At 49.3% G+C, this 139,393-nt stretch overlaps 4 protein-coding genes across 12 annotated transcripts in view; 3 read left to right on the plus strand and 1 right to left on the minus strand.

Moving 5' to 3' along the window:
- Positions 1-1,622: 1,622 nt before the first annotated feature.
- Positions 1,623-54,638, plus strand: Tbc1d22b (TBC1 domain family member 22B). 2 transcript variants are annotated; one of them, XM_021633461.2, is made up of 14 exons: positions 1,623-1,835; positions 16,925-16,981; positions 17,404-17,427; positions 20,743-21,050; positions 23,041-23,220; positions 24,022-24,092; positions 25,206-25,334; positions 27,218-27,283; positions 30,343-30,457; positions 43,339-43,445; positions 43,990-44,065; positions 46,403-46,530; positions 46,685-46,780; positions 52,633-54,638. In XM_021633461.2, exons 1-14 carry the CDS (start codon positions 1,780-1,782, stop codon positions 52,759-52,761), a joined length of 1,542 nt encoding a protein of 513 aa, XP_021489136.1. In that variant the 5' UTR covers positions 1,623-1,779; the 3' UTR covers positions 52,762-54,638. The 2 variants fall into 2 exon arrangements, with proteins under 2 accessions (XP_021489136.1, XP_021489138.1); XM_021633463.2 differs by lacking the exon at positions 17,404-17,427.
- Positions 54,639-63,338: 8,700 nt separating this feature from the next.
- On the plus strand, positions 63,339-95,826 carry Rnf8 (ring finger protein 8). 4 transcript variants are annotated; one of them, XM_021633445.2, is made up of 9 exons: positions 63,339-63,608; positions 69,682-69,810; positions 75,289-76,023; positions 77,976-78,038; positions 79,668-79,757; positions 82,237-82,344; positions 83,315-83,519; positions 84,665-84,859; positions 88,100-95,826. In XM_021633445.2, coding segments are annotated over exons 1-9 (1,638 nt in total). In that variant the 5' UTR covers positions 63,339-63,497; the 3' UTR covers positions 88,102-95,826. The 4 variants fall into 4 exon arrangements, with proteins under 4 accessions (XP_021489120.1, XP_021489121.1, XP_021489122.1 ...); XM_060369194.1 differs by lacking the exon at positions 63,339-63,608 and adding an exon at positions 63,706-67,409; XM_021633446.2 differs by lacking the exon at positions 84,665-84,859 and having other exon boundaries at positions 63,366-63,608; positions 88,097-95,826.
- A 4,971-nt stretch (positions 95,827-100,797) lies between these two features.
- Cmtr1 (cap methyltransferase 1) overlaps positions 100,798-139,393 on the plus strand; it is a 39,441-nt gene continuing 845 nt past the window's right edge. The window contains exons 1-24 of one of the 2 annotated variants that reach the window (XM_021633444.2): positions 100,798-100,963; positions 103,121-103,255; positions 112,111-112,262; positions 113,932-114,090; positions 117,159-117,251; positions 118,877-118,948; positions 120,190-120,284; positions 120,395-120,467; positions 122,980-123,178; positions 124,120-124,238; positions 126,499-126,595; positions 126,911-127,043; positions 127,855-128,034; positions 130,815-130,871; positions 131,411-131,468; positions 132,025-132,093; positions 133,913-134,044; positions 134,795-134,917; positions 135,481-135,572; positions 136,071-136,139; positions 137,184-137,231; positions 137,900-138,012; positions 138,430-138,538; positions 139,057-139,393. The exon at positions 139,057-139,393 is cut by the window's right edge and continues 845 nt beyond it. In XM_021633444.2, coding sequence (XP_021489119.1) covers positions 103,126-103,255; positions 112,111-112,262; positions 113,932-114,090; positions 117,159-117,251; positions 118,877-118,948; positions 120,190-120,284; positions 120,395-120,467; positions 122,980-123,178; positions 124,120-124,238; positions 126,499-126,595; positions 126,911-127,043; positions 127,855-128,034; positions 130,815-130,871; positions 131,411-131,468; positions 132,025-132,093; positions 133,913-134,044; positions 134,795-134,917; positions 135,481-135,572; positions 136,071-136,139; positions 137,184-137,231; positions 137,900-138,012; positions 138,430-138,538; positions 139,057-139,198 — 2,514 coding nt within the window. In that variant the 5' untranslated portion in view covers positions 100,798-100,963; positions 103,121-103,125 and the 3' untranslated portion in view covers positions 139,199-139,393. Of the gene's footprint in view, positions 100,964-101,011; positions 101,213-103,120; positions 103,256-112,110; positions 112,263-113,931; positions 114,091-117,158; positions 117,252-118,876; positions 118,949-120,189; positions 120,285-120,394; positions 120,468-122,979; positions 123,179-124,119; positions 124,239-126,498; positions 126,596-126,910; positions 127,044-127,854; positions 128,035-130,814; positions 130,872-131,410; positions 131,469-132,024; positions 132,094-133,912; positions 134,045-134,794; positions 134,918-135,480; positions 135,573-136,070; positions 136,140-137,183; positions 137,232-137,899; positions 138,013-138,429; positions 138,539-139,056 lie in introns of those variants that run through there. The other variant, XM_060369192.1, reaches the window with a different exon arrangement.
- The window catches only part of Ccdc167 (coiled-coil domain containing 167), a 48,879-nt gene continuing 15,595 nt past the window's right edge, over positions 106,110-139,393 (minus strand). Inside the window, exons 5-6 of one of the 4 annotated variants that reach the window (XM_060369196.1) lie at positions 111,899-111,958; positions 106,110-106,233 (exon numbers count right to left, since the gene is read on the minus strand). In XM_060369196.1, the coding sequence (XP_060225179.1) occupies positions 106,185-106,233; positions 111,899-111,958 (109 nt within the window). In that variant the 3' untranslated portion in view covers positions 106,110-106,184. Of the gene's footprint in view, positions 106,234-111,898; positions 111,959-125,395; positions 129,688-131,461; positions 131,926-132,460; positions 134,716-139,393 lie in introns of those variants that run through there. The other 3 variants (XM_060369195.1, XM_060369197.1, XM_060369198.1) reach the window with 3 other exon arrangements.

Here is a 139,393-nt window from a genome sequence, read left to right on the forward strand (position 1 = left end):
CAGAGAAAGGCAGGTAAGATGACTGAAAGGGTAGAGAGACTTTGGTTTGACTGGTTAAAATGCCCATCAAAAAGATAAGATACCAGTTTAGAAAAGAAGATGGTTCAGTAGATATGGTTCTTTTCATATAACCCTAAATCATTCTCTGTGTGTGTGTGTGCATGAGTGCATGTGTGTTTACCACATGCATGTTATGTCCACGGAAGCCAAAAGCGGGTATCTTAAGATCCCTCGGGCCTGGAACTCCAGGCCATTGTGGGTCACCTGTTGTGGGTCCTTGGGAGCTGAACTCAGGTCCTCTGCAAGAGCAGTACACGCTTTTAGCCCCTGGGCCATCTTTTGAGGCCCACAGTCCTCTTATTTTAAAATCAGCAAGCAAAAGAAGCTTGAAAACCAGGAGTAATGTCTATGTGGGAAGCCATCACCGGAGGATACATAAAAGGTCTTTCTCTAGGTGGGGAAAGGAGGCTTAGGATGTCTCCAATATGTTAGGCCAGCAAGATGGCTCAGTGGGTAAAGGTGCTTGCTGCCAAGCCTGAGGCCTTGAGTTTGATCGTCTGGACTGAATTCTGCAAGGTGCCCTCTGACTTCAATGCGTCTCACACACAGACACACACACACACACGTAGAAGGATGGATTGGGGGAACTATCTGCACACATCCACAGTCTCTTGTCTAAACGAAAACTTCTTTGGGAGTAGGAAGTACCCTCCATCTTTCTTCCCCCAAGTCGTCCTAGGACACAAACACTCAAAAACAGAAGTCACTAACATGACCCCCAAAGGAGACAACATGCTAAAACTGGACCTCATTTTGAGTCAAAATTAGATCGAAAAATGAATCCAACGGTGGAAGATTTATGATCGGTTAATAAGGGAGTTAAGGCAAAGGGGGTACACCCTTCATCTTCCTGTTGTTGCCATGGAGATGTCCCCGTCGTCCTCAGAGGAGATGGTACTTGCAAGTCTGAACTGGGAGGATAAAATAGTATTTCCTAAGCACGATTTCTCAGTATCTGGATCCTCATGAACAGAAAGGATAAGACCCGAAGGAGGGATTCCATCACGGAGGGGTTGCCAGAAGAAACGGGGGTTCTGATAAACCAACTACTACTCGGACAACAGTTACCCACACTCTGGGGCTGCGGCCGGACCTGTCTTCTAAGAAACTGGGATCATAGGAAGCGAGGCAGGGGTAAAACCCTGGGTACCAAGGAGGTGGGAGTCAAAAATGGTCTGCAGTTAACACAGGGAGCCTTACTTGCAGGTTAAATATTTCTGTATGTTAATGTTATGGTTTCTCTTTATCCCTCCTTCGCCCTGCAAGTGAGACCCAGAACCTCAGCCCATCAAAGGCATGGTCTCATCTCCTTCTTCCCAGGAGCTCTCTTTCTTTTCTTTTCTTTCTTTCTTTTTTTAACCTGGTTCTCTGCCTCCACTGAGTAGGAACTTTCAGCCCCGCCTTCCTGCCCATCTAAGCTCCGCCTCCCCGGCCCACCTGTGTGCCCAGCCCCTGACGTTGCCCCGGGGCTTCAGCGGCCCCCAGGATCCCGGGTCCTCATTGGTCCGTCCGTCCACCGGCTTGCGCAGCCCACCAATGGCAACGGCGCTGGGCGGCGGGGGGGAGTGCCCACATCCAAGATGGCGCCCCCAGGAGCTGGGAGCGGGTGACCGGCGGCGGGGAAGCGGCCTGGGCTGGCCCTCAGATTGCGGGGTCCCGGGGGCCTGTCGCGGGGCGCCCCCGTGACCCACCGACCAGGCCTTCCCCCGGGCCGGAGCGATGGCCGCCGAGAACAGCAAACAGTTCTGGAAGAGGAGCGCCAAGCTGCCGGGGAGGTGAGCCCAGGACGCTGAGGGGAGTGGGGGATTGGACCCGAAGCCTTCCAGATCCTCATCCCGGAATCCGGCGGGCCTGGAGCGGGCCGGGGGCGCCCCGGAGGCCGGGGGGGCCGGTGTCGGGGTGGCCCAGCCTGGGGCAGCTGTCAATCAGAGGAGCCTGGCCAGCTTGGGTGTGGGGTGCAGCTTGGGTCTGGGGGCGGGGAGCCTCAGCCGGGAGGTGTCCGGGGACCCGGTGTGAGGGGCAGTGGAGTTGGGCGACTTGCCGCTGCCAGCCTGGCCTTGGAGGACCACCTGCAGACCGCTTTCCACTTTCTGCGGAACTCCTTAGGGGTCCCTAACAACACGGGCATCTGATTGCACGAGGGTGGCTCTTGGCCTTGGGCTCCAGCCCGGCAGGTTGCCGGTTTCCTTTTGGACTCCCCGGGGGTTCTGGTGGGAGAGCCTGGGGCAGGGCTGTGAGCAGGGAAAGTGAGGGGAATTCTCAAGCCTGACCCTTACTTTGTCTTGAGTTGGCCCTTTCTCGTTAGAAATTATTACAGGCTGACCACAGCATTTGCTAATTGTGCAAGCCAATGTAACCTCTTCTCCCCGAGAAGTAATGTTCTTTTTGTGTAGATGCATTAAATTCGTTTATTCCTCGGTTTTGTTGGCGAGCAGGCCTCCCAGGCAACTTATTCTCTTAGTTTTTCTTTCTCCTGTGTTGACACACTGAACAATTGTCTGTCAGTTTGCGTTTGGTTTACTGGTTCAGTTTGTTTTGAGGCGTCCTGAAGAGTGAAAGGAGTATGTGTTCATTACTGAATTTAAGATTTCTGCCAGCCACAGGCTGCTTTGTGTTAGAAGTTGTGTCTCTCCTTATTGATTTGCTTGTAAATTTTTTTGTCCATATATAATCCTTTGACCCATGACCTCTCTCTCTTAGTGGCCTTCTTCTTTCCCTTCCTGCCTTCCTTCCTCCCTCTTTCCCTCTCTCTCCCTCTCTTCTTCTCAAGGCAAATACTCTACCACTAAGCTACAGCCCCCACCCCACCCTTTCTTCAAGCAAAGAGAAATGAGAGGCAGTATTGGCTGTGTACCTTACCTAAGATGCTTTTAGACACGTGGGGAGAATTTAGGAACCAGATTTTAGCGATGCATATTAATGCACTACCAGGGGAGGCGAAGGTAGCTCTGGACTAAACTGCTGTGGGGTTATGGTGCTCACACATCGTACAGCTCTGTGGTTTTAGATAAGCTTCATTTCCTGCCACGGATTTCTTTTCCTTCCTGCTTGAGTGAGCTCTCCAGCTGTGTCAACTGCTCCTCTCTGGGAGTTCGCTATGGAGCGATCATTACATTTTGATATCCTGAGATAATAATCAGTGGGAGAATGTTCCCATCAGGAAGCAGTGATGAGGACAGTGGGAGACAGATGCTCTTTGTGCCTCTGGTCTGCCAGAGGTGGCGCGTTAATGCTCTTTTGTCTTTGTTATTTCTTCTACTGGACTATAGGAAGTCAACTTTTTAAAAATGCTACTTCAGATAATTATATGTGTCTGTCATTTATCGTGTGTTTATATGTACGCATGTGTGCATGCCACAGTGCTCATGTGGAGGTCAGAGGGCAGTTTGTGGAAGCCGGTTCTCTGCTTCCACCCTGTGGGTCTCAGTGATCGAGCTCAGGTCCTCTGGCTTGGCAATAAGCTCCTTCACCTGCTGAACCATCTTGATGGCCCAAAAGCATTACTTTTGCTAGGTAGGGAGAATCTTTTGTTTCTTCAAATCCCTGGCTTTCTTTTTCATATTGAAACAGAGCAGTAGAGGCAAGAATTTTGGAGTCCAAACGATGATGATGATTGTTATTTAGATTCTCTTGTGTGATTGACTGTCTAAGCTTCGGTTTACTAATCTATGAAATGAAGAATAAAAAACCCGAATCCCTCAAGGTTACTGTGAAGGCTAAATGAAATACCCTATCTGCTATTTATTTATTTTGAGACAGGGTTTCTCTGTGTAGCCTTGGCTGTCCTGGACTCACTTTTTAGACCAGGCTGGCCTCGAACTCACAGAGATCTGCGTGCCTCTGCCTCCCAAGTGCTGGTATTACAGCCGTGCGCCACGTGCCTGGTAGAAATGCCCTGTTTGTAAAGAACCTAGGACAGTGTTTATTTAGTACACTGTACTTGCTCCATAAATAGTCACTATTAATTGTATGTTGTTATCATTCTAGCAGGCAGGCGTTTAAAAGGCTGTTTCTCAGTTCCCCAGTACTAGTTGTTTGTCTTGTTTATTATCGAGGCATAAAAATGTTGCCATGATCCATAAACCAGGAGCCATACCTTGCCTGGTGAGGGAAGTGTGGTCCCCATGCATGCTTGGCAGAGAGCCCCAGAGCTTGGGGCTGTGGGGAAGGTTGGTGGCCGTTTCCATAGAAGGTGCTTTGGTTCCAGAACAGAGCTTTTCCATCTGAACTCTTTTGTGTCTGGAGAAGAGAGACTTTCTCCTGGGCAGGCAGAAGAGTGAGCATGTTTTTTGGGGGTGGGCAGATCCTCAGCAGGGTAGAAGGAAAGCTACTTTGCTCTTCTTTGTGGTTTGAAAGGTGAGAAAACCCAAGCAGTGGAGGGTTTCTTTGATCCTGCTGGAGTGACTTTAGTGATAAGCAGGAATTTTGTTAGAACAGCCCAAGCTAAGAAACAAACAGACAAACAAACAAAAGAACCAAAGGGGGCTGGAGAGGTGGCTCGAGAGGTGGCTCAGCCAGTTAAGAGCACTGACTGCTCTTCCGGAGGTCCTGGAATAAATTCCCAGCAATCACATGGTAGCTCACAACCATTATAATGAGATCTGGTGCCCTCTTCTGGCATGCAGGTGTACATGCGGGTAGAGTTTTCATATATAAATAAACAAACAAACAAATAAATAAATAAATAAGAAAAAGAAATAAAAACCAAGGCACTCCTTAAATTTTGTGTGTTTGTTTGTCTCACTGAGTAGTCCTGGCTGTCCAGGAACTTACTATGTAGACCAGGGCTGACCATGACCTCACAGAGATCTGCCCGCACCTGCTTCCCCAGGCCCCTCACTATGCCTGCCTCTTTAAATATTTTTAAAAATAATTTTGCTGCATGTAAGTGTTTGCTCTGCATGGAAGTCTATGCATCACTTGTGTCCCTGGTGTCCACTGAAGCCAGAAGAGGTCATCAGATCCTCCGGGACTGGAGTTAGATACCTTGTGGCCATGTGGCCGGGAGCAGATCCCCGGTCAAATAAGAGTGCTCTCAATCGCTGAGCCTTTCTCTAACCCAGAGCGTTCTTCTTCTTTCTTTAAAAGAAAGTTATTGAGATATAAAATATAAAATTCATTCTTTAATTTTTCTAGATTTAATTAATTTGTTTTTTAAAAAATATTTGTTTATTTGTTTTGAGACAGGGTTTCTGTGTGTAGCCCTGGCTGTCCTAGAGCTAGCTCTGTAGACCAGGCTGGCCTCGAACTCACAGAGACCTGCCTGCTTCTGCCTCCTGAGCGCTGGGATCACCGGCGTGCACCACCACTGCCCTGCAGTTTGTTTCTTGAGGTGGGGTCTCACTCAGTACCCTTCGTTGGTCTGGACCTCACTAGGTAGACCAGGCTGGTCTCAAACTCCTAGAGATCCATCTGCTTCTGCTCCCTAAGGGCTGGGTTGAAGGTGTGCGCCACCAGGCCTGGCTTCTTTTTAAGTGTTCGAGCGTTTTGCCTGCGTGTATTCCTGCACACCGCATGCACACCTGGTGCTGGAGGCACAAGTCATAAGAGCGGTGTGGATGCCCCGGAACTGGATTCTGAAAGGCTGTGAGCTGTCACGTGGGTGCTGGGACCCAAACTCGGGGTTCTGCAAGAAGTATGCTCTTAACTGGGGAGCCACCATTCCAGCCCCAAAGTCACCCTCAAACACAAGGCTCCGCAGTGTGTAGTGGATCCGCCCGAAGGTAGATGTTTCTGTTTCTCCAGCAGCACTAATTTCAGAACACTTTAAAAAAGAGTTCTTTGTTTTTATTTTATATTTGTGAGTGTTTTGTATGCATGAATGTTAGTGAACCCTGTGTTTGTAGAAGTCAGAAGAGGGCAGCTGACCCCTTAGATAACCTGAAGCTGCAGATGATTGGGAGCTACCATGTGGCTGCTGAGAGCTGAACCCAGGTCCTCTGCAGGAAGAGCCAGTGCTCTCAACCACTGAGCCTCCTCTCCAGTCCCCGATTCAAGACATTTATTTAATTTTAGACAGTGCCTTATTATATAGCTGTGTTTGGCCTGGAATTCCCTGTGTAGACCAGGGTGGCCTTAATTCACTGAGATCCAAAAAGGTGGCACACAACTTTAATCCTGGTACTCGGGAGGCAGAGGTAGGCAGATCTCTGTGAGTTCGAGGCCAGCCTGGTCTACGGAGCTAGCTCCAAGACAGCCAAGGCTACACAGAGAAACCCTGTCTTGAAAAACAAAATAAAACAGAACAAAAAAAAAAATCACAGAAGTCCTTTGCCCCCGAGTGCTGGGATTAGGGCCTGTGCCATCATGCCCAGTTTAGGTCACTGTGTTGATGTGCAGGTAGATAAGCCGCCTGCACCATCATTCCAGAAGAGACCCGTGTTACAGAAAGCAGGCTCCGTGACCTGATTGCCTGGGCTAAAACCCCAGTTCTGGCACTTTGCAGCTAGGTGACCTGTCTCAGAGAACAAAACAAAAACCTAGAAAGAGGGCTGGGTATGTGGCTCAGTGGTAGAACGCTTGTCTGAGACCTTGAGGTCAAGGGTCAGTCCCGGCACCAGGGAAACCCACTGTAGCCAACCCAAGAAAGTGGGTGACTTGGTCCTGAGTCTTCAGTGGCTGTAGGCATTCCCCCACCCCCACCCCCAACACCACCACTTTTATCCGGGAAGGTGACCAGATACAGGGACAAACACTTTTCTCACATGTACCATATACTGCCAAGCCTCGCAGCGCCGCCCCAAACCCTGTGAGGACAGGTGTGCAAGGCAGGTTAGGCGGCCACCGTGTTCACAGTGAGCAAGGTGGCGAGGTCTGAGCCAGGGAGAGAGTGGGAAAGGACAGCTGAGCGGAGATGCTCCAGACGCTGCAGATCATTGAGCGTGAGGAGGAGGGGGGAGGCTCACCCCCAAGCGCTGAGCTTCAGAGAAGCCAGGGAGCAGGCTCGGGGGTAAAGGTGCCTACCACCACGCCTGAGGGCCTGAGCTCAGTCCCCAGGACCTACATGGTAGAAGGAGAAAACTGACTCCCCAAGTTGTCCTCGGCCTACACACGAACACGAACACGCACATGCACACACATGTGCACACACAGTAATAAAAAAACGTGCCATGTTATACGACAAAATACTGAGCTCCGCCACTCTTGATTTCCTTATCTCTGGACTGCTTGGCTTGAGTGAGCCTTGAGGTTTGGACCGATGCTGAAGCCGAGCGTTGCATTCACACTTAGCTCCGGCTCACCAGGCAGGACGGTCCTCGGAGCAGATGTGAGGGCTGGTGCGGAACGTGGGCTCTTCTGCGTTGTCTTTTGAAAGTAGTGAATCGCTGACCAGGTGAGCAGTGGAGAGTGGCAAACTTGCTGAAGGCCAGAACTCCAGGCTAAGACCCCCTTGGATAGGAAAAGTGAGGCCAGCCGGGGCGGCGACTTTCCCTAGGCCACAGGGCAGACTCCTTGCTCCAGTGCTCTTCCTGTCCGTGCTCCCTGTTCCCCCAGCCCTGGCTGTTGCCGGAGCAGCTCTGCAGTCCAGGGAGTGTGGACACTTGTCCGGGAAGATCTCGGAGGGACAAGTGCGAGCCCTTCACTCCCCGCTCGTCTTTCCAGGCCTGCTGCAAGGGCTTCTTCTTCTAAGCGAAAGCTTGTTAGTAATTTCTTTGAGATCGTACTAGTTCTTTTCTTCTCTGTGTGGGTGTTTCTCCTGCACACTTGTCTGTGTGCCACGTGCATGCAGTGCCTTGGAGGCCAGAGGAGGGCACTGGATCCTCCGGAACTGGAGCTACAGACAGCTGTGAGCTGCGGTGGGGGTGCCGGGAGTTGAACCAGGTCCTCTGGAAGAGCAGCCAGCGCTCTTATGAACTGCACCGTCCCTCCAGCCCCCAGTGCTTGCTATTTAAGGCAAGGAGGGCCAGGGAGAGGGCTCAGTTGGGGAGTTCTTGGGGCATATCCGTGAAGAAGCCCTCGGTTCGGTTCCCAGCACCATATAAAACCATGTGGGGTCATGGTGGTGCACGCTTGTAATCACAGCCTGGGGGAGGTGAGGTCGGGTGGTCAGAAGTTCAAGACTATCCTTCACTCCATGTGGAATGGGAGATAACTCTGTGCCAGTGTGTCTCAAAAAAAAGTCACGGGAGGCATTATTCATGCTGAAGGTGAGGTACTAATATTAAAAGATGCTTCGGTGCTGGCCCCCGCTGTCCGGAATCTTAGAGTCTGTGCAGGAGGATCAGGAGTTCAAGGACAGTGTACTGTGTGAGATAAGGGGGGAAAGTTGTTATTGAGAAGCTTGGGATGGAGTAGTCTGGCCAGCACTGGGCTCTGTCGCCTACACTGAAAAAAAAAGTTGAGAAAAATGGCCAGTCTTGAAGTACATGGTCACCGCGTATTTTAACTAAAATCTCTCCCTGTCATGTGGTCACTCTCCATTGGTCTTAGGAATCTGAGAGTAGACCAGCATGGTGGCTGCAGTTTTGCCTGGCCAGGTCTATCATATCCCATTTTTGGCTTGGAAATGCTTTTGCTGATAAATTAAGTGACTCGGAGGTACTGAATTATTGCTGAAGCATCGAGCCTCGGGGTCTGGAAGACTTCCACAGAGCACCCATGTGAACAGAGTCCCATTGCCAGAGTTCTTGGCGTTTAAAGCGGGACACTCCTGTTCCGGTGCTTGCTCCGTGTTTGCTCGGCTTCACATCAGCACCAGCCCCCTGCTGGCTTTTCCCATCAAGGCTTTCCCGCTGTTGTTAGCAACGCTTTTCTGTGCGTTTGCCTTCTCTGGCATGGCAGAGGCTAGACCCTTGGTCGCCTGCTCTCTGCTCAGCGCATGCCTGGTGCTGTCTGGGCCGCAACTTAGTCGGTGGCTTTCAGGTGTACCAGCGCAGAGCCAGCGGAGGCAGAGCCCAGGCCTCTGGAGTTCTGACCACCCCACGGGGTGGGACGCACCTGCTGGTGGTGTGCCGTGAGGGAGCCCAGACAGCGAGCTCAGCTCTCCAGGAGCCGGGACTCTGCTCAGCACTGCTGCTTCCTCTGCTGAAGACAACAGCTGCCCGGCGTTCCGGTTTTTCCACCAAGCATATGTCACGTTTGGAATCAGATGAAGTGGGCGTGGGGCTGGGTGGGAACAGCCAGGTGTGGAGGGATCCACTGGGTTGGGCCTGGAGCTCAGTGTCAGGGTGCTTGCCTCTGGGGGCTGAAGCGCCTGATCTCCCCAGCATCGCAAGGAAAAAGAGGAGGAGGAGGAGGAAGGACAGATAGACATTAACTAGGGCGAGTGAGCACGCTCCCACAGACCTGACAGCCCAGGTGTGTTTGGACCCTAGAACCTCAGCGGAAGATGTGCCTCCCAAAAGCTGTCCCTGACCTCCACCCTGGGCCCCGGCACCTGCGCTTACAGGCGCACACTGTCCACCAGTGCACAAAAGTAACCAAGGAAGGAAGAGTGGACGTGGCCCGAAGGGTGCCCCAGGCGTGGCTGGCGGAGGGAGGGAGTGGCAGGGAAGAACTGTGACAAATCCGTGGTCTCCCTAAGGGTCTGTGTTCTGGGGGCCGGAAATGTGCTCCTGTGAGACCACACCTGTTGCTTCATGGAGGTTTGTTACTTTGTCCTTGCACTTTCCCTGTTGTCCGAAAATGGTGACGAGATGCTTTTATTTATTTATTTTTTTGTAGAATCTCATACTGTAGTCTAGGCTGGTCTGGTATACTCCATATTGCCAGGGCTAGCCTCAGCCTCCCAAGTTCCAGAATTACAGATGTGGGTGTGCGGTCCTCTTCCCCCCACCCCCCGCCCGCCCGCCCACACGGCAAATGCCTGTTTAAGGGCTGAACGAACCAGCTTTTTTTTTAGCACTGAGTGTGGGGTTCTCCAGGGGCCTGGTTGGCACAGGCTTGTAAGTGAAGTATTCTAAAAAGTATTGAGTTATTTTGTATGTATGTCTGGGACAGAAAAGGGTATCACGTCTTCTGGAAATGGAGTTTTGAGCCATGGTGTTGGTGCTGGGAACTGAACCCATGCCCTCTGGAAGAGCAGCCAGCACTCTTAAGCACTGAGCCGTAGCTCTGGCTTCTCATAGGTGAATTATAAAGTCAGTAAATGGGCACCTTTGCCCTCCTGCTTTTGTAGTCTCTCGTCATCCAGCCCCTGTGATAATCTTGGTTTCTTCTCCTTTTATAACTCCCCACCTGTCTTTATCGAGGTTCAGCAAACTGATTTATTATACAAAGTGTCCCTGGTTCAAATACATCATGGTCTAGTTCAAGAACATGCTAATAAATTCAGCTTGGGCTCCGATGCCTCTGCTGCCCAGGTCCATCATTTATCTCAGCCTTTCTGGCTGCGCCAGCACATCGGCCAACATGAAAAACAGTCTCCTGCGAGCGGGAGAGCCTCTTCCTCAGTAGTCAATGGCCTCTGGCCTGCAGGTCCATATGATCTGGCCTGCCTTTCCTCAGAGAGGATTTGGGGGTCTTACTTTTTTATCCAGTCAACTAACCTGACTGGCTTGGTAGGATCCTCCTGCCTGGTAGCGTTTAATCGTTGGCTACAGAGGGCTTTGGACTTGAGACCTCAAACCCCGGAATGAGTGGACCTGAAAATGCTAAATGCAAACCTGTGGCCCCATGGCTGCTTTAATTTTTGTTTTCGTGCACGCCTCCTCTCTCTCTGTGAGCCAGATTCTCCCTGTTCTCTCCGGTACCTCTTGGCTTTTCCCTGTCCTTTTCCTGCCTAGGAAAAGCTGGGAGCGCAGAAGCGTGGCGTGTCAGGGGTAGTGCGTCTGTGTGTGGAATGAATCAGTCAGTAATCTTCCGGAAATCTTTAGGGAGTTGGCATCCTTACAGCTGAAAAGCCCAAAATGTCCAGAACTCAGGCTGGCAGGGGAGAAGATTCCCTCTGCACTCCAGGAAGGAACAAGTGTGGACACTTTGTTTGAAAATGTCATAACGATATCCAACATCTGATACGCGACTGTAAAAAGAGTGATAGCATGTGAAAGTGATTGACTGGCCTACATTCTTATTTGAAAGTATCTTACAGATTTCCTGTCATAAGAAACAAAATGCTGGGTGAACTTGGGGACTGGAAAGGTGGCTGGAAAGATGGATCAGTGCTCTTAAGCAGCACCTGGGCTCAGTCCCCAGCACCCGCACTAACTCCAGGCCCAGAGGAGGACACTGCGTGTGGGTGGCGCATGTGTGCTCACACAGGCACACATGCAGACACATGAATAAAAACTCTGAAAAGAAAACTTGGTAAACTCATTCTGATTTTTTGTTTGTTCGCTTGTTTTGTTGTTGTTTCGAGACAGGGTTTTTCTGTGTAGGTCTGGCTGTCCTGGACTCACTTTGTATACCAGGCTCACCTCCAACTCACAGCAATCCACCTGCCTCTGCCTCCCTGAGTACTGGGATCACAGGTCTGCGCCACCGCGCCCAGCTTCCCCGTTCTGTTTTCTAAACATTGGGTGAAGGTTAAACTATAAACATGGGAGGGAGGAAGCCAGCCAGCCAGGGTCACTTGGCAGTGTGTGCTGGGCTGAGTTCTTGTGTGAGCAGCCCTGCCCCCAGCCTGCTCCTGCCCACCAGGAGCTGTGTAGACCCTCCCGGCCCTCTCAGGATTGTGTAGTTTGTATTGTTTAGAGGTCTAGATACCGCTAAGTCAAAAAGGCACGCCATTTGAAGGGAGAGCAGGCGTGCTCCCTGAGGCCTGTCCCACTCTGCAGCCTCTCTACCAAAGCTCTGCCCCTGGTGCACCCCAATCATAGGATACAACGAACACATTTCAGTTCTAATACTTTTTTTTTTTTTTTTTTTTTTTGCAAAATATGTGGAGTCATTATGCTTACCGGGCTGCATCTGTGATGCTGTTCTTCTGGTACACCTGCGAGGGATGCCCTTCCTTCTCTCTCTCTCTTTCTCTCTTTTGTTCATTCGCTCGCTCTTTCTTCTCTGTCTCTGTCTCTCTCTGTCTCTCTCTTCCTTTTAAGAAAAAAGTTTCTCTGTGTAGTCCTGGCCATCCTGGAGCTCACTCTGTAGAGACCAGGCTGCCCTCAAACTCAGAGATCCCCCTCTGCCTCCTGAGTGCCAGGATTAAATGTGTGTGCCAGCACCACTGCCTGGCTGATTTTTTTTTTTTTTTAGTTGACTCATTTGAAGTGGGAAGACCCTCCTTCTCCTCTTTTAAACTCCTTCTCTCATACAGTGCGGCCCCTGTGTAGCCTCCCCTCTCCCACTCTTCCCCGCCTCCCATCCATTGCTTCTCCACTTCCTTTTAGAAATAAGCAGGCCTCCCAGTGATATCAGCTGAGCACAGCATAACAAGGTGCAATAAGGTCAGTCACAAGCCGCCATATCAAGGCTGGATGAGGCAACCCACTAGGAGAAAGAGGGTCCCAAGAGCAAGCAAAAGAGTCAGAGATACCCCCCCCCACGAACACTGTTAGGAGCCCCACAAACAACCACAGCATACATGCAGTGGACCTAATGAGGACCCGTGATTGCCACTTCAGTCTCTGTGAGCCCTGCTCATTTGATTCTGTGGTCAGTCATGTTTGGTTCCACCTCGGTCTCTGGGCTGTCCAGCTTCTCAGTCCTGGCCATCCAGGCAGTGTCAGGCATGCGCTCTGTCTCCTGGCTTGGGCCTCATGTTAGACCAGTCATTGGTTGGTCACTCTCCCAAGCTCTGAGCCACCATTGCCCCAGCACATCTTTCAGGCAGGACAGGTGAGGGGCTGGGGTGTCCCCGCCCACCACTGGGAGCACTGCCCAGGAACTGAAGACGGCGTGGTCAGGCTCTGTACCCTCCATTACTAGGAGTCTCCCTGCAGTTACTGTCAGAGGCTCCAGGAAGTTTCCACTGTCCTAGATTTCCACATCATCCCGAGATGCCCGTCTGTCCCCGTGCTCTCACCCTCCATCTCTTCCTTCTCCACCTGATCCATCTTTTCTCATCCCCACCCAACCCCAGAGTGTTTCCCTTGAAGCCCCTCTTGCTCATCTTCCCTGGTCTGTGGAGTGGTCTTTAACAGCCAACATCCACTCAGAAGTGCGCACGTACCGCGTTTGTCTTTCTGGGTCTGGGTTGCCTTGCTCAGGATGGATTTTTCTAGTTTCATCCATTTACCTGTGGATCACATGATGTCATTTTTCCAACAGCTGCATAATATTCCATCGTGTAAATAGACCGTGTTTCTTTACCCATTATCGGTTGAGGGACATCTGGTTTGTTTTTAGTTTCTGACTGTTATGAATAAAGCAGCTACGAACTCAGTCGAACAAGTGTCCCTGTGGTAGAGTGGAGTGCCCTTTGGGTATATGCCCAAGAGTGGTATAGCTGGGTCTTGAGGTAGATCTAGTCCCAATTTTCTGAGGAACCTCCATATTGATTTCCATAGTGACCACACACGTTTGCACTCCCACCAGCAATGGAGGAGCGTGCCTCTTGCTCCGCATCCTCACCAGCATGGGCTGTCACTTGTGTTATTCATCTTAACCATTCTGACAGGTGTAATGTGGAATCTCAGAGTTGTTTGATTTGCATTTCCCTGGTGGCTAAGGATGCTGAACATTGCTCTGAGTGTTTCTCAGCCTTTTGAGGTTTCTCTGTGGAGAATTAGGGAAGACCCACTTCTAATCTGGGAATTCCCCCCTCTGCTCTGGGTCACACCTTCTGGAAGCCTAAATAAAGGACAGGGGAGCTTGTTGCCTTTGCCTGCTTGCTTTTGCGGTCTCTGGTGAGTCCATCCCTTCACTGGCCTTAGGGACTCCTTCTTTGTGATTCTGAGGCATTCTTCGGACCACAGAGACATCCAGACTCATGGACTGAATACCTGCTGGGTTCTTGGACTTCTTTTGGTAGACCGCCGTTGTTGGGTTATGGACCACAGCCTGTGTGCCATTCTAATAAACCCTCTTTCTTTATATGTAGATTCGTTCTCCAAGTTTTGTTCCTCTAGAGAACACCGAATAATCTAGCCTCGTGTGCAGCTAAATTGGCATTTATTTCATGTCAGTGGGGACAGAACACTCTTTCCTTTAAGATACATGTAATTTATTGAACTAGCTCCCGCTGATAGAGAATTTTCTTTTTTGAGACATGGTTTCTCTGTGTAGCCTTGGCTGCCCTCAACTCTTTGGAGACCAGGCTGGCTTCAAACTCACAGCAATCCGCCTGCCTCTGCCTCCCAGAGTTCTGGGATTACAGGTGTGCACCACTACACCTGGCATTTGTTTTTGGCTTTTTTTTGTTTTGTTTTTTTAAAAGTCAGTTCAGGTCATTTATATTTATTGGAATAATTACCATTTGGCCTTTGTTTGCTTTTCAATTTTATGAAATAATTTTTCCCCTGGACTGTGGTGGCACCTACACTTAGCACTTGGGAGGCAGAGGCAGGTGGATCGCTGTGAGTTTGAGACCAGTGTGGTCTACAGAGTGAGTTCCAGGACAGCCAAGGCTACACAGAGACACCCTGTCTCAAAAAACAAAAATAAATAAAATAAAAATTCACACTATGTATACTGTGCCTACATTTATGTAATCTGATAATTAGGAAAAATTTAAAGATTTATTTATTATGTATACTGTCTGCCTGTGTGCCTGCATGCCAGAAGAGGGCAGCAGATCTCATTATAGATTGGTGAGCTGCTATGTGGTTACTGGGAATTGAACTCAGGACCTAGAAGAGCAGACAGTGCTCTTAACCTTTGAGCCATCTCTCCAGCCCTAGTTTGAAAATTGTATGTATTCTAGTGATTGTATTTATAACTCTTTTCTTAATTAGGATTATTTATTTGTTGTATATATGTATATGTGTGAGTGTGTGCATATCATGATAAACGTGTAGAGGTCAGAGGACAGCTTACAGGGCTTGGCTAGCCTTTCATCCTGTGGGTCCTGGGATTGAACTCAGATCTTCAGGCTTGACAGCAAGTGCCTTTCCCCTCTGAGCCATCCTGACAACCTCAGATCATCTTTATTGTTACATATTACCCCACAGAAAAACACAGGAGCCACAAATGTGTGGCGTGATGGCTTGATGGATAATCATTCCCCAGATGCCCCGCCCCCATGTTCCTTGTTTGTTCGCTGCCCCTTCCCCTCCACAGAGAGCCACACCCTTTTCTGCTAACCATTCCTCTTCTGTTCTAGACGGGGTCTCACTGTGTGTCCCCGACTAGCCTGGAACTCACTGTGTAGACTGGCTGGGCTCAGATTCGCAGAGATCCCCCTGCCTCTGCCTCCACCTCCCAAGTGCTGGGATTAAAGCTGTGGGTGACATGCAAACGGAAAGATGGAGTGTCCACTCTGCTCACTTGGCTTTTGCTCAGATGCTTAGAGATGGACTCACATGGCTGCCCACAGGCTCGTTTCCCAGTGCCACCGGTGTGTCATGCTCTGTGAGCATGTTACTGTTTATCTCGAGGAGTTTCTCCCGGGATTCAGAGGAACCGTGGTGATAGTTTTAGGTGTACCTCCTGCTCCACATGCCTCTGTACTTTCGTTAAGGCAGGTATTTGCGGGGGAGAGGGCTACAGAGATGGCTCAGCAGTTCCCAGCACCTCCGTGGCAGTCACAGCTGTCTGTAAGTGCAGTTTCAGAGGATCATCTCTGTTTCAGATGCTCATCTCTGGCTGCCTCGGGCACCGGGCACACAAGTGGTACAGACATAGATGCAGGCCAAACGCCCGTGCACATAAAAAGAAACAGGGTCTCTATATGTCTCTATGTAGCTCTGGCTGGCCTGTATGTAAATCAGGCTGACTTTGAACTCACAGAGATCCACCTGCCTCTGCCTCCTGAGTACTGGAATTAAAGGTGTGCGCCACCACACCTGGTCAACAGCTTTATTTTCAAAGATAGGTATTTTGTAGTGAATATACTGGGTCTTAGGTTATACATAGCTCATTCTTCCTGGAGGCCATATTGGTTGGTCGGTTTGTTTGTTTTTGAGACAGGGTTTCTCTGAGTAGCCCTTGGCTGTCTGGACTCGATTTGTAGACCAGGCTGGCCTCGAACTCACAGCAATATGCCTGCCTCTGCCTTCCTCAGTACTGGGATTACAGGCATGCACCACTGCACCTGGCTTGGTTTATTTTTTTAATTTTTAAAGATAATTTTTAGTGAAACTGGAGTTCATGAAAAGGAGGTTTTTAACAGATTTAAGCAGATTTTTATAGAACCTGCTGTATGGGCTTCCTGCAGATGTAAATGCCGGAGGTACCCAACTTACAAACTCTCCAAAGGTAAGAAAGTTGCAGGAGTCTCTAGTCCCTCCCACTCTTATAAAAACAGTAAGCCGTCCCCAGGAAAGGGAGCTGTCTCCAGTGGAGCTGCCTGCCAGCTGTGCAGAGCGCTCTAGGAGCGCAGCTTTCAGGGGTGGTTCTTGTCGGCATGGCTTTCAGGGAAGCAGTGGTCTCTGAGTGGCTGTGCTTCTGGGAGTAATGCCATCCAACTCACTGGGTCTCCAAGCTGGACTTGGGAGGGATGGTTTCCCTGGTTCATTGGTGGTGTCCCTTCTGAGGAGAAGAGATGTTCGTTCACATCTTTCCAGGAAGTCATCCAACAGAAGTGCTCAGGGAAGTCATCCGTGCTTTGCTGTCTTCAGTACCCTCATTTTACAGTGAAAAGGCAGCCTCAGAGGAATCCACTAACTGTTGCATATTCACCTTGGTATCTGGCGATGACACTAGGACTCTGCCCTCACAGGCTCTGAAGCCTGTGGTCTCGCACGCTGCCTTGGTTGTTTGACTTGGTAGGCCACTGTCTCCTGGACTGGTCAGGTGTCACTCCTGGAGCAGGCTTCTTCCCCCAGTCACACCATGCTCTCGGGGCACGCTTAGCTTCCTCACTAACCCTGTGTCTCCCTGCTTCCAGCATTCAGCCTGTGTACGGAGCTCAGCATCCTCCTCTGGATCCTCGGCTCACCAAAAAGTAAGTCAAGACCTTGTCCCTTTACACAGCTTTGTCTCCTCTGCTTTGCTGAGTGACTGGCCTTCTCAGCTGCTTTTCTGTCCTGGGTGGACCAGGAACAATCTTCTCACTATGAAGATTCTCACTGTATAGACCAGGCTGGCTTTGAACTCACAGAGCTCTACCTCCCTCTGCCTCCTGAGTGCTGGAATTTTCAAGGCATGCAACACATTTTTTTTTTTTAAACTTTGTGTGAATGTGTGTTTGCCTGAATGTATGTGTATGCCCTGTGTGGGTTCATCACAGAGCCTTGGGTGTCCTGGAACTGGGGTTGCGGGCAATTGTGAGCCACCATGTGGGTGCTGGGAGCTAAAGTCAGGTCTGTAGCCATAATTTTTGGTACTTTATTTGGTTCCTATATTTACTACTCTTCTCTTCCCCAGTTCCTTCCAACTTCCCAACACTAGGTAAGTGAAAATGAAGGTTGGAGGGGACAGGGATAGAGGCTTCCTTAGACTGCTTCCTGCTGATTAGAGGCATCGGGTTCCTAGGGGCAAGTCCAGTCCTCATCAGAGTATCCAGCAGTCCAGCCATAGCAGCTGTGACACCAGGGTCCAGACGCAGCAGGAGGAGCAGAAGCCGCTACAGGCCCTCTCAGGGCTTCCCCAACTGCTTTTTTTTTTTTTTTTAGACAGGGTTTCTCTGTGTAGCCTTGGCTGGACTTGCTTTGTAGACCAGGCCTCAAACTCACAGTGATCCAGCTACCTCTGCCTCCTGAGTTCTAGGATTACAGGTGCTGTGCCTGGCACTTTTTTTTTTAAATCTTATTTTTAATTGTGTGTGTGTCCACTTAGGCCAGAAGAGGGTGTTGGGTCCCCAGGACCTATGAAGTTGCAGGCAGTGCTAAGCTACCCGACATGGGTAAACTCAGGTCATCTGCAAGAGCAGTGATCGCTCTCAGCCGAGCCATCTCTGCAGCCCCGTGGGAGCTCTTTTTTAATGAGACAGACAGACAGACAGACAGACAGACAGTGTGACTGAAGTGAGTGAATCCTATAAAGGAGGCCCTTTTAGCAGCCCTTCACCTGCCCCCTGCTTCCTTTTGAACTTGGTAGTGAGGTGAAATGCCCTGGACTGTGGCCAATGGCTGTAGCCCCCAGGGACAGGCTGGAGACTAGAGGTGTCCGCCCGATGGGCTGACAGCATCGCAACTGAGTGTTGCTGTAGAAAAGCATCCAGTCTCCCAGGGCAGGTTGATAATTGCCTGAGAGCCATGTAGCTAACACGCAGATTCCCCGTGCACACATTCTGTAGGCGGGGCTCACATGCCCGTGTTCCTCATATCCTGCCCATTCTCCTTACTCTGCCCGTCATCGTCTCCTTGTTCTATCTTGAGGGCAGAGCTTCGGGAATATGGCCGTGTCCCAGACTGCGGAGCGAACGTTAATAGTTTTGTTCTCTCTCTTCCTGGCCACGCCACAGAGTCACGCTGTTAGCCGGCCCCACAAATCAGAATGATTGGGCTCTGATTGATGGCTTTTCTTGCTCACGCCTGTGCTGGCTCGGCGTTAACGGTCTTGAACATGGGGCACCATGAGGGCAGCACCAGACAGTTTTATAGCCCCACATTGTTGCCGTAAAATATTTATCGCCCTTGTCTTAGTACCTTTGTTTGGATGTTTTCTCTGCTCAGCTCTAGACCATCATTATTTACCACGTGGTTAATCTCCATCATAACAGAAGCTTCTCCATCCGGTCTCTAACTATCTGAACTTCGTGAGCACACTAAGTCACCTCCTGTCCATGGATAGTGACTCCAATTTGCTACGTTATTACAATTAGTGGCAATATCACCTGCAATAATTTTTATAGCTCAAATAAAACCAGTGTCGTTGCTGAGCAGCCACCTCAGCCAGCACCGGCGTGACGGCCTTCTAGGTGGCCTGTGTCCTAACTGACACCGTGCGGCAGGCCCCACCCCAGGTGGCAGCCGCAGGCTCGGGGGCCTGCGTTTGTGTGGATGTCCCTGCGTTTCCTGCTGGCTTTACACCAGCCACTACCAGACAGTTCCCTCATATAATTCTGTGTATGGGCCTTATGTCAGCAGCTCCGCGCAGAGCACCTGTTGCGTGATGCAGGGCAGTGTTGTCAGACTGTAAGATGAGGGTTCTTTTGTGTTCCGAACAGTATAGCCCATGGCCGCTCCTTTTCAAAACGTCCTTTGCCAAGTTTCACTCAAATGTATCATTTGTTTTGTTTTTGAGAATTTTTAGGGCCATCTGGACTGACTGACTTTCTTTTTTTAATTTATTCATTTTTCTAAATATTTATTTTCTTGTGTGTCTTAAGTGTTTGCCTCCACTTATATGTATATGTGCACTGAATTTTTTGGTGCCTGGTGGCTGAGGAGGCCAGAAGAGGGCAACAGAGTCCCTGGAACTGGAGTCACAGATGGTCGTAAGCCACCATGTGGATGCTAGGGACTGCGGGAGCACTGAGTGCTCTTAAGCAGTGAGCCATCCATCCAGCCCCAACGGTTTATTACTTATTTCTGAAATTGTGTGTCTGTCTGTCTGTATGTATGTATGCATGTATGTGGTGGTGTGTGCTCATGAGTACAGGTGCCCGAGGAAGTCAGAGGTATTGGATACCCTGGGAAGAATACCTCAGAAATGAGGGTTCTAAGCTGGGCTTAGTAGCACACGCCTTTAATTCTAGCGTTCAGGAAGGCAGAGGCAGGTAGATCACTGTGAGTTCAAGGCCAGCCTGGTCTACAGAGCTAGCTTTAGGACAGTCAAGCCTACACAGAGAAACCCTGTGTCAAAAAAACAAAAACAAAGAAAAAAAAGAAAGAAAGAAAAAGAAATGGGGTCTCTAATCGGGTAGTGGTGCTCTCAGGAGGCAGAGGCAGGTGGATTTCTGAATTTAAGGCCAGCCTGGTCTTCAGAGTGAGTTCTAGGACAGCCAAGACTACACAGAGAAAAATCTGTCTTGAGAGAGAGAGAGAAATGGGGGCTCCAGCTCCTCTGGCCCAGCTGTCCCTGCTGTGTAGAGGGGCCTTGCTGCTCAGTGGCCGAGTGGAGGGCTTTAGTGAGGTTTTTACCCCACCATGGTCCAGTTTCCATGGGCTGTGGACGTTCACACGGCTGCTTTCCCCTTTGAAGCCCGAGGTTGACTGTGTTTTAAAAGGGGAGGGGGAGGCCCAGAGTAGCCCCACGCTCGGGCACCTTTCTCCAGGTGGCAGGGTGAGAAGAGAAGCCTTTTGGCTTCGAGACTCACTGCCACATGTGTGGACAGTGAACGCGGCCCCGCCCGCAGCTTGCACTCTGCTCTTTCGTTGGCCCGAGGACTCGACCTCGACACCCCAGGGGATCCCACAGCTCCTGTGTGTCCCAAGCGGGGTGGGCAGTGGCGGGGGACAGTCATCCACCACGTTACTCAGTGACTGGAGCAGAGGGAGGCCCTACCGCCTGGAACCTGGCAGCTCACAGTGACCAGGCGGGGCCGCGGGGCAGCGCCCAGCTTGGCACGGCTGCCTCACTTCTCTTAGCTCAGACAAGTCAGGTGGTTTCGTGAGTGTGACCGCGCTGGGAAATAAAGGGCATTTGGAGCGCTGCTGACCTGCTCACCCGGTATGCCAGGTGAGGGAGCAGGGGCTCTGGCTGGTTTTCTCTGAAACGTCCTAGCGTGTGGGGGAGTTAGTTAAGTTATCGTATGACAGTTGCTAACGAAGGTGATCAGGTGTGTCACTCTGCTTGGTAAAGCTGTCTCCTTTCTTGAAGCTTCATCAAAGAACGGTCAAAAGTCAACTCAGTTCCTCTGAAGAACAAGAAGGCCTCTAGTTTCCATGAGTTTGCCCGGAATACCAGTGACGCTTGGGACATTGGCGACGATGAGGAGGAGGACTTTTCCTCCCCTCCTTTCCAAACTCTGAATTCCAAAGTGGCTCTGGCAACCGCAGCCCAGGTCCTGGAAAACCACAGCAAGCTGAGGGTAAAACCAGAACGGTCCCAGTCCACAACTTCGGATGTCCCTGCCAGCTACAAGGTCATAAAGTCCAGCAGCGATGCTCAGCTGTCCCGAAACTCCAGTGAGTCCATCCCGCCCCCCGTTTCCCCAGCCTCTCAGTGGAGAGCAGCTAGAGAAGAGTTCCCTTAAGTTCCTGCTCACATCTTCCATGGCTCAATTAAAAAAAAAAAAAAATCTAAAAAGCTCAAGCTAGAGGTCTGCCAGCAGCAAGAAGGCTTCCGGCTGGGTCTTCGCTTCCTGGCACACAAACCTTCCCTGCCCTCCTCCCCGCCTCTTCCTGCCCCGAAGTGCCATCCACAGCTTTCGTGCTTTGTTTTTTCACATTGCTCTAGGCCCAGGCAGGTTTACAGATACTGACTAAATGTTTCGCAAGGTGTCAATGAATGAATTCACAAATGTTTCACCTGGCTGGCCACCTGAGGAGGCCTTTTTCCTGTTTCTGTGATGCAAACAGTGTGTGCCAAAGGGCCAGGTCATAGTCCCCTGAGCTCAGCCTGCCCATCAGGTCGAGTGGGCTGTGAGGAGTGACCTGTTTGGTTTGGGAATCGGCCTCAGTTGCTGTTGGCGATGGTGGTGGCTTTAGATGTCTGGGGACTTTGTGCGTATGTTTCTAAGGCCCCACTGCTGTGCTTTGTTGCTCCACAGGGCTTTATGGAAATTAGCCGGCTCCTGAGCTGAGCAGGGAAGGGCCCTCATCCTGTTACAGTTAAAAAGGCATCATGGGACAGAGGATGTTAGAGCCCCAGAGCGTGTCCTACCTCAGGCTCTGAGAGTTCCTTTCATAGCCTCAGACCTCAGTTTGGCTTTAGGGTCTTCATGGAAATTCTGTCATTTGCCTTTGCTGAGACAGGGCCCAGCTTGAACCCACAGTGCCAGTCTGAGACAGGCATTCAGCATTGATTGGCCAGGTGGCTATGGCTGAGGTTCCTAGTGACAGGAAGGCCCCAGCCGTGATCCCTGCAGGCTGCCCCGTGTAGCCCCCCCTCCCCCGCATGTTCTCCTCTGGAGGGTCCCTCTGTGTACCTCTGCCTGTGAACAGTTGATCCTGTCTGAGCGTTGCGCGTTAGGCCCCAGTGTCACCGTGGGCATGGCAGCCAGGTGCCTGTGGCAGCTGTCTCAAGCTTCTGCAGTGCTGGCTCATCCCTGTTCAGTGTTGAATATTTTCATTGTAGGACCCAGGTTTGAAGAATGTGACCTGGCCCTAAGAGGGCAGTTTCTGAAACAGTTTTCTTTGTGGCAGTTAATTACCAAGGGTGTAGGAGTCAGACAGCCCCTAGACATCCCCTCTGCTTCCTCAGGCTGTTTGTCCTTCTGCAAAGTAGTCCTACATTCTTAGCAGGGGTCATAAGGGTCATAAGGGGTCATCCCAAGAGAGATGCTGCTGAAATGGCCGCTCTATGTAGCAAGTACTTGTCCTGTGTTGGGACCTCCCCCCCCCAGCTGATTTAGACTGTCCATAGCAGAATGCAGAGCTCAGCTCCTGTTGCTTCCGTGGTGGCCTAGCAGAATTCAAAGCCGCTCATTTGAGTGGGGAATGTGGATGTGGGGCCCAGAGGAACCAGCTGTTCATCACTGGGTTGCCTGAAGCCAGAGCTTCCTGCCCGCCTCAAAGGGCTCCCAGTGGGCCAAGTACAGGCCACAGTTGCCTGGGCGTGAGAGCAGCTGTGGCCTCTGCAGGGTCAGCACTTTAGCCTTTCACATTTTCTGCGTTAGGCCGTATGGCCACCACACTCAGCAAGAGGCGCTGAGGAGATGCCGGTTAAGTCAGGAAGTTTCCTCTTCCCTGGCGTCACACACACGTTCTTAGACGTCATGGCAGCATCTGGACAGTCAGTTGGCCACAGTTGTCCTCTGTGGTCCATGTGCAGTCCCTCCTCTGCCTGGGAACAGAGCCCTCCTGGGCTGCCTCCTCTCACTCCCCTCAGCTGGAGCTTTGGGGAGCCACAGGCCCAGCTGTGGAGAAGGCACCATGCCACCCAGCCTGAGCAGACCCTGAATGTCAGGTCCATGCTCTTCCCATGCAGTTCTCCCTCCCTTTCACATCCCTTCAGGTGACACGTGCCTGAGGAACCCCCTCCACAAACAGCAGTCTCTCCCTCTCCGGCCCATCATCCCCCTTGTCGCCCGCATCTCAGACCAGAATGCTTCTGGGGCCCCTCCAATGACAGTCCGGGAGAAAACCCGCCTGGAAAAGTTCCGCCAGCTGCTCTCCAGCCACAACACCGACTTAGGTGAGTCCCTCAGAGCCCCGGGCAGGGTAGGCGCTGTGGTGGCTGGAAGCGTCTGCACTTCCTCCTTTTACTCCAGCAGCTTCTGGGCCGGGCTGGCATTGGGGGCCTGCTGACCATGGGGCACCTATTCCAGCACTGTCTCTGCCTCTTCCAGGGGTTCTCACAGAAGTGCACACCTGCACGCGCCAGCGCTTACTTACCAGGCCAAGGTGACCTGAAGTGGCCCGTGAGAAATGAATCTTGGCCAGTTCAGGTTGGAGGGAGCACAGCAAGACCAATGCTGTGGCAAGTTTATTGCAGGCAGTCACACTTTTTATGCGCTTAGCAGAAACAGAGCACAATCATGGCTGACAGGAAGAATACAGTGGTAGTTGCCAGGATACAGTGACATTTGCAAGCTGTACAAGGTATGCAAGATTAATGTCTAAGACCAATTGTCCTGTCAGGTTTTAGAAGGCAGAGAAACACAGGCAGTCTGATGGCTTTACTGCCTGAGGGAGTGTCCTGGTCTCTCAGGAGCTGGAAGGCACACAATGATGGACTCTAGCCTAACAAACTATGGCGTATGCCTCTCAAGACAGCTAGACCATGATTACACACACACACGCACGCCTTCTCTGAACAGATGGCTGCTGAGGTGCCATTGGCACCCTGTTGATCAGGACTGTGGTGAGGAGCCTCTCCCAGCTTGGCTCAGCAAGTGATGGCGCTGTGATCTTATTTGGTGGCAGGAGGCACCCGGCCAAGGTTGGCTTGGGACGTTTGTGGGACTGATTCAGTGAGTCTGTTTCCTGTGTGTAGATGAGCTGAGGAAGTGGAGCTGGCCAGGCGTGCCCCGGGAAGTCCGACCAGTGACCTGGAGACTCCTGTCGGTGAGTCATCTCCCCCCCGCCCCCCTGTGCAGAGAGGCGTGGACCTCACACAGCCCTCTGCCTGCCAACGTTGGTGTGGGCTTGTTGGTCTTGTGCCATAGACTTCTCTAGTCCTGTGGCCTGGCCCAGCTGTGGGGATGTGTGCAGAGACACATCCTTGAGAGTGTATTCCCACGCCTTCAGGTGAGTGTATTTCCACAGCCCTATGTGGCGAATCACTGGAGCTGGCCCCTGTGGTCCCAGTGTCGCTTTGGTAACTATGACGAGGGATCTAGCAGGACAGGAGGGTCCCAGCACTGGCTTTGAGCAAGCACCAGACTCCTCCCCAGCTGTGAAGAGTCAGTCCCAGGGCCTCCCGGAAGCCAGGCTGGCCTCCCTGCCCCACAGCAGGTGCCACCAGCCCCTGCTTTGGAATGGTTGGTTTCGAAGTCTGAAGTCCGTTCACTCGCTTAGTCAGGCCTCTCAAAGGCCTGTTTGCCCGAATGGGGCCAGGTGTTCTGTGCACACCCCACGAGCCTGTCCTCAGGCACCCACCGTGGAGGGCCTCCATAAACGCCTTGGAGAGGAAGGGAGAGGAAGGCCTCTTGTCAATGGCCCCGCCCCTGTCCTTACAGCGGTGCTCTCAGTGCCGCTGCCACTCCCGGCAAGGTCAGAGGTGGCTCAGAATGAGTTTGGCAAGTGGAAAGGGAACAGGAGACTTAGGAACAAGAGTGGCGTCCAGGCCGCCAGCCTGGTTACAGGCTGCTAAATCACAGACCCCGTTCAGCCCGGGAGCTGAGGCTCCCATGCCACACTGGAGAAGAGTGTGTAATTCTGTGTCACGGAAGCTGCCGGGTCCTTGTCCTTCCCTTGGAGGCTGTGGCTGGGGTCCCTCCTGCTGACCTCCACTCACTGCTTGCTGGTGCCAGCTCTGAGAGCCCCACAGCAGGCTGTGAAGGGTGTGGGACAAACCAGAGGCAAGCAGGGAAGGCCGCCCCGCGACTTCTGCCTGTCCGCAGTCCACCGTCCTGAAGAGGGCAAGCGTCGGGTGGCCCGAACCGGAAGGGCCCTGTCCTCGGCATGCTCTTCAGTTCCTGGCACCCTGCACCCTCTGACGGCCACTGTCACCCTTAGGGCTACCTCCCGGCAAACACCGAGCGGCGGAAGCTGACGCTGCAGCGGAAGCGGGAGGAGTACTTCGGCTTCATCCAGCAGTACTACGACTCTCGCAATGAGGAGCACCACCAGGACACCTACCGACAGGTGTGTGCCCATGCCCCGCCTGTGCGCTCTGAGCATCCGCAGGGCTCCCGGGGCCCCGGGCACAGTCGGGGATCCTGTTGAGACCCGCCTTCTCACTCAGCAGCTGTGACTTAGCATTTAAATAAATAGTAGTCACCATAGGGGTGTGCGTGTGCGCGTGCACAGGTGTGTGCATGTGAGTTCAGGTACCTGTGGGAGCCAGAAGAGGGTGTCGGCTCCTTGGAGCTGGAGGGAGAGGCGGTTCTGAGCTATGTGATGTGACTCTGAAAACCAAACTCAGGTCTTCAGGAAGAGCAGCTGCACTCTTAGCTGCTGAGCCGGCCCCTGAATTTCTTTGTTTCTTTGTTTGTTTGCTTCTGAGACAGTCTTACTCTGTAACTCAGGCTGACTGAACTTGCCTCAGTTTCCTGACTGCTGGGGTTATAGGTGTGTGCTACCCATGACCTCGTGTAGGTATGGCTTTTAGCACTGGTCAGTGGTGCTGCTTCTCACCTTTCGTGTGTGTACAAATCACCACACACATACACAAGTGTACACACACGTATACACGTATCCATGCATACACACACTCAGCACATACATGTGTACACACTACACACATGTACACACTGCACACGCTGTACATACATGTACCCACACACATGTACTGGAGTACACGCGTGCACACATGCACGCACAACACACACACACACACCTTGGATTACCAGTAGGTGCAGGAGGAGGTGAGGCCTATTCTTCTAGCACGCTCCCTGTTAAGAGAAGTGCTGTTGGCCACAGGCCATCCTGTGAGGATTAAGGGCAGTGGGACCCACAGCAAAGGCAGAAAGCTAGGAAGTGGTCGGTCCCCTGTGACATCAGCGTGTGCCTGAGAGTGCCGTGTGCCCATTCGGCGCCCATTGCCTGCAGAGAGCCTCAGGCCTGCAGGCCTGCCTGCAGGGAGCATCACGGGGAGGTGGGGCTGCCCAGGTGGGCAGTGGACGGCTGCTGTGACTGCCCCAGAATGCAGAGGCCTCTCCTGGTGGGGACGCTGGCTTTAGGAAGTTAGCCTGGGCATTGGAGAGGCCTCAGAGCCAGTGCTAACTACAGTGGCCTCTTGTAGCAGAAGTGAGAGCCGCAGCTCTGGTTACTGCAGGCCACGCTGGCCCTTCCGCTCCCTGACGTCGCGAGCACTTCCTGTCCTGGTGCTCTGCGCTAGCACATTTCTAACAGCAGCCTTTGAATTTAGCAATATTTGTGGGGTTCGTTTGCTGTATAGACATTGTCTCACTGTGTGTCACTGCCTGGCCTTTAGCTCAGGCCGCAGACCAGGCTAGCCTGCCTCTGTCTCCCCAGTACTGGGGTTACAGGAATGCTGTAATTACTATTAACCACCCCTAGCTGGCTTCTTTCTTTTTTCTTTCTCTCTTTCTCTCTCTCTCTCTCTCTCTCTCTCTCTCTCTCTCTCTCTCTCTCTCTTTAAAGAGAATTTCATTGTGTTGCCTAGGCTGGCCTTGAACTTGGAGTGTAGCCCAGCCTGGCCTTAGCCTCTTGGGTCCTGGGAACACAAGCCTGCACCACCACAGCAGACTCTTAGGAACTGTGACTGAGTGAGATCCTGAGAGAGGGGAGCACACTGACCGTATCTGGTGAACAGTGCCTTCCCGGGGGAATCCAGCTTGAGAGCCAGAGGAGCCCTGGGAGGCCCCAGGGGCGATGCCTGTGCTGGCTGAGTGGCGTATGTGGGGTGCTTCCTCTCTGAGCTGCGGCCAACATGGGAGCACAGTCCTCCTAGGCGGCTGTGGCTGGGCTCTCTGTCCTCTTAAAGCTGAGCGCTGAGTGCTCCTGGGACTCCCGACACCTTACCCACTGGTGTTCATGTGTGGACTGTGGCTTCTGTTTTTCAGATTCACATTGACATTCCAAGGACGAACCCTCTCATTCCGTTGTTCCAGCAGCCGCTCGTCCAGGAGGTGAGCGGATCCCTTACTGTCTGGTCCTTCTGCGGGGGTGCCCCATGTCCACGGGTGGCACTTTGGGACCAGAGTACTTCTTCCACCCTCATCCTTTGTAGCAGGCCTGGGGACCAAGTCGTGCTCTGCCCCAAGGCCTGAGGCAGGAAGAATCTTATAAAGTTCCTGTTGCTGGGTTTGTTCTTTTTAAGGTGGAATGGTGACTCTTTTTCTAATTGTGATAAAATATACATAGCATGAATTTGCCATGTTGTTCCCCTTTTCAGTGAGCACTGGATAATGAACAGTTTCTAGCTCAGGGGCGTTGCATGCGTTTGAGTTCCCTGGTCACCCCTTCATCTGTCTCCAGACAGTCTCCCTTTTCCCCCACTTAATCCAGTATGCATTAAATAGTAACCCCTTCCCTGCCGCCACCGTTCTACCTTTCGTCTATGGCTGTGGCCACTCCAAATACATCAGATAAATAGAATTACACGGGTTTTGTCATTTTGTGTCTGGTTTAATTCAGTGTCAGGAATCCTTTCATTGAAATGTTTTTATTACATTATGTATGTACGAATGTTGTGGAGGGCGCAGCATGTGTGTGTGTGTGTGTGTGTGTGTGTGTGTGTGTGTGTGTGTAGGTGGGAGGAACACTGATGGGTTGGTTTTCTCTTTCACTGTGCTGGTCCTGGTCTTCAGTCTTGTCAGCAGGTTCCTTCACCCACTGAGCCCTCCTGCCTGTCCCCTTTGGCTTGACTCAAGTGGGGACAGTCGCTCGTGACACCAGCAGCTTCCTTTGCTGCTGCAGTCAGGACGTGGAGCGTCAGCGCTTTTGAAACAGGCTTTCCGTTCTTCCTGCAGTAGAGAGGGATGGTTGGAAGGATAACTTCTGTGGCTGTGGATAATATTCATAATTCCATTTGCACATAAATCCATTTGCACATGGATTGTAACTTTCAACATCATAGGGTTGAAACACTATAAGGTGCAGCACAAAGGAAGTTGAAAACGCATTGCCTTGTTCCCCCATCCGGTCTCTGAAGGCTAGCCCTGCTTCCTCCTCCTTCCACCCTGCCGTGCTCATGTCTGTGCCTTTGGCTCCCGTGTGCCAGCTCTCATCCTAGGGTTGTGACCAACAGCTTAACGGGTGTCTCCGACTAGTGGAGCAACGTGCAGAAATGGAAGTGTACTCTTTACTCTCTGCCCTTTTGCTGGCATCACCCCTTTGCCCTGGGTGTTGTTATTTTTAGCAAATGGAGGCGCAGAGGACTAGTCCACCACCATGCCGACATTGTTTCAGACCCGACAAAGACTCTGGAGTAGCAGGCTCTGTGAGGCCTTCCAGAAGACCAACCTGGAGACAATTGTTTGGTTTTTGTGACACTGGGGATCAAATTCAGGGCCCATACAAGCTGGGCAAGTGTTCTGCACGAGATAGAGACAGATCACAGAGATGCAGGGAAACAGTAGGGCCGGGAAAGCTTGTGATTTTTTTTTTTTCCAGGACACAGTGGGATAGCCTGGGGCTACATTTCTGAGGTAGAAAGGGTCGTTTAGACTGAGTGCAGGAGGACTCCCTTCGGAGAGTATCATAAAACAAGGACATCACACCTCCTCCAACCATAGGGGACACAGGATAACTGGTGGAAGCAGCAAGGCCAGCTCATTGTGGGGGTGCTTCCCAGCTCTCCGCACCAGATCTCCAAGAGGGGCTGACAGCTTTCAGTATGTCTCTAGGGTCCTTACATCATCCCTGCCCTAGCTGACCACCTCCAAAAGCTGTCTAACACTCCCCTCTTCACACTCTCTTTGGAAGTCCTTGTCTTGAGGGCTGGCTGGGATGTGGTGTGCTATGGAGGCCGTCTGATCCCTTGGCCCATCAGCCTGTCTTCATCATCGCCTCTGCTGTCCCTCCTGTGTGTGTCATAAAGATCCAGGCTAGCACAAAGCCGTTCTCCAGAAGTGCCAGGCCTGGAGGTCATGGCCGGCAGGACAGAGCCAGTGAACACGTGTTACTGCACTGAGAGAAGATGAAGGGAGAGCTCAGAAAGCCCAGTGACAGCAGAGCAGGCAACTACGAATGGGATGGGGCGGGACTCTGTTAAGGGACCATGAAGATCTCTTTCTGTCCCCCACAAGGCCTCTGACTTATTTTAATTGAGATGTGTAACCCCCAATCTACCATGGGCTCCCTCTGTCCCAACCCCTGACGGCAGAAGCCTGCAGGACCTGTACGTTTTTACTTTTGTATTGTTGCGTTTGTTTATTTGGGAGGGGGGGCCGTGTGCATGCCACGGCATGTATGTAGAAATCCAAGGACAGGGTGTCAGGACTTTCCTTCTGTCACCATGCGGGTCTTGGGGATCAAGCTCAGGTTCTCAGGCCTAGTGGTGAATGCCGTTGGCTGCTGATCTGTCTCACCAGCCCCTCCCCAGCAGATACGTGGTTGCATCTTGGTGCATAAAGGGACTTAATACAAGAAGAGATTGTCACCAACCCTAATCAGGCTGAACCAGAAAACATTATTATTATTATTATTATTTTAGATCTTATTTTATGTGTCTGAGTGCCTGCACGTATTTATGGGCATCATTGCCTGCAGTGCCTGTGGAGGCCAGCAGAGGGCGATGGATCCCCTGGAGTTACTGGTAGTTGTGGGCCGTTGCGTGGGTGCCAGGGTCTTAGCCACAGAGCCATCTCTCCAGGGCCCAGAATGGAATCTGCAGCTCTTTCCTTCTCCGAGGGAGTGTGGTGCTTCCTCTCTCAGTCCTGTGGTGACCAAGGAGGGCATAGAAAAGCACACCAGAGCTGTGCAATCCCTGACCCAGAGAAGGGGCGGAGTTCAGGCTCCCGTCACCCATCTGTGCCCTGTCATGGTCTTCAGATACTGACAAGAGAGAGGACAAGAAGCGCTGGGCAGAGAAGCTCACGTGTTCCGAGCTCTCTGATTCTCTTCCTTCGCCCCATAGCATTTTGAAAATTTCTCAAAACTTTTCACTAATCCAAGGTAAATGGTAAAGCGGGTGAGAGGAGGAAGAAGTTAACACTCACGTCCCCTTTCCTTCTCCTCTTCCTAGATCTTTGAAAGGATTCTCTTTATCTGGGCCATCCGGCACCCCGCCAGTGGGTATGTCCAGGGAATTAATGACCTGGTCACTCCGTTCTTTGTCGTCTTCCTCTCGGAATATGTGGGTAAGAATCCGAGCGTGCTGTTGCTTGCTGTCTGTGTGCGTGTGTCCGCAGGTGTGCCGCTGCTGGCCGGGGCTCGCCCACAGGGAGACAGGTAGCCCCGCTGCTCCACGCACAGCAGTCTGGGCACCCGAGGCAGCTTGAAGGCTATCTCTTGAGATGATCGTACATGTCACCTACAAGACCTGCTCCCTCACAAGAACGGCCTCACGGCGCACTTCCGTTCTGCCAGGAGCAGATAGCGTGCTGGCTTAACTGGATTATCTTAAGATTCTCCAAACGTGTCTCAGATCCCATGGATGGGCACCGGTGACGCTGGCATTGGTGGTTGAGTACCCCACCCATGCTGGACCTCAGGAGTGGTGTGAGCATGCATAGGGTGGCGTGGGCCCGGCCTCTCCCCACTCCTCTGTCCCGACCCTGTGGGCTCTTGTCATTGCGGAGAGTTAATTTTGAGAGCTCGCTATGACTATCCCACAGTCCAGCCTCTTCCCGGTCAGTCAGAATCTTAAAGGAGCCGAGGACTGTTTTTCCTCCTGGGTTTCCTCTGTTGCTGTGCTTAGAGATTCACCCCCACCCTGTGGCAGTGCAGTTCCCTTGTCAACTACTCAGGGGCATGTGTAGGAATCCAAATATGTGAAGGAACCAGCAGTCAGGTGGCACACGCTTATAATCCCAGCATGAGACCGGAGGATTTCGAGTTCTAGCCTGGACTGCACAATGAAACCCTGTCTCAGAAGATCAAACAAACAGCAAGCAAGCACAAAGCCCAAACCAGCCAGAAAAGAACATCGGAAGGAGCCCCAGAAACCCACCCGAGTCAAGCTCTTTACCAGGTGCTATGGCATGCTGATCTCGGGGCCCCAGCAGCTCTGTGAAGTAGAGGTCCCAACCCGCTCTCCAGGCTGACAGCACTGAGGGGGAGTGGCCTAGTGAGTCTTCCAGACTCAGGCAGAACCTCTGACCTCAGTGCCTTTGCTCGTTCTGTGGCTTGACCATGGCTGAGCCTCGGGCCCTGTCCTTGGCTGTCTCATGCCTGAGAGTCGTCTGCATCAAAGCAGGCAGCACAGTCTGTGGCCCTTGATTATCCTTCCTTAAACATTTTAAAATTGGCTCTGCATGTGCATGTGGATACAGGTGCCCTCAAGGCCCAAAAGAGGGCAGCAGACCCCTTGGCACCGGAGTTACGGTGCTGCCCAGTGTGCCCTGGCCTTCCCTAAGAGCAGCCATGGAGCCATCTCTCCACACAGTTGCTTATAGAAGTCTTTGCCTTGCCTGCATGTATAGCAGTATGTGTGCGAACCTGGTGCCCGTGGAGCCCAGAAGAGAGTGTTGGATCTCATGGAACTGCAGGTAGAGACGGTTGTGAGCCAGGAACCTGGTCCCCTGGAAGAACACATTCACACTCACACACAAACAGAAATTCATTCATAATTCATTTTCCTGTATGTCAGGAATTGAGATTTAAAATTATTATTCCAGTGAAATGGCAAATTGTTTCAACACCATATAAACTGCATGCTTTTGTTACTTTATTTCTCTCTCTACTATGTTTTAAAAACGTGTGTGTGTGTGTGTGTGTGTGTGCGCACGCATACGCGCGCATGTGGAGATCACAGGACACTAGTGGGACTTGGTTTTCACCTGTACTGTGTGTGTGTCTCGGGGCTTGAACTCAGGTCCTCCGGCTTGGTGGCAGCCACTTTCACCTACAGGCCATCTTGCTGGCCCTCTCCAGCTTTTATAATTAGCCACTTAGCTCCTGCGTTTGCTTTGTGCCCTGTCACATTTGTTACAAAAGAGTCAAAACCAGCAAACTCAGTGCTGGGTCTGCTTGGAGTTGGCAGAGAAATTGTCCACAGCTAGCTTGGCCCCAAGCGCGTCTCTACAAATAGTGTCTGTCACTGAACTCAGAACTCACTTTGTCACTTTCCCGTGTCCAGGCAATTATAAGGCTCTGGTGAATCCAGGGCTGTGCATGCTGAGCAGACCTCTGTCCCCGAGCCCCATCTGCAGCCCCATAGCTGTTTCCTGAACCTCATTCTTCCCTGCCATTTCCCCCAACTGACGTAGGTAAGCCTGGACTGCTGAGCTGGCAGGTCCGGCCTCTCCATCTCACTTCATCTGCTTCACCTCGTCTTCCATTCCCACCATTGACACGAAGTCTTGGGCGTGCAGCTCCTGTCCTGAGACCCTTTCCGTGGCATCTGTCACGAGCCACTAACAGGCCCAGGTTCTGCAGCTCGATGGGCAAGGCTCTGGGAGTCCTGCTCCTTGCCTCACTGCTCAGCTCAGCAGTTTTAATTTTTGAGTGTGCGGGAGGAGGGGGGTGGGGTGGGGTGGGGCCGAGGACAAGTTGCAGGAGTCAGTTTCCTCTTTGTACCATGTGGGTTCCCAGAATCAAATTCAGGTCTTCAGGCTTGATGGCAGGAACCCTTCCTGCTGAGCCATCTCATAGGCTCCTAGAACGACATTTTAAACCTGAAGCCTTATTTTGCTCTGTCTCCTTGACCCCTGAGTGACTCCCTCCTGAGAAGCCTTGCGCCCGGAAGCCCTCCCCAAGACCGCAGGCATACTGTCCCATCACGCCCTCCTGGAACTTAGTAGTGTCCTGGAGCCCAGTCACCTTCCCCAGCTGCACATCCCATGCCGTCCATCACCGGATCTCATGTTTGGAGACCAGAGACCATCTGAAGATCCTTCCCTCCTCCCATGCCTTCACTGTGGCGAGCACACATACATAGAAGGAGACGCCCATAGCCATGGTTTGGGCACAGGGTGCTGGGAAGCTAGCGGAGCTGCGCCAGGCATGGCCACTAGGGGGCAGTGCATCACACTTCTGATACTGCACAAGTGTCAGGTGGGCCTCTGAAGTCTGGAGGGGAGGGGACCATGAGCAAAGCAGGCAAAACACCCTGCCTTCCGCTCCTAGATACTTGTTCAAGGACAGCAAAAGCGTTCAACTCTAAGGAGACGGCAAGAATATTCACAGCAACTTATTCATAGGCAAAAGCTGTAAATATGTGCACTGGCCATTTCTAGCCATTCAGACTGTGGAGCAGTACTCGGCCGTCAAAGGGACATGCTGCTGGCGTGCGCAGCCCTGTGCCAGCTACTGGGAGAAGCACATACTGTATGATTGCATTCATGCAGGGCCCAAAGTGCGCAAAGGCATCTGCGGCACGCAGGGTGCCTCCACCTGGGCGTGGACGGGAAGGGAACTCTCCTGCCGCATGAAAACTACACCACCGCCCCCCCACGCCACAGTTTTACTGTCCGTACCTACAGATGTGGGGACGGGTCAGGACTGCTGTCCGCTCAGCTTGCTGTGTAGACATTATACCTTCAGAAAAGCCTCCTCACCGCACCTGAGAGCCTGTGGGTGGGCTGGCGCAGCCCTCCTCCGAAGCCCCCTCTCCCTTTGCCATGTGGCTGCTTGTCAGAGTCCACTGCAAACAGAATGGCTCTCCTCCTCCTCCTCTCATCCCTTTCTCCTGGAAGCCACCAGGACTTGCAGTTTGCCTCTCTTGTTTTTCATGCTAATAAAACTGTCCTAGAGTGAAAAAAACATGTGTTTATGTATACATGGTTGGGAGAAACAGATGCTAAACTTAAAAAGGTGGAAAGCACCTGTTAGATTTTGTGAAGTGTTGTCTTAGCCGGTTTTGCGCTATGATGACAAAATGCCCACGCTGGGTACACTTAGAGGCCGATGGCTGCGTACCTTGTAAGTGACGCTGTCTTGTTCCTGGTGGCTCCTGAGCTCAGACAGCATGACACCGTTGTCTCAGCGAAGGCCTGGCTTTGCCACAGCACTTTGTGGTGCCAAGGCAAAAAGGGGTGTGGTCTGCAGGAGAGGCCAAGCCTGGGCGGCCTTATTTGATAGCGGCATGCCCTTCCTGCGTCCTGCGCAGAGCATGCACTCCCTTGAGAAAAGGCATTGCCACTGTGAGCTGCCGACCCGGGCTCCAGCCCGTGAGCTCTGCCTTCCACAGCACAGCAAGTGCTGAAGACAAATCGCAAAGGCACGGCAGTGGCCCGGGCTGCGCTGGCTGGGCTGGAAACAGGAAGCAGCGTGCTTTGTTTCCTGACACAATTTTATTTCGGTATTGGGGGGCGGGGCTTGTGCGTATGTGGAAGGCAGAGCACAGCTTCTCAGAGTTAGTTGCATCCTTCCGCATTCCAGGGGCCGGACTCAGGCCGTCAGGCTCAGCATCACACGCCTTACCGGCAGAGGCGTCTCACTGGTCCAGGGAGCAGGGCTTTTTGTTGTTTGTTTGTTTGTTTCAAGACAGACTTTCTCTGTGTAGCCCTGACTGTCCTGGACTCACTTTGTAGACTAGGCTGGCCTCGACCTCACAGAGATCCTTCTGCCTCTGCCGGCCAAGTGCCGGGGCTAAGGCATGCCCCGCCATGCCCGGCAAGAAGCAAGTTTTCAGTAGAGCAGTGAGGAGATACTGAGCAGAGTCCTGAGGAAGAGGAGTTGCTGAGCATCCTCGGGTGCCATGGGTGCTGCTCTCTTCACCCCCCCCACCCCGCCCTGCCAGTGTGGGAGGTGCTCCCTCTCCTGTGACAGCTTCTGAGGGATCATCACCTCCATTTCTCTCTGACTCCGCCTGTACATCCTGCCATACCCTGGCTGGCTGGTGTCGAGACCAAAGATGAAACTGGAAGAGTATCCCCAGCAACGACAGGGTCATTATTGCCTCAAGAGGTCATTTTTTTGGTTGACATTTTAAAAATAATCTTTTATTTCATTTGTTATAGTGTGCATGAGAGAGAGAGAGAGAGAGAGAGATCAAGCTCAGCTCCCCAGACTTACCCACACAGCAAGTGTCTTTACAGGCTGAGCCATGTCTCTGGTCCTTTTGTTTGCTTCTCTAAATGTGAACTTTATGTAGACACATGTGTCACAGACACATAAACACCCACAGAGGACTCAGAGCATCTCTAGCCTCTAGAAGCCCCCACTCTATTCCCTCTTCTCCTACTCCCCTCCTTCCTGCTCCCCTCCTTCCTGCTCCTCTCTTTCTCCATCTATACTGACTTCTTTGTTTGGTTGGCTTTTGCTATTTTTAAAAGCTTAATTTTTACTTGGTCCACGACTTGGAAGGGGCTCCAGGGTGGTTACAAGGCTACCTGGTGGCTTGAGCGGTTCAGGTTGGGGTCCTGACAACGGCCGGTGCAGAGCAGAGGAGGCCAGGAGACCTCCCAGTCAAGCTTGGGCATGAGTCCCTAGAAGAGATGCTCCTCCAGACACGGCTGGGCGCCAGTCTGCATTTGCTGGCTGTGGCCTGGGCAGGCTGTGACGCTTGGTCATGTGGTTGCCCATCTTGACTAGCTTCATCTCATCCAGGAAGTGGTTTTCTAAGAAGAGGTGAGGGTTTGTTTGGGCAGAGCCCAGCGAATGAAGATCTGAGAGGGCCTGTTTCAGGTTCTTCTCCAGTGTCAAGACAGCATCCATGGTCTCCTGGATTTTACCCTAGTCACGTTGAGATGGTTCTGTGTGTCCTGGAAGAATGCTCAGCCCCTGCGATTGCAGCTCGAGATGCTTGGCACCCTCAGGCTGCCCCTCAGCCAACATTCCGAAGAAGCGTGGCCCACATCCCCTGAGATATGTCTACTGGGTCAGATAGCCCAGAGAGAGGTGTGCATGTGTCCAGGCAGCTCACTGCACTTTGGCGCTTCCTCCTTAGTGCAATAATTCTGGAGAATCTGGGAGTTCATGGCCAACCGGTAATGCAGAGCTAACCACAAAGAGACCAAAGAGACAGTGCTGGCTGCTGCTAGGAGCAGATGGTCCCGGAGGCTGTGGCTGGAGAGACCAGAAGGCAGCTGGAAGCCAACAAAGGAATCCCCAGGTCTATTCCATCTAAACACGGTAGAAGCAAGACACAGTTCCCGGGACCTCCAGGCTGACCTCTAACACCCGATCCATCTGCCCACTGCTAAGCTCCATCTTAGTTGAATCACACGGTCAAGAGCTGTAATTCCCTGTCGTCAGTGAAAGGACTGCTGAGTGGGAGTGACACCAAATCTTCTGACGAGTGCCCCTCCTAGGACCCAAGCCTGGAAGAAGCAGCCTCAGGTGACAGGCAGGCAGGGAGCGTGAGGTCACCCGCTGTGTAATGACAGCTAGGGTGCTGAGCTGAGTGCTATCATGTACTCGAGTGCTCCTTGGAGAGGCCTCTGCTGGGTTTCCTGTCACTAAGGGGTGAGCGCTCCAGTGGCAGGGTGGCTTGTCAGGTCAGTGTGCATCAGCCTAGCCTTCTCTCCAGTAGGATGTCCCACCCATCTCCGTGGTGGTCTTTAGAAAGCCAGATAGAGATGGTGCATGCCTTTCACTCAGGAGGCAGAGGCAGGCGGAGACCAAGGCCTGCCTGGTCTACAAAGCAAGTTCCAGCACAGCTAGGGCTACACAGAGAAACCTTCAAAAACCAAACACCCCCCCCCAAAAAAAAAAAAGAAGAAAAGAAAGCCTGAGAAGGTTATATGTGTGTGCCAGCTCTTTCTCTGCCTACTTACCCTGACTCCCTTGTCCAAGGGTCCTCCATCCAGTGCCCAAGGCTGACGTAATACCAGCTACTGATCTAGAACCTCAGAACAGTGGAGAAAGCCTGAAGGAGTATTGGCAATGTCTTTTACATTTATTTCTACTTGTAACGGTGTGTGCGGTGTTTGTATGTGCACATGACAAGTACCTGTGGGTCCTAGAGGGGTCGCTGCCCTAGAGCCGGAGTTACGGCCAGTCGGGAGCCGCCTGCTGTGGATACTGGGAACCAAGCCCTGCAAAAACAGCATGCACCCTTAGCCATGAGTCAGTGCTCCAGTATTGGTTGGTGTGTGTGTGCCATGTGCATGTAGGTACCCGTGGAAGCAAGGAAATGGCATTTGATCTCCTGGAGCTGGGGTTGCAGGCAGTTGTAAGCCATTCCATGTAGGCGCTGGGAACCAAACCCAGGTTCTCGGTGAGAGCAGCAAGTGCTCTCAGCTGCTGAGCTGTCTTTCTAACCCAAGTATTGGTTTTTAAAATTACCTGTGATCAGGGTATTGTTACACGCATCTGCCTAAGCTGTCCCACACCGTGGAGACAGACCCTGTGTCTGTCATTCTGAGCTAAGAGTCAGCACCCCATTGATAGACCCAGCGTGACGGGGCCTCTGTGGCCAGCAGCTCCTCTGCACACCCAAAGTGGCGCTTCTGCGACAAGCAGAACCTCGTGGAACAGAGCCACCTCCCTGCAGCTCTCTTCTCCAGGACAGCCTGAGACTGGCTTCCCTCTCCTGCCTTTCGGAGAGCCGTCTCCCCGTCGGGCTCTGGCTCCCTGGCTTTAGCCATGTGGTCCCTGCACCGTTTCTGTGTGCAGCAAAGGTCTGTGTTCTCAGGGCCTCGTCTGCTCACTGTTGAGGGTGTGGCTTTCAGATGGCTGCTGGAGCTAACTCGAGCCCTCATGCGTGCAGGCAGCTGCTTTACCCTCTGCGCCGTCTCCCGGCCCGTGTGCTTCTCTGATCAGAACGTGCCGTGCAAGAGATTCTTTAGTTTTCAAGACAGCATGTCACGATGGAGCCCTGGCTGTTCTGGAACTCGAAGTGTAGACCAGGCTGGCCTCAAACTCACAGAGATGCACCTTCCTCTGCCTCCTAAGTGCTGGGATTAAAGGCGTGAGCTACCACACTCAGTTTATGCAAGGGACTCTAGTCTTAGGGGTGGGGAGAATAACCATGCGCCACAGCCTTCTGCCTGATAGCTTGCATGCCCGGCAGGATCACAGAAGCTGGGACCCGGGGTCCCCACTGGGCTCCTGGGAAGTGCCTGGGACAGTGAGCAGAGCCAGCCCTCCTCTCCTCTCCTCTCCTCTCCCTCTCCTCTCCCTCTCCTCTCCCTCTCCTCTCCCTCTCCTCTCCCTCTCCTCTCCCTCTCCTCTCCCTCCCCTCTCCCTCTCCTCTCCCTCTCCTCTCCCTCTCCTCTCCCTCTCCTCTCCCTCTCCTCTCCGCCTCCACTGGTTGCCCTGGGGCTAGGACTCCAAGAGTTCTGAGCAAAGCCAGCTGTTGACTGGAGCCAGGGCCCCAGTGCATCTTATCAGCTAATCAGTGGCCATGTTCTGACCAAGCCCACAGTGGGCAATGTTGTTGTCATGAAGAGCATTTCAGTTTCCCCCTTTTGGATGCGTTGCCTCTTAAAATAGCCATAAACTCCTTAAGCTTGTTCCCTGCGGCCAGTCCCGGGCTGCCACACACTCAGGACAACCGAAGGCGAAGGCGAGAGGCCCTCGTGTGTGGCTGAGAGGCTGGCTCGCTTTCCTGCTGCGCTTCAGTTCTGTGTGGAGTTCCCTCAAGTGGACGGTTGATGATCCTCCTGAGCAGATTGTTTATGCCGAGTGAAGCCCTTCAGAGCGCGCTCCTCCCTCCCTGCTGTTTTTATGCTGCTGTGCTCAGCTCAGTTGTTGAGTGTGTTTCCCAGCAGGCAGAGAAAGCTCTGCACACCCCACCCCTTTCCATCCCCAGGAAGTGCCCTGAGCTACCCCATTCTTCACCCCCAGGAAGTGCCCTGAGCTACCCCATTCTTCAGCCCTGAGAAGTTCCCTGAACCATCCCACTTTCCATCCCCAGGAAGTGCCCTGAGCCATCCCACTTTCCATCCCCAGGAAGTGCCCTGAGCTACCCCATTCTTCAGCCCGGGGAAGTGCCCTGAGCTACCCCATTCTTCAGCCCTGGGAAGTGCCCTGAGCCATCCCACTGTCAGTGAATGCCAAGGGCACATGACTGGCCATAGCCCAGCAACTGGAGGCCCCTGAGCAGGGTTCACTTTATCTGTAGTCCCTTTGCTCTTGGCATAGCTGAAGGTTTGGAGATGGCACGGTTACCAAGTATAGCACCTTGCCAGCTCGTGACTCCTCATAGCTGAGTGTAATTTTTCCTACTTATAACCAAAAGGTAGGGGCAGAAAACTGGAAATTAGGGCTGGTAAGGTAGCTCCTCAGGTGAAGGAGCTTGCCACCAAGCCTTATGACCTGAGTTCAATCCCCGAGACCTACATGGTGGCAGGAGAGAACCGATTCCCATAAGTGTTCTCTGACCTCCATGTGAGAAACAGAGCGAGGACTGGGCTCTGCCGAGTGAGACAGAGCCAACTGTGTGCTGTGTAGCCCTGGTAAAAGGTGGTGAATAATCCCAGCAGGCCTGCTGGGAGGGCAAGGCAGACAGCAGAGGAAGCTTGCTAGCCTGGAAGGAGACCCCACCTCTCATTCAGCAGGGGGGAGGGGGAGGACCAACTCCTGAAGGTTGTTCTCTGCCTGCCCCCCCCACGTCCTGTCCCCCACCCCCCACCACACACACACACACACACACACACACGCACGCACGCACGCACACACACACACACACACACACACACGCATACACACCTGCCTGAAGGTGAAAACAGGGCTGCGGAGTCTGCTCCCAGGGATTCCGTGAGGTGCCGAGATACACCCAAAGGCAAAGTGCCCATCAAATAAAGGTCAGTTAGGGCTGAGAGATGGCTCAGCCCTTTGGAGCATTTTTGCTTGGCTTGTTGCTCTTGCAGAGGCCCCAGGTTCGGTTCCCAACCCCGGTGACTCAGAAGTCCTCCATAATTCAAGTTCTAGAGGATTCTGTGCCCCTTTTTGGCCACAGCGGGCCCCAGGCATGGCACATGGTTCACATTTATGCATGCAGGTGAGACAGATACAAAATAAAATCTAAAAAAAATAAAAAGTAAAAGTTAGAAAATCAGAAGTAAATATGGAGCTCAGCACGTTCCTTTGGGAAGGTGTGAGGAGGTGGGGTGGTCTTGTGGGAGCACCCTGTCTCAGTTGTGGGGGCTGTTGCCCAGGGCCGGTGAGTAGAACCGAGTGCCCCCTGCTGAGGAAGGTGCTCTCCAAGAGCCCTGAGCCCCTCCGCAGGCCGTGTCTGGCCTTGTGAGCTTTGAAGGCAAGCCGGGCCCACACCCCTGAGGAGTCAGGAGTAGTGGGAGTCTGTGGAGCAGCCTGGGACCGCCGCAGCCACCCCCAAACCACTGCATAATGATTCTCAAGTCAGAGATATGCTATTTCTTGGAAGTTGTTCTATTTGCTTGTTTGTTTGGTTTTGCTTTTTCAAGACAGGGTTTCTCTGTGTAGCCGTGGCTGTCCTGGACTCACTTTGTAGACTAGGCTGGGCTTGAACTCGCAGAGATCTGCCTGCTTCTGACTCCCTGAGTACCTGGCTGGAAGTCTTTTGTTGTTGTTTTAATGTGATCTCCCAATTAGATCATTATGTGTTATCTGAATTCTTCATTTCTACAAGGTTGGTACTGTTTTACACAATCTTTATTCATTTTTGGCGATAAAAGGCAACCGTGGTCAATGTGGCCCCCCTTCAAAAACAGTTTTGGACAGCTATAAAAATTATGTGTATTGTGGCCATTTTTAAAAGTCCAACAAAACTTAAAGAGAATCAAATCCTTCTCCCTCTACTAAAGGCACGGTGAGCCGAGATGTCCCGTCCCGCCCCTGCTGTCTGAGCCCACACTACATGGGCAGCATTGACAGTCTGCCCTGAGAAACCCTACTCCTTCCTCGCTCTTCTTCATTACTGAACGTGCCTTCCGCATCATTATAAATTCCTGAGAAACATCATCCTTCCTCGCTCTTCTCCGCTACTGAATGTGCCTTCTGCATCATTATAAATTCCTGAGAAACAGGATTTCCCTGGGATTTTCCTGCAAGGCTTCAGGGGAGGAAGATGAACTCAGTCCTCATGTAAATAGATGAGCTGGGGTGTCTGGGTAGGGTGGCTCCCCTATTCTGAAGATTAGGGGAGAGGGGATGCAGGAGGGAGGGTGGGACTGGGAGGAGAGAAGGGATGGGCCTCTGGCCAAGATGAAAACTGAATTAATTAAAAAAAAAACAAAAAAAAAAAAACTACACACACTTCCCAGGCTCAGGGCCAGAGAGCTACTTTGTTGAGACTGCGTTGTCTCCAGACAGACAGTCCCATGTGAGACTTGACAGAGAGGTAGGAACAATCTGTGCACCTACTATGTGTGAGGCGTGGCGGTTATTACTTCACGCGTGTTAGCTCTGGCTGTCCTGGCTTTTCTGAAAAAGTACTTCATTGTCTCCAACAGCTTCTGTCCCCACCCCCATGTCTCTGCCTCTGATATTCATAAAAGCTACAACAAGAAAACAGTGCTTGGGCAGGGGAAATGGCGCAGTGGGGAAAGGCTCCCGCTGCCAAGCGTGAGGGTCTGAGTTCAGTACCCTGGATCTACACATTAGGAGAGAGCAGGCTTCCACAAGTTGTCCTTTGACCTCCACACACGTGCTGTGGCATCTCACGCGCGTGTGCACACACACACACACACACACACAATATATATATAATTTTAACTTTTCCATTCTTCAAGCAGAATGGGGACCCAGGAACCGTTAAACGGTGTGAAGCCGTGTGAGCAAAGGGCTCTGTAGTCGTTCCCATGACTGCAAGGATGAGATTCTGAGTGGATTTTGTCAGCTGACTGTGTCCCTGGCACAAGGGCTGCGTGCAGTGAACGCTTTTGTTTGTAAACAGCGCTGATGGGTCTGTAAACAGAGCTGAAGGGCCGTGGCGCTGCCACATGGCCTCTGACAGGCATGCAGATGCCCAGCTAGCGGGCAGGAGAGCCCATCTTACTGCGGCCACCCTGTGGCAGGCCTTCTCCGAAAGACAAGGAGGCTTTCTTGTCTCCTCTGCTTGGTCCTCAGACCAGTCAGGCTCTCATCCCAGCTATAACCCGGAATTTCCATGAGGAGTTAGTAAACAGTTGGGCTGGCGGGATGGCTCAGTGGTTAAGACATCTTCCTGCTCTTCTGGAGGTCCCGAGTTCAGTTCCCAGTACCCACAACCGCCGGTAACTCCACCAGGGGATCTGTCACCCTCTTCTGGACTCTGCAGGCCTCCCCGCACACACATGGCATACAAACACGCACATGCGCACACTTAAGTTAGCGTTCCTCTCTGAAAGAGGCCCTGTCCTCCAGCTTAGTGGACACTTGTATCCTGGTATCCTCTTGTGTGCTGTGGGTATATTTATGGTCTTGCTGAGTGAGTCCCCAAGATGCTGATATAAAAATGCAGTGTTTCACAGGGGCATTTGTCTACAGAGCGTGTGTGTGTGTGTGTGCGTGTGTGTGTGTGTGTGTGTGTGTGTGAGTGTGTGAATAGCCTATAGCAGTGGCTATACCAGCACAACAGAATTAAGTCCCAGAGGCACCCACAGGCTCGGGCTTTTCTTCCCTCGGTCGCTTTCAGGGAGTCCTTCACTGCAGGGCGCTAACCCCAGTGTCCTGGGAGTGTGGGAGACAGCGCACTGAGTGTCTGTCATCAAAGGGCTCTTCTGGGTTGTTCCTGGAGTTGAGCTGGGCAGAAGTCCTGAGTGGTCATTAAAAAAAAACCCGAAAACCAAAAAATAAAGAGGAATGAGGGAGGGGCCTACAGCTGGGATACAAAGTGAATAAACTGTAATTAATATAAATTTTTTTAAATTAAAAAAAAAATGAGAATCAATCCTGCCACCCTTCTACCCTTCTTATGCTTTTTTGTGACTTTATTTTTGTATGTGACTTTTCAATAGAGAAAATTAAAGAAATTTATTTTTCTTTAAAAAAAAAAACAAAAAACTTAAGTGATAAATGCCAAGGGAGATCAAGGTACGCCGGGCTGGAGTGAGAAGTGGTGCGGTCAGCATTAGAGCGAGATCCCTGGGGACTCCAGAAGGGCAGGTCGTCCCCCCGACGGCAGGTCGCCTGCTTCTCCCTGGCCTGAAGAGCCCCATGGAAGTCTGGAGACTGTCTCTCTCCGTTTTCAGATCAGGCCTCTGGATTGTCTTCACCTTTTGTCTTACAGAGGAGGATGTGGAGAACTTTGACGTGACCAACTTGTCTCAGGACATGCTGCGAAGCATTGAAGCCGACAGCTTCTGGTGCATGAGCAAGCTGCTGGATGGGATCCAGGTGTGCTGGGCCGGGGTTCCGCAGGCTGCTCCCTTCTTACTGCTCCCTGTGTCAGGGAGACGTACACATACACACACACACCCCGGCCAGGGCTCCCTCAGGTCTGTTTCCTCCTTACTGCTCTCTGTGTCAGGCAGGCCACACACACATACACACACACATGCGCGCACGCACACCCCGGCCAGGGCTCCCCTGCCTCTTCTGTGTGCGGCACTAGACAGCGGTCCAGTGTCCCCCGTGCTTCAGGGGCTGCGGAGACGGCTCAGTTAATAAAGCGAACCTGAGTCTGATCCCTAGCACTGGGGAGGTGCCTTGTCTAATCCTTGAGCTCCAGTCTCAATGAGAGCTTCTCTCAAAAAACCAAGATGGACGGTGTCTGAGGAAGGATACCTGAGCCCTCCCTGGCCTGTGCAACACACAGGCACACACGCACACGAGTGCACACAATCAGCAATCACCACAGCGCAGCCCATGCCTCCGTGAGCTCTAGTGCGGCAGGCAGCTGGTCTGACACTGCTCACCCCAGGCTCCGTGTCCTTTGCAGGATAACTACACCTTCGCACAACCGGGGATCCAGAAGAAGGTCAAGGCCCTGGAGGAGCTTGTCAGCCGGATCGATGGTAGGTGGAGGGGACAAGACTTCTCTAGCTGCAGCCCAGCATGGCCCCGTCCATCCCTTCCCAGCCTGTCCTAGGCAGCACTGTCTTCACAGCTCCCCAGGAAGGCTGAAGCCCCGCTGCTGACCCAAGGTGTCTCCACCTTGCTCTGTAGCCAGGGTCTCAGTGGCCCCACAGCTCTGCCCTAGTCACCTCCCTCCCCGTCCCGGCCCGCTGCGCTGGTCCTGCCGTTTGCTCTACCCTCTCCTGGAAGGACTTGCATGCGCTCACCTGTTCCTCTTTCAGACCATCCTCCCATGATGGTTTTTCTCAGCAGTGTTGTGTCCGTGCCCCCCTTTCCTTTCTGGAGCCACCAGTGGCTTCCCTCTGCCTTCGGCATCCAGGCTGTGGGCTGGCCCTGTCGTCACGTTAAGATAATGTCACCTAGGCTCAATGCAGGCTCCCCAGGTCTGGCTGGCATCCCAGCGCCACCCCCACACCCGGCTGGGACACGAATGGGCTGGAGAACCCCAGCACAGCTCCCTGGGAGAGCAGGTGCTTACAGGAGCGGATCTTCCTGGCTCTGGCCAGGGAGGCGCCTTAGAAGGCCCCGGTGACAAGGATGCTGTGGCCAGAGAGACAGACAGAGGGCGTGAGAGGCTACTTTCCCTGCAGCGTGCTCCTCGGGGTGGGTCCCCTGTGACCTGAGATGCTAGGCAGTGGCCTCTTAGAGATGGCCAGTGGCCGCACCAGAGTCGCCTCCCCCTCTGCTGTCGGACTCCCTACTCCATCCCTTCGTCCCCTGCACAGTCGTGTGTCTTTCTCACTCCTTTCCCGGGTTCTCTTGCTCCTGGAAACATCCTTGGTTTGTCTCGCTCCCTCCCTCTTCCCACGACCTGGGATCTCGGTGCTCACCTCGGAGCGCCACTCATGGTCGTGATCTATGAGTGGGAAATGGAGCGCTTCCCCTCTGGGTGTCACGGCCCTGAGCGTGTGTGGGACGCATGCTGTCCTCCTTTGAGCAACCAAATGGCCCCAGGGCTGGTTCCAGAGAGTACAGTCAGTGCTTTCTGCCTCTGTCTACCTTTTTTTTCAATTCCCTGGCCCAAGTAAATAAAGGCCTGGAGATTAAAAATAGGGAGGTTTTAAAAAATGTGCATACTGGGCCAGGGAGCTGGTTCACTGGGCTAAGAGTGCTTGCGGCCGAGCCTGACAACTTGATCCTCATGGTAGATGGAGAGAACAGACCACTGCAAGTTGTCCTCTGACCTCCACAAGACCACACCCGCACACATACAAACACACACACAATAAATAAGTGTGAACCACATTCTCGTTTTTTATATACTTTCTCACTACAGAAACCTTAAGATTGCAACAGCAATAACCCCACGAGCTGTTCTGCGCTCCCCCCTTAAAGTCTGGTCTCCTGAGTGACTGTTGTTAGCCTCTCCTGACGTCAGGCGCTATCATACTGACTGCCCGAGCCTTCTCATTTTTTCCTCCCAAAGCTCTCTGAAAAGTGAGGGCTTTGAAACGTGCCGGCACACGGAAGGGGGAGTCAGGAGAAGGCAAGAGTATCTCTTTCCATTGACTGGGCTCCAGGGACCAGGTCAGAGGGCTTAATGACAGATCATGAGTTGTCTTGCCGGCCTCTGATTATCCCCTTTCCTAAATGAGAAGACAGTGATTTTAAACCATCCCGTCAGTGGGGCTGGAGAGATGGCTCATGGGTTACAGGCACTCGCTGCTCTTCCAGAGGACCCACATGAGGTGGCCCACAGTTGTTAGTAACTCCCGGGAATCTGACGTGCTCTCATGCACACAGCCACATGCAGACGCAAAACGATACAAATAAATCCTAAAACATCGGTTACAAAACCTCCACCTGTCAGGTGTCATTCTCAAAGCCGCCGGGTAGGATAGGGGAGCAGGCTTTAAGTTCCTCAGGTACTGCCTAGGCTCGTGGGCAGGAGTGGCAGGGGTCAGCTGGTTTCTACTGAATATGCAGAAGAATGTGCTGGTGAGTCTCCTCCCACACGGAAGAAGCCAGCTCTGTTGAAGGGAGATGGTCAAGGTGGCCTCCAGGGTTCCTTTCCATTCTGGCCCTGCCCTGTTAGGCCCAGTAGCCAAGTTTACCTTACTCTCTTGCTTCATGGCCAGAGCAGCCCCAGGATGGCAGAAGGCACCCAGGAATGGCCTGGTGGGATGGTGGTCATGCTGTGTGCTGACGTCAGCCATGAACGGCACTGAGGTGATGGGGTAGAGGGTCAGCCTACAGGGGCCAGGGCTGGTAAGAAGCAGAACCTGCCCCAGGCTCCTGAGGCCTGCCGGTGCCTCCTGACCTCCAGTCCCTTTCAGAGCAGGTACACAGTCACTTCAGGAGGTACGAGGTGGAGTACCTGCAGTTCGCCTTCCGGTGGATGAACAACCTGCTGATGCGGGAGCTTCCGCTGCGCTGCACCATCCGCCTGTGGGACACGTACCAGGTACGGGGGGGGCACCTCTCCTGGTTCCCCCGCCTCTCCCGGTTCCTCCCCCTACTCCCCCCACCCCCGCCTCTCCCCGTTCCCCCTGCACTGCACCGCCTTCCGTCCGCAGCTGGGCCTCAGAGGCCTGCCTGACTCTGGTTTCCTTCCCCAGTCTGAGCCAGAAGGGTTCTCGCACTTCCATCTCTATGTGTGCGCAGCCTTCTTGATCAAGTGGAGGAAGGAGATTCTGGATGAGGAAGACTTTCAGGTGAGTGGCCGCAGGGAGCGAGTGCTTGCTGCGCATGCTTGCCTGGGAGTGGGTAGAAGGGTTCCCAGGAGAGCCTGCTCTCCCGTTGACGAGATGTCACTGGGGCCCCGGGATCTTCTCAGTGCGAAGGATCTTTGTGCCGAAAGCGCTGCAGGGTGCCCACACACTCACTCATTAATTGACAGGTGTTGCTTATAGGCGTGCCCCGAGAGTCACCGTGGAGGCACAGGACATCCTGGAAGTGAAGCTGGCAGAGGGCTGAAGAAAGACAGGCAGTAGACGGAGCGCAGGGAGTTTGCAGAGATGCAGGGGCAGAAAAGTGCACATGGCTGCAAGGCCCAGCAAGGCAGTGGATCCTTGGCAGCAGGGAGGCGAGACTGAGGTTTCAACAAAGTGGTCAGAATAAGTTCACCAAGAGGGTGGCGACATTTAAGCAAAGGCCTGAGGAAGGTAAGGGAGCAAATTGTGTCGCCACTAGGGAGGAAGGGATGGCCAGTGTAGAGGCTTTAAATCAGCCTCGCGCCCGGCTGATTAAGAGATTGTGAAGTGAGGCCTGAAGCAGGGTCCCAGTGGAAGAGCAGGGCAAGCTAAGTCAGAGACACCAGGAAGGACTTGGCTGTGAGCACCCTGGCTGTTCCCGGAGGGCCTTAGGCACGGACTGGGTATGATCTTAAAGACCGGCTTCTGTGTAGCTTCCTGATGTGGGGAGTGTGGACACAGCGGCCACCCAGGACACTGCCTAGTTCTCCAGGGAGCACGTGGTTGTGGGTGGCCGTGTTTCTGAGGTCTTTCGTAAGCAGAGCTTAGGCGTTTGGATGGGCCGGCTGTAGACCGTGTAAGAAGAGCTTGGGATTCTCTGAAGGGCTGGGTGTAGACTGTGACAGAGAGGCTGACTAGGATGACTCCTGCGTGGCGGCTGCAGGGGTCGCGTGGAGGGAGATCAGGGCTTTGGTGGGGAGAATGTTGAATTTGAAATGTCAGGCTGGGTGTGGGGCGGTGCACACTGTTGTCCAGCATTCCGGAAAGCAGAGGAGAGGACACATGACTTTAGAAGCCTTTGGTTTGGGGGAGAGTGGGGAGGTGGCTCAGCAGTTAAGATGTCATAATTGCCACCCGCAGTAGCAGGTGGAGCCTGGCGTGCCTGAGCCCTAGAATAACAGGGTGTCTGGGTTGGCAATCGGTGGCCCAGGAAGCCCTCTGGGTGCCAGTGCAGGTCCCAGAAGAAGCAGCTAAGCAAGGGGTTCCTTAGGGGGAAGGACTGCGCAGGAGTCTGTGAGGGCGGAAATGTCCGCTCCCTACTGACAGAAAGCCTCCGGACAGCTGGCCGTGCCCTGAACTCACCCCAGACCGAACTGGCCAGGTGTTTGCCAAACAAGAGGAGCAGTCTGTACAGCCCCAGCCAGCCACACAGACATCAGCAGGACACGGGCAGTGGGAAGGCACTGTGATCTGGCTGAGAACATGGAGGCGGGAAGGCTTGTGCGAGTGAGAGGGGAAGGTCAGGGGAAGAGGAGAGAAGGGAGCCGTGTATGCATTATGGAGAATTTGCTTATGCAGTGTTGGGAATTAAGCGTAGGCCTCACTTGCTAGACAAGTGTCCTACCGTAGGAACTGTGTTGTGGGAAGACAGGGGAATTTCTACCCCTTCCCTCACCTCTCTCAGGCCTGACCTGCACTGCTCGCTTTTTGGGGATGGAAGTGGGGGAGACTTTTGGTCCTAACCCATCAGGGAGTCAGACTCCACTGTTAGGGACGAATCCCACAGGATTAGGATGGATTTCAGGTCTCCTGAGCCAAGGCTAACCCTGGATCAGTACATGAGGCTGGGAGAGCCAAGGGGTTAGCTCACTGCAGTCCATTGTTTTGTTCCTGACCCTGTGGCAGAGTATACCATCAAGGCAGGTTGTAGGGTTGGGGAAGAGTCTAAAAGTAATTGCTATTAACCCTGGACAAGAAGCCCTGGGCTCTGTGCCCTGAGAAACTGACAGGTCTGAGGCCGCCCCGGACTGTGGGCACTCTGGCAAACAGCCCTCCCAAACAGAGAGCCAGGAGCTCGCTGACAAGCACTGAGCTCTGACCTCACCTGCACCCCGGCAGGGGCTGCGCACTCTGTGGTGTAAACCATCTTGTAAACCCAAGGATGCGTCAGGACCTCAGATGCTGGAAGCTAATATGGAGAAGCATGAGCCCAGGGCCCAAGGCCTGGGGGTCAGAGCCCCTTTAAATGCACGTAAAAGAGAATCAGCATTGGCAGGGACTGCCGTATCAGGCGGTCTCGGAGGCTTTGGTTCTCCCCTGAGCTCTGGAGATGCCCACTCCATGGTGCACCTCTTATAGAAGAAAGAGTTGAGTGTTTTGGTCTTTAAAGAGTTCATTTATTTAGTATGTCAGTGCCCTGCCTGCATGTATGTCTGCACGCCAGCAGAGGGCATCAGACCTTACTATAGATGGTTGTGAGCCACTATGTAGTTGCTGGGAATTGAACTCAGGGCCTCTGGAAGAGCAGGCAGCACTCTTAACCAAGAATTGAGGTTTTGCTACTTATTTGTTTGGTTATAGGGTCTCATGTTGCCCACGCTGGCCTCAAAATGACTATGTAGCCATAGATGACCCTTGACTTCTTAGCTTCCGCCTTCTACCCCAGCCCCCCGCCTCCCCGGCAACAGGCAAAACTGTAGCTATGCCATCAGGCTTGGGCTGGTCAGAATTCTTAAGTGCAGTGGTACAAGGTGATGGGACGTCATAGGCCCAGCTATGGGGTGCGTGTGAATAAACCCACCCTTGACCAAGGGTACAGTTGCAGACTGTTGCCTGAGCACTGTCCTACTCAGACATTTGGCGAAGTGCCAGTTTAAATCCTGCCGGAAGGGTGAGGGAACCCTGGGATCAGAGGATTGTGAGAAAGGCCAAAGCTCGTAGACACGTCGGCAAGGAGCAGCCAGTAAGGAAAACCCCGGAGCCCCCAGGAGATTCGTGCCCGCACCAGGTAGAACCCGTGAGTTGTTTGGCTCTCAGGAAGTTTGCAGTGAGGACGGAGCTTTGGAAGATTACTCTGTCGGGTAGACGCACGTTACTGTGTGCTTACCTGATCAGGAGGCTGCGACGCTTGACATCCGCAAAGAACATGTGGGCATTGCAGAGTGAGTCTTCTTTAACCGCATACAGTTCTGCCACCTTTTTAATCCATTCGCCATGAATTCCTTTTCAAAAAAGATGGTGGTGGCTAGGCGCACCGGTGTGATCCCAGCACTAGGGGAGGCAGAGGCAGAGGCAGGCGGATCGCTGTGAGTTTGAGGCCAGCCTGGTCCCAGCAAGTCTGGGACAGCCAAGGCTACACAGAGAAACCCTGTCTCTAAAAACAACAAAACAAAAAACGAAACAAACAAAAAAAAAAAAGGAAGGAAGGAAGGAAGGAAGAAAGACGAAAGGAAGGAAGAAAGACGAAAGGAAGGAAGGAAGGAAGGAAGGAAGGAAAGAAAGAAAGAAAGAAAGAAAGAAAGAAAGAAAGAAAGAAAGAAAGAAAGAAAGAAAAAGAAAGAAAGAAGGAAGAAAGGAAAAAGATGGTGGTGATGATGGTGCTGGTGATCATTTTGGTTTTGCAAGTGAGAGTTTCTCTGTACAGCCCTAGCTGTCCTGGAACTCTCTTTGAAGACCAGGCTGGCCTCGAACTCAGAGACCGGCCCGCCTCTGCCTCCTGAGTGCTGGGATTAAAGGTGTGCTCCACCACTGCCTGGCGGCAAGATTTTTTTTTTTTTTTTGCAAGATTTTATTATTTTCAAATTTTTTGTTTGGTTTCTTTATTGTGTGTGTGTGTGTGTGTGTGTGTGTGTGTGTGTGTGTGTGTGTGTTGCCGGCACGTATGTATACACCACGTGTGTATACACCACGTGTACCCGGTGCCTGTCGTGTCCTGAAGAGCATCAGAGCCCCTGGAGCTGGACTTGCAGATGGTCAGCCACCATGTGGGTGCTGGGACCCATACTAGGGTCCATCGCAGGAGCCGCCAGTACCCCCTCATTTGTGGCGGCAGTTTCTTTTCTGCGCTGTTCCCTTTCCTCGGAGATGCCTGGCTTCCAGCAGGCGCCAGAGCCAGGCCCTGTTCTGCAGCCTTGGCCCCCGAATGTTCACTGCGGGCTTCCCCCTAGTGCTTGCCTTACAGACAGCTCTTTCACCTGAGTAGGTACCCTGCTTACTCCTGAGGAACTGCTTTGTAGAAATCTTCAGTCCCTCCCCCTGCTAAGTGCACCTGACTTGGGACCAGCACCTATGCCCCTTGGCCGTGGTTATTTGCTTTCTCCATCTTTATCTGAAGACTTTTCTAATTTTTGCAGCCTTGTCCTAAGATACGGCGGGATGGGGAGCAGAGAGAGGTGGAAAGCTGCAGTTCCAGTCTCTGGCACCAGGTGGCAGAGCGGCTCCTCACAACTAATCCTCTTCTGTGCGAGAGGAGGGAGGAGGGAGGAGCTTGACCAGGACAGAATTTATTCAGAAGCTTCTGGAAAGTGACTACTAAAGCTAGGGTTAGAAGTCAGGCATGGCTCTGTACCGCAAGTGGCGCCCTTCTCCCCAGTGGGGCCACGCATGTTGGTTGTTTCTGTTTCTCAGTCTCAGTCTTTATGGAAATACTGGAATTTTCTGTAAGAGCGGGTGTGGAAGAGGCCAGTGAGATGGCTCAGTGGGTGAAGGAGCCTGCTGCCAAGGCTGACTCCGTTCGCACTCTGGAGCGCACTCTGTAGAAGGAGAGCTTCTCAGGTTGCCCTCTGGCCTCCCTGCTCTACTCACAGTGCATCCCACAGGGTGTAAACAAGGCTAAAGATTTGCAAACCAGGTCTCCTTTTATAGCCTGGGCTGTCAGGAGCTCGCTGTGGAACCTGCTGTGTAGAGCGGCTGGCCTGGAACTCACAGAGGCCTGGGGGGGACTAAAGGCATGCACTACCGCACTTGGCTTAACTTCCGGTTTTTAAATTTATTATTTTGTATGTATGTCTGTGCACCACATGTGTGCCTGGTGCCTGTTGGTGCCAGAAGAGGACGTTGGAGCCCCTGTAACTGGAGTTAGATGGTTTTAAGCCCCCATGTGGTTACTGGGGGTGCTGGGAATTGAACCCAGATCCTCTGGGAGAGTAGCAAGTGCCTCTGTGTCTCCAGCTCATCTTGTTTCTTGAGGCAGGCTCTCTCCCTGAGAACTGGGGCTCTTCATTTGGGCTGGTTGGGCAGCAAGCCCCAGGGGTCATGCTGTGTCTTTCTCCTCCAGTGCTGGGAGCATAAGCATTAGCCACCAGGAACAGCTTCCCCAGTCCTGGGTTCATACTCGGGGGCTCCTGCTTCTGCTTCTTTGCCAACCGACCTCTGCCCAGCCCAGAGCGATTCTTCCTATAATCAGAAGGATAAGAATGAATACCACAGTTCTGAATAACCAAAAATAAATAAATGAAATCCCGCTGGGCAGTGGTGGCACAAACCTTTAATCCCAGCACTCAGGAGGCAGAGGTAGGCAGATCTGCCTGAGGGACTAAAGGCATACACTACCATACTTGAGTTCAAGGCCAGCCTGGTCTACAGAGTGAGATCCAGGACAGCCAGGGCTACACAGAGAAACCCCGTCTCAGAAAAACAAAAATAAAAAATAAGCAAGTGAAATTTGGAAGAAAAAAAGCAAACCAACAAAGGGCAACTGAGAAACAGTTTTTTGTTTCCCTGCATTCTCCGCTTGTGGTATGTGCTGAGGCTGGGGGGGGTTCTCAGACTCTGTGCACTGAACAAGGCCCAGGTGTTCAGGAGCAGGCTGGGCCTGAGGGCCAGTGCGGCCCAGCCCCAGACTGCAGACGTGAAGGGCCGTCCTTGCCTCGCAGGGCCTCCTCATGCTGCTGCAGAACCTGCCTACCATCCACTGGGGCAACGAGGAGATCGGGCTGCTGCTGGCCGAGGCCTACAGACTCAAGTACATGTTTGCCGACGCCCCCAACCACTACCGCCGATAGGTGCTGTCTCCCCTGGGGACCCGGACCGCCCCCGTCTCTGATGGCGATTTCATCACTGTGGCCACCGTGCAAGCCGTGGACCCCGGCCAGGAACCACTCCTGCTGTACAAAGCTCGCCCGCCCGCCGCCTCTGCCACCCAGGTCTTAACTTCACAGCATCCGCCACTTTGTGTCTCGGGATGTGTGTCTGGGACCACTGTCAGTATTCTGTGCCGTGTGTGGGGGCCGGGCTCGGGGAGGGGACTCCAGGAGACACTGGACAAAAGAAGGGGAGGCTCCGGGCCTGCCCCACACCGTCCCTACGCGCACCTGCTGGCTCTGCCAGGAACCAGCTGGTGCTGTTTTCTTTTGCTTTTCTTTTTCAAACAGGAGAACCACAAATTTTCTAATAGGCCCAAGGCAGGGGATATTAGGTTCTAATGCTGTTGCTTTCTGTGACTCAGTTTGATCTGGTCACAGGTCAGAGACATTCTGTTTCCGGCAGGCTCCCGCCCCCCCTTTCTTCCCCTTCGTTTCCGTTGCTCCTCCTGCCCCAGCTGAGCCAGTGACACAGTGAGTGAGCCCTTCCCTCTCAGGTGGAGGACACGCCATGCTCACAACTCTGAGGAGAGGCCTACACTCCAGGGCTAGGAACCACATTTTCCCTTTCCTCCTCTGTTATCTGCCCCCCTCTGGGGTGTGTGTGTGTGCGTGTGTGTGTGTGTGTGTGTGTGTGTGTGTGTGTGTGTGAGAATATGTACAAGCCCATCAGCATTTTGTCACATGTCTGAATTTGTATCCAGACTAACCCATCAGAACCAGTCAGGAAGGACCCCAGGGACCAAGCATTTGATGGTCCCTTGAGAGAGAACAGGGCAGGGGATGGAGAAAGAGGGTTGTTCCATTTTGGTTTTTTTTTTTTAAACCACCTCTTTGAACCCTTTTTCCAGGGGGAACCACTCCAAGATATTATGTATAAATTGTGTTATTATGTATATGGTAAAGGTGTACAAATCTGTCTTCTTTGTAGCAGATATGATTTTATATTTATAGTGTGCGTTGACATGTGAAAGCAATCTAGTCATTAGCACAGGATGAAGTTACTGGGCTGGTAGCTTCAGGAGAGACCTGGGAGCCATCTGGAGGCGGTGGCCACAGAGGAGCAATCTGTCCAGAATCAGTGTCTCAGCCTTCCTGGCTTCCGCTCTCCTCCCGCCCCTCCCCGGGCCTTGGTGGGCGCCTGCCTGTCCTTCCCTTTCCACTGCTGAGCTCCTCTGCCTGAACCCCGGCTGTCTCCCGGGAAGGACTGCAGGGCCGGAAGGCCTCCTCAGGTTTTACAGCCCCAGACTCTGTCTTCCCTGGTGGGAAGTCAGCACTGTGGTCAGGACAGAGCTGGCTGACAAGTCAGCACCAAGAGGGGGCCCCCTGCGTTCCCCAAAATTGGGGGCCCTTTCCAGAAAGTGGCACCGGGTGTCCCCTGCTGTCACCGCCTCACTCCCCACAGCTCTGAGCTGTCTGGTGTTTGGTAGTAGAGAAGGGAGGATGGAGGCCACGGCCCTCTTGGGAAGCCAGGCAGTGTTCCCAGGTGCCACCTTGAGCTCACCTGCCCGTGTCAGTCACTCCACCACAGGCCACGCCCCACCCGGCCACGCCTCACCCGGTGAGTTAGGCCCCTCAGCCAAGGTGTTTCTCAGGCGCTCTTCCCATCCCCCGCCATCCCTCGGTGTGCCTCAGTAGCCTCCTTCACAGAGGAGAGGACTCGGGACCCTCCCTCACACAGACTGATTAAAGAAAGACACTTGTGTTCCCAAGTGGTGGTTTTATTTTTTTAGTTTTATGTTTGTATGGGAAATTGTGGATAAAGTGAACGGACTGTAAATAAACAGTGTTTTCTCCTCCGTCATGAGCTTTTGTCTTATGAGTTCACGTAACCTGGAATGATTTTTTTCCCCTGGGGTTTTCTGGCTGGTATGGAGGGGGTCGGGGCTGCAGAAATGGCTCGGTGGTTAGGAGTGCCTGCTGTACTTCCCGGCACCCCCTTCAGGCGTTTCACAACCGCCTATAGCTCCAGCCTCTGCAAGCTCTGTATGCATGTGGCATACACTCACACAGAGACAGGCAGGCAGGCAGACACATGTAAATAAAATCTTCAAATGGAACGGGGTCAGGCCTTGTATAGGACAAGCAGCATTCCCAGGGGACATGAGCAAAGGCTCAGTCCCTCCTCTGGACAGGAGACTGCAAAGTGACCTGTTTGCTCAGCTGGCATCTGGCAAAGCCCCTGGTGTCAGGGGTCATGTGCCAGCACTGTAACAAAGCCTTTATATGGATTACTTCACATGTCCAAAGGAGTCCATGCCATAAAGGAGGTAAGGATGAACGTGGACTTCCGAGCCAGCTGGATCTGTGGCCCTACCTCCTGAACTCCCCAGCCCAGTCATCTGACCTGGTCAGGACTTGGGCAGGAAAGAGCTGGCTTAATTCCTTCATCGCTTGGTTTTGAACGAGACAGTGCCTTTTGTAACCCAGCCTGGCTTCAGGCCTACTAAATAGCTGAGGGTGGCCCTGAACTCCTGACCCTCCAGTCTGAAGCCTCCCAGATGCTGAGATTCCACCATTGCTGTTCACAGAGGAAGCTCCAGCCCAGAGCCAAGGGCAGCAGAGGGGCGGGGCAGCATGTGGGCTTCCACCTGGTTTGCCAGGCTCGAGTCTCCAGCCACACCATAGAGAAGGTGTGTGGGGGACTGAGCCTGTCCCTCGCTGACGACTGACAGCCTGTCTTCATTAGGGCTTGCTGGTCATTGGCCATGGCTTCACTCTTTACATTTTTATCCGTTTTTATGTTTGTGTCTCTGTATGTGTGCCAAGTGGCGTGTAAGTGCCAGCTGAAGCCAAAAGAGGACATCGGATCCCCTGGAGCTGAGATGACAGGCGCTTATGCCTGCTGGGAAGTGAGGGGGGTCTGGTGGGGGAGGAGCAGTGAGCATGGAGCAGTTGGGAGCACTCTTCATCCCTGAGCCTCCTCTCCAGCTCAGGGTTGCTTTGTTACTGGGAACTTCGCTGTGAAATGTATCAGAAGAGTTTCTTGGCTTGTATTTTCCTCTACAAAGGACAGACTGGAATTATGTCTCTACTCCAAAATGACTGCCTAGATTCTACTTAAGAGTTTCCTGGAGCCAGGCAACAGTGGCACACACCGTTAAACCCAGAATTTGAGAGACAGGCAGATCTCTGAGTTAAAGGCTAGCCTGGTCTACCAAGTAAGTCCAAGGACAGCAAGGGCTCTGTTACACAGAGAAACCCTGTCTCAAAAAGAGTATTTCTCGAGGGCTAGAGAGATGGCTCAGCAGTTAAGAGCACTGGCTAGCCTTCCAAAGGACCTGACACCCACAGGGCAGCTCACAACTGTCTGTAACTCCAGTTCCAGGGCATCTGACACCTTCACACAGACACACCTGGGGGCAGAACACCAATGCTACCCAAAAAAAAAAAAAAAGAATGTTTCTTGTTTGCTGTCATTAGGAGCTGTGTTATGAATAAATTTGTCTGTGCGTGAAAGGAACCAAAATGAGTAGCTTATACAAAATAAACATTTCCTACTCCTTCACACAGCATCCCCAAGTTGGCAGCTCAGGAGCACTCTGTTTTGAAGTCCATAGGAAGAAGTATTTCTCTGTGTCTTCATATTCCAGATGGCAGAGAGTTGGGGCTGAGCTATGACTCAGTAGTTAAAAGTGCTTGTTCATCTGGGAGGCCAGCACCCACATCATGCAGCTGGTAACTGCCTCAAATTCCCGCTCAAGGGGTCCATCCCTCGCTTCCGGTCAGTCGCTGAAGGCCTGCGAGTGCGCACACACGCGCATACGCACACACACAAACACACACGGTGTACAACAGAGAAAAACAGTAGTTAACACTTTATTCTTTGTTTCTTTGTTTCTTTATTGGATGGTTGAGACAGGGTTTCTCTGTGGAGCCCTGGCTGTCCTGGAACTCCCTCTGTAGACCAGGCTGGCCTCGAATTCACAGAGGTCAGACTGCCTCTGCCTCCCAAGTGCTGGGATTAAAGGTGTGCGCTGCTACCCCCACCTGGCCTAGCTAACACTTTATTTTTCAAGCAACAGAAGGTGTTAAAGAGGGGAAGTAAAAGCGTACTTGTAGTGTCTTGCTGCCCCAGACAGCAGAATGGAGTCACAGGGAGGCTGGCGGATTAGCCTTCTAGAGACAGCCATCTGCCTAGCTAATGGGTCTGCTACAGTGGAGGACGGGGGGGGGGGGGAGGGGAGGAGAACAGGTATCAGGATTCAATTATAAGGTTTGTGGCGGACAGGACAGGGTGATGGTGCTCACCTCAAATCTCTGAGTTCCGCCTCCCTGCTCTACAGAGTGAGTTCCAGGGTAACCCTGGCTACAAGGAGGAAACCTGTTTCCAAAAACAAAACAACAACAAAAAGGTGTTTGCAAGTAGACTTTATCAGAACCACATGAAGGTAATTTAACATTGACTCAACTGACTTCAGAGTTTGATGTTTGCTGTAAACCGTGGGCATTTTCTCTGCTTGATATAATTTAACCAAGTAATCCAGAGAGTTAAAATAGCTCATTTTAACTAGTGCTTTTTCAAAAGCTCCGGTTTTCATTTATGGAGACAATTGAGTGTCTCCTGAAGTATTTTGACTGCGACTTGAAAACTGTTGAAAGCAGGGGCCGGAGAGACGGCTCAGTGGTTAAGAGCCCTTACTGCTCTTGCAGAGGACCTGGGTTCAGGTCCCAACATCCACGTGGCGGCTCACAGCTGCTTGCAAGTCTAGCTCCAGGATCAGGCCTCGTTTCTTTTTGTTTTGTTTTGTTTTTTTGAGTACTTCCAAAATATCCACCCGAATTACTGATTACAGATACCTCTAGAAGATAAAATACCGGATGACTGCCAAGCACTTATCAAATAAGCTTGATTAAAGGCGTCAGGAATTTGATACAGCTCTGTATACATAAAACAGCATTAAGTTGTCCGAAGCAGAGCCCCACCCCCAGCCTCTGGTTTTCTGAGACATTTTCCTCCCAAGGCTCAGCTGGCAGAATGTTTACCTGCCAAGCGCAAAGCCCTGGTTGTTGAGGCCCAGTCCAGTATAAACCAGAGATGGTGGCTGCAGTCCTAACACTTAGAGGAGGAGGCTGCGGGGTCAGAAGTTCAAGGCTATCCTCAGCTACCTACGGAATCTGAAGGCGAGCTTGAGTTACAGGAGACTCCGATCTTGGTCTCAAGTAAGTAAATTACTAAAACAGTTCTCTCTTGAAGCCCAAGGCATCCCTTCTTGATGGCATCATCTGAGAAGCATTGACCCTCGCTTCAGAACACTTCAGAACGAGAGCTGGTAAAGTGAGAGCAGACAAAGCAAAATGGTTTGTGACTCTGTCGGCCTAGGACGCGAGGCACATTCGTGAGGTGTGGAGGAGAGTTTACCAACCCTGTGGAGAGCTGATCCTTCCCTTCCCTCATAACCGAGCAATCGGGAGGGACAATCTTTTATGTCCTCTGGGTCCTAACTTTATTTTTGCTGCTTACCTGTGTCTTTTTCTCCAGAGTAATTGTGAGTGGGTTCGTCTCTGTTTCACCCCGTTCATTTTCAAGCTTGTCAGAAGCACGACAAGCTTGACTGTTAGTAATTTTCCAGTGCATACCTCCAGTTTGGGTGGAGTTGGGGGGAGGGGTTGTAGTTTAGCAGAGTTTGGGCAGCAGGCGTTAGCAGGGATCTAGTGCTGTCTGTTCGATTTTAACTGGCCCTAGGCTGGTATGGGGTTCCTTTGAAAGGAACCATCAGACTGTATTTCTTATATTTCAGCTTGAATCTTACCTTTGGGGGTGGGGCGGCAGAGGAGTAGTAGAATGAAAGAGTTAGATAAAAGACAGAACCAACTAGAACATAGGGCCTCCGTCCCAGCTCCCTGCTCCCACCAGACACACATAAGGTTGGCTCATCACAGGGGAGGGACGGGGACCTCACCTGCAGTCACCCTCCAGTATCCACAAACCCCAGGTGTCCGCCCGTAGCTCCAGGAGAGAAATTCAGGCTTGCCTCGCCGGCTTGTGAGCCCAGATGAGAGAGCAGGGAGAAAGGCAGGACTTGCCTTGAAATACTACATCAAGACTCCTTTTTGCCCATCTCAGTCTTTCAAGAGGTGATGAAAGAGCCTCAGGGTCACCCTGCCTGAACCCCACGCAGGGAAATCGCGGTTCACATCATTAGCGGAGCTGCAGCCCAACCCGGAGCCACCCCCTGCTCGCAAAGAGAAGTGTTTGGTTTAGGTTTTCAAAGACGTGTCTTGCTTGGACGTGGCTTACAGATAAGAGTCTAAAGCTGAAGGAAACTTCTTTATAACTTTACCAACTTAAAGAGAGGAAAACACCGTATTTTTGTGTCTCTTGGATAATGGGCGGTAGAAATAGCATAGGAGAGGGTTTTGCCTGTGGATCAGTGGCCGAGTCTTGCCTGGAGTACACAAGACTGGTTTCATCCTCAGCGCCAATAATAACAATAACAGCAACAATAATAGAAATCAGATGAAAGTGGAGATACAGCACAGAAGCACTGTCTCCAGTCTGCAGTGGTATTCAGCAGTGATCAGGCACTTGCCAAGGACAGCAACATCTGTCTGGCAAGAATTTATCCTCCAAGCAGTTCCATAAGCGAGTGCTGTCATTAGCATTGCTCTGTCTTACACGTGGGGAAACTGAGGCTTGGAGCAGTCCAGTAGCTTCCTCAGCTCCAATAGTAAAGAGTAGGGTTAGGACTTGAACTCATGCAACCTGGTTCTTTGGTCCCTGTACCTCGCTCTGCTGCAGCTGCCTCCAGCGTACTGTCAAGGAGCTGGTCACACAGAAGCCACCTCCCTGCCTCCGCAGAGAATAAAGTAAACAAAAACCACTTCAGCCATCCGGAGAAACGGCCTGTCCATTAAGATGAGCTGCTCTTCCAGAGGGCATGGGTTTGGTTCCCAACAGCCCCAGGGTGCCTCGCAACCCCGGAACTCCAGTTCCAGGGGATCCAAAGACCTCTCCCGGCCTCTGTGGGCATCAGGCATGCCACTGGAACACAGACATACGGGCAACACACCCACGCACATAAACAGCCAACAACCAGACAGCTTCAGGCTGGAGAGATGAGGTAGAGGTGCTCCCTGCCAAACCTGATGCCTAGAACCTACATGGCGGAGCAGAGAAGAGACTCCTTTGACTTCCTGTGCATCCTGTGGTAAACGTTTGAAAACTCACCTTCGCAAAGCTTTGTCTCAGTTCATTGACTTGTGTTCTAGAGTCTGGGAAGGTGACGCTGGCTGCTTAGCCAGGGATCCCAACTCCCAGCCTCCTTAGATGGGGTCGTGGCCAGTTCCCTTCAATAAAACACCAGCAGCGGGGGCTGGAGAGATGGCTTGGTGGTTAAGGGCATACGTTGCTCTTGAAGAGGAACCGACTTCCCTTCCCAGCGTGCGTGTTGGGGTGGCCCACAACTGTAACTCCAGCTCCAGGGGACCTGACATCTGCTTCTGGCCTCAGTAGGTACCTGCACACAACTGCACACATTTGCGTGATAAAATAAATCTTAAAAAAGTAGGAGCAGCAGGAATGCACGTCAACTGTGGGACCCACAGTCAAGCCGGCCTACCTTCTCCCACCTCTCTTCCCAGGTTTACACCCTGCCTACAGAGGACTCCACCAAGCTCTTCCCGGGATCCAAGCAGGAAGTGGGTGGGGCGTGGGGCGTGGCCTAACAGAAGGTTGTCACCTACCCGGAATCCTGCCACAACCAGAGGCAGCTGGCCTCCCCTGTGGGTGTGGCCTGTACCTGCGGGTCTAGCCAACGGCAGGCTGAACCTTTGTGCTTATGTGGAACACGCCAGACATTTTTTTCCCCCGTCATCATTCCCTCAGCTGTAGTGGAACAAGACGGTTTAAGGCAGCAGTTCTCAACCCTTTCACAGGGGTCGCCCAAGACCGTCAGAAAACATTTACGTCTACGTCGCGATTCAGAAATGGCAACTAAAGTAATTTGATGGTTTTGTTTGTTTGTTTGTTTTTGGTGGTGGGAGGTCGCCACAACGTGAGGAACCGTATTAAAGGGTCGCGGGTCGCGGCGTTAGGAAGGTTGAGAAGCCCTGGTCTGGAGTAGATGAGCGAGCTGGCTCGGCGGCTCGATGGTCAAGGCGCCTTCGACCACAGCTGGCGGCCTGAGTTCAGACCCCAGAACGCGCATGCTGAGAGGAGGGAGCCGGCTCCTGCAAGTCGTCCTAGTGCGTTCCCACACACGGATAACAGGGAATAGGGTGGGGCGTATGTAAATATACCACATTCTATTAAACCTCCACCTTCGGAGTCATCTGGCAGGCGCTGTTTTATTGACTTTTTTTGAGAGAGAGAGAGTTGCTTTGCATCCCAAGCTGCCGCCTCTCCCCAAATGCTGGGATTATAGTCGTGTGTGTGTGTGTGATGTATGTGTGTGTGCAGCAGAAGACCTCACTCCCTACCTTTTCACCTTGAAACCTTTATTGTTGTTCTTCTCAAGCCCCCATGGGAGAGAGTTCTCCCGTCTCTGCCTCCCATCTTGCCATAGGAACAGGAAAGTTACAGATGCACACTCACACTGCTGGCGTTTACTTTACATGGGTTCCAGAGGCTCGGACTCAGGTGCTTTTGTGGCACATGGCTTACCCACTGAGCTGTTTCTTAACCAGCAGTTCTGCCATTTCAAATAAGAATATTTGGGGCTAGAGAGATGGCTCAGTGCTTAAGAACGTTGGCTGTTTTTCTAGAGGACCTGGGTTCAGTTCCCAGCACCCACTTGGCAGCTCACAACTGTCTATAACTTCAGTTCCAGGGAACCTGATACCCTCACACACAAACAGGCAAAACACTAATGCACATTAAAAAAAACCCAACCAAACAAAAAGCCTCCAGCATGCATGGATCTTGGTATATATCTGAAGAGCATCCTGAACGAGCTTTGCAGATACCAAGATCCCAAATCGCTGTGGTTCACAATCCATGCTCCCCAGGACCACATACCCCGGAAGGCCATGGTAAGGCACTGTCATTCATAGCTTCAATTTAGTATTCCAGCGTCCCAGCAAGGGATCAGGGAATGCAGCTGGAAAAAACCAGAGTTTAAAATCACTACTTTGAAGAATCAACGAGATTTTAAAGGTTTTACTTTTTAAACTATGTGTGTTTGTGTGTCTGTCTTTATGCACACAAGTGCAGGTGCCCTTGGAGGCCTGAAGAGGGTGTCAGATTACCTGAAGCTGGAATTTCAGGTGGTTGTGAACCTCCCAAAGTGCATGCTGGGAACTGGTCCCCTGGGAGAGCAGCAAGCACTCTTAACTGTCAGTGGTTCGGACGATAATTTCCATACTGCTGAAGTCATTGGACTGACGCGGACCCGTCAACGGCTTTTCGTAAATTCCTACATTTGTGCAGCTATCTGACTGTACAAGCCACTTTTGGAACATTTGAAATACCATCCTCTCCTCAGCTCCTTCAAGCCCATTGGCATTCAATCTGTCCTCCCATGTGTTGCCCCGGGGTAAGATGATCTGTGTCTTCAGATTTGACTGGTAGAACCTTTAAAAATTCAGTAACAAAATGAGGTCATGCAAGAAACAGATGCTAAGTAGAAACAGCCAAAACCAACTGTAAAAATGATCGGAGTTGTAAAAGTTACTGAAAAGTGGGCTTTAATGGAGTGCAGGTATAACTGAGCTACGGAGCACGCTCCTCGGCATTCTCTTGGTCTAGTTCAGGCGGAAGTACCTCCCGCCCCCAACCCAAAGTAGGCTACCGTGTTAAATAACATGGCCATGGTCATCATCAGAGTGTAGTTATAAAGCAACTTTTGTTTGCTTATTTTGTAGACAGGTCTCATATCCCAGGCTGGCCTCTAACTCATGGCATAGCGGTGGATGACCTTGAATTCCTCATCCTTCTACTTCCTCCTCCGCCATACCCTGCTAAAGAAAAAAGGGGTGAGGTGGCCTGGGGTAGTGGCTTTGGAGACGGAGGGGCAGAAAGGCCTGGGAGATAGTCACATTGTATTCATGAGCCCAAGGAAAGAGAAACAGTGTTTCTTATCGTTATTATTCAGTTTTTTTCGAGACAGTGCTTCTCTTTGTCGTCCTGGCTGTCCTGGACTCCCTTTGTAGACCTGGCTGACCTCGAACTCACAGAGACCCACCTGCCTCTGCCTCCCCGAGTGCTGGGTTTAAAGGCGTGCGCCACCGCGCCAGGCTTTTTATTATACATTATAAACTTCAACTCAAGTATTTATTCGTGTGTACACACAAACCCGCCACGGGGCGCAAGTGGAGGTCAGAGGCCGATTTGAAGGGTCGGTTTTCTCTAGCCACCACGTAGGGGAAGCGTGAGGATCGAACTCCTGTCGCCAGCGACTTTACTTTTTAAGTCTTTTTTTGGAGAGGAAACCTCAGTCGGGGGCCCTGGCCGGCCCGGCGCTTTCCACGGTCGGCCTGGGCCGGCGGCGGGCGTTGCGCTCGCCCTCCCGGTCCACCCCTGCGCCCTTCCGGCCGCGCACGCGCGCTGCGCTCCGCCCCGGCCCGGGGGCGGGCCCGCGTTCGCCGCGTCGCCGGTTCCCGGGCGATTGCTTCTGCCTGGTCCTCAGGTATGGTGGGGGAGAGGCGGCCCGGAGGCGGCAGGAGCCCGGGCTGGAGTTTCGCTGGCTGCTGAGCGCCGCCGCGGTGCCGAGCGGGCCATGGGCGAGCCCGACCCCTTGGTCTCGGGGCAGCTCGCGGCCGGCCGGACGTGGTGCTTGCGGCGCCTGGGGATGGACGGCGAGTGGCTGCAGCTGGAGGCCGGCAGCGAGGTGAGGGCGGGCGGCCCGGCGGGCTGCGGAGGCGGGGAGGCTGCGGAGCGGCGCCAGGCCGCCCCGGCCTACGGGGGAGGCGCCGAGGCGGCGGCGGGGCCCGGCCGTCTCAGGGCCTGGCGGGGCCGGGCCACGAGGCCAGGCGAGGCCGCGGCCTGAGGCCCGGGCTGGGAGGCTTCTGCGCGGGAGCGAGGCCCGAGCCAGAGCCGCCCTAACGGACACGATGGGCCGGAGAGTAGGCACGGTCCTCGTTAGGTCTCTCAGAGCCAGCTCAGACGGGGAAACTGAGGCGGAGGCGTCCCCTCCTGACCCCGAGAACGGCGAACCCGCCCCGCGAGCCTGAAGATGGGCGCCCGGAGTTGATTTTGATGGCGCGTCTAAGGAAGGGCAGCTTGCCTAAAACCCTCGAACTGTAAACAGTAAAGTCTTCAGTCCCCGAGGAGAATTGGCGCGTGGGGGTGGGCTACGGTTGCATCCCAGAGGAGGGTCAGAGACGGTCAGCATTCTCAACAGAAACCGTTCACGGTGTTTGATAATGCAGGCTTGCGGGCTGGTGCTGGGGGTCGGACCCATGGCCTCATACCTGGAAGGCACGCACTCTGCCAGGTGAGCTGTGTCTTCAGCTCCACGAGTGCAAAATTAAGGACACAAACAAAACAAAACAAAAACAGAGGAAAGGGGAGGCACGGTTGTGAGTGGGGGTTGGGGAGCGGATCCTGGCAGCCTGCTCTGGAAGGGGAACTTAGATCGGGGATGAGCTGGTAGTGCAGAGCCCTTTGCGTTTTGGAAAGTCTGTGCAATCCTGAATGTTGGTCATGTATGCAGGCTGGCCTTACGTCAGCCCCTGGCACACAAACTAGAGTTAGCTGAGAGGACGGAATCGTAATTGAGAGTCTGCCTCCAGCTGTAAGGCATTTTCTTAATTAGTGGTTGATGACCGTTGTGGCTGGGTCGGTGGTCCTGGGTTCTATCAGAAAGGCCTGTAAGCGGCACTCCCTGGCCTCTGCATGGTTCCTGCCGATTTGAGTTCCTGTCCTGACTTCCTTTGACGATGCACTGTGACATGGAAGTGTAAGCCGAATAAACCCTTTTTTCCCCCGGCTTGCTTTTTGGTGTTTCATTGCAACAGTAGTAATCCCAACAAAGATACCATGTGAGTTAAAAATCATTGAATTGATACGGTTAGATTTTCTGATAAGCAGTATATTCTCAATTGGGGAGTGAACAAAGGAGTTCGTGGCTTGAATCAGAAGAAAATTTGCGCAATGAAGGATCCTGGGAACAAGAACATGCCAAGGTGTGGCTTATTTGGCAATATTCTAGAGCAAGTCCAGCTTTAAATTAACAGGCATAAGAGGGTTATTTTTTACATATGAGAGTTTGGTTGGTTGGTTTGGTTTGGTTTGGTTTGGTTTGGTTTGGTTTTTTGAGACTCGGTTTCTTTGTGTAGTCTTAAATATCCTGGGTTCGATTTGTTGATGTGACTGGCCAGAAATCACAGCGATCCACCTGCCCCTGGCTCCTTGACCACTGGAATTAAAGGCATGTGCCACCATGCCCTGCTAAGGTTTTGTTTTTGTTCTTGTTTTTTCATCTGCAGGACTTAATCTGATCCCTGAACTTTCACTCGTCTCTCACAACCCTGTAGGAAAACTTAAGTGTTGACTTACTCGGTTCTGTGGAATCTGTCACTCTGGCCAGCTGGCCAGCCCTGGAGTGGCAAGGGCAAGAGGGCTGTACAGCCCTCCTCAACATGTTCTGCGCATTTGTGTGGAACCGTATTCATGTGGGGAGAGACCCATGGAAACCAAGAGAATGCCGAAGGCAGTGTGAGGATTGACCTGCCTGGTGACTGCACAGTCAGCTTGTTGGCAGGGTTTGAATCCAAGCCAGCATGAGGTCTGACTGCAGTGGTTTTGGATAATAGTACAGGTGTTAGAATTGTTTGCCTAAGGTTTTGGGAGCTGTGCTGGTGTCATCTAATCATAAAGCTAAGGTAGGTTAGTTCCCTGCCTTTCTAGTTCCCCTCAAAGCTCCAGTGTTTGCAGAGAAAAACTTTTTTTTTTTTTTAAAGATTCGTGTATTTATTTTATGTATTTGAGTGCTCTATCTGCAGGTACACCTGCATGCCAGAAGAAGACAACAATCCCAGTATAGATGGTTGTGAGCCACCATGTGGTTGCCAGGAATTGAACCCAGGACCTCTGGAAGAACAGACAGTGCTCTTAACTGCTGAGCCATCTCTCCAGCCCTGCAGATAAAATCTTAAAACCTGAATGGGTCTTCGTATCGCATCAAAGGAAATCCTTTAGTAAACTATCTGTGTGTGGGTGTCTTTAAACTTGCTAACCCAAGCTATAGAGTTTTGTGCAAGCACAAATGAGTGGAGATTTAGTGCAGAGAAGAGCTATCTTTTGCTTGCTTGTTTTCTTCTCTTGTGTTTGGTTTCCATGACCCTGCCCTAAGTGGGTTGGAGAGGGGAAGGAATGGTCCTACGGTGTTTACCAGTTATTTCAAAAACAGAGCCTCCTGAGGAGGACAGGGCTGGTAAAGATGGATGAGAACAAGCGGGTCTCTAGATCAGTGTCAGCTTGCTAAAGGATTGTAAGTGGAGCAGTTCCCATGAGGAGTTCTTAGCTCGCCGCTGGTCCTGAAATAGAACCACTGTGAATTCTAGGACTGGACAGTGAAGGGGAGGGTGACAAAGGAAGTTTTCTTTCTCTGAATTCTAAGTCAGGGACAGTTTCAGAACGAGGTGCTGTTCTCCTTTTCAGTACTGTTTTCCCTGATGTCAGTCACTATTTCCCCTCAAGTGTCAAATGGAATGTGGGGTACTTCCTCTAAAACAGCTACCAAAGATGGAAGTTGTTGTGAATATGGACAGTAGATGATCCCTAAATTCCAAATCCTCATCATCATGCTGGTTCTCACACCCAGGCATCCTCCATTTGAGAAAACATTGTGTACAAATGTATGAGTGTGGTTGGGTATGCACACATGCTATGGTGTGTGTGTGTAGAGGTAAGGGCAACTTGAGGGAGTCCATTCTCTCCTACCAACTGGGCCAAGACAGTGAACTCAGGCTTGGTAGCAAGGCCCTTTACCCACTGAGCTATCTTGGTGGCTGGCTCTCCGTCTCCAACTTCTGATATAAAACAAGACTGAAAATACTACCATTCTAGAACCTGGGCTGCCCCACAGGCACGCACGCATGCACGCCTCCCCCTCTGCTGTCTCCATGTCCTAAGCACTAGGATTACAAGTGTGCCCCACACATGGCTCAGGCAAGGCCACTGTGTTCCCAGGTGTCTGCTGTGCGGCATGTCAGAAATGCAGTGGCCAGTGAAACTCGTACTCTAGGAGGAGTGAGGTGTGTGGAGGTCTGAGTAAAGTACGGTAGGGCTGTGGTAAGTATGTGCTGACATGAAGAAATGTGGGTGACCAGTTTTAGGGAAGAGAATTAGTGTAGGCACCTGAGGAGGTGAGACTAGAAAGATGTTGACCAGCAGAAGTCCAAGGAAAGAATGTTTTAGGCAGAGAGTACACTGAAAAGGCCCTCAGATAGGCTAGAGCGCAGTGGATCGCTTTAGGTCATGGCGAGTGTTGGAGAAGAGAGGTGATCTGATGTAATGTTTTGTATTATCTCTTCAGCAGCTATGGGAAGAATGACTGAGAGGAGCTGAAAGCGCCGAGCTAGGAAGTGTGGCCTAAGATGAGTGAAGAGACCTAGAGCAGAAATGACTGCAGCTACTAGAGTTACTCACAGTTTCCATGTGGGGATGAAGGACACACAAATCAAAGGTGGCTTCTGTGTTCTAGGCTGAGCATTTAACTCAGCGGTTGTGTCCATTACTAAAGTTTATAAGCAATTAATAAGTTGGGCTAGAGCAACATGGTAGTCTTTAAGGATTGTGACGATATGCTTCTGAACGTTTCCAGAGGAGGAAAGAAAGAAGGGCAGGCTTTAGAAAACCACAGACTGTGCACGCCTTTAATCCCAGCACTATCCGGGGCAGCCTGGTCTACGTGGTGAGCTCCAGGCCAACGAAGGTGACTTAGTGAGACCCTGCCTCAAACAGGAAAAAAGAAAACCATAACTTTGGATGTTTCATGCTAAGTCAGTCAAACCATATCAAGAGACTAAGACCCGTGTCTCAGAAGAACAGCATTTCCTTCCCTCACGTGGTTATGATTAGACAGGTGTACCAGGAAGTGTGATAGATGGCTCTGAGCTTTGTTTCTGCCTTTTCTTGTGGGTGACCTAGGACTCAAGGAATTTAGTTGGTAGAGGATTTACTGGACTTGGCAGAGTGCGCACCCCTGTGTGTACAGGTGCCTGCAGGAAGAGGACATTGAATCTGGACTTGGAGTTATGAGCTCTTAGCCACTGAGCAGCTCTCCAGTCCCCATTGTGTTTAATTTGTCTTTTGTATATCTTGACTGAAGATACAACATCAGCTGCCATATCAGTTTTATAGGAGGCTAAAGCTAGAAGGAAAGTTATGTCTAGCTGATGACAGATTAAAGAGTTTATGAAAGTCTAAGGACAGCATGACAGGCTGAACTAACAAGATGAAAACTGACAGAGATTCCACATTTTGTCAACTATAGAAAAAGACACAGCATAGTAACCTTGGGGAGGAAGGGATCAAGAAATGTAGTCATAGCTGGGTGTGGTGGCACACGCCTTTAATACCAGCCTGATCTACAAAGTGAGTCCAAGACAGCCAAGGCTATGCAGAAAAACCCTGTCTACAAAAACAAGGAGATATAGCCGGGCATGGTGGTGCATGCCCTTAATCTCAGCACTCAGGGAGACAGAGGCAGGAGGATCTTCCTGAGTTCAGTCCACTCAAGGCTACAGAGAGAAGCGCTGTCTCAACCGAAAAAAAAAATGTATACATATGCATATATACATATATATATATATATAGAGAGAGAGAGAGAGTCATCTTCAGCGCAAGGATGCCTTGGCAGTGTGCTGGAGCCGTGGCAGCCGGTGCTGCACATATGCCAGTAACCATGCCAACTACGGGGAAGGCATCTTGATGTTGTAGAAGAATTTAAATTTGTTTTCCTTAACCTAACAACTGTAACAACAAACCAGGATCCTCTCAGGCTTGTTGAGATGACAAGCACAAACTCAGGCCCTGGGAGTTAAGGTAGAATCCTGGGATTCAGGGCAGGAATGGTGACTTGGGAGACACTTCACAGCCGCGGGTCGAAGGGGATTGCAGATTCCCTGATGTACCTAGGCAAAACCAGGGCCAGCTGGAGGAATTCACAGAGAAAAAGATGCTTCGTGGCCATTTAAAACTCCAGACCTGTCATCCGAATAAAGGCGGTGCCCCCGGTGAGCTGACTGGGATGTGTGGGGAGAAGCCCCCATCTTACTTTCAGGGTTGTGCTACCTGAGAGTTTGTGTTAGCTTTTTTAATTTTTAATTACTGTTTTATGTGGATGATTGTTTTGGCTGCATGTGTGTCTGGTGCCTGGCTTGGGGGTATGGGTAGAAGAGATAATACTGTGCCAGAAGAGGGCATCAGATTGCCTGCAACTGGGCTTCTGGTGGCTATGAGCCATCGTGTGGCTATTGGGAAAACAAAGCTGGCCTCTGGGAGCAACCCAGTTCTCTTAACTACTGAGCTGTCTCTCCCGACCTCCCTGGCTAACTGTTGTTTGTTGTTGTTTGGTGGTTTGTTTGTAAGTCAGGGTTTCCCTGTGTAGCCCTGTAGACCAGGCTATCCTTGAACTTAGATCCACTGCCTCTGCCTCCCAAGTGCTGGGACTGAAAATGTGCAGCACCGTTGCCTGGCTATGTGTGTCGGTCCGTGCTCCCCCCCCCATAGTTAACGTTTAACTGTTCTCTTCTTATCACAACTTCTTGCCTTTTTCTGTGTGATGCTTAGTGTGGCAACTGCGGAGGAGGAAGACAGCAGATGAACAGTTGAGGTTCCACAGGTGTCTGGTTTCCTAAGACAGGACCCTGTACGCTTCTGGTTGGTAAGATTGAAAAAAGCCTCCCTTTAGAGCATAATGACTGATTGTGCCTCTTACATGGCCTCTCTTTCAGGTGACTATAGGACGGGGATTTGGCGTCACATACCAACTGATATCAAAGATATGCCCTCTGATGATTTCTCGAAACCACTGTGTTTTGAAGCAGAATCCTGAGGGACAGTGGACAATTATGGACAACAAGGTACAAGAGTTCACACAAGCTTGATGAGTTCTATTGGGTTTTATCCATTCTTAAAATTTGTATTATTCTTTTAACATGTGTGTGGGGAGTTATGTGACTGAATGCAGGTACCCGAAGAGGCTAGGGTTGCCAGATCCCTCTGAAATTGGAGTTGAGGAGGTTGTGAGCGGTTCTGTGTGGGTGCCGGATGCTGAGCAGTATACATGTGACACTTTTAATCACTGCCCTCTCACAGCCCTGTTACATATTTTCTTTATTTTTGGTTTTTAGAAACATGGTTTCTTTGTATAGCCTTGACTGGCTTTGAAGTCAGCCATCTTCCTGCCTCTTCCTCCTCAGTGCTGGGATTAAGGATGTGAGCTGGAATGGGAGTTTTGGTTTCTTTGTAAACACAGTTATGTAAATGTGCTTTTGTGTTAATCCCAAGTGTGGGATTTTAGTTGGGCTGTAGTTTGTCCACACCTGTTAATTGTCCTGTGCAGGGTGTGGCTTTTACCATTGGTAACAGCCTTTCATGTGCAGCACAGAGAGGGGTGTGGTCGACTCTGAGAGTGTAAGAGCAAAAAAGAGAGTTTGTGGCATGTGGTGTTGGCCTGTGGCAGTTTGAAGAGTCCACAGACAGACGGTGTGGCGGCTTAGAGCAGACAGGGAGAGAAACGGGGAGCAGCAGCATAAAGACCGCTGGCTGCATCTGCCGTTGACAGAGATTGGTACAGAGCCCTAAAAGAACCCAGTGGCGGCGCTAACCAGCCGGGAAAAGTAAAGAACCCTCTCTCCCCACTAACCTCTCTCCCACATAGGGTTGGGAGGTGGGAAGTGGGGTTGAGGCCTAAACACCCCAAGTAAAGCAGAGTTCTGAAAGCGAGTGCTACAGAGCACCACCACTGCCTGGCTAAAATTTCCTTTCTTAACACCCGGCAGTTGTTCAGGTGAAATGTTCAAAAGTACAGCTGCACCCACCCTTCTCTTTCCAAGGTGCAGCAGGTCTGTGTGCTGCAGGAAGTTAGGTTGTACAAGATTTCTTTATTATTGTATTATTTACGTGCGTGTCTATGTATGTTCATTACTGTATTATTTACATGTGTGTCTGTGTATGTTGTTTATTACTGTAGTATTTACATGTGTGTGTCTATGTGTGTTATGTGCACATTGGAGGCTGGAAGAGAGGTTGGAGTCTCCAGAGCTGGAGTTACAGGCGACTGTGAGATGCTCCATGTGGATGCTGGGACTTGTGCTCTGGGAAAGGAGCAAGCCCTCTGAGCTGCTGAGCCGTCTCTTAGTTCCCTTTAAGTAAAATTTGAAGTCACTGGTCTAGCGGGAAGTTTACAAAGCCCAGGAACTAGGAAGCACCTAAAGTGCAGCAGCACAAGTACCCAGGGGTATAATGGAAGTGGACCATGGAATAGGAGACTTGGTTTAACACAGGGCCCTTGTTATGTAGACCAGGCTAGCCTCAAACTCATTTCTACATGGTGATTTCTACCTTTGTTCAGTAGAGTCTGTCATCTCAAGCCTGTGCATGTTTTTATGTGGCTGAGTCTTGCTCCTTGGCTAGTTCTGTCTTCCGCTGTGCAATAACCAGAGCGGCCCTGTCTTCCAGTTGCTGTTTTAGCCTTTATCTGACATACTCTGTTTTTGTTTTATTTTATGTGTATCTGCATGTATGTCTGTGTGCTACATGCATGCAGTGCCCATGGAAGCCAGAAGAAGGAAACAGTCCCTGGAACTGGAGGTGCAGATGGTTGTGAACACCAACCATGTAGGTGCTGGGATCTGAACCTGGGTCCTCTGCCAGAGCAGCCAGTGCTCCTAACCATGGAGCCATTTCCAGCCATGGCTTACTTTTTAAGAATTCTGATGATAGGCCGAGGACATGGCTCAGTAGGTAAAGCTTGAAGACCTTTGGCTCCTCAGAAGCCATGTAAAGCCATGAAGAATCTCTCACATTATCTATAACCTCTGTGTTCCCACAGCAAGATGGGAGGCAGAGACAGGAGAATCCTCAGAACAGAGCTGTGAGACCATCTTAGACCGGGGTGGGTGGGTGGGGATTAAAAATATTTGATGGTGGTATAATAAAATTAAGGATTTCTGTTCTTCAGAAGTCAACATTAAGAAAAAAACAAGTCATAGCATAACATAACAAGTTTGCTATGCAATTAACTGGTAGAGTGTGCTCACATGTGTACTTGAACTCCAAATCAGTCAAAAACACAGATAGAACTCAGTTTCTAAGATGAATTAAGAAATAGGTACCTCACAAAAGAGCGTACCAAATTCCTACTCAGTATTCATAAGAAGTTGTTTAAACTCAGTGCTCAAGGAAGTTCAAATCAAAACCACCAGAGAATGCCAGCACATTGTAAAGTGGCTAGAATAAAAGACGCTGCTTGGTCCTGTCTGGGAGTGTAAATTGACACAACTAGTTTGAAAATACATAACTTTTTCAGTTGAACATAGATGATGGATGGATAGATAGCTCATGGCAAACTTTTTATCTCTAGGAAACATTTGTAATGCTGCTTACAGCAGAAGGTATAAATTATTATCTCCACAATGAATGCTACTGTGCTGAGCATGGATAAGTCTTAGGATCATTATATTGAGGGAAAAGGTTCCACAACAAGTTGCTAACATGTTAATATATGCCTGTAGTTCCAGAACTCGGTGGCTTCCATGCTAACCTGGTCTAGATAGCCAGACTGTCTCAAAGAAACAAAGTATAGGGGCTAGGGAGATTGCCAGGCAAGGCATGAGAATCCGACTTAACCTGCATGGAAGCTGGGCGTGGTGGTGCGTGTCTTCAATCCCAGCACTCAGGAGGCAGGGGCCTCTGTGAGTTTGAAGCTAGCTTGGTCTACAAAGTGAGTTCCAGGACAGCCAGGGCTTTTGCACAGAGAAACCCTGTCTCGAAAAACTGAGGGGAGGTGGGAAGCTTTTTGATTTTGTAATTCTGAAGCTGGGGAGCTAGGTAGAAAAGTTCCTGGAGCTCACTGTCCAGTCAGTCTAACCTGGTGGCTGAGAGCTAAGCAGTGAGAGACCCTGCTCTTGAGCTCAGAAGGCCTTACTTCAGTTCCCAACACCCACCTCGGGTGCCACACAGCTCCTGTAACTCCACCTCTAGAGATCTTCTGACCTCTGTGGGCACATGTGTGCACACATAATTTTTTTTTAAGGTTTATTTATTTATTATGTATACAGTGTTCTCCCTAATGTGTGCCTGCAGACCAGAAGAGGACACCAGATCTTATTGTAGATGGTTGCTGGGAATTGAACTCAGGACCTTAGGAAGAACAGCCAGTGTGCTCTTAACCTCTGAGCCATCTCTCCAGCCCGCCCCCACATAATTTAAAAAAATAAAATCGTATCAAATGAGGTAGCTAGATGTGGTGGTGCATGCTAATTGTAGCACTGGGGAGGTAGAAGCAGGCAGGTGTTTGTGAATTTCAGGCCTGGTCTACAAAGCAAGTTCCAGGCCAGCCAGAGCGACACAATGAGACCCTATCTCAAAAAATCTAAACTAGGCCAGGCGGTAGAGGTACACACCTGGGCTACAGAGTGAAGTCCACGACAGCCAGGGCTGCACAGAGTAACCTTGTCTCAAACAAAAAAACAAAAGACAATAAATAATAAGGCAGAGTGGTGCTGGAGAGATGACTCGGTGGTTCAGAATACTCACCTTGCAGAGGATCCAGGTTCAATTCCCAGCATGTATAAGGTGCCTAACAACTGTCCACCGCTCTGTTCCTAGGGCATCTGAGTCTATCTTCTGACCTCCATGGGTACCAGGTGTACTCAGACATCGAGTGAGGTGGAAAGCCCCTGAGGAAAACACCTGGTGCTGTTCTTGGGCCTCGTGCACATACCGGACAGCAGAAAAGAGGGGGATTTACATGATGTTTAAAACTAGGTGAAGCTGTCACATCAGGATACTAGTCCGTTTACAAGGAAAGGAGAGACAGTTTAACAGATTGCTAAACTAAAAACTACAGCGGTTCTTAGTCTCAGTTCAGCAGTGAGTTCATTCTCTGGCTGATCCCCAAAGTTAAGTTTGTAAAACTTAACTGCCAGAATCTTGTTAACTCTAAAGCCTGTTGTAGGTTGTAGGACTTGTCCTCTCCATTTAGCTAACCCACCTCCACATGGTACCCATTGCTGTGCCATAGGCTATGCCACAGGATTCCATACTTGTGTCCTTGCATTTTTTTCCCTACAAATAGGTGCTAAAAGCCATTCCTATATCTTATTTTGTCTTTGGTGTATTAGCTGGTATTTTACTCAGGGTTCTGTTGCTGTGAAGAGACACCGTGACCATGGCAACACCTACAAAGGGAAACACTTAATTGGGGCAGGCTTACAGTTTCAGGGGTTTAGTCCCTCTTGATCTGCAGACAGCAGCAGGAGACTGTGTAACACTGACTGGGTGAGCTTGAGCTTAGGAGATCCAAAGCCCGCCCCCACAGTGATGTACTTCCTCCAACAAGGCCACACCTGCTAACAGTGCCACTTCCTATAGGCCAAGTGTTCAAACGCATGGGTCTGTGAGGGCCATTCCTATTCAAACACCATACCATAAGAGGTTGAGCACAGAAGCGAAGTGACCTGTCAGTGGTGCCAGGTACTGTTCTAGGTACATTAAAGTCTCAGTATTGGGGATTGAGCCAGGTCATTGTGTGCTTCTGCCTCAAAGCTCAACCCCCTCCCTATCCATGTTCTTAACAATGTAATTTCATTAAAACAAGAAGTTAGGAAACAAAGATTTGTGATACTTGAGTGTTGTGTAGTGTATTTTTCAGTGTGGGATAGGTACTTCCTCATTTTGTAGACAAAGCTGAGGCACAGGGTAGTGAAGCTGCTGAAGGCATGCAGCCAGTACCCCCAAGGTGTTGTATTTGCCTGTGAGCTCAAGTCCAGAGTTCCATCTCCGTTTGCTACACTGTTAATATGTGCACATGGCTGCTGGTATTACTTGGGTCAGGTCCCACCTACTACAAAGTATTGCAACTGTCTTTTTAGTTTTGTACACTGGAAAGTGCTTTGCTTGCTCAGTGTGTATGGGGCCGCATGCGGAACGTGGGTGACTCCTGGCTGAGCCTGCCTTGTGGTTCACCGTGAGGGGATGCTTCCTTCTATAGTAGCATTTTCTCCGTTCTTGAATCATTGCCTGCAGTTTAGGTCAATAGGAGTGATTGAGCTTCAATGTTCTTCAGTGTGTTGTGTGTGTTTTGGGTAAGGTGATTCTTGCCTGTTAGACAGGCAGTTCTCTGTGGAGGTATGAATGTGAAATATAGGTAGAAAGCCAAAGCACTGTGTGCACAATGCTCTTTCCAGAGATGGTGGTTTATGAACCTTTCGCTTCTACTTGTTCTCAAGGGTTTTCCTTCTGAAAAGGCGGAAGGTTTTGCAGCAGCAAGAGAGAAATTCCATTAAGAGGAGGAAAATCATGAGCTTATTTTGTTTTTCTTTCTTTTTCCCCAGAGTCTGAATGGTGTTTGGCTGAACAGAGAGCGCCTGGCACCATTACAGGTTTATTGCATCCATAAGGGAGACCATATTCAGCTTGGAGTGCCCCTGGAAAACAAGGAGAATGCGGAGTATGAATACGAAGTTGTTGAAGAAGACTGGAAGAGTCTGTCTCTCTGCTTGGCCCCCAAGAATGACCAAACAGTGGGAAAAAATAAAGGCTTGAGAACTAAGAGGAAATTCAGTTTGGATGGATCAGAGAATCTTGAAGCTGAAGGTCCCTCAGATCTCAAATGCAAAGCAATAACTAAAGTCTCTTGTAAGCCAGTGCAGTTACAGGGAAAAGGTGAAGCGGCCAGTCAGCCCTTGGAATATTTGTGCCCTAAGTTGACTTCTCTTGAGGCAAGTGAAAAGACCACGGAGCCTCACGCTTGCTCTACTCTTCCAAAGGCCATCGAACTTTATCCTAAGAAGCAGAAGGCCTCCAGCCTTTCAGCATCCCAGAGCAGCTTAGAACTGTTTAAGGTGACCATGTCTAGGATTCTGAAGCTGAAAACACAGATGCATGAAAAGCAGATAGCTGTTCTGAATGTGAAGAGGCAGACCCGAAAGGGGAGCTCAAAGAAAATCGTGAGGATGGAGAAGGAACTGAAAGATTTACAGTCTCAGCTGTACGCGGAGCAGGCTCAGCAGCAGGCAAAACTAGAGCAGCTGGAGAAGACGTTCCAGGAAGAGGAGCATCACCTCCAGGTACCACAGAGTAGTAGCAGAGGTGGCCTCAGGTGGGCAGGCACTTTGTGAACTTCTGCCAGAGTTGTGTGTGAAGCAGGGACTGAATGCTGAGCATAGGAGACAGAACGTGAGCAGAAAACTAAGATGGAGTTTTCAGCATACTGACGAGATCAGGAGCCAATTAGGGAGCCAAGATGAGTAAGGGACTGCAGAACCAGCCTGGACACAGCTGATCTGTGAAAAGTGAGATGTTTCAGACCCAAGGTAGATTCAGGGAGAAGTTGGATGAAAATTAGGATGCCACAAAGCCACGTCAAAATCACGTCACAGCCCAGGGCAGGTGCAGGTCAGCTAGTTGCTCCGTCCTTGTACACGGCAGCTGTGGGCTCTGTGGGCAGCTGTGGGCTGTGTGAGCGGCTCTGGCTAACCTGGGCAAGGGTGGCGGTGGTGCAGAAAATGATGTTCTTCCTGTCTTCATCAACCAGAATGCCATGGAAAGGCACCCAACGGGCTGAATGATAAGCCACCTTCCTTTACTAGAAGGGAAAAGAAATATGAGTGGCGTGGAGGTTGGACCAAGTGTGTCCTCATCCTCAAATCATTTGCTTAGATGACAAGCTCTTGCCTAAAGCTTGAGGCTGGAGCTGATCCTGTTCCTGCTTAAAATGTCAGTTCCCATGTGGTAGGAACTGTGTCATTCCCACCCCAGTTGTTCAGGTAATGGTGAATGTCAACAATTCTCTATTGTTGTCTTAAAACCAAAAAGGACCAGTCACAGCTGAAGTTCAAAGGTATTTTTATCTTCTTTAGGTCTCTCTGGGCAAAGAACAGCCAGTAGTGGCTTATTTCTGAAGAATTCATACCTTTCATTCTAATCTGTGCTATCTCCTTGAGCTGGTAGGATTAGCCGTGGATTACATGGGTGCCTCGGGCCATGCATGGTGGTATGCATAGCTTCTGCTTCCTTTGCCCAGCCCAGACTGCTTAAATTAGCAGAGCATGGGAATTTAGTGTATCACAGCTTCAGTCAGCGTGGTTCTCTTTAAAGGATGGTGTGTTCAGAAATGAGGTGGTATCTGTGATTCATAGTCATGGCTACTCTGTGCTCAAGATACAGCTGCAAAGTCTTTCTCTGGGGCAGAGGGTTAAAGACAGACAAGACTGGCTTGGATATCTTCCGGTCATCCGTCATGCCTTGAAAAGATATCCAGTTCTTTGCGTTAGCTGCATCTGTCTCCCTCTGCCCTCAGCCTTGTTAAGGCCCTGCTCATGCTCTATGTTTGGAGTACCCATGTTGCCTGACATTGCAGTTGGAATTCTGTTTGGTATTAAAGTGCTTATTATTATTTTTTTAATCATTAAGTAATTTACCTTGTTGAGACAAGATATGCTCCCCATTAGCACATTGGAAGAATGATTTTCAGGGTGGTGCATTAAATTATGAACGAGTTGAAATCCCCTACCCTACAGGTAACTCCTAAGGCAGTAAGAACACAGGCTGTGTGGAAGAAGCTGGCCACAGGCGAGTGAGGGCTCAGCTGTGGAGGAGGGCAGCAGAGGCCCGGGCAGGGCGGAGAGTGGCTTGCAGGGGTGGTTGCTGTGAAGGACAAAGCACGGAAGTGCTGTGGGTGCCAGTATGGGGTTGTATTTGAGTTTAGATGTTGGTGGTCCAATTCTTAGGTTTCATCTACTTGAGTATCATGGTGTTGCTAATAAAAGAAGCTTAGCTTGTCACCCTGCTGTTTTTCAGAGCCACTCAGCTAGTGGCTTGAAGCTGACAGTCCTGAGGTTTGCAGTAGCTAAGAAGTAACACTGCTCAAATCCTTGGCTGATAACAATTTGAAGTAAAACGAGGGATTCTGTGCCTTGCGCTCTGCCCCATGTTCCTTGTCATAACTGCTTGTTGCAGGATTTTGTTCTCTTTCCCCCTTGACTGCAGGGAAACCTTCCATTTTGTTTTGGCTTTTCAGGGTTTGGAGAAAGAGCAAGGAGAAGAGGACCTGAAGCAACAGCTGGTCCAGGCTCTGCAGGAGGTAACTTAATCTCCCGCTTCCAGAGGCTGTGGTAGTTGTGAGTGGGGAGCAGCCAGGCATCACGTGGCCACTAGCTGCCTCTGCCTCTTAGCCCACTGCTGTGTTATCTCCAGTCTGCAGAAAGACCAGGTGCTAGATGCTCAGAGCATCAGGCTGGAGATTGGGAGCCTCACAGATGCACACCAGCTCTCAGCATGGAGACTGACGTCTTCATCGAGCAGAAGCCGCCCTGGTGATGCTGCAACAGCCTGTAGAAGTTCAGAACTCTCTCTGGAATAGGGACTCTACTTCCAGAATAGCAAGGGCAGCAGAGGGGAGATGTTAGCTAAGCCTTGGGCCTTAAGGCCTGTGACAGCCTTTGTACCTCACCATCCCCACACTGTGGCATTCAGAATATTCTGGTCAAGTATTTTAGGTCAGTTTGAGAATGAACAGTCCAAAGCAAAACCATCTGTTTTGCAAAATAGTGCAGCTTTCAGCATCAGATCACATAAAAGACTACTTGTAATTCACGTTATTGAACCCAGGGCTGCTTTTACCTGGCTATCTTTTATGGGCTTTTTTATAGCTTTAAAACTTGCTTCAGCTTAATGTAGTGGTGCACACCTTTAATCTCAGCACTTTGGAGGCAGAGGTAGGTAGATCTCTGAGTTTAAGGCCAGTCTGGTCTACAGAGTGAGACCTGTCTCAGAAAACAACAAAAACTTGCTTCATCTTTGAGCTTTGATTATAATGAGTAATTTGATGCAAGTTCAGTGAAAAAGGTTGTGAGATGGTTGAAACCTTGAGCAGAGTGAGCAGCTTGCATACAAGTTTGTTGAGGTTTGTCTTTCTGTTTGCTTATTACACACCTATGCCTCAGCCTTATCAGGACTAACAGTGAGGTGAGAGGGGGCCTGCCTCGGTTTTCTCCTGGGGAGGTTGAAAGGGTAGGCATTGTTCCTATTAGAGTATTTTAATACATTTTAGCTTTAGTGTGTGTGTGTGTGTGTGTGTGTGTGTGTGTGTATGTACACACAAGCATTCACGTGGGGCTGGAGACAGCCTGAGTTTGGGGCCAGCACTCATTAGACAGCCCGCAGCCCCTTGTAACTCCAGCTCCAGGAGGCTGGATGCCATACATGTGCGGCTTATACTCACACAAACACACTAACTGAAAATAAAAACAGAGCCGGGCGCCCACAGTGGCACACGCCTGTAATCCCAACACTCTGGGAGGCAGAGGCAGGCGGATCTCTGGGAGGCAGAGGCCAGCCTAGTCTACAAAGCAAGTCCAGGACAGCCAAGGCTACAGAGAAACCCTGTCTCAAAAATAAATAAATAAATAATCAAATAAAAAGAGATTTTTTTTTTTAATTGTGAGCGTGGATCTCATGTGACACAGTGTATGTGTGGAGTTTTTGGGTGTTGGTTCCCTCCTGTGGATGAGGTCATCAGGCCTGCACTACAAATGCCTTTACTAGCTGGGCCACTTCTTCCCCCCATCCTGAATGAAGGAAGGCTGTTTCTGAAATTGTCATCTCTGGTCCCTAAACCAAAGTCACTGACCAGCAGGAGGAAGCAGAGGGCTGTGGCTAACAAGAGGGTTGTTATGCAGCCATCCTGATGGCTTTCCTGCCGTTCCTGCAGCATCGGGCTCTAATGGAAGAACTGAGTCGAAGCAAGAAGGACTTTGAGAAAATCATTCAAGCCAAGAACAAAGAATTGGAGCAGACCAAGGTACTGGACAGAGGATAGAGACTTAGTAGTTAGTGCATGGTTGCTGTGGTGAACAAAGACGGCTACTTGTTACCTCAGGGAGATGATCTCCCAAGTCGTCCGTCCTGTAGCTGCTCACCTGAGACAAGCTAAGCGCTGGGAAGGAGTCCTGACTTCCGTCTGTGGGGATTCTCTTTTGGGGTGTCTCCCCATGAACTCTTAAATTACAGGTTACGCACACAAATGCCTCCCAAGGCCAGAGCAGTAAAAAGTGAGCGAAGAGGCCTGAGCGTAGGGTACCAGAGGAGCGTGAGGGCCGTGCTGCTTCCTAACTCCTCAGAAGGCAGCTCTTCTCAGTCAGTAGCCGCCCAGAAATGCGAGTTCAGTCTGGTTAGATCCAACTTTTTTCACAGTAGGCAGAAATCCAGATCTTTAAATGAAATGCCCCAATTCTCAAATATTGTCAGCAAGTTTTTCTTTAAACTTGTGTAGTCATAAAATGCATATTCATGAGGAATCGTGATGTTTTCATCTATGTGCACCTTCGGGCCCGTGGGTCAGTTTCTAACCTCGTGTCTGTGTCAGACTACATCTCGCCCTATCCTGGGCTCGGAGCTGGAGCTGAGAGCAAGGAGATGTTCTTCCCAGCAGATCTGAGGTCCCTGTCCTGTATTTAAATCAGTGCCTTTTTTAGGATGGTGGTGCAGGGTACGGACCAGGGCTTTAGGCATGAGCTCTGGGCGAGCTCCCTGTCACAGAGCTACAACCTCTAAGTACACTGCGTTGTTTTCTGAGCCAGGGTTTTACTGTAGCCATAGCTGGCCAGTCATCTGCCGCTACCTAGCAGGTGCTGGGATTGCTGTCACACACCCCCACCTAGCCCCAGCTTTTTTTCCCGTCTCCCTCTGAAGCAGGACCTCATAGTCCAGGCTGGCCTCAAACAAACTTACTATGTAGCCAAAAATGACCTTGAGCTCATTTTCTCTCAATGTTGGTTTTAATTTTATTTTCCATATGCATGTATTTTGCCTGCGTGTGCTGAAGAGGCTAGAAGATGATGTTGAATACCCTGTAGCTAGCATGACAGACAGTTGTAAGCTTCCTTGTGGGTTCTAAGAATCGAACTTGGGCCCTCTAGAAGAGCAGCCAGTGCTGTTAACCACACCTCTCCAGCCCAGCTCCACCTCTACTTTAAACTTTTTGGCTGGGGAGGGAGGTGTTGAGACAAAGTTTCCCTATGTGTAGCTTCGGTTCCCCTGTACTTTAAGCTCTTAATCCTCCTGTTTCCAACTCTTAAGTTGCCATCACTTTGCTTTTCAACATATTTTAAAACCCAGGAACTTAAAATTTTTCACAGTTGGCTGGCGTTTAAGAACACTTGTTTTTTCAGAGGACTCGGGTCCAAGTCCCGGCACCCCATTTGGTGGTTTAGTCATCTGTGACACTAGTGCTTTCTTTACTGTGGCATGGCGCTCAGGGTGGGCTTGTGGTGTGGCCTTTGAAGCAGGTAGTGGATGCCATTGGCAGTGTGGTCACTGGGTATTCAGTGGCCAGAGTGAATAGATTTCAGGGATTTGGGGTCCTCCAGTTTTGGGGGGCTGGGGATGCAACCCCTCTACCAGCGTACATACAAGGTGCACAGTCTTGTGTATAGACAAAACACCCACATACATAAAATAAAAATAGATCTAAAAAGAAGACAAAATGAATCAACTACTTAGATATATTTTGAGTGTGTTTTCCTCCCTGTCTTGTGCTGCTGTTGCTTCCTGTTTGGAGGATGACGACATAAATAACTTACACTTCAAAGGAGCATGGCTAGGGCCCTTCCTAAAAATAAGTCCATATGCTTTTGGAAAGCATGGGAACAGATGCAGGAGGTGGCAGGCATTGGAGAGTTTAGTGCCTCTGAGGAAAATAGGCACTATCCTTGTCATCAGACAGCTGCTAACAACTGTATATCTTGTCCTGTGAATTTTTAGTTGGGGGGGAAAGTTTTTATTACTCAGGTTGCAACTTGCTGTTGCCCGCCCCCTCAGCCTCTACCTTGGCTGTTTTCGGGGAAAGGAACAAAAACTACATAGTGCAGATAACGAGAAAGTAGGGTTTTAGTTCATCCAGGCTGCTGTAGTTAAAATACCGTAAACTGGGTAGCTAATAAACAATGGAAATTTAATTTTCAAAGTGCTGCAGGCCGGGAAGTCCTGAAAGGTGCTGGTAGATGATTTAATTCACAGGTGGTACTTTTCACCTCTCCTGCAGCCTAAGGTGTCACCCCTAATGCTGTCACACTGCAGGTTAGCTGTCAGCAGACGGACCAGCGCTCTGTGTTAGGTGGCAGCTCTTGGGAAAGGGCAACCCCCGGGGAGAGTTTGTTTCTCGGCTAGTTGCGCTGCAGGACGTTATACTGGCTCCTGCTCCCCTCAGCTAACCTTGCTCTGGTCCTGTCCAGCATTCTGCCTGGTGTCCCCAGGCGACAGGTGGTGTTCTGTCTTTGCAGGAAGAAAAGGACAAAGTCCAAGCACAGAAAGAGGAGGTTCTCAGCCACATGAATGATGTGCTGGAAAACGAGCTCCAGTGCGCCATCTGCTCGGAGTGCTTCATCGAGGTGAGCTGGGCATCCCCGGCTGCACCTGCCTCACAGGCTCTGGAGGCAGCACCCTCCCCCCCCCCGGCAGTCTTCACTGCATTTCCTTCTTACATGTTCGCATAGCACAGTTACCATTTCAGCTGCAGTGAAAGCCTTTCAGGGCCACATAGCACTGGAATTTTCACATATTGGAATAAAGCTGCCCACAAGTGTTGTCCTTTCTTTACTGTGGCATGGTGCTCAGAGTGGGCTTGTGGTGTGGCCTTTGAAGCAGGTAGTGGATGCCATTGGCAGTGTGGTCACTGTGGGTATTCAGTGGCCAGAGTGAATAGATTTCAGGGCTTTGGGGGTCCTCAGCTGGGTGGTAGTGCATGCCTTTAATCCCAGCACTAGGGAGGCAGAGGCAAGAGATGTCTGTGATTTCAAGGCCAATTTTCTCTACAGATAGAGTTCTAGGACAGTCAAGACTACACAGAGAAACCCTGTCTCAAAAAAAAAAAATTTTTTTTAAAGTGCTGTCTGCTAGGCTGCCATTTGTTACTTTGTCATAGTATTGCACCAGCTCTTTTAGTTTTCATTAATTCCTATCATTGAAATAGTTCATTTTATACTAAAAGTGTTAAGCTCATGCAGTCACATGGCAGGGATTTCAAGTACCTTTGGAAAGGAAAATGCATGTCAGAAGAGAGATTCCTGTTTAGGGGCTCCTTAGGGAGGTGGGTGTGTCAGCCTTCTTGAGGGCACTTGGAGGTCAGTGTCTTTGCGTGTGCACTACGCTGGCTACGGGTCCCTGTTTTCTGCATGCTTTGTAGTCAGATGATTCTCTGCTCAGGACTGTGGAAGCCAGCAGAGGAAGACAGTAGAGACAGGTGGTACCCAGAGCACCTTTGTGAGATGTGACTGGAAAACTGTCTTTTTGACCTTGGAGATTTGCTTCTGCTCTGCTTTGCGAAAGAGTGTCATTTTTATGTTCCTTTCCGCATTGTAGGCTGTCACCCTGAATTGCGCCCACAGTTTCTGCTCCTTCTGTATCAGCGAATGGATGAAACGGAAAGTAGAGTGTCCCATTTGTCGAAAGGAGATTGAGTCCACGACCCACTCCCTGGTTCTGGACAACTGCATTAACAAGATGGTGGACAGTCTAAGCTCCGAAGTGAGAGAACGAAGATGTATCCTTATTAGGGAGCGAAAAGGTGAGTGGGTCCGAGAACTCCTTCTTAACAAAGATGTCATCATGTCTGAACTACAGCAGGTCTTTTTAGGGGTAAAGTTGGGGAATAGTTTAGTAAATGATTTTTGAGTTAAGGACAGGCAGGAGAAATGAGAGTGTAGAGGGGGTTTAGCTAACCACATAGGAAAGGACTGAATTAGAGTTAGCCTCCGCTGTATGAGCATCCAAGAGGAGGGAAGCCTAAATGTGTATGCCCTGCTCCAAGGAGGGCAGTAAAAGCAAGCTGTGACGAGAAAACAGTCAGATGGTTTGCCATATGGACCACCAGATGGTGCTGTTGCCGAAGGCAGCTTGGTTCTGCCACTTGAGTTATAAATAGGATGTGTGCAAGTGAGATTCGCAACTTGGAGAATACCTGGAGAAACAAATATACAAACGCTGTAAGAGCCATGCTCGGCCTGGGGTGCAGCTCAGTGGTACTTGCCTAGGATGCACAAGGCCCAGGGTTCAGACCCCAGGACTGTCTCCCCCCTCTTACACATACACACACATAGGCACCCACACACGCACACACACACAGTTAAGTGTAAGGAACTGTGAGTTAGCCCTTCTGTCTTTGGGTTTTAGTGGGTTTAATAACACATTTCCTAGTCGTGGCTTTAGATGAGAACATTGGGGAGTGGGTGGCAAGTGTCCCTGAACTGTCCCTTTGTAGTGAAAGTCTGTTCATTTAAGTCACTGGTTCTCAGCCTTCCTAATGTTATGACCCTTTAATACAGTTACTCATGTTGTGGTGACCCCAACCATAAAATTATTTTGTTACTATCTCATAACTGTAATTTTGCTACTGTTAGGAAATCATAGTGTAAATATCTTCTCTCCAACTGTTTCAAGTAGGGACAGGAATCTGTTGCTAATTTATATGCAGCCATGGTGTGAAACTGGGCAGGCAGAGTGCTCGTCACAACAGGGTGGCCTGGATGCTGAGCAGGAAGTGTGCCTTAGCCAGTTACTGTCCCGGGATATGATCGGAACCTTGGAAGGGAGTGTGTGTGGCTCTCCTGGTACATGCTGGAGTATTCTGTGCCCAGTTTAGAGCCTCCACAGATTTTGCCTTGGTTCTGGCAGAACCCCCATTGCCCTTCATTTCTGCCTTGTCATTCCCAGAAACATTACAGGATGGGCCCAGACGCATCATCCGGTGCTTGCCGGCTGGAGGGACAGGAAGGCAAGGAGACCGAGCTCCACAGCAGGGTTCCGTGCAGCTTCAGAGCAAGGACCGCTCAAGCTGCTCTGGGCAGGTGGAGATGACAGAGGATCCTGTAGAGGAAGTGATGTTTGGGCCAAGCCTTTTGGCTTCCTGTAAGCTTGTTTTCTAAAAGAGGTCAAGGCACATGACTTGCCAAACAACCAAGACTAGGAGGGACCTGCTGGCGGGTGAGAAGGCTTGCTTTTTGTCGGCCTGGGAACCAGATTGGCTCAGGATCAGGTCTGACCTTTGATCTGGAATGTGTTGTCCGTGTTGGGGTGAGGTGCCTCTGAGAGTTTACTTTCCCAGCACATGCCTCTGTTCTTCTCATCAGTCCAGTCACAGCTGATGATTGTAGAAGAGCCTATCACCTGTCTCCTCTTACCTAGAGTCACTTGTATGGACTGATATACATATCTAATCCTGCTCCCCTTCTCTGCAGAGGCTAAGTGGCCTATCCCTGGGCCTCTCTGGAACAGTAGTGACTGTAAAGGAAGCAGCTCCCTGTGGCATACACATCTCTGAGATTTTCTCCAGACAAGACTTGATCTAGGGAAAGATGTGCCAGAGCCATCAGCAGCTTTGCTGGGTCTTAAAGAGAATTCCAAATGAAATGCCAGCTTCTGAATGTTCTGCTGACATTTAAAAGCTGTGTTGTTCCTTAGTGCATGGGAATTTTTAAAAAGATCTTAGGATCTGAGGCTGGAGTGATGGTTCAGTGGTCAAGAGCACTTCTGCTCTCCCAGAGGACCTGTGTTCAATTCCCAGCTCCCACATGGGGGCTCACAGCTATCTGTAACTGCAGTTCCAAAGGGATCTGACACCTTTGGCTGCCTTGGGTACCAGGTATGCATATGCTCTGTATACATGTGTGTAGACAAAACACCCATACATACGTAAAGCAGGAAACAAAAGGAATAAAAAACAAACATAGGCGCTGGGAACTAGCAAGCATTTGGTTGTCTCCCATGCAGATATCCCGAGCTCTCCGAGAACAGTGCCTTCCTCAGCCTCCCTGCCTGTTGGGTGTCTCCAAGTTTGAAATATCATTGGGAATAGCACCTCATGAATGATCAGCTACTGACTTTTTACAGACTCTGAAGCCTGAGGAGAAGAGTTGGTATTAGGAAGCATGCCTTGCAGCTGGGGTAGATAACATACATTCAAGTCAGGCATTTGCACCAGGGCTCATATGGCTGTGAATCAGTGACACAGGCACCTTCTGAGGGAAAAGATTTGAAATTCCCCATGGGGAAGCTGGTAAGGGGAGGGACGTTCAACTATGTTTACACTTGGATTTCCCCAGCAGTTACTCTTTTTTTTTTTTCCTCCTGGTTTCATGGTGGTTGTAGGGAGAGTTTGAGAGTCTTAACAGCCTCGAACTCGTAGCTGTCCTCCCCTTGAGTCTCCCAAGTATTGGACTCTTAGGCTTGGGCCACTGTGCCCAGCTCTCCTGGAGTTTCTGAAATGAAAGAAGCAGGAGACATACTGGATGGTAGGAAGGGGGAGGGGGACAGTATACAAAACCAAAAGATCTGGAGGTAAAATTTGTGTGTGTGTGTGTTTCTCAACTTTGGCTTCTTCAGATTGCGTTCTCCCTAGTGCCACCATGCCCTAGTAAGCTTTTTATTTTTAAAAATGTATGCTTTGCAAAATTATTACAGGATGAAAATTAATAGATATTATTTTCTTCATTACTGCCCCCCCTTTTTTAAATTCTTTCTGAGCTAACTCAGTTTTTTACTGCTTTCCCTTTGACCCTTCCCCCCTTTTTCCTTTGTCTTTTTTTTTTTTTTTTTAGTTTACCTCCTGAGGGTGCCTCCCTCCCTGCTCTCCTCCCAGTCCTCCTTGCCACTGTTCCCCCTTCCTTCTTCCTCTCTCCCTTTCCCCCCAGGAAAGGAGAAACCCTCCCCCCAGATTCACCTCCCCCAGCACTTTAGGTCATATCAGACTGCTCCTCTATTCAGCCCCTGAGGCCAGGCAAGACAGCACTGGCAGGGGGCAGTGACCCAGAAGCAGGCACTATCCAGTCCATGTTAGAAACAACACTCCCTCCACCCACCAGGCACCCTGTATGAAGACCAAGCTGCCTGTGGGTTACATGTGTGCGGAGGTCCAGACCATGCATGCACCTCAGTTGATATCTCAGTCTCTGAAAGGCCCCATGTGCCTGCGTTAGTTGTCTCTGTTGGTCTTCTTGAGAGGTTCCTGTCCCCTCCAGGAACAAAGAGAGGAGAGGTGGAAGGACCTTTGCCTTTCGTTCTTTTTCTCATCATTAAAAGAAGAGATTTCATCTGTTTGTTTCCCTTTTTATTGTTAATCGATAACTCAGGATACAATTGAAACGACAGGAAGGGCGGAGAGATGGTAAAGTGCTTACGAGCATGAGGAACCAAGTTTGATTCCCAGAGCCACTTAAAACACTGGACCTGGTGGCACTTAAAATCCCTGCTTTGGGGTAGTGGCAACAATCATGTCCTCGAGGCTTGCTGGGAGCTTCCTCAGTGGGCCTCGGGCATAGTGAAAGACCGTCTCAAAGAACTAACTAGGCGCACAGCTGAGGAAGAACACCCAAGGTTGACTGGCCTCCACACTCACGTGCAGACATTTGTGCTCCCTGCATGCACACACACCCATTGGGTGCTTGCGTGCAGGGACGTGATGGTGCCGTCACAGGGACCGTTGGAGACAGGACTGTCCTTTTGGTGGTGGTCAGTTCCGGGGCTGAGTGGATGTATGAACTAGTGACTAGTGGCCCAGGAAGTCCCTCACACTTCTTCCGAGTGTGTAGTCCTTGTGACTGCAGAGGCTCCCTTCTGCGCGCAGGTACAGGTGTTCTCCGACTTAGTGGTTTGTAGTGAGGTGTCTCTGCCATGTCACCAGAAGCTACCATCGGTTTGTAAGCACGGGAAAGCCTCCCCAGGTGACAACCGTCTTCCCAAGTGCTGACAATTCTACCACAAAGACAGTTGCGTTTGGGAGAACCATGTTGTGTTTAAGCAGAGGCCCTGGGATGCCCTTGACTTCCTGCCCACCTCACATTTAAATACAGTTCATGCTCTAGTACTAGAGAGTCGGTGACTCTCTGAGCCTTTCATGTCTTAGGTGAAGACTTGCTTGCTAGCCCAAGTGGGATCCTGTTGCTGATGGAGGCTGCTTGGGCAATACCGTCATCCCACAGCCCAGCTTCCACCGGGACCAAGCTTCAGACAGTGACATGAGCTGCCTTACGGTCTCCCTTTACTCTGGTGGTTGTGGAGAACAGGCGAAGATGGCAGTGATGGAAGGGGGATGAGAGAGGACGAAACACAGGCTCCTCCTTCACTTATTCATTTGTCTTTCCTCCAAAGCAGAGACTGTCATGAAGGTCATGCTCCAAGGACATATGAGAGACTAGAGGGGATGGCAGCTTGGAGTGGTGTGGAGGGCTTTCTGGATCCCTCAGGCTGATCTGGACATCCGCTAAGAAGCCATGGCTGCGGAGACCCAAGTTAGGAAGCCTGTATCACTGGCCGTCAGTCGTGCTGGCCCTGCTGACACCGTCTGAAGCTCCACTGGGGCTCCTGCTCTGGCTGTTTCACTAAGTGCTAAATGACTTGAGTTCTGTTGTTCCTTAATTTGTTGATTGTTTTGGATACCTCATGCACCCCTGTTGACCTTGCCTTGGACAGTGTGCTATCTCCGGTGGCTACCTTGAAAGTGGCCTGCATTTTGAGAGTCTGGTTTTCCTTTTTATGAAAACAAGATGTCAATTTTTTTTTTTTTTTGGAAATAAAACATAAAACCCGCCAGTTGCTCAGCTGGCCTTCGGTGTATTTACCTGCCTTTGCTTCCAGCTCCCAGACAGTCTCCCAGGTAAACACTGGCAGCTCATAGCCTGCGGCCGGGAAGACAACTATTCGTGATAGACTGCCCGCAGCGCCAGCCGGAGAGCTGGGTTCATGGTCACACCAGCTTTTGGTGTTCTGTTTCCATTGGAGGGGGTGGCACTACTTTCCTTGTTTGGGGACTTCTTTTCTTCATCTGTCATTCAGAGGATGTTTCCAGCTCTCTTCCTCAGTTGTATGAGCAGGCAATGATTTAATGAGCGTGATGCACCTCTTTGTTTAAAAGCTGTCCCTTTTTTGCCTGCCATTTTTCTCTATACGTCTTTTTTTTTTTTTTTAAGTCTTCTTGTGTTGCAATTGTTTTTAAATTCTATTTTATTTGGGTTATTTAAGCCTCTACCTTCCTTCTACCAACCCTTTAACTCTAGGTAAGAGAGAGGAGGTTAATGCAGAGAGGGGGTGCAGACCCCTTTACTCCTCAAGGCTGTTTGGGGTTGATGGGTTCTTTGGGGGCTATTCCAGTCTCCATCAGCAACAAACACAGCAAGCAGCCTCCTCCAAGCTGACACACAGGCTGACTCTGGTCTCTCCAAAGTGCCACACACTCTTTCTGGGCTTTCCTGTATATTCTTGAGTCCTAGACCACGCCCCTACAGGCCACACCAGGCAGGCATTAACAGCGGATAAAGACCACACCCCACAGGAGGCAATTATCAGCTGTGGACAAACTAAAATCCTACACTTTGGGGTTAAAACAAAAACATACTTATATAATAAAAACAGTTTTTAAAGAAACCAAAACTTCCATTACATTCCTGACCATTTCATGTAGCCCAGGCTGGGTCCAAACTAACTGAGAGAGACCTTGCCCTTTGTCCCCATCCGCCTCTGCCTCCTGAGTGCTGGGGTCACAGCTGTGTGCCAGTTTGTGTCACCAGTGATGCCCTTGATGAGAATGAGGGGAACCCTGTTCCTGTACTGGGGATGAAAAAAATGACTACATCACAGAGGTTCGATTCCCTCTGCCTTCTGTCAAGAAAACCACTGTTTAAAACGTCTTCATAGTTCGGAGTACACATGTGCATGTATTAAAGGGTCAGCCCACATTGTTTCCCAGGTGCCCACCTGGTTTGGTTTTGTTTCATTTGTTTTGAGTCAAGGTTTCTCTACAGAACCTTGGATGTCCTGGAACTAAGTACGTAGACCAGGCTGGCCTTGAACTCAGAGATCCGACTGCCTCAGCCTCCCAGCCTCTGAGTGCTGGGATTAAAGGTGTGTATCAACCCTCCACCACAGGCCTCCATTGTTTTTTAGCCCGGAGCTTACCGGGTAGGTCAGGCTGGCCAGTGAGTCCCAGAGAACCTCCTGCCTCTGCCTCCCAGTGCTAGCTTGTAGGTATGCCCCACCACTCCTGAATTAGGTCTGGGGATCAGAGGACTGAGTCCTTGTCTCAACCCGTTTCCTTTTAGTTTTGTGTGCCCTGGTAATAGTTGGGAACTTTGGGCACGTTTTTAGAAGAACAGTAGTGGTGAGAGACTTGCGTAGCCCGTGTGCCCTGAGTCCAGTATCTAGCACCAGGAGAAACAAAGACTGCAGAGTCAAGAAGCAAGGCTGGACTTGAAAGCGTTATCATAAAAATTCTGGCAAGATGGAGACTAGAAAGAAACTATTAGTGCCATAGTACATGAGTACATGGGTATGGATGTTTGCATACAGCCTGTCTTAAAATATTTACCTGATTGTGTGTACCTGCTTGTTGGTGATCACAGGAGCCTGTAGAGTCTCGAGTTAGAGACAGTTGGGAACCACCATTTGGGTGCTGAGAACTGAACCCAGTTCTGCTACTCTGGCAGAGGAGAAATGGCTCCCAGCTGCAGAGCCATCTCCAGCCCCTGTGGTCTGTCTTCTTAAAGTTCACACATGATAATTCTCTTAAGAATACAGGAGGGGCCATAACTGAGATGTAAATTGAATTTAAATTTTTTTTTTTTTTTTCAAAAAAAAAAAAACACAAAACATACACATTGTATGTGGTATACCACCAGTCCTGGCTTCTGTCTGCTGATGGAAATCCAGGTTGCCTCAAAACTTTTATTTTTATTTTTTTTTTAAGTGCTTATGAGTATGTACATGTGCCTGAGTGTATATATGTAACCGTGAAGTTTGTCGGTGGTTGTGAACTGCCATGCATGGTTTATGATGTCCTGGTCCTAACCACTGAGCCATCTCTCCAGCCCCAAACTCCTTTCTCTTAAACCAGCCAACATCTCTGTGCAGGTTATCACCAGAGGAAAGACCTGGAACACCTAGGCTTGGGCTGGGGTTCTATCTGGAAGAGACCATTCACAATTCATGCCTTCTCCTTTGTGAACACGCTACAGTTGTGAGCAGAGGAAGACCCTGGTGAATGTGTGCTGTTGACGTGAGCACAGCGTGTCGGGGACCCCAAAGCCTCATACCCATGCACATGGCACCTCCTCCTCCTCCCCGATGCTTACGACCCCAGACAGACCGTCCACCAACCTTCTCTGGGGGTTGAGCAGGTTAGCTAGACCCTCTTGTGCTGTAGATAATACACAGTCGAGTTTCTCATTTCATAGTAGGTGGACTGTATCAAAGAGAGCACAGCCTACCTGATCTTGTGTAGGTGTGGGGTGGGGCTGTCTTCATTTCTAAAATGCCACCCTCTCCCCTGTTTGGTTTCCAGGAGCAAGCGATGCAGGATGCAGCAGACAAAGAATTAATGAAACTTTAGGCTAGACTGCTAGGTTGAATCCCAGTCCTTACAACTGTGGCCTTGGACGCGTTATTCCATCTCCGTGAGCCTTGGCTTCTCCGGCTTTAAGTGTGTTCCCACCTCTAATTAATACAAAGTTAGACTAAATTATGCCTCAGTTATTGCTGCACCGCTCACTAGCCAGAATGTTCTTTTGGTTTTGGTTTTGTGGGTTTGGTTTTGTTTGCTTTATTTTATGTTATTTTGTTTTGTTTTTGTTTTTTTGAAGCAGGGTCTCACTTTGTAGCTCTAAATACCCTGGAACTCTATAGACCAGGCGAGCTCCAAACTCAAAGAGGTCCACCTGCCTCTGCCTCCTGAGTGCTGGGATTAAAGGTGTGCGCAACTTATGCCCAGCAGAATGTTCTCTTTTTAGAAGACAAACATTAACCCAAATGTTCATTTTTTTTTTCCCCTTTGGGCTTCAGCATGTTTTTTGCCTGGAGAGACGGCTGATACTAAACCTCACCTACATTTTGCTTACCTAGAAAAAGACGTGTTGCCTCTTAGGCCATGTCGCACAAATGACGAATGGCATAGTAGAGCCCGCTGCCAGCTTTCCTCTAGTTAAAACAGCAGGAGAAACGAGGCGAGGAGGGATCGTGCACACTCATGGCTTTAGTAAGCTGGCAGCTGCAGCCAGCTGGGTGGGGTGCTTTGCTGTGAGTGGCGGCTGTCCTGTATCCCCCTGCTTGCATCAGTCTAGAAGAGGCTAGCCCTACCCTTGCTTCATCCCAGCAGACAGGCCATCAACGCAGGAGTGTTTTCCCTTTGTGGGGCTGGATAGCTGGATGCCTGCTACCTGTTTTTCTGATTGGAAGTCACTGATGTTATTAAAGAAAAGGAAACCCCAGATTCCCTCAGCTGGAGCTTCTCTCTTCACTGCTTTTCCCTCCTCTGAGTGACCGTCAGTCATGTAGCTGCAGTCACCACCACAGCACAGGAGTCACCATAACTACAGGAGGGCTTACACTGGGCAGCCCTCTCCAGCTGCTCATGGGCTCTTCGTAGCCTTGCTCTGCAAGCAGGCTGTCCATTCCTCATCTGAGGATGATCTGGAAGTCTGGGGCGCCCCAGGGATGCTTAGATGACCGTGTAGCCTCCTGATGAGTGCCAAGATTAGCATTTGATACAGAAGTTAAGAGGGTCTCTTAATGTCCATTGTGGTCTTCATCCACAAAGGACCTAAGAGGATAAGGAGACCCTGGGGATCTCTCGCCTGGAGTTGCAGTCTTGTGAGAGAAGTGGGGCCTGGTGGGATGTTGCCATTGCCACAGCAGGTCAAGGCCTGGTTCTCAACACCGCTGAGCTTCATTCAGAGGAAAACAAAACATTTTGCTGCATTTTCTTTGTTTTTGCAAGTGGGAGTTGCAGCAGAAGCAGGTGAATTCCCTGAAGAAGATACGGCCTTGTGCGTGGAAAATAATGTCTGTCTTGTTCAGCCGGTTCTTTAGTTTGGGAAAGCCTGCTCATCATCACCGCAACAAGCTGGGCTCCTGACAGATGCCCGGCAAACAGTCAGGTGCTGTAGTTTCACTGTTGACAGCACCTGCAGGCTCGCTCCTCTTTCCCCATGACGGGTTACCTGAGCTCAAGGAGTCTGCACTAAGTATTTCCTGCTTGTTGCTCCACCAAATTTGAGCAAATTATTTCAGATCCAATTTTCATCCCAGGATCCCTGCTGCCTAATTTACTTTTAGTGCTGTGAATACCTGAAACTGGTCTTATCTATCTTTTTCTTTCTTTCTTTCTTTCTTTCTTTCTTTCTCTCTCTCTCTCTCTCTCTCTCTCTCTATTTTTACTGAATTCTTATTTTAAGTTGTGTGTAGGTGAAGCACATGAGTGCTTGTAAGTTTATGTATACACCCTGCTTGCATGAGCCTAAGAAGGCCAGAAGAGGGTCAGATCTCCCGGAACTGGAGTTAGAGACAGTTGTGAGCTGCAGGTGCTGGAAACTGAGCCTGAGTCTTCTGTAAGAGCAGCAAGGCATTCCCCCACAGGTACTGAATTCTTTGCTTTGTTTTTTTAAATTATTTTTATTTTATGTGGATTGGTGGTTTGTCTGCAAGTATGTCTGTGTGAGGGTGTCAGATTCTGGAGTTATGGAGAGTTGTGAGCTGCCATGTGGGTGCTGGGATTTGAACTCCAGTCCTCCAGGCATTGCTCTTAACCGCTAAGCCGTCTCTCTTCAACCCCTTTGTTTCTGTTCTTTTGATACAAAGTTTCTCTGTAGACCAGGCTGGCCTCAAACTCAAAAGATATCCGCCTGCTTCTGCCTCCTTAGAGCTGGAATTAAAGGCATGTACCTCTGACACCACCACCCAGGCTAATTACTAGATTCTTGAAACAGGTGAGTGCACAGACCTCTTGATTCGTTATGGTAAGTTGATGGTTAGAAATTCTAGCATGGGGCCCATAGGTTAAAGGCAAGTCACAAAGACTTGATCGTACTACAGGCTTCCTTCAGAGCTCGCTTACTCGCTTACAGTGGAGAATGTAGCCAGCGAAGCTTGAGAGGTCTTGCTGTGGTGTGTTTGGGCCCTCTACGTGAAGACTAGGTCTAGAGAGGGCCCACATGTGTTTATTCTTTTTGGAAATCCTAGGTCCTCGTTATGTTTGGCAAGTCCTTTGTGGAGCAACAGCTATCCTCATCCCTCAACACTACGAAGCCAGGTGTTTCCCCGGAATGCCTTGCAGCTAGAGCTGCACCTGATAACCATCCATGGTTGAGTTGTACTCCAGCCGGGAATGGAAACCCGTGAGGCAGAGAAGCCAGGGCCGGCTGTTGTGTGACAGTTCCTGGGGAGATGCGAACAGAAATCAAGAGACCTATGTCCAACGTGGTGAATTAATGATTGTATTAGTATTTAGTTAGAGGAGTATGGGTGGGGGCTCACAGGAGCAGAAATGACTCAAAGACAGCTGTACCATCAAAGGCACCCTGGCCTGGTGGCAGGTCACGAAAGCTGGAAACCTGAAGCCAACTTTAGAACTTGAAGGTAGAGTGTCCTTTCCAGGTTTCTCAGTTGGTCTGAGCCTCTTGGGCAGTTGGGCTTGTCTAAGTGTCTGTGAGCGGGCCTTACTGCTTAATAGTTGAGGAAGATAGGAGTTATCAAATCTGATCAGTTCTAGGGACTTCCTCTGGTCTTTGAGTTGTTAACTTCCTGTGCTTAAGGGGCTTCCATGAGGATGGGCTGCCTCAACCTCCCCTTAGAACAGCCTGATACTTTTTTTTTAAATTCACTTCACATCCTAGTTGTAGCCCCATCCCTCCTCCTTACAGCCTGATTGATAACAAGCTTCCTTCCAACTGTACAGTTTTATATTGGAGGAAAGAGCAGGCTCAGGTTCTGTGAGGATGGGGGCTGATAGTTTCTAGAGACATCTGTAGCCATGATACTCATGGTTTTGCCCACAGTCGAGGATATTTGCCATTCAATCTTTGGTGCAGATGCCTGGTGCCAGAGACAGTGACTTCAGATCTATTTGGTTTGGAGAATTATTCCTGCCCGCATAGCTGCCAAGCCCTTTCCTTTTTTCTTTCTCTTGACACATCATTTTAATCCTTTTGATGATATAGTCTCTTTCTGCTTAATATGCTCAGAGTCCATTTCCAGTACATACAGAGCCTGCTCCAGTCTTGCCTCAGTTCTATGCGCTAGGCTGTCCTCTGCAAGCATTTTCTTTTAGTTTTCATCTAAGATCTATTTGTATAGCTGGCAAATGTGGATTGGTCTCAGGATTCAGGGGAAAAAAATTAGTTTTTACAAAGGAACTATGAGACAACTGGTAAGGCATAAATAAAGTTTATGGATTACTGTCTCTTATTAATATTGTTAATTTGCTTGTTTTGATAATTAGGGGTAACTAAGACTATCCTTGTCTTTATGAAACAAACACTTTCATGATTCAGCATAACAAGGCGTTTTGCCCACAATCTCAAATTATTTATAAAAACAATATATGCTTATGTAGAAAAATGAACACACACACACACACACACACACACACACACATATATATATATAAAACTATAAGAGATTGACATGTAGAAAAAAAGGTAGCCAGGCACGATGGCACATACCTCTCATCTCAGCACTCAGGAAGCAGAAGCAGGTAGACCTCTGTGAGTTCAAGGCCAGCCTGGTTGATATAGTAAGTTCCAGGCCATCAGGGCTATATAGAGAGACCCTATCTCACAAATAAATAAGCAAACAGAAAACAATAAAAGAGTATGTATGTGGAAATTACTTGTATTCTTTGCCTTTTCTCTTAACTGAAATAATTTTAAAGTGAATATTTATTTATTTATTTATTTATTGGTTTTTGTTTTGTTTTGAGATAGGGTGTTTATATCCCTTCCTGTCCTGGAACTTGATTTGTAGGCCAGGCTAGCTCACAGAGATCCACCTACCTCTGCCTCCCAAGTACCAAAAGGAAAAGTCTTAAGTGAGTTAAATAAAATGTATTTTACCTTCTTGTGTGTATCATTTGTTTATCTATTTATTTATTTATTGAAAGGATCTCTCTGGCTGGCCTGGAATTCTCTCTACCTCTGTTGTGTGTTGTGGTTGTGTCCCCTGTCCCCATTAAAGGTGTATACTTCTGTATGGTTTTAATTTGTTTTGTTTTTTTTTTTTTTTGAGACAAGGTCTCAAGCCCTGGCCTTGAGCTCTCTATGTAGATCTGGCTGGTCTCAAACTCATGGAGGTCAACCCTCGTCTATTTCCTGGATACTGGGATCTGAGGCCTGTGCAACTAAGTCTAGTGTGGATGTTTTGTTTTTTATTTTTTGTTTGTTTGTTTTGTTTTTTATAACCCTAATTTTAAAGATGATATCAATGAAAAGAGGAATGATGAAAATCATGTATTGTTTTTATTTGTATCATTGAGTAATCAAGAGAGAAAAGTTCTCCCAATCCAGGTGTGGTGGCATAGGCCTTTATCCCAGCATTATGGAGGGAGAGGTGGGCAGATTTCCAAGTTCAAGGCCAACCTGGTCTACATAACAAGTTCCAGGATACCAGGGCTACACAGAGAAACCCTGTCTCAAAAAACAGAGAGAGAGAGAGAGACAGACAGACAGACAGACAGACAGACCAGGGTGGAGTGTATGTGTTAATTATTTTAATTGAAGTTGGATACCAGCAAAAGTGAATATACATGTCACATCTCCCCACCTTGGAAGCGCATCTCAGTAAGAAGTGCATTCCGACAGAGCAGACATCTCTTTATGGAGTCAGCTCTCGCCTTTCTTGTGTGCACACCAAAGCCATCAAAGAATTCCTATTTTGTGCATCCTTTTGTAAACTACAACAGCTTTGAACAGTTTGGAAGTAGTAAAAAGGATTTTTTTTTCCCCTGCCAAATAAAATTTGGAAAGAAACCCTTGCCGCCGTGCACAGATGGGACTGCCGCCATGCCTGGTAAGGTGTCTAGCTGAGCTGTTTTATGAGAAAGGCACTCATCATCATTGTATATAATTTATTTACATGACCTATATATGTAATTTTTCCTACACATGTCACTACCAACAGAGATTCTTTTTTACAAGCCTGTAAAAGATGTTTTGTCAACAACCTTAAATGTCATCAACAAAGCAGGTTCCTGAGTCAGGTAAACACATTTAAACCGTTTTTGAGAGATACTAGAGAAACACAAATTGCTTTTGTGCCACACAGAAGTTTGCAGCAGGCCATCATGAAAATATGTCCTGAAGCACTTTTCCAAGCCAAAGGCAGAAATATTTACTTTAACTGAAATAAAAAAGGAGATTAAAAAAAAAAAAAGAAAATTCACTGCACAGACATTATTAGAAAAGAAATTTTATTGATGTGTTGGCTTGTCTGAAAGAGTCTTTTAACCACGAAAATGAGTCTAACCTTTCAATTCAATGTTATGAAGTTACAAACGCTACTGAAAAATGTTAAAACATTCTCTGCCAAGTGGTCGGTGAGGAAGGCCCTGGAGGACACACTTTTTTAATGTACAATTCTGCCATTTTCTCTGCAAAGAAAATTCTAGGAATATCTGGAATACTTTAGAAGTCTTTCAAAGCTGTTTCCACCTCTGTGGCTTCTAAGCTGAATCATAGTTGCACAATCCATGTCTTTCTTAAAATGGTTCAAAGTTCTTGAAGATATTGACTTAACTGATGAGTTCTTAATCTTCAGAGAAAAGAAATACAAGTGGCCTACAAAGAACAAGTGGCCTGAAGAACTATGGTGCTTCTTCAGAGAGGATTATTCTTGCTTTGATTTAAAAAACGAAAAACGCTGCAAGTTCTAATTCTACCTGTACAATGTTATTTTTGAGTTTACCAATGAAAATGTCCCCATTTGTGACCACTGAAACAGATTAAAAATTCAGCATCAGGGTTAGAGAGATGGCCCAGGAGTTGAGGACATTTGCTGCTCTTGCTGAACAGCAACCATGTTGGGTCGCTCACAAATGCCTGTCACCAGTTCTGATGGGGGTGACGTCCCCTTCCTGCCTTCATGAGCACCCGGTCCCACATGTGCACATACCCAGGTGGAAACACACTCATTCAAATACAGATAAAATGGTTTTAAATTGAATACATTGCTGGGCAGTGGTGGCGCGCTCCTTTAATCCCCGCCCTCAGGAGGCAGAGGCAGGTGGATCTCTGTGAGTTTGAGGCCAACCTGGTCTACAGAGTGAGTTTCAGAACAGCCAGAGCTACGTAACGAGACCTTATTTCAAAAAAGGGAAAAAAAAATCACCTTGTCTCTGCCCCCACATATTGGGACTAAAGGGGTGTGCCACCACACCGGCCGTCGTGTTTTCCAACAATTAATTTCTCAATCCCCTTGTTTTTGTATCTTCTGTTTCTTTGCTGGCAGTGACTTTCTACTCACTTTAAGGTTCTTCAGGGTCAGTGAGGTAGCTCAGAGGGTAATGGCCTTACTGCCAAGTCTAATAAGCTAAGAATCTTTTGAGAGCCACTGCGTGGGAGGAGAGATCCATTGCCTTCTAGTTTTCCTAGACAATGGTCTTGCTAATTACTCTTGTGAAGTCAGGAAAGGTTTCCAGAGAGGACAGTGCTAAAGCCAGTGTCTCCAGCAAGAAGGAAGACACACTTGGTAGATACAGGTAGGTCGTATAACAAGTTATATTTTATTATGCTGAGGGTCACCGCACAGGGGCCACACTTTAAATTTCTAACTACCATCCGAAGCTTATCTCCCCGAGGCTGCTCACCTGTGCAACATATCTCAGCTGAAGGTCAGGGTCAGGCTCTAACAGAAATTGGATTTGAGGGTCAGGGTTCTGGGGGAGACTCACCAGCACAGGGCAGATCAAGACAGTTTCTCCCCAGTGCAGAGCAGAGCATTGCTCTTGGTCTCTGTTTATTTGCTATGCAGTGGGCATCATGGGGTTCTAGGACTGTGTCTGGTTACCTTGAGTGAGTGACGTTACTGGGTCCTGATTGTCAGGTGCAGCCTTTGGTGTCCTGGGGATCCTGACAAGTTTTACATGACTAAAAGGCATTTTTTACTGTGATCGTTACACCAGACATGAGGGTAATGAGGGGTAAGTGAACCTTCACATCACTGACAGGAAGAATGGTCCATTGAGAGAGAGCAGAGAGAGGAACCCTTAGAGACACACTGTACTCGAGAGAGACAGGACCAGGAGGAGGAGAAGTGAGGACACTAGAAGAACAAGACTGGGTCCTTACAGGACATTAGTGTTAGCCTAATAGCAGTGGAAGGTCACTGGCAGGCTTTAATCACTGATGATAACACATAAAGATATAGAACAAAACAAAAAACTCCACAGCGCTTTAGTTGTGAGAACGAATTAGAATCATCTTAATTGGAGATGGCATCATAATTTGGAGATTACTTCGAAAGCCTTAGAGGAGAGAGAGGAAGGGAGGAAGGGGAGATCTGTGTGTGGGTGAGAGGTGTATGTGTGTGTGATAGGGCAGGAGATGTTTACCAGACACAAGTAGAAGGTGAACTTGAACTCAAGTGTACTGTTGGCTTCAGGGAAATGAAGAACAGGGAAACTAGTCAGCTCTCTGGTTGAATAATCCAGCGCCAGTCACTTGGGAAAAGGCCTGGAGAGATGGCTCGGGGGTAAGAGCACTCACTGCTTTTCCACTCTTCACTGGGTTCAGTTCCAGCACCCACAACTATTTGTAATTCCAGTTCCAGGGGATCTGACTTACACAGCTTTTCTGGCTTACACAGGCACTATACACACATGGTGCACATATGTCATGCATGCAGGACACTCATACACGTAAAAATAAAATCTTTCTAAAAAGCAGCATTATGGGAGAACATATGCTGACATTTGAGTTCTTGGGCCTTCAGAGACAGACACAGCTGAGAATGCCCAACAGAGTTATATTAGCGTGAAGATGGGAAAGGGGATTTGAAGTGACAGTCCATCTCTGTCCATATGGCCAAATGCCACAGATGGCATTCCTTTTTGTCTGAGGCATTAGGAATAGAACCTAGCACCTGGTGTGTACCAGTCAGTCTTGACAGTGAACTATGCCCAGTCCACTGTCCTTGTTAAGTGTGTCTTGTGCAATGTGACAGTGGTCTCTGATCTCAGCCAGCTTACAGTGTCTCTGCCTTTGTTCTTAAATCTATATAATGAAGATGAGACTGTAGTGAGCTACGCAGCCACAGCGTTGCCACCAACTCAAAGCATTCCCAAGAATACTTTTTCTTTCTTCTTTTTTTTGGTTTCCAAGACAGGAAACCAAAAAAATCTCTCTCTGGCTGGCCTGAGACTAACTCTGTAGACCAGGCCGGCCTCGAATTCAGAGATCCACCTGCCTCTGCTTCCTGAGTGTTGGGATTAAAGGCATGCCGCAACACCACCTGGCCCCTAAGAATACGTTCGTTGCTAAAACTATCTTCGTTAAAAACTGGTTTCTCGTCACCTAGACCAGCCATAAATTCCTATGGTAAACTGGTCTCTGGACCAGCCATAAATTCCTAGACAATGTGACTCAGACCTAAAGGCTAACTGCCAGACCAGTTCATTCTCTCTCTCTCTCTGCTTGCTGTTGCTATTGCAGATGCCCAGAGCCTCCTTTCCGTATATATCACAACTGCGATAAAGTCTCAAACTGGAGGTTTGAGATTGTTCCTAGCAGTCCTGCTTGGGTCAGCCCATCTGATGGTAGTAAATAGTAAAGACTTCTTAAGATTTACTCAGATATCTTAGGAGTTTTTCTCTTAAGGTTCCCCATAACAGGACGAAGTTAGCTGCGGTGAAGTATTGACTTCTCTGCCCTAGAGCGGGAGGAGAGTGGGTTATTTTCTCCCACCCCCTTTTCCCCCCCAGGCCGCCTCTCCCGCGCAGGCGCCTTGGGCTCTGAGGGCTTTCAAGACCTGGGTATTTCCCAGGCGCCAGGCTTGAACCCGGCGGGGGCGGGGCTGACAGGCTCGTGACGCAATCAGGCAGCGCCGCCCTGCGGGCGGGATCCGAGCGCGACCGCGCAGCTGGCCTGCCTTGCGAGGAAACGAAAGTGAGGGAGGAAGAGGTTGCGGGGCCGGGCTCCTTGGCGACCGTGGAGGCCTGACCCCTCGTCTCCGCTCGCCGGCAGCTCGCCCCATCCCCTCAGCGTGAGTGCCGGCGCGCGGCCCGGGGGCGGTGCGAGCGGGCGGGCGCGCGGGCACAGCATCCTTCCCCGGGGCGGCCGGCCTGCCCGCCCTCTGGTAGCTTCTCCCCGCTCCCGCTGCCCCCTCTCTCCCCAGCAACCTCGCGGAGCCGGGCTGCCGCTGCTGCCGGCCTCTGCGCACACAGGCTCACATCTGACGTTTCCAAACGAGGAGCTCGGCCGGGGACGTGGCGTTCCCTTCTCTCCTCTCTGCGTAAGGGTGCCAGTGCGAACCCCAGGCCCGGGCGCGGAGGCTGCAGAGGGCATGGGAACCGAGCAGCGGGTAGAAGCGGGCCTTCCGTTCCCTGCGCTCAGAAGTGCCTGGTCACGGCGCGTCTGCCATTGCAGGTCACTGCCTAGCTCTGTGGCCTTCCCCCTTGCCGAGAAAATGAGAGAACTGGATTCCCTGCAAGGCCCCGATTGAAGGCGCTGTGGTGGAGGGGCCATTCGTATCTGCCGCCTTGCCTTCCACAAAGCGGTTTCATTTTCTCGCATCTGCCCCTTTCGCAGTCCACAGAGTTCGCCGTGCTCTCCCTTCCCCTCCCCTCAGGGCCCCCAGGACCGCTTGAGAGTTGAGGGAGCCCCATTTTACGTGCTGTGGCCAGTCGAAGGCTCAGTGATGAGCTTTTCAACAGTTCACCTGTGGGCCTTTTCGGGCGCTGTGTGATGTCAAGGGAATGTGGCTCCATGAGGCCTTGCTTTCAGTTTGCTCAGCCTCCTTGGTCTTCCTGCTTTCCTCTGATAGGCGCTGCCTGTGCCACTTAGGAAATTGCCCCCCCCCCGAGAATGGGATGCCTGTACATTGAGTCCAGCGGTTCATCCTTGGGCTGGAAATACGGACACGTGATTCAGGATTTTGCTAGTTTTCAGAGGGAAGGATCATAAATCCCATTCAAATTCCATTCCTTTTTTTGCCTCAGCTGCTGATGCTCGTTCTTTTTTGCTCCCCTCCCCCAACAAATGTTTTTAAATAAGTAGAACTGGCTCAAGTTTTCATATCACAATACTGAGTAGTCAATTCACAGTGAAAGCATGACCTTAAGGTCACCATGTGTGTGACTTACACACCATAGAAGTACATTCTTGCACCCCCATCCCATTCCCTAAGCTGTCAGTGCACCTCTAACTTAAGTCTCCTTTCTGAGTTCCCTGTACGAATGCACTACTTTTCTTGAAGATCTCGTAATTGCTTCGTTGCTTCATTTTTAAAAAAAATTTTTTTCACTATTTTAAATTTTGTGTACATGCATGTGGGTGCCTGCATAGGCCAGAGGTGTCTGTTTCCCTCGAGCTGGAGTTACAGGTAGTTGTGAGTTGTCCGGTGTGGGTGCTGGGAATTGAATTCAAGACCTGTAAATGGCTCCAGCTCCATATCCTTTTTATTTTTATTTTTCCCCTTCTCATATACCCATGGCCATCATGCAAGCTTCCTGTTCTTTCCTTTTTTTTCCCCTTGCAGAGTTAAGCTGGAACCCAGGACCTTGCACATAAAAAAAAATTAAAAGGAAAAAATATTAATGTCTTTGTATCTCAGTGCTATGGCTATCCGTTTCCCAGGGTCTTTTTTCACTCTTGCTTGTAAACCAGCTGGTACTTCCATGCCTACACTAGTTTTTTTCCTATTTCAAAACACAAAATAAACCAAATCCCAGCATTTTTGTTGTATGTTATATACAATTTAATTGTTCCGGCAAAAATGATGAAAGAAAAAAATCATTCTGTGGTGGTCCTTGGAAATACTGGTGGTTTTTACTTAGTATGTCTCATAATTTGTTCCAGTATACACTGTCATGAATCGCCAGTATTGTCTCAAAAGTATAGAATAACAAGTATTAAAAGGCCCTTTTTCTCCTGTGTCTTAATGAGTTAATCTGACTTTGCTATCTGACACCAGTGGCCCCTGAGACTACCTTGTTTCCTAGTAAAACTAATCATTGGTACTGAACAGCAGAGCTTGGCTAGCCTTTTTCCTGGACCTTATTGGAGGGAGAGGATGGACAAGTGCTCACACAAGATGCTTGGAGTGGTCAAATCTCCAGCTGGTGGTGGTTGTCTTTGGGATACCTGCTTCGCTCCCAGTAGTTCTAACCTCAGAGCTGACTGGCAGGATTTATGGTTGCAGTAACAATGAAGAGGAGAACTGACCCAGAATGCACTGCCCCCCTCAAGAAACAGAAGCGAATTGGGGAGCTTGCCCGGCACTTCAGCTCCACATCTGATGATGAGCCTCTCTCCTCTGTCAATCATGCAGCAAAAGGTATACTGGCTTATGTGATCTGAGGCCACTGGCCATCTGGTTGTTTGAATCCTTACTACTTGGGTTGAGCAGAATATAGTTCACTGTCCCTTCGGCAAAGTTAGCAAATTTGACAGAAAGATGGTAGCTATATAGAGTCTTCATTCTGCCACTGTTCTGCTAAGAGTATGGAGCCAGGTGGAGGTGGTGGCTCAGGCCTTTAATGCCAGCACTCAGTAGGCAGAGGCAGGTGGATCTCAAGAGTTCAAGGCCAGCCTGGTCTACAGAGCGAGGTCCAGGAGGTACCTTTGATCTGTTCTGGTCCCCCAGTAGGTGCCTAAAGTCAGGTAGAAGATGTGTCAAGCATTGAGTGCTGTATTTTTAATAGCTGTCAATAATTAGGGGGTTCCTTTTTAGAGGTGGGGTGGAGCTGCCTGTTCTTACTAGGGTCCTTGAATTATAGTTTTCTCAGTTCCTTAGCAGTTGTAGTCAGAAATACTCAGCTGTGGTGGAGCATCACTCTGTTTGCAGTTTATATCCAGCTCAAATATTTGGTTGAAAAATATTGTGCTTTGCCTGTCTTAACATTGTGGACATTCACAATATCTGAATTCACTCCATATGCCAGGCAATTAGAAGTACTGTGTTCAAGCTGGGCAGGCACTAGGGGAGGCAGAGGCAGTGGATCTCTCTGAGTTCGAGGCCAGCCTGGTCTACAAAGCGAGTCTAGGACAGCCAAGGCTACTCAGAGAAACCCTATCTCGAAAACAAACAAACAAAAAAAGTACTGTGTTTATACCAACTCAGACAAGCCAGCTTTATTCATTTATTTTCTCCCCTCCACCTTTTTTTTTTTAATTTTTTTATTTTTTGTTTTTTGAGACAGTGTTTCTCTGTGTAGTCCTGGCTGTCTGGAGCTTTGTAGATCAAGCTGGCTTGAACTCAGAGATCAGCTTGCTTCTGCTTCCCAAGTGCAGGGAATAAAGGCGTGCCACCATGCCTAGCGTGTTTTTTTGTTTGTTTGTTTGTTTTGTTTTTTTTTTTTTTTTTTTTTTTTTTTTTTTGAGATGGGTCTCACTGTGTAACTCTTGACTACCGTGGAACTCACTCTATAAACAAGACTGGCCTTGAACTCACAGAGATCCACCTTCCTTGGCCTCCTGTGTGCTGGGATTACACATTTACACCACTCTACTGGCTTCCATTCGTTTCTGCAGCTGGTCTTGCATGCTGTTTTGCTCACCGTAGAACCCTACTCTCACTCCCTTCTGGAGACTAGCACGCTCAACCAGGTTGTCATCAGGACTGCATGGTCCCTATGAAGGCTCTTGGGAAGGTCTCCCTACCCCTAACTTCCGTAATGTCTAGGGGCTCACTGAGAATCCTTGGTACCGTATGGCTCTGGTGGCAGTCTGTCTCTAGTTTCTGCCTCTGCCTTCCTGAGTCTGTGTCCACATTTCCCTATATTGAGGATATCAGTCATTGTTTTAGGATTTATGCCGCTTTAGTATTACCTTATTTTAACTTGATCATATCTGCAAAGACTGCATTTCCAAATAAAATTTCTGTCTGGTTTATAGGTGACAGGAATTTTGGAGGAGGCGATTATATTCAGCCCAGTATACTAGCAGGCTGCATTTTGCATGCACTGTGAATGAAACTTTGTAACAGATTGGTGACAAGGATGTGATCCTTTCTTCCTGGTGTCGTTAAGGAAGGATTTGCTTCAGGGAAGCTGGCCAGAGGGTTCTACAGGTGTGGTCTGGGTTAGACAGACTCTCATGACCTTGCCTGTAGAGGAATGAGTATCAAAGGCTCGCTGATGTTGAGCACTCACAAGTGCGCGGCTCGTGGCCGTATGGGAGGCTGACAGCAGAGGGATCGTGTGTGCTGATGAACTTGAGAGCAATCTCAGCAATGTAGTGGGACCTGTCAAAAAAAAAAAATTATAAAAAGGCCTGAGTGGATTTCAGTGTTGAAGAGAAAGTCTGTGTGTAACCAGGGTTACTAAATGGAAAGAAAAGAAAAGGAAACTGCTGGTGTGTAGGTCCCTTTAGGTGTGGAGGGCCTATGAGGGGCATAGGCCTGTGTGGGAGTATGTGTTTAGTGCTAAGCAGGTCTTTGGACCTTTCCTGTCAAGTAACATCTTTGAAAAGAATGAGAGGGCAGCTCCCAGGTAGGGATGGTGAATACATAAAGTTGAGCCTCCTTTAAGGGAACTATTCTGATTGACATTTTAAGCTTTTTGTTTGTTTTGTTTTTTTCCAAGACTGTTTTTCTGTGTAGATCTGGCTGTCTGTGTAGCCCTGGCTGTCCTGGAACTCACTTTGTAGACGAAGCTGGCCTCAAATTCACAGCACTGGGATTACGGGTGTGCACCAACACGCCCAGCTGACACCAGCCTGCATAAAATGCCTTAATTCTACAGAACAGCTTTTGCCTTCTCTGGAAGTAGCTTCATGACTCAGTTCGGATTGACTGTTGCTGTTGTGTACAGAGTGGAGAATTGAGGCTGGCCAGTTGCGTTCAGTTGCGGAAAACTAGGCAGGAGGTGGAGGCGGAGGTGGAGACAAACCAACAGAAGCTCCATGTTTTCAAGTTACTTTACTGCAGAAAGCAGGCAGCCTCACAGTGACACAAAACAAACAGGAGTCAGCCTGACCCTGCAGTGGCTCCTGCTGCCTCTTCCATGGCTGGCAACGGAGCAGAGGCATAGGCCATAATTCCCGGGCCAGACTTGAGAAAAGGTGGTAGTGTCATCGACCTAAGGGTCTAATTCTAATTCTAAAATACCTGATGTCCTCCTCCACCTCGCCGACTGTGTTCTGCGTCCACTCCTCTCAGGCATGTCCTGCAGTGTGCTCTGACAGGTTTGTCTGTCAGAACCTCTGTCTCCTGGGTTGCATCTGCAGCTTTCCTCTTCAGGTGTTTCCATTTGCTCCAGCCACCTCTACCTGCACATGCTGTTGAGCTGGGTGACTGAGAAATGCACTTTGCGCCTATCAGAAAATAGAAAAGTAGCAGTGACTTCCAGTCTGGGCCTTGTGTGGTGTGATGATTCATTAACTATTAAATCAGTTTGTTTGTTTTACATTATTCACAGGGTAGATAAATTGTCAGCTCAGCAGCTTGACATTTAGCCAGGGAAAAGAAGAAAAGGATGTTATCATGGACACCTTGGCATTGTGATCTTCCAGGTGTTCTGAGTGGCGTTGGAAAGCATTTTCAGGTGTAAATAAACTCTTGGGAACTTATAGCCAAATAACCTTTCTGAAGTAAAAAGAGGTAGATGAGGGCATAGTGTTCTTTTCTTTTTAGTTGTTTCTTTAAGGAAAACTGGTCTAAAGCCTAAGGAAATTTCCTTCTCTCTTCCTTGCGGTATTGTGGGCTCATGATCCTCCTGTAGCAGGTTGGTTTGGAAGTTGCAAAGCTCTTCAGCAGCACCTCATTAAGAGCACCTTTCCCTCCACCAGGTTCAATCCTCCCCTAAACAGACTTTCGCCCTGAGACACCATCACTTTCCTGTCAATCCAGATTCATGACTTTAATCAGAAACTTCCTTCCATATCTGTTTCAGTTGCTCTAATGAGTTACTGTTTGTTTGGCATGAAGGAGAAATGGCATTTTAAGCAAGGATGAGTATTTCCCCAGCAGTTGTTAGGTAGGATGTGATGTTTATGAAAATTTATAATTTATTCCGTATCTGTGTGCTGCTCATCTTGGCCAGGATTGGTTGGAGCTGCCTCTCCTTGTGTTACCACTTTAATTTTTAAATGCTTGTGCCACTGCTCTATTGTCATGTGGACAGTTTTGCCGGTAGCTGGGAACCCTGTTCTTTTATAAGGTCAGTCTTTAGAATCTCCTAAGTGAAGATCCTAACTAATGCTTTCTGCTGTGTCTTGGAAGGCCTCCTCCTCGGGAGGTAAACAGGGCTGTCACCCAGCTTTGGTGAATTCTCAGTGAAATTTAGGTTTCAATAGACTGGCCTTGTTAGTCCTGTTAATGTATGTTGTCATCACTAAATTCTCTGCTCAGTGTTTACTAAACTCTTACAGGTCTTAGGAGGCAAAACCTCCCCTTCAGTTCTACTGCAGCCATGATAGTTTTCCATTTTATATGAAGGGAGTGGCCCAAAGGCCCAGGGGATAAAAATAAAGAGTGGCTGCTACAGTCTTTGGACATTAGGCGCAGTCTGTAAAACGTTATCTTAAGTCATGTCAGACTAAGAATTGCCTTTATGTGCATGAATAAAAGAGAGAAATAAGGCTTGTTAGTTTTTCGTGAGTGTCTGTGTAGTAGTTAGGGCCTTGGGAGGGACGGAGTGGAAAGATCTTTGTGCCAGAGTCTTAGGCTGGAGCTCTGTACCTAGTCCAGCACTGATTTGACTGGTAAGTTTTCCCCCAAATTTTACTTTTCCTGTCTTTTTTTTTTGGCCCAAAGATGTTATGGAAGAAAAAGAAGTCAATCATGACTTTCTCTCAGAGAGCTAAGAGTGGCAGGCGCCCTGCGTGTCTGGTGGTGGGGTGTGTGCCACACCACTCTCGCTGTTGGATTATCAAGGGTATCTAACAGCCAGCAACTCCCCTGAGCTGGAGTGAACACAATCTCCTTTCAGAAGGACCCAGGATCTTACACAGGTTTCTAGTGTTTTCAGGGTAGGTCTGTGCATGTCCACAGGGTTAGTAAAAGGAGTAAGAACTGTTACAAAGTCGCAGCTTCTAACCTGCCCTGAATCACTATAGACTTCCCAGAAGTGCCACTGTGGGCACATTCCCCATCCAGCCCTTTCAGTGCTGAGCAGTGAGGGTTACAGGAATGGAGGCAACTCAGAAGAGAGTCTGCACGGTGGAGCACCATCCTCAGCATGTGGGCTTTATGCTGCACAGCTCTCTGTCATCATGTAGTGCTGACAGAGTACAGCCTTGGGAGCATCTAGAACCACTTAGGAGGCCTTGCACCCTCAGCTGCTGCCTGATGTTTTCTTTGGAAAGGAACCAGTCTCTTTTCAAAGCTTGGAATGGTAATTATTTATAGCTGTGTGGGGGTTCCCCCCCCAATTTTCTGCAGGACAGTACAAAACAGAAAATAAATATCACCTCACTTCTCAGTTTCCATGGTTACTTGTTGTTAATGTTCTGGTTCTTTCCTCCTGAGGAGCACTCTGCCACTGTGACTTGTGTTACATTGATGGATGTAAGAAGATACTTCCTTATTTAAAAAATTGGACAGCCATCCTGTTAGGAAAGGGCCTTCTTGCTATGTGATTGGTATAGAAAACACAACTTTGAGTATATTTTGAATTTTTTTGTCCATGTATTTACTGGCCTTTTCTTCTGCAGATTGTTACATTCTTTAAAACAAACAAACAAAAAATGCACATGTATCTTATCTGTTAAAATTTGAAGTTCAGCAGTTATTTCTTCCCAGGAAGTGTCCCATTTGACTTAGTATGGACCTCTCAAAGTGCAGGTTCTGAACCAAAAGAGTTGTCTGATCTAGACAAGCCATGTTTTGTTTTAAAACACGCACTAAGGAGCTAATCCAGGACCTTCTGTGTGTCTGTGTGGTAGGCGATGCTTTACCACTGGATTATGTCAACAGCCCCAGTTGTCTTCTGACAGAGTAAACAATATCAGCATTCTGAGTTCTAATGTCTCTTGTTCCCTCTATGCATTTTGTTTGTTTTGTTTTTTGTTTCCACACAAGGTTTCTCTGTGTGCCTTGGCTGTCCTGGAACTTGCTGTGTAGACCAGGCTGGCCTTTAATTTACAGAGCTCCGCCTGCCTCTGCCTCCTGAGTGCTGGCATTAAAGGTGTGTGCCAACACCGCCTTGCATTTCTTTCGCTCTTGCTCTTTGTTCTTCAGAGCTCTCTGCTCCGATTCCTGCCCTGACTCCCTTCTTGAAGGAAGTAAGTGCTAAGGTGAAATAAACCTTTCTTCCTCAAGTTGTTTTTGGTCATAGTGTTTCTGACAGCAGTAGAAAAGCACACTAGAATAGAACTTGGTACCAGTCCACAGGGTATTGCTGTAACTGACCTGACCATGTTGTTTTGGGGGAGGATTGTAGGAGTTTGGAACTTCAGGCTGGAGAAGCTGTTGAGTGTTCAGAGCTTAATGAGCTGTCGTGGGAGCTTAGAAGGTAATGCTGAGAGTAGTGCAGGTGATGGAGGCCTGGCTTAAGTTTGAGAGGTTCTTAAAGACTGGGGGAATTGGTTGTGGTTATATGTGACTGAAAAATCAGCTGCGGTTAAGAAGGGGTCAGCACCATGAAAGTGGAGCTACTTTGATTGGGACAATTAATGCTGATTAGCTAGAGCCTAGAAACAGCTGGAATTAACGAGACCAGGGTCTCAGAGGTGAATCTTCTGGGAGTTATTCCCTCAGGGTCAGCACTGTGCTCAGGAGGTGGCCAAGGCTACAGTTCATTCTGGCTTTGAAAATGTGTGAGGTTCTCCCATGTGGTGTTGTTTGTGAAGGAGTCATAGTGAGCAGCAGAGGCTTGGCACTTTTGAGAGGCCAGCAGAGGCCATTGGAGACACCAGTACAGTTGGATGCCCACCAAGGACAGCAACAGCTGTGGCGTGGAATGGAGCGGTCCTGGGAGTCTGAGACAAGCTGCCTGCCCTGTGAATGGCAGAGCTGGAGAAACAGCTGCCTAGGCCCATCTGGAACCCAGAGGGTAATGAGTGGGTCCCAGGCATCAAACTGAACTTTTTAAAATTTTATTTTTTTTAAAGATCTATTTATTTATTGTGTATACAATGTGTTTGTATGTACACCTGCAGGCCAGAAAAGGGCACCAAGTTTCATTTTAGATGGTTGTGAGCCACCATGCTGGGAATTGAACTCAGGACCTCTGGAAGAGCAGCCAGTGCTCTTAACCTCCATCTCTCCAGCCCCTGTTTTATTTTTTTGAGACAGGGTTTCTCTGTGTAGCCCTGGCTTTGTTGGAACTCATTCTGTAGACCAGGCTGGCCTTAAACTCACAGAGATCTGCCTGCCTCTGCCTCCTGAGTACTGGGATCAAAAGTGAGGGCCACAACAGCTGGATTTTTTACATTGTTGAATTGAATTTTGGTTTTACTTTGGTTTGCTTTTGACTGTGCCCTGGTTCTTCCCTCTTGGAATAGAAAGTATGTAACTTATTTTGATTTTACAGGAGCCTACAGTTAAGAGACTTGGATATTTTAAGGGACTGAACTTTTAAAGTGTTAGAATTCTTTTTAAGACTGTGAAACTTTTAAAGTTATATTGTGTTTTATATTGTGATATTAATATTAAAATGAAACTTTTGGTTTTTTGAGACAGGGTTCTTCTGTGTAGCCTTGGCTGTCCTGGAGCTTGCTCTGTAGACCAGGTTGACCTCAAACTTGTAGAGATCAGCCTCCCTCTGCTTCCCAAGTGCTGGGAATAAAGGTCTCTGCCCAGCCTTTAACATGACATTTTAGGGACAAGTGGTCAATTGTGCTGGCCAGGTTTTTGTCAGTTTGACACAAGGTAGAGTCATGTGGGAAGAAAGAACCTCAATGAAGAAAACCCCTCCATTACATTGTCCTGCGGGTCGTTTTCTTGATTAATGGTTAAAATAGGAGAATCCAGCCCAGGGTAGGGGGTGCCATTCCTAGGCAGGTAGTCTTGGGTTCTGTTAAGAAAGCAGACTGAGCAAGCCAGGGAGGGCAAGCCAGCGCAGCACCCCTCCGTGATCTGCTTCTGTTTACTCCTCCAGGTTCCTCCCTCAGCACCTATTCTGATTTCCCCGAAGAAAAGTAAGCTTTAAGGTGAAACCGCCCCTTTCCTCCCAGGTTGTTTTTGGTCAGTAGAACTCCTGGATAGAAACTGCTTTGAATGAAGCAGCCTTCAGGGAAAAGCACATGACAGTAAATGTGGGCACCCACGGGAGTGCCCAGACTGAGGAGCATCTGACCTAGATGGAGGGGCAGTACCCGTCCTTTCTGGCTGCTGCTGACTTAGATCTTACTTGGAGCCCTTTGACAAGGTGATGGACAGTGGAGAGCAGGCTTGGCCTGCTCAGGCTCCAGTCCCTCCTGTAGCATTTACTCTCTTCTGTCTGCTCAGTTGCTGTTCCTGCTGGTGTTTCCATCTTCCTTTCCTCTTTTTTCTTCTGCCTTTCCATGTCTCTCCCTTTCCTTCTTTCTCTTTCCTCCTTTTCTCTTCCTGTAGCTAGCTAGCTTCAGTGAAGACCTGCTTCCTTGCCTCTGAGTTTGAAGGGACTGTGAATGCAAAGAGAACTAATTAGGAAGTTAAGCAATCAGAATTTAGAAATTTGGGCTGGAAATATGTCACAGTAGGTAAAGGTGCTTGCTGCCAAGTCTGAAAACTTGAATTCCATCTCCAGAGCCCACTTCGCAGAAAGAACCAACTCCTATAAGTTATCTCTGACCTCCACACACACTCACTCTCCAGTAACTTTTACGAACAAATAAATAAATAGATGGGATAAAAATGAAAAGATAATTTTGGGAAAAGAAGAAATAGATGTTAAATACTGAACAGTAGCAGGAAAAAAATTAACATCTACACTATACACATTATGTAGTGTGCTTCCTTACATATTATTTTGGTTTTTAAGCAGCCCTGTGAGGCAGGTTTGTCATCTCAGGTTGATAACAGATAACACCGAGAAGGGGAGGTAAGAAAACTCACCTTTGAGTTCTTGCTGTAGTACATGCCATTAGGAATGTGGTGACAGCCAAGATCATACAGCTGGTAAAAGCAGAGAAGAGATTTCACCTTGGGCACTGGTGACCTCCACTCAGTGCGGGACATATGCTAGACATATGCTGACTAAGTGGGGTGTAAGTGTATGCAGGCAGTTTATGATGCAGCCTCACATAAACCTTCTCTTTCTTTTCCAGCATCTGCCACAAGCCTTAGTGGATCTGACAGCGAGACTGAGGGGAAGCAGCCCTGCTCTGACAGGTTCAAAGATGCCTTCAAAGCAGATTCCCTTGTGGAGGGAACATCTTCTCGCTATTCCATGTATAACAGTGTTTCTCAGAAGCTTATGGTATGTCATGACTTAGAATGGATTTCTAAAGCTACCCCAGGAGAGTGAGAGAACGAGGACAAGAATGTATTAGTGTTGGGGGTAGGACACTAGTTGGCACAGGCTAGGTTTGGAGTAATTTTTCTCTTTCTGGTCGTTTCTCTTTCCTCCCCCTCACCTCCCCCTCCCACCAAGACAGGATGTTTCTGTGTATTCTGGCTGTCCTGGAATTCACTTTGTAGACCAGGCTGGCCTTGAACTCACAGAGCTCCACCTTCATCTTCCTCCTAAGTGCTGGGATTAAAGGCATGTGCCACCACTGCCCGTATATGGCTGTTGAAATTTAGAAGAGAAAGTGCAGCCTCCTCTCAGTTGACATGTCTGTCATTTTGGCATCATCCATGAAAATTGCCATTGTCTGCTGTCCTGCCCAGAACTGGATCTCACTATCCTCACTAGCTCATGCCCCTCATATGCTTGAGTGAATATGCTTCCCTAGACGTGGGTATATGTCAGTAGTTGAAGGGGTTTCATGCTGCTTTGCTCTAGTGAATGCTCCCCAAAAAAAGGACTCAATACCTGTTGATTCTGAGATGCTGAAAATAAATGCAAGCAGCATTGTCTCATGGCATATAGGGCTCAACTGTCAGCTTTCATACCTGCTTGCAGGTAGAAAGATGAAAATGGAAACCCGCTCACTTTCCTCATTAAAATTTAGTGGTTTTATAAAGTTTAGAGAAGTCCACATTTGCCTTCTGTCCAGCTTCGCCAGTGCCATGGTTGGCTCCTATAATTTTGTTAGATTAGTTTAAGAATGAGATGTGTTCCCGCTAAAGCATAGGTCAGGATTCTAATTTGAAGTGTATAAGCTTTGGGTACGTGGAAGATAGAAAGCTTATGACTTAGCCTCTGACCCAGAAAAAGATCTTGTGTCTGTTATACAGAATCTGCCCAGTTCATAAGCTGTGATGGCAGCTTCCAAACAGGTTGCAGATACCCCCGCCCCCAGAGGAATTAGATCTCTAGATGGAAGGTCTTTGATTTGCTAACAGTCTGTGGGATTTGGAATTCAGCTCCCTGATCTTGAAGGTTTTACCTTTGTCCAGTAACCTGAGGTCTAGAGTGTGCATATAGACAGGACATTTAAAAAGACATAGATGTGCCAGGCCCTTAACATGTCCTCCCTCTCTGTTTTCTATGGAGCAAACTTTAAAGTTTATCTCCTAACTGAATAGGTTACCTTGTAAGCCCTGGTTGTCCTGGCCTGGTAATGAACGCCACATGCCTGGGCTAGGGCAGGGTAGAAGCTACTACTTGAAACTGCTGTATCCTAAATGAGGTTCTCTTTAATTTAGGTTTTCCTTTTCACTTAATCACACAAAGTAGCTACGAGGGGGAGTTGTGCAAATGTCCAGTGAGATTCATTAAGTATTTTTGGTGCTCTTAATTACAGCTCTGCAGTCCCCTCTCATTTATCTGACTACCGGTTGCCCTAGACTTTCACCTGCAGAATAGACAGAGTTACTGGCCCACAGTGAGTTATTTATGCTTCTCTTCATCATTAAGCCAAAAGGCAAACTTCAGATCCTACTCGTCTATACTTTTCAGGGTTTATCACAATGTATGGCCTGAGATAGGGACTAAATAAAAGTCTGTTGACTGAATTAATTGTGCTTCGTTCTTTTTTCAGGCCAAGATGGGCTTCAAGGAAGGTGAAGGATTGGGTAAATACAGCCAGGGTCGGAAGGACATCGTGGAGGCCTCCAATCAGAAAGGTCGACGTGGTTTGGGTCTGACACTGCAGGGCTTTGATCAGGAGCTGAATGTGGATTGGCGAGATGAGCCAGAGGTAACTGGTGAGGTTGGAGGAAACAGGAAAGCTATTGGTATTGTTGAATGTCTGGTCTCCGAAACCGTATTTAAAAATTTGAACCCTTGAGAGGAAATTTGAGCAGGGTGGTTAGAGGGGTCAAAGTTAGCATCTTATATGGAAGATGTGCTGGCTAGATTCATGTCAACTTGACACAAGCTAGAGTCATTTTAGGAGAGAGAGCCTCAGCTGAGAAACTACCCTCACCAGAGTAGCCAAGCCTATGGTGCATTGTCTTGATAAATGATTGATGTGAAAGGGCACAGCTCACTGTGTGTGTGGATGCCACCCCCTGGGCTGGTGGTCCTGGGTACTATGAAACACAAGCTGTAACCCAGGTGTTGTTGGTGGCGCACGCCTTTAATCCTGGCACTTGGGAGGCAGAGGCAGGCAGATCTCTTTTGAGTTTAAGGCCAGCCTGGTCTACAGTGTGTTCCAGGACAGCCATAGCTACACAGAGAAACCCTGTGTTTCTCTGTGAGGAAAAACAAACAAATAGAAAAAAAGCAGGCTGAGTAAGCAGCACCATGGCCTCTGCATCAGCTTCCTCCAGGTTCCTGCCGTGCTTGAGTTCCTGTCCTGACTTCCTTCAGTGACAAATTGTGATGTGGAAGTGTAAGTCAGATAAACCCTTTTCTTCTTAAACTGCTTTTTGGTCATGGTGTTTCATCACAGCAGTATAAACTAACTGAGAGGTACAAAAAGAACACTGGAGGTGTTCTGCCCAGTTCACGAACCCCAAAGACCAGGAATAACTAGACTCTGCTGTAAATACATGAGATTCTTTTTATTGTAAATTACAAGCTTCAGCTTAGGCCCACACCCCCCACGGCCAAAGCGGTGGAAGCCGAGTGCCCCGTGCTCAGGTTATTTGGGTGGGTGATTTAAAGATTCTGGTCCCTCCCAGCATGCCCAAGGCAGGGGCGATTCCTGCCTGGCAAGCATCTATTGGTCAAAATGCTACATTTTTAATTGATTGGCTATAGGAAGGTCCCCAAACCATTAATGACCTGGTGTTCCTCCCTAGGGGGATGGGCCAGTTTCCTAGCAACTGTATCTCTAGTGGGTGGGGAAAGAATGCAGTAAGGCAGGTTCTTCCCCTCAGGGCATGGCTGGACTTCACCCACCTAGTTCAGGCCTTAATAGCTGCTAATTTTTAATCTTTTTGGTCTCTCAGAGGCAGAATGCAGAGAGAGCAGTTTGATTCTGTTTTCTAGGAATAACACTAGATAGATAGAAGGAAGACTCTGATAGGATGTAGAATATGTATAGAGTATGATAGGAGAAGAACTTTAATATTCCTGGTAGACTGTTAAACTTCACAGGCTTAGGAATTCTCTCTCTGCTAGGAGGGTTGGGCAGGCAGAGGAACACCCACTGCCCCCTTGAAAACAGGACAGAATACGAGCCCTGAAATTCTCCCATCTTCACAGGTTTTGCCATCCAGGTTCTGAGCAGGTGTTTGCTTATGTGCCGCACTCCTACTGTGATGTTGAACTGTTTTGTTTTGTTTTTTTCCCTTGATTAAATTTGTTCTAAGACAGACTTCTTTGCAAGGTTGAGACTCAAACTCATACATACCAGGAAAGTAGTTATCACTGAGAGGTATCCAGGAGGAAGACAGGCTTTTTCATTTGCATGCATAGGTGGTGTTGAAGTTTTATTCATTTTTACCTATTCCTCAAAGGGTTTGAAATAGGGGTAATTAAAGCACCTGAAAACAATAAGGATGTGAGACATCAGCATACAGAGCTGAGGTCAGGGGACCGGCACAGTTGTCCGACCGTCTGCATGTGGCTATAGGGAAGCAGGTGTGGCTCTGAGTGCTGGGAAACTGCTGGGGGGTTTGCCTCTGTGATGTTTCAGGGGGAAAAAGACTGGTGAATGGTGTACGGAGATTACTGAGATTTTCTCAGATTCTGATGGGCTCTGCCTAACAGCTTCACAGTGGGCTTGCTCTGCTGCCTCACAGCTGTGGTGAGAAGATGTGGAACTGGGTAAAGATTTGTAACTGTGGCTACGTGTAGGCTGAGGCCTTAGAGAATACTGGGTGTTCTCCTCATCCTCATGTGTGTGGAAACAAGGACATAGTGGTTCTGACCCTTTCAGTGGGGCAGGACTTGAGGGCACTTTGTTTTTAACTCTTCTGTCTTAATGATGGTTGCCTTGTCCTTGAGACCCTGCACTGTGATACCATTTATGCTTTTCAGAGCATATGATACTGCTTTTAATCTCACTGCTTCCTCTGTCAGTGGGGACTTGCTTGCTTGGGGAGCAGTCTGTTCAGCTGCCACTCAGCTTAGCCACTTGGATAGGCTTCGAATTCTCATTTCCTAGTCCAGTGGCACTCAGTCCTGGAATCACTGTATAGTTATTTGGAGACTTAAATAAATTCAGTGTCCACCTTAGACCAACTTCAAACATGTGCTCTGAAAGGCATCACTCTTGAAAAGCTCTGCAAGTGGTGTTAGTGTACAGTGCTGTAAGAGCCCTGCTAAGGTTTGTTCAGGAAAGTACTTGAAAAGCTAGGAGGAGGCAGACATTAGAGATGAACTCCTGCTTTCCACCATCAGTGTTGGGGAACAGCCTCTGGGTTATTTTGTGAACAGTGTTGAAAGGCATTAGGAGGTAAGCTAGGTGCTGTTAAGTCTTACTGTTTCGGAGAACTGTATTCATGTGACACTGCCTACTTACTTCTCTGTCCTCATTCTCTTGTTAAACACCTTAAGCCAAAGACTTGTCTTACTTCATTCTGCAGTTGGGCCACTTCCACACAGTAATCACCAAATAGTACTGGGACAAATGAAAGAGACATTGAAGATTCAGGAGTTTTCTAAGGGAGTCCAAGCAGAGTTGGAGCTGTCCTTCAGAAGCTGAGCTTTCATTCCGGCTCTCGTTTCTCATGTCTGACCACTTGCACTCCATACCACAGTTTAGAGCCTTCTCGGCCTGAGTCCCTCTGCATTCTTTTGGGGAAACCCTGGTGGGTTGGGTAGAATCCTAAAGGCCTATTTCATCTGACCTGTGTGTCCCTTTTCTGTTTGTAGCCCAGTGCCTGTGAGCAGGTATCATGGTTTCCAGAATGTACCACTGAAATTCCTGACTCTCGGGAAATGAGTGACTGGATGGTTGTGGGACAGGTAGGATTTCATGAAAATGTACCCATTTCTGCCTTTTCTTTCCTCGAGTCTGGTATCTGCCTACTGCAGTTTAGAGAAATGTGGAAGCTCTGTCACAGGTGTGCCCAGGAGCTGTGGCATGAAACCTGAAAAGTAGAAAAGTTCTCTCTGTCCCCAGGAGATACCTTTGGAATAGCTTGTTACCTGTCAGTTTGTTCTCAGGCCACTGCTTGGCCCAGCTCAGATGAAAGTTCCTCTCCTCAGAGTGACAGGGCATTATCGCACATTAATTAATCTTACTCTACAAAACTGGAAATGAGGAGTGATTACCACTCTGGTGGTCTCTGGAAGTAGGATCACTTCAGGAGCTCCCCAAAGTCAAAGCTGCCTTCATCACTCCAAGGCTTTGCTCTTTTCAGTCTGACTTTCTCCATATATCTAATGGGGTTTTCCAGAGGCCAGTGCCTGTACTAACAGCTGATTAAAATGCAGAACCAAGGCAGGGAACTGGGCTCCCTTTTTTTTGTTTTTCTTTTTTTAACCAAGCCACAAATTGAAGAAATTTCCAGAAATAAACTTTGTTTTGAAAATAAGGTTATTTTGTTTATTTATTTTCATTATTTAATTTTTTGGTTTTTTGAGCCAGAGTTTTCTTCATACCCTTGGCTCTTCTGGACTTACTTTATAGACCAGGTTGGCCTCAAACTAGATCCACCTGTCTCTGCCTCCCAAGTGCTGGGATTACAGGCATGTGCCACCACTGCCTAGAGTGATACCTTTTAATAAAGTACTGGCTCATTCGTATAAACAATAACTGGGGGAGGTTTTTGATTGTCTCTAGAGTGTTAGGGACTGAACTTGTGCGTACTAGACAAGCATTCTAGACTGAACCAGCACCCCCCAGCTCCCACTGTGAGAAATGTAAGATTTTCAGCAGCCTAGTGAGATGTTTGGTAGGTAGAGACACTTGTATGCAGATGAACTGAGTCTGATCCCTGGATCCAACCTGTTTGGCTGCAAAGAACCAAGTCCCGAGATAATCCTCTGAACACTACATAAATGCCATGGCATGGATGTGCCCGCACGTATACATACATACCACACAAACCCTCGGGGAGAAAATTAAAAACTTTTGTGGCCACAAAGTTTTGGGTGATGTTTTTGAGGTAGTGACACTTGGACAGGCTGGGCTGGACCTGTCATCTCATGATGGCTAGTTGGGTCTTTGTTTTCTGTAAAGTCACCAAGTCAGTGCCCAGTGTCAGGCATTTCTGTTTCTCTCGGAGTGGGCAGCTTACTGGATGAAAGACAAGCTTGTCATGTGGAGGAGCCCTGTGCTTCTGCCTTTCTGCTCTAGGGGCAGATAGCTTATGTGTCTCTTTCCTGTGTGCTCTTTCCAGCCTCGGCATTTGGGCGTGCTGTGACCATATGGTACTCTACCCAGAGCTCCTAGCACGCTGCTTCATTTCACAGCCTGGAGCACAGCCACGGGGATTTGGGATTGTCTCTTTCTGCCCCTTGGGGATTGCTGTTTCTTGGCAGGGACCTAACCCCCTTCTTGCTTGGAGCACTCAGAATCCTAATCTCCCCACTCTCCAGTAAATAGTCACACTTGGTCAGTATTTATGATTTTCTTCTCCCTGTAGAGAAAGATGATTATTGAAGATGAAACCGAGTTTTGTGGGGAAGAGCTGCTTCACAGTGTGCTCAAATGTAAGGTAAGGCTGGGCTGGCCAGGTGGGAAGCCTGGGGGTGAGGTGAGGGGGCTTTTCTAGTGTTTCTGTCCTTGTATTTTGTTGGGTGTAGCAGTCACTTTTTTTTTTTTTCCTGGAGATGGGAATGGAAGTATGCATGATGCCTATGTCCAAGGTAGTATTTTTCTGATGACTTTCCGGCCTTGGACTGTTGTGTTGTCCATGTGGTCAGCAGTCAGCAAAGACCTCGCTTAACCTCAGTGTGTCAGACCTTGGTCATACCCAAGGGGCCTGGTGAAGTTTAATTACCTTTAGCATCAAGTCAGTATTTAAGCCTCATTTCTGTAGTAGTTTTCCTGTGTGACTTTGGGCTAGTAGTTTGGATGTCTTTTGTCTTCTCTGTAAAACTGAAGAGAGTGCTTCTCTGGGTGGTTGTGAGCATTAAATGAAATTGGAGTATGTAGCAACACTTGGGTGTTGTCCTCCCCACACATCTTGTGGCCTGATTGGCCGGTCAGGAAGCACACATCCGGTATGCTCTGAGGAGGAGGTGGTTTGGAAAAGAATGAAGGCTGCTTCACAAAGCTCCTTTTTTGACAGACAGAGGGTTGAAAATACATCTATAACGTGACCATGTCTCAAGTGAAATGAGGATGTCTTGTTTCTAGAGAGGGGAGGAGAGTTAGAGAGAAGGTGGGAGAGTGTGTGTGTGTCCCCATGTCCTCAGGAAGCTGTTTATTTTGGGTTTTCAATACAGGGTTTCTCTGTGTAGGCGCAGCTTTCCTGGAACCCCCTCTGTAGACCAGGCTGGCCTCAGAGTCACTGAAATCCACCTGCCTCAGCCTTCCGAGCACTGGGCTTAAAGGCGTGTACCATCATTGTCCAGCTTGTTTTTAAATTTAGAGTTCCAGTCAGGGGAACCTAAATGCTGGTACTTAGATCCCCTGGAAGATTTGGTGGCATGGGGAAACAATTGCTGTGAGGACTAACTGTGAGCAGAGTTGGCTTTCTGTGTGGCAGAGGTGCTTTTAACGACTTGATCACAAGCCAGGTGCCTGCTTCACTGGGATTTTTGTCACTTTATTGGAGAGGTAATTGAGGGTCAGAAGGATTCAGCAACTTGTCAGGGTTGCACAACTGGATATGTCAGCATTGAGATGCAGCAGGAACCCAGTTCCTTGGAGGGCAATCAGTCTTAAGACCCTGGTCCTACCCCAGAGGGCCTGGGATGGCACTTGCTATAGTGTGTGCTCCTTTCATTGCAGAGCGTGTTTGACATCCTGGATGGGGAGGAAATGCGGCGAGCACGCACCAGAGCCAACCCCTACGAGATGATCCGGGGAGTCTTCTTCCTCAACAGGTCTGCTGGGCTCCCTTCCCTTCACTTTGTATAACCCCACCATTCATTTGAGCCTCAGTTTTCCATACTTCTGGGGCTGATCCATGCTTTTCTATCTTGCTTTGTTACAGGGCAGCAATGAAGATGGCTAACATGGATTTTGTGTTTGATCGTATGTTCACAAATCCCTTGGACTCTGATGGGGTGAGATTTTTGTGGTGCTGAGTGGATTTCAGCTTTGGTGGCTCAGGGGTTGCCGTTTGTTCAAGGCAAGTGTGTTCCTGCTACGCGGTAGCAATGCATTTTGCTCTGCACTCCCCACATAGTCCTTGAGTGCTTCCTGGTCTCAGGAGTGGCCTGGTGTGCCAGGCCCTAAAGATCTGTGATTTCACCAGGGTCATTTTCTTTTTCTGCTACTCTGAACAAGCTCTGTGTGGGATCATAATTATGAGGCTTTGCCCTTTCTGTAGATGCGGTAGAGCAAAATGATTTTCTGCTCTGCTACATCTCATTTTTCTGAACATCAGCCATCCATAATGATAGAGAATGCAAGAAGGGAAATTTCATTCTAGAATTCCCATTGGGTTCAAAGCATTTTTACCCACACCTAGGAAGTTGGTTTCTTTTACAGTGACAGGGCCAGGACAGGGCCAGCTGCCCCCAGACTTGTTTCTGCTTCATGAACCCTCATTCTCCTAGACTCTACCCCCTCCTTAGCCACCAGCTAGAGGAACTTCTTTCCAAGCTCTTCGCTATTTCAGCTCCACCTGCCTAAGTACTCGTTCCATGCTGGTAAACACTGGAGTACAGGCCCTCCAGCCTCAGTCTGTCCTCTCCCAGGCCTTCCTCCCCATGTTCAGGCCAGCAGGCAGGAGAAAAGGCTCTTGGAATTAGCATCTTGAGAAAATTGGGTTGATACACTGTTGCTTTAATTTTCTGAGCCACCAGTGAATCCCTTTAAAGCTCCTGCCTAGCAGAGGAGTTCCGTTAAGCTGATGAGAAGGCACAGCGTTGTCTGGGCTTTTGACTGTGCATGCCCTCAGCAGCTGGTATCTGGTTATTGTCTTTGCTGTTATGAGAATGAAGTAGGCACCAGGATTGTACCATTCAGGTCGAGGTGGATGTTTGTGACATAGGGAAATGCAGTGTGTTTGGACAGCTTCAGGCAGCTTCTGACCTGAACTGACTGTGTCCAGGGAAAATTGCCCGGTCAGAGGTGTGTCTTTGCACTCCATGATAAACGTCGTTTCTCTCTAGACCCTCATGTGTTCTTCCTTCTCATCTTCATTTTCCCTGAGGACCTGAGGGACAGCCAAGCCTAGCAGGCCTGCTGTGTTTTCAGGGAGCAGTTGCCAACAGAGGTGGGAGTGGCCAGAGGCATAAACATGCTTGGGTCTTAGGGATGTTTGGGTCAGACAAATTATTGCCTAATCATTGGAAAACTGGAAGCTTGGTGTGGTGTAGAGAAGGAGTGAGGAGGAATTCTGAGGTTTTATAATTGGTCTGTGGTGTTGCAGCTTATAGGAAAAGGAAAAAGGGTCTAAGGGAAGAAAAAGAAATGGTGAGCTAGAGCTAGAAGAAACAAGGGAAGGAGGGATTTAGGTCTTGGGGTATCAGTGACATCATATGAGGGATTCTGTGCTGAGGATTTTGTATGTCTAAGAGAAGCCTGTCTAATGTGATGGATACAGTGAATGTGGGGATCACCCTTCTGTCTCATTAGTGGGAATGAGAGGCAGCGACAGTGCTCCCTATGTGTGATACTGCACTTGGCAGATAGAGGAGAAAAGTATGGAGAAGGCTAGAGTTTTTACTTCAGGGAAGTTGACTGAGTTGATTATAATGCCATCTTTTATTTGTGGCTACTTCATAGTTTTAGAAAGACCATGGCCACAGGTTGCATTCTTTAATTCTATAGCAGCCTATACCCTCATCCTAATTTATAGTTGAACAATTGAGCTTAATAGCTTCAGATATATACTTGACACTGACTGCACAGTGAGGAAGTGGCAGAGCTAAGAACCACCTATTCCTTCTGTAAGCAGACTTTCTGGCAGGTCCCTTGTCTCATGACAAGGCCTTCTTGCTATGTTACCCAGACTATCCTTGAACTCACAATAATCCTCCTGCGTCAGCCTCCAAGTGCTGGATGGTTTATGTACACAACCATCTAAATTTATTGCAAAATAAAGGTAATGGAAGGACAGAGAAGAGAAGGCGCCAGTGAGGGGAGAGTGAGGCTGTGGTGTAGGAAGGCAAGTCCTTGAGGCTGGGAGGTGGGTAGTATTACAGCCCCAGATACGGGTGCTCAGGGAGCAGTCGTCTGATGTCAGGCCTCCTGGACTCTGACCAAGCCTTGTTCCAGCTGTGTGGACAGGTTGCTTTGCATCTTGGTGTTTCTTCCTCTGTGTGCAAGGTTCTGCTCCCCAGGGTACAAGAAACACAGAGTCCTGAGATATGAGGATACCTCTCAGCCACAGATGTGCTCGTTAGGAGTCTGAGTTGGCCTGTTTGTGGGAAAGGTGTTTGGGGTGAAGCTCCAGAGGGCAGTGGTGGTGACTGAGGACAAACATCCTGGGTGTTGTGGGGGCTCTGGATTATACTTGCTGATAGGCTTTTTTTTTTTTTTTTTGCCTCCCTTCCTTGAGTTCTCCTTTCTTTTCCTCACTGAGCCATATGTTTCCCCTATCTCCTTGTCTTCCACTTCTCTTTTCAGAAGCCACTGCTGAAGGACTCGGGGATTGACCTTCTGTACTTTGCTGATGTCTGCGCAGGCCCAGGTGGCTTCTCAGAGTATGTGCTATGGAGGAAGAAGTGGCATGCAAAAGGCTTTGGGATGACGCTGAAGGGCCCTAACGACTTCAAGTTGGAGGATTTCTACTCAGCCTCCAGTGAGCTCTTCGAGCCCTACTATGGTACGGACATGGAACAGGGCGGGGAATGGGAACTGTGAGGGTAGCTTCTATGTGGGGACTTGAAGGCTGTTGCTACCTGTGCCCTATTCTGTTAGCCAGGGTTCACAGTCTCTGGCATGAAGGTCTTGGATCCCTCTGAAGGGCCTTTTTTTAACCACAGGCCTGCACTCCTCTGGGCAAATTTTCATCAAAGCCATATTAATTCATCCTTGTAGGACCGTGGTTCTTGTGTGGTGACGGGGATAATGAAACTCCCTGATTCCTTGCTGAAAACTGGCAAACACAGATCACATGCCCCAGCTGCAGCCCTGTGTGTTGGGATGAGCTGCCCTTACCAGCAGAAGGCTCAGTAGCTACAGCAGTCCCTCTGCTCTGACCGTGAACTCTTTCCTTACTGTCCTTACTGGAGGTTCATGTTGGGGTGTTGTTTGTCTGTTTGTTGACATGGTTTTGTTCTCTGTGTTGTTGTTTTTGTGTTTTTGAGACAGGGTCTTTCTGAATAACTCTGGCTGGCCTAGAACTCACCATGTAGATCAGGCTGGCATTAACTCACAGAGATACACCTGCTTCCGCCTCTCCAGTGCTAGGATTTAATGTTTTGAGAAGGGGTCTCACTTTGTATTCTGTATTCCGTGCCAACCTAAAACTCCCTGTGTAGCCCAGGCTGTCCTTAAATTTATGGGCAGGCTCCCTGCTCCAGCCTCCTGAATGCCTGTAGAGACCTGAGCCTCTATGCCTGGCTAATACTGGTTTTCAAACATCAAAGATCCTCTCTTCAGCTGATGACTTCTGGCTGGTCAGTCCCCTTTGAACCCTGGCTTCTGAGAGCCAGGCCTGTTTCCTGCCAGTCTGTCACCATAGGCAGGATGGGTGCTGGATCTCAGCGCTCCTGACCCAGCTGCTGAAGCAGGTAAACTCACAGGGTTCTTGTGTCCCCTCAGGTGAGGGTGGGGTTGATGGAGATGGAGATATCACTCGACCAGAGAACATCAATGCATTTCGGAATTTTGTTCTGGATAACACAGATCGCAAGGGTGTCCACTTTCTGATGGCAGATGGGGTAGGTGACTTTCTGTAAAGATTTTTAAGGATGTGTTGTGAAGCTTGCTTTGTTTGCTGTGCTGGGGTCAGACTCTTGGCCTTGGGCTTAGTAAGTGATCTGCTGCTGAACGCCCCCTCCCCTAGCCCTTGAGAAATGCTTTGGTTTTGTTCTTTAACTGCCCCAGTAAATGGTAACTCATTTCATATAGTAAGGATGCACATGTTTATCTATTTTATATATTTTTTCTACAAGTTTTATAAATAGTATACCATTGTGGACATGTTTGCTGAGCTTACTTTGCTAACAAAAAAGCTGAGGGACTGATGGCTCTTGGCTCCAGCTGAAATCAACCAGGCAGAAGTGAATGGGAGGCGCCATGCAATCTTGTCACCTTGGCTGTTGCTGCTAGAGGCTGTCTCTCCTGCGCTGACAGATACTTAAGCAGTAGCAGCAGCACAGAATCCATGGAGGTGCTTGGCTGGCTGAAGTGAATTTTCAAGGGTCTACCTGAGCGGTCACTCAGGATGCAGAGAGAACATAATAAAGGTGATCATTTCTGATGTGGAGAAAGGACAGACAGTATGCCATTTGCTACAGGATCACATAGCTGGGCCTTGTGAGTTCTTTGTGTGTGGAAGGAAGGCAGAGTGTCAAGAGGGGCCTGAGGATGATGCACTGGCTCCCGGAAGCTTTGTGCACAGTAGGGATAGAAGATGGACAGGGTTGCAGCTGGCGAGGGGGAAGATACTGCTCCCCTTGGGCAGATGTGTGGGGTCTGCCAGTTTTGCCTCTACTGCAGATGGACAGCAGGGCTGCAAGCTCAAGGATTTTCTGCGTTGGTAGCAGGAGGTCTGTCGTGGCCTTTTGCTTTATTTCTGATACTTATTTTGAGTTTTCATTGTTTATGGGAATGTGTTAACACAGGGTGTTTTCATATAAGTATATATTGCACACTGAACATATTCCCACTCCCCATCCCCCATCTCTATCTTTTCCTTTCTCCTATTTTAATTTTTGTTTTTTTAAGGCAGTGTCTCAAATAGCTCAGGCTGGCTGCAGACTTACTCTAAGATCAAACTGGCCTTGACTCCTGATCCTCCAGCCTCTACCTCTCAAGTGCTGGAATTAGGAATTATTGGCAGGTACCACCATGCCTGTCTCTGTTTTTGAATTCCTTTTTTTTTTTAAGATTTATTTATTTATTATTTATACAATGTTCTGTCTGTCTGTAGACCTGCAGGCCAGAAGAGGGCACCAGAGCTCATTATAGATGGTTGTGAACCACCATGTGGTTGCTGGGAATTGAACTCATGATGTCTGGAAGAGCAGCCAGTGCTCTTAACCTCTGAGCCATCTCTCCAGCCCCTGTTTTTGAATTCCTAATTAGCTCTATGACAAACATGCATTTTGAGAAGCATCTTTAAGTCTGGGAGACAATAGTAAACATTACTTTTATAGGGCTGCATCATGAGATCTGGCCTGTGGGGGCAGCTTAACAGAAGCTGGTGCTCTCCCCTCTGCTGTATAATCATAATATGCGGCACAGTTTGTGCTATGTGGACAGCCTAGTAGTGTTTGTCTATTCACTCTGTTGTGTGACTGATTTCTAGAACTTTCTCATTTTGTAAAGCTGAAATGGTACTCCTTAAGACCAGTCCTTTTCTCCCATTGCCTGTGTCCTTTACTTGGGTATAAGCATGGTTCATGACTGGCAGCTCTTTGATGAAGGGAGATGCTCTAGAGATTGCAGCATGCATTCTTGGAGCATGCATTCCTCAGAATGTACCATCTGGAAGGAAGGGGCTCCACAGCTCAGGGCTCAGTGGGTACTGTAAGTAAATCCTTGTCTGGAAATTCTCTTTCTCAGGCCTAGGGCCTTCAGCAGTCAGTGCAGTGCAGTGGCAGAGCCCAGCAGAATACCTCCTGATGTGTGCTCCTGCTCTTCTTAGCAATTAAATGTTTTCTATCTTGTATTTGACCAGTGATGAGTCAGTACTTTGCCTCTTCTGCCTTACTTGTCCCTGGATTCGCGTGTGAATTTTAGTTTTCTGGACCATTTCTTTGGAAAAGCAGACTTGGTCCTGTGGTTTAGGAATGATAAAGCAGGAGGTAGCTCAAATCCAGTAGTAACTCACCATATTACTTTGACAAAGAAATTGAAATGCTCACCAGTCAGATGGTGGCTGTCTGACAGTACCAAGAGCTCCTGGTGAAAATGAGGTAGGAGTGTGATTCTCTGTCCTTATCATTTCTCTCCCATCCTGTGCTCTCCTTTCAGGGTTTCTCTGTGGAGGGGCAGGAAAACCTGCAGGAGATCCTCAGCAAGCAGCTCCTGCTCTGCCAGTTCCTCATGGCACTGTCTGTTGTCCGGACAGGTGATGCTTCCTCAGTTTTCTCTTCCCCAAGGATCCACTGAGGTCCCATTTGACGGGAGCATGTATATAGGGATTGGTTAAGAAATGGAAGGAAAGAAGGAGAAAGAAACTCTTGTATCAGGTGGCTTGTGGCTAGATGAAGAATACAGGGAAGAAAAGACAAGAGGATCCCCAAAACATTTTCTGAAGCTGGTTGCCTCATAAATTGTCTTGAACTTGTATGGACCAGTTTCAGTCATCTTTTCTGGCTCAAGTGACCTCCCCCACATCCTGGAGTAGCCCCTGATTGCCCTGAGCATTTTCTTTTCAATACAGGGGGCCACTTCATCTGCAAAACCTTTGACCTCTTCACACCCTTCAGTGTGGGGCTCATCTACCTGCTATACTGCTGCTTTGAGCGTGTGTGTCTCTTCAAACCCATCACCAGCAGGCCTGCCAACTCAGAGCGGTAAGGCCTTCCTCTCTGCCAGCTGGTTGGTCAGAAGTCAGCAGAAAACCCTGTGCTTCTGTCTGGCATGAATTCTCAAACTGTGTTAAAAACCTTGACTTTGGAAATGTGATTCTCGAGAATTGGGATCCTTGTCTGAGTGGTCGTCCCCAGGTTGTTCGGACTGCCCCCTCCACAGCTGGGTTTACCAAATTTCTGTATGGGGTTCTCCTGTTAATAGAAAGAGTGTGACTATTAAGAAGACACTCGGGAAGTATAGGCTGGGAATAGGCAGGGAGGCCACCATACAGAGGTGCTGTAGGCATCCAGGTGCCCACACACGAGGTCAGAGAAAAACAAGGCCAATTAGAGTTGTCAGGTAGCCTGTTAAAGTGCAGATTTCTGTGGAGCGTCTACAATTGACAGCCTCTCCAAGTTGTGTCTTACTGGTGTAGGGCAGTTGGGAACACCCCTACCCCATAAAAGTAGAAACGGTCTCAGATAAGGGATTTAAATATTTTATTTTGAGACAGGGTTTTATAGTAAATAGCCCTGACGAGCCCAGAATTTACTACATAGACTAGACTGGCCTTGAACTCAAACAACCTGATTGCCTGTGCCTCCCAAGTGGGATTAAAGGCATTTGCTACCAATTCCTATGAAAAGGAAGGACATGAGGTAGCAGTTTTTAAGGCACACATGATATGTTGCCCTTTGAGTCCAGGCTTAAGGTTGAGTAGAAAGGCTGTTTAGCTTTGTGGCTCTACAGCAGTGGGGTGAAGGTGTAGGGAAAAGGTTCCTGCTCCTTGGAGTGACAGGGTGTCTCCTGCAGGTATGTGGTGTGCAAAGGTCTGAAGGTGGGCATAGAGGACGTGCGGGACTACCTCTTTTCTGTGAATATTAAACTCAACCAGCTTCGGAACACTGAGTCTGATGTCAACCTGGTAGTTCCCTTGATGGTGATCAAAGGAGACCATGAATTTAATGACTACATGATACGGTCTAATGAGAGGTAAGCTGACTGCCTGCCTGTGTCTGCTGGTGTTGATGGGTTACTAAGGAAGCCTAGAGGATGAAGGACTGGTGACCTCCTGGCTTTCGAACATTTTGTCATCTGTGTTTGCTCTGTTGGTTCTAGACATTCTAGGACTTCAGGCTACTTTTTGGTTGCCCTGATTTTTTTTTTTTTTAAGATTTATTTATTATGTACAGAGTGTTCTGTCTGCATGTATGTATGCCAGAAGAGGGCATCAGATTTCATTATAGATGGTTGTGAGTGACCATGTGGTTGCAGGGAATTGAACTCATAGCCTCTGGAAGAACAGCCAGTGCTCTTAACCTCTGAGCCACCTCTCCAGCCCAGCCCTGATCTATTAAGCATGTCCTGTCCCAGAAGTGGCAGGTGGGTCCCTGGCTCTATAGCCCTGCCCACAGGAACCGGAGACTGATGGTAGGAGAGGCTGTGGGCTGGAGTTACAGGCTGTGAGCCACTTCATGGGTGCTGGGAGCCGAGCCTGGGTCTCTGCAAAAGCAGCGTGGTTTTGTTTTGTCTCCAGACAAGGTCAGCCCAGGCTGGCCTCTAACTCAGAGATCTGCCTGCCTCTGCCTCTGCCTCTGCCTCTGCCTCTGCCTCTGCCTTCCAAGTGCTCGGCTAAAGCTCGTGCCACTCCCAGTCGCTGTAGTGTGCACTCTTTCTCTTTTTTCTTTTTTTAAGATTTATTTACTATGTATACAGTGTTCTGCCTGCATGTACACCTGCACACCAGCAGAGGGCACGAGATCTCATTATAGGTGGTTGTGAGCCACCATGTACTTGCTGGGAATTGAACTCAGGACCTCTGGAAGAGCACCGAGTGCTCTTAACCTCTGAGCCCCCAAGTGTGCATTCTTAACTGCTGAGCCATGTCTCTGGTCATTTCTCCTTTTCAGACGTTTTTTTGAAGTGTTTTTTTGCTATTGAGTTAAAGGGCTGTGTTTGTGTTTTAGACATTAATCTCTTACTAGGCTTGGATGTGAGTATTGTCTCCTGCTCTGTATTTTCACTGTATTATGTCCTTGAAACAGAAGTTTTTAACACCAGTGTGGCCTGCTTTTTCATTTCTTACTGCACCTGTGGTTGTGAGGCTTCCTATCTGTCTTCTTGTCAGATATTATAAGTTCAGCCCACGTGTTGAAGTGCTCTATTTTAAATTATTTTTTGGATATGGCAGTAACTAATGGTCCCACTTCGTTGTTTTTTTGTTCTTTCAGATTTTCTAAGACCGTCCTTTCTCTATTAAATGGTCTTGGCACACTTTCCAAAAATCGTTTGCTGTTTCATTAGCAATGCTAATAAACAATAGTAAATGAGTATTTATTTTTCGGCTTCCTAACTTGTTCCGTTGGCATGTCATCTGTGAAGTGAGATCATTTAATTTCCTTTCCAGGTTGGGTATCTCAGATTTTTAAATTTTGATAATAAAATCCAATTAGGCTTTTCTTTTTTCTTCTTTTTCTGGTGAATGATTTGTTTTCTCTCCAAAAAGTCTCAGTTTGCCTGCTCTGTGTAGCCTTGGCTGGGTGGAACTTGTTATCCTCTGCCTCTGTGATCATCTCAAGTGCTAGGATCACAGTGTCTTGTCCTTGGTATTTCCTGACACACTCTTCCAAATGTCTGGCTTCCTTCCTGTGAAAACCAAGTTCCTACTTAAACAATCATTCCATTTCAGCCTACACACTTTAAAGAGACAATCTCTTCAGCTTCTGTCTAAAAATACATTTTTAGTCAGGCATAGTGGTATATGCCTTTAATCCCACTCAGGAGGTAGAGGCAAGAGGAGCTCTGATTTCTAGGACAAAAAGAGCTACATAATGAGGCCCTGTCACAAGAAAACAACGTATAAAATAAATACACAAAAAGCATTTTTTTAAGGAACTTTTTAATTGCATATGGAATTTTCCTTTTACTACGTTAAAGATGTTAGTCCACATTTCTCACTTCCCTTTCTTCTGATGGGAAGCACCGTTCGGTTTTTAAAATGTTTTCCTTTCCCATTTTGTTTCTTTGCGTCTGTGCACATGAGTGCCATTTCCCACAGAAGCCAGGGGCATATAGGTGGTTGTGAGCCAACTGGTGTGAATGCTTTTAACCACTGAGCCACTTGTAGCTCCCATTAATTAGCTTCGTCATTATTTTCTTGTTTATCATGCGTCTTCCTCTGGTTGTTTTCAAGAGGTCAGGAGTTGCTATCGGGTGGCTTCCTTAGTTGCTCTTCACCTTATGTATCGAGGTAGGGTCTCTCACTTGAACCTAGAGCTCACCAACTCACCCAGTCTAGCTAGCCAGCTTGCTCCAGGAATCCTGTCTCCACCTCCCAAGTTTTGAGATTACAGGTGAGTTGCCAGCGCTTGCCCAGCAATTATTTGGTTACTGAGGATCTGAACTCTGGTCCCAAATGCTTGTGGAGCCATCTCCCCAGCCCCCTTGATAGTCTTTTATTAAGTGCCAGACACCGTGTGTAAAAGCTAAAGAAAGCACAGTTGTCAGTGTAACTGTCTTGTCAGTGCTGTCTGCAGTTGGACTGGGAATAGGCTTTGCTGTTGTTTAGTTAGCTCTTGAAGGGTGGGATAAGAACCTTTTCAGAAAGACCTGTGATTGGAGTGTCTGGTCTGAGTTGGGCTCAGCTGTGCTCTGCTCTCAGTCTCTAGCTGCTGGGTCGGCGGCACTTAATTCACCAGTAATTCCTCACATGCAGATGGCCTCTGTTCTGGCTACATTTCTATGCCAATGTGGTGTTGTTTCTTTTCTCCTAGCTACTGCAGTCTGCAAATCAAAGCTCTGGCTAAAATCCATGCCTTTGTACAAGACACGTGAGTACTGTCCATTTTCCACCAATTTCAAGGAAGCCCTTGCTTTGTTCTGTCCACCAACTTGTTTCTCTTTTCTCTTCTTTTTCTTTTTTAGTTTTTTTGAGACACAGTTTCTCTGTGTAGCCCTGGCTATCCTCCTACTCAGAGACCTGTCTGCCTCTGCACCCGAATACTTGGGATTAAGGTGTATGTTACCACTGCTTGGTGGCATTCAACTCTGTTTCTTTAACGGTGACTTCAAAGCCACTCTGACGGGTTCATGAGAGTGGGATATTAGCAGTGACATCTTTGAGAACAGAAGAGATACCAGAATGTGCTGGTGGGTGGAGGGAAGGATGTACTGGGAATGCTGGCATCCAGGTGGTGTGGCTGCAGGTGGTGGGAAGGGATGTGATTTTGGTCTGTAAATGCTGAGCTGTCTGTAGAGGCCAGTCCTGATGCCCACTCAGATGCTCGTTGTTGCAGCTGTACCTCTAAGCAGTTAGAGAGGTCAGATAGGCCCCTGGAGGTCTCATCTTGTGCTGGCTTTGTTTCCCCAGGACCCTGAGTGAACCTAGGCAGGCAGAGATCCGGAAAGAATGCCTCCGACTGTGGGAGGTAAGCAGCCCACTGTCACCCCAGGCCAGGAAGCCATAGTTGAGAACAGGATTGTCACTTCAACTCCCCATCCCCCAACCTGAAAGGGTGCTCAGCTCCTTGGCATGTTGCAAGTTACCTTCTGGCCCCCCTGACAACTTGGCCTGCAGCTGGGTTAAAAGCACACATGTTCTGGGTAGGCTGTATTTTGCCCAGATGGCTCTATATAGTAATACACATAGGGGAAAGGCTTTGGCTTTGGGTTGTATCAACATAAGGGACTTCACAGGGAATGTTGCACCGGCAGCTCCCTTGCTGGCCTGTTTGCTTGCATGCCACCTCTCCTTCCACAGTGTGTCAACAGGGCACTTAAAAACCAAAGCCGGAGCTGGAGCTCAGCCGCTAAGAGCACTAGCTAGCTGCTCTTCCACAGGTCCCAAGCTTGGTTTGCAGCATCCACATGGTCGTTCTCAAATGCCTAACTCCAGTTCCAGGAACACCAGGCACATGTAATACACAGACACACAGATGTAAAACACGCCCACACACTTAAAAAGCCTTTGCTGTCTACTTTCAGATCCCAGACCGGGCTCGGGTGGCGCCTTCTTCTTCAGACCCCAAATTCAAATTTTTTGAGCTAATCAAGGTAAATCTGGCTTCTGGGGCAACATATTAGAGGCCTTTTTCTAGGGGCAGAAGATGTCAACCTGGCTTCCATAAGATTGAGAAGGCATCAACCTGGGAAGCTAAAGGAGCGGACTAGTCTCCACACGCAAGCTGTATTATATAGGGTTTCCCAAGATCACTTCAGGCCAGCAAGAATCTCCTCCTGAGACGGGCTTGGGCCAGCATTCTGCCACGCAAAGAGCATGCTGGCTGCCGGGGGTTGGCAGGGTGGCCTGAGAGGAGATGAGGAGTCAGGCACAGTGGTCAGGAGAACCTTGCAGCTCTGACCGACTAGGAGGCAGATTGTTTACTTATACAGGTTTCACAGAACAAAGGCAGACTAATGATTACCCAAGAAGTACAGACTTTTATCATTTTTGTCTCCAGACATGTGTTTGATTTTTTTTCATTATGTGTCCAGGGTTACAAGCTTAGTCACAATTAGAGCACACAAATAGAACGTATTTTATTTTTACCATCAACCCTATAACTCCAATTCAGAGAATCTAAAGAATGTCTCTGCCAAAGCAAACACATTTATCATATGACAGTCTGCTTTTATCCTGGCAGTATTTATAATTTTAAAGCACTCCAAACAAACAAAATATCTGAACTGGTCTTTTTATAAATAGCAAATACTAATTCCTAAATCCATATCCTTTCATCATCCATGCTTTTAAGCAGGAAAGGTTATTTCAGTCAATCTACCTTATTTAATGAGCTCTACTCCTCCTGGGGTATACCCTGTCCAAATCTCCTGTCTTTAACCTACATTTTCAGAGAGCTCAGCGTATTGTAAAAAGAGCCATGACTCTGTTACCAGTCTCCTGCCGTTCAGAGTTTGTCAGCTAGCTCTAGTCTAGCTTTCTCTGTTCCAGTTACACTGTTTGAGTTACTTTTCCTAGCATTTCGGTGCTTATCTTTTCTTATCACAAGCTCTAGTGATTTAAGGAAGACTTCCAAATAGGACCAGTTAAGGTTATTTCCCTAAAAGCAGAAGTAAGGATAGAAAGTTCAGGGTTTTCCTAAAAAGACTCAGACATAATTTTCTCTGGAAAAGACCTAAAAATGCACAAATTCCCCAGTAATGCAACACACAGAGACCAAAAATCTACAAGTGAGAGACAGAATGATAGGGATTGCAGCATTTGTCTAAGGTTTGCTGGAACTTTATGACTTTTACTGTTTCCAGTGACTATGGCTGTGCCACCTGGCCATAAGGTTCTTTAAAGTTCAGGGTCATAAGGGATTTGTCTGCAGGAGTGAGAGGGATTGAGGGATGATCTTAGGCAGGGGAACTGCAAAGGAGCCACAGTGGGTCTGGCCTGAACCTAGCTTCTCTATCCTGTTTCTAACAAGCTAGCCTTCAGTTTTCCTGCCATCAATCTCCTAGCTTTTCCCATGGTATCACTTCTGTCTGGCCTAGTTGTGGTCATAGTGCTGGTTTTGTGAGGGTCTAAAGACTAAAGAATGAACTTCAAAACATTCACATTTTTCTGAATGGGATAGAGAGGTTGTTTCTTTGCTCTCAGGCCAACTGCTGGAGAATCCTTGCTTTTGCTGTCACTGAATGCATGACTGCTCTATTCTGGTGACATTCCCTGTAGCTCTGGTAATCCCATGTGTTCTGTGGATTCTTTCCTTTCCCGATAGATCCTAAGGAAAACTGCAGCTGATTGGAAATAGTATCTATTTAGTGATTGGTTCGGTAGAGAAGAGTGCGCAGGGAAGCCTACTCCTGAGAGCAAGTGCTGGTTTCTCCTCCAGCCTAGCAGCATTTTCTTTGATCCATCCCACAGGACACTGACATCAATATCTTCAGCTACAAGCCCACGCTGCTCACTGCCAAAACCCTGGAGAAGATCCGTCCTGTGTTGGAATATCGGTGTATGGTGTCTGGCAGCGAGCAGAAATTCCTCCTGGGCCTGGGGGTAAGTCGGCAGCTGGCCTCCCACTGACTTGGTGACAGTGTCCTGCCTATAGATGTGGATGGCTTCTGGCCACGCTGTATGTGTTCATTCTGTTGGCACCAAAAAGGACTTCCTTGAAACCTTATTTATTTTCTTGCCTCAAGCTTGCCAAATGTGATTCATTCATTCTTTCATTTCTTCATGTATTTGTTTCTTCCCCACTGCCTAACTCTGCCTTGCTGAAGGGAAGGCTGTTGCTTTTCTAGAGATTCAGAGTCAGTGGCTCATGTGGCTGATCCTGGATACCCAGTTCTTTGCAATCCCACCCCCTGCCAATTCCTGTTTGGAAGACATTCATCTTCCTCCTCTGGGCAGAGGGAGGGTGGGCCTGTTAGCTTTACATCTTACTAGCAGCCTTTGCTTTCTCCTACCCTGCATCTTTCCAGGTAGTTGATCTTCCCTAATTACTCCTTTTGTGTCCATACTTTGTATTTTTCTCCTTTTGTTTTCTCTTATTCCTGTAATCCCAGTCTTTGCATGTACATCAAACCTAGATGAAGGTCTTTTGCACTTTCCTACCAGAAAGATGGAGCCCATCTCTACCTCTGTGGAGGCTGAAGAGAAAAGTGCCACAAAACCTGTTTCTCCTAGATATTTTCTACTGACGTTGGCCCGCCTTTGTCTGCTTGTAGCTGCCAAGTAAAAAAGGTCTTTTGAGTACAGAGCTTCCCGTTTTTCATTCTCCATGCCTACCATTCTCCCTGCCTGCAGAAGTCCCAGATTTACACGTGGGATGGCCGCCAATCTGACCGCTGGGTGAAGCTGGACCTGAAGACAGAGCTGCCCCGGGACACACTGCTCTGTGTGGAAATTGTGCATGAGCTTAAAGGAGAGGTCAGAAGGGTTTCTGTTCACACATGGCTCTGGAGTAAGGGGGTTGGGAGTCCTGTGAAGACTGGCCTTACACCTTAGTTTGATTTCATGGTATAACAGAATAATTCCCTCTAAAGCAGTTGCCTTGCACTGTGGAAGGTCCTGGGAAGGGGCAGACTCTCCTGATGATCCTGCTAGGTATTTTCAGTAGCCAGTTTTAGTTCGTAACCAGCAACCCCTTAGGAAAGAACATTCCTATGTTCTGGGAGCTTTGAGTTATTATAGTATAGGGATGACATTCTGGGAGCTTTGAGTTATTATAGTATAGGGATGACATTCCGAACACTCAGTGTGAACAGGCCACACAGTAGGAACAGTCTCAATGGTTTGAGGCTCATGAGGGCTCTCGTGCCTAAAGCCTACTCTCAAGTCCAAGCCAGTCCTTGCTCGAGCATGCAGGGAGGTCAGTGCCACCTTTTCCCCAGCTTAGCAGTAGGTGGATGGAGGCTAGCATGCCACACACAGTAGGCAGAGTAGGCCAAAGGTCAGCACCTGCACAGCAGACAGCATGGTTATCATTGTAGGGGAAGGCCCAGCGGAAGATCAGTGCAATCCACATCCTTGATGTTCTGGTGCTGAATGGCAGCGATGTTCGAGAGCAGCACTTCAACCAGCGGTGTGTCTGGGCCCTAGGGCAGGGAGGGCGGGACTTCTCATATCCACCATAGGCTGGGCCCAGAGGCAGGAGGAAAGACAGTTGGCATTGAAATTTGCCGAGATGTGGGCCTTGCTTCTCAGATTCTAGCATATTCCATCTCAGCACAGTTTAGATTGTAGAGGTCATTTTTGTGTTGATTGAATAAGGGTCGTCTTGTTTGAAGAGGGTTTCTTCTAAAAATCATGGCTAGGCTGACAGAGTGTATGCTGTGCGATAGCAGTTAGCACTTGAAGTCCTAGTGGAGATGACTGAACGCAGCAGGAAGGCACACTTTAGAAAAACCAGCTAACAGCTCGCAGAATTAGAAGCCAGACTCCAGGACAGGTTGGGCTGTCGGGGACAGGGATGCTGCAATTTGGAAGGTTTGTGTCGGTCCAGGTTCTCTCACATGGTGGAAATGCCTTGGTTCAGGTGAGATCCCCTAGCTTGCCTCTAAGGACTCTGTTTGGATTGTAGAATTCTGCTTGCTGAAAAATTTGTGAAAGCAGTTTCCAAGCCCAGTCGACCAGACATGAATCCTATCAGGTGAGCATGGCATTCTTTCAGACTCCGTTGGGGTTGTGGCTTCCTGCTGCTTGCTTCTCCCATCTAGTGTGGGATGGGAGGGTTCAGCGGAAGGGACTGATTGAGTTGGGGCTGGAGCTAAACTGACCCTTTGTCAGAGGTTTGGGGATGTAGCTCCCTGTCTGCCTGGCAGAGTGAGTTAGTTTCCTAGTTTGCCTGTCCTGAGTTACTCATTCACGCTTGAGCATCCTTAGCTGACTGTGGCCTCCAGGTAAGGAAATAACAAGAAATGAGGATTTGATTCTAAAAGGAGGATGGTAAAGGGAGAGGAAGTGCTTGAGAGAATAGTGGCCTTGTCAACAGGAAGTAGATAGGGCTGGAACTTAAGTTCCAGGCTTACGGCAGGAGAGGGGATAGATGGAGAGCATTCTACCTTCTCTAGGTCAGAGGCTGTTACAGACAGCACCGGAGGATGAGATGCTTATTGACCCATTACCAGAGTCATTGGTGGTGTTCACCTAACTTAGAATTAAACCCAACATTGAGGATGCATGACAGTGTCAAAGTGAGCTTTGCCTGTGCTGTATGATGTCCTGCCTGCTGGTTTCAACAGGCAAGTTTGGGCCCTCCAGATGTGAAGTGCTGAGCCTCAAACAAGTGTCTTACACCCTATATAGGGTCTGTGCCTTCAAGAATAACAGAACTACCAGAATAATTTAGCTTCAGTTAGACCTAATGTCTATGTATAGAGCCAGGCAAGACCCTGTGGACTTCTGGCCTGTAGTGCCACTGAAGGCTGCCTGAGGATAGGATGCTGTTAGAGAAATTTGCCAGCTATATCTGTCCTCTTTTCCCCCTCTTGTCTTCAAGACTTAGTGCTAAATGCCAGCTGCTAGTACAGGCCCAAGGGGCTATGTCATAGCTCTGAAACCTAGACAGGCTATAGGAAGCAGTGCCGCAGGGTCAGCAGCCTCAGTTTTTATGGGCTGATGGCTGCAGGGAGGGCCTGAGGATAAGGGCAGTCTAGGGCCTCCCTGGAAGTTCTGTCACCTGCTCTCTTCATAGGGTGAAGGAGGTATACAGGCTGGAAGAGATGGAGAAGATTTTTGTCAGGTGAGTAACAAGCCCATTTGTTTCAGATTGGTGGGGTGAGGTGCATGGCTCAGTCAAGAGTCATTCTGTCTGCAGTGTGGGTTATGGAGCTGGGTCCTGGCACTACCTCACCCTCCCTCCCTTGCCCTGCTGCAGTTCAGAGTCCCAGCTGTGAGCTAGCTCAGCACCTGTCAGGAGGGGACCAAGGGTGACTTTCTATCAGGCAGAAATAGGGGTATCATCGATGCTGCCATAGTTAGGATTGTCCTTGCAAGGAGCAGAAAAGCAGGCTGCTTGGAACACTAAACCCCAGCTCACAGATTGAGCCTGTAGCTTTAAATACATTCAGTGTGCCACACTCAGCAGGTGAGTCCCTGGGAGCTCCAGTGGCCATCTGAAGACCAAGCATCATCCCTGGCCTCTAACTCCCCCTGTCTGAGTAGGACCTCTGCACCCCACTGCTTGGTTAAGAGTGCAGAGCCTGTGTTCCTCACTCATTAGGCAGAGCCACTAGCTTCTGCCTGGTATGGCTTGGAGCAGTGCTGAAGGATTTGTGCTTTGGTTTCGCCTGCCAAACCAGGAGAGAATACTGGGATTAGTATCACTTTGAATTACCTAGAGACTAACAGTAGCACACTCAACTCTGTCCCCGTGCCTGTGCTTCCCGGATGGTCATGCTTGGGGACCAGGTTAGAGATGAAGCTCATCAAGGGCTCTGGAGGCACCCCGAAGCTCAGCTACACAGGGCGGGACGACCGGCACTTCGTGCCCACAGGCCTCTACATTGTCAGGACCGTGACCGGTAGGTGCAAGATTGCCTGCCTAGTAACCCTTTCCCCAGCAAGGGTTAACTAGCGCAGACTTTGTTGTTGGGGTGGACAGCAGTCAGCTGGCAACTTCTGAGGAACCTGTAGGGAACACTACACCCCCCAGACTGGACCTATTCTGGTCTTTGGCTTGGGGCAGGGAGAGATGAAATTGTAGATGCCCGCGTGGTGTTCTCAGCAGGTAAGCATGGCTTCTCCACTACGTACCCCATAGGCTGGCTGTGTCACTGTTGTGGAGGCCAGGACCAGGGTAGGCCTTAGGAAAGTGAAACTCTGCCATTCACTTGGGCTCAGCCATGGGAACTGGAAGGGGCAGGCAGGAGAAAGGAAGGGCATCCTTGTTGGCCGTCCCCATGGGCACTGTCCTGAGCGCCTGCTGCCTTCTCCTTCAGAGCCATGGACCATGGGATTGAGCAAGAGCTCCAAGAAGAAGTTCTTCTACAACAAGAAAACCCACTTATCCACCTTTGACCTCCCTCCAGATTCCATTGCTCCATTTCAGTAAGTAATCCTCCACTGGCCTGAAAGCCCTCACTGCCATGAAGAAGCTGCCCCAGGTATGGGCCTCGTTCATCCAGAGCCTGAGTAGAGAGCTCACTGGGTGGCGGTGGGGAACCTGCAAGAAGGTTGGAGGAATTTGCCCCTTAGGAGTCAAGCTCCCATTTGTTCTTCCTCAAAACACAGCATGTTGTCAGACTTCTGCTGGACATGGGCTTCAGCAGCAGCCCAATGGGGCTGAAAACTAGCTGCAGCTTGTCTCTGTAACACTGGGACAGGTGAACTATGAACAGAGTCTAGTTAGATGTCGGTTGTGATGGCAATTCTTGAAGGCATGAGAAGAGCTGGGGCCTTTACTCTTTGGATATCAGAAGGGCAACTCTTGACTTGAGTCCTTGACAGAACCCAGTTTATTAAAAGCACCCATCCTTGAAGTCACAGTTGCCAGAGATGGAGTAGTGGTCTCCTGGTCCAGCACCACCTGGGTACGGCACTGACTGCCTCTCCCCCACCCCTCACAGTACCTGCTACTATGGCCGCCTCTTCTGGGAATGGGGAGATGGCTTCCATATGCGTGACTCCCAGAAGCCCCAAGATCCAGACAAGCTGTATAAGGAGGACGTCCTTTCTTTCATCCAGACTCACAATCCTGGAGGCCCTTAGGATCTCCACCTGATGGATGCCCTGTGTCTGGTTCTGCCTCTTGGAAAGAGACTGGGAATGTTTTCCCTGGTCATGGGGGAGATGGGCTCTTCTCCATCCCCAAGGGTCACAATCCAGGTCTTTTAGAAAACACATCCTTGAGGAACTGTGCTGTCTGAGAACTGACACCACCAGGAGTCAGCCTTGAAAGCAGCT

The sequence above is a fragment of the Meriones unguiculatus genome, chromosome 16 (assembly GCF_030254825.1).
Source record: "Meriones unguiculatus strain TT.TT164.6M chromosome 16, Bangor_MerUng_6.1, whole genome shotgun sequence".
Taxonomy (NCBI): Eukaryota; Metazoa; Chordata; class Mammalia; order Rodentia; family Muridae; genus Meriones; species Meriones unguiculatus.

What these genes read in the sequence shown, in the direction of transcription:
- Rnf8 (XM_021633445.2), top strand. Translation starts at nt 63,498, where the DNA reads ATGGGCGAGCCCGACCCCTTGGTCTCGGGGCAGCTCGCGGCCGGCCGG. An exon ending in AAGAATTGGAGCAGACCAAG is followed by an intron (nt 79,758 to 82,236) that starts GTACTGGACAGA and finishes CTGTCTTTGCAG; the next exon opens with GAAGAAAAGGACAAAGTCCA. An exon ending in GCTCGGAGTGCTTCATCGAG is followed by an intron (nt 82,345 to 83,314) that starts GTGAGCTGGGCA and finishes TCCGCATTGTAG; the next exon opens with GCTGTCACCCTGAATTGCGC.
- Tbc1d22b (XM_021633461.2), top strand. Translation starts at nt 1,780, where the DNA reads ATGGCCGCCGAGAACAGCAAACAGTTCTGGAAGAGGAGCGCCAAGCTG. An exon ending in GATCCTCGGCTCACCAAAAA is followed by an intron (nt 16,982 to 17,403) that starts GTAAGTCAAGAC and finishes TCTCTTCCCCAG; the next exon opens with TTCCTTCCAACTTCCCAACA. An exon ending in AGCTGCTGGATGGGATCCAG is followed by an intron (nt 43,446 to 43,989) that starts GTGTGCTGGGCC and finishes TGTCCTTTGCAG; the next exon opens with GATAACTACACCTTCGCACA.